General features: G+C 42.4%; 3 protein-coding genes across 3 annotated transcripts; 2 read left to right on the top strand and 1 right to left on the bottom strand.

Annotated features, from left to right (window-relative positions):
- The first annotated feature begins 18,147 nt into the window (after window positions 1-18,147).
- METTL1 (methyltransferase 1, tRNA methylguanosine) lies at window positions 18,148-37,181 on the top strand. The gene is made up of 6 exons (XM_007432645.4): window positions 18,148-18,291; window positions 22,927-23,093; window positions 29,546-29,730; window positions 30,209-30,322; window positions 34,182-34,283; window positions 35,485-37,181. Exons 1-6 carry the CDS (start codon window positions 18,206-18,208, stop codon window positions 35,623-35,625), a joined length of 795 nt encoding a protein of 264 aa, XP_007432707.1. The 5' UTR covers window positions 18,148-18,205; the 3' UTR covers window positions 35,626-37,181.
- A 10,170-nt stretch (window positions 37,182-47,351) lies between these two features.
- CYP27B1 (cytochrome P450 family 27 subfamily B member 1) lies at window positions 47,352-59,138 on the top strand. The gene is made up of 9 exons (XM_007432650.3): window positions 47,352-47,555; window positions 51,154-51,344; window positions 53,232-53,428; window positions 53,995-54,195; window positions 55,184-55,347; window positions 56,129-56,295; window positions 56,884-56,965; window positions 57,672-57,869; window positions 58,282-59,138. Exons 1-9 carry the CDS (start codon window positions 47,352-47,354, stop codon window positions 58,393-58,395), a joined length of 1,518 nt encoding a protein of 505 aa, XP_007432712.1. The 3' UTR covers window positions 58,396-59,138.
- A 20,654-nt stretch (window positions 59,139-79,792) lies between these two features.
- MARCHF9 (membrane associated ring-CH-type finger 9) lies at window positions 79,793-113,188 on the bottom strand. Its single transcript, XM_007432649.2, has 4 exons — window positions 112,799-113,188; window positions 90,763-90,918; window positions 88,880-89,072; window positions 79,793-80,754 (listed from the first exon to the last, which is right to left on the bottom strand). Exons 1-4 carry the CDS (start codon window positions 113,186-113,188, stop codon window positions 80,426-80,428), a joined length of 1,068 nt encoding a protein of 355 aa, XP_007432711.2. The 3' UTR covers window positions 79,793-80,425.
- Window positions 113,189-132,277: the final 19,089 nt, after the last annotated feature.

Raw genomic sequence — 132,277 nt, 5'->3', positions numbered from 1 at the left:
CTGGTGGATAGGGGATGCATCGTGATACCTTTGGTCATGATAGTGAGAGCTTCATATGTGTATTTTCAAGTTGCGGAACGAATGAACAAGAGTGAATAAATGCAGGGTGCTGCTGGCAATGCTGCCTGCAGGTAGTTTATTGGAGTCAAGGCACGGATCCTTCATGGAAGCTTGCAGTTACAGGCCAACCTCACCACCCACAGACATATCCATCAACAGAAGACAGCAGATTTCCGAACACGGCAGAGTGTATCACCAGGTTTAGTACAGGAGAAAAGAAAAAAAAATGAATACATGGAACTTATTTTAATCGTGTTTGATCAAGCACTGGGCAAGGGGCAAGTAAAAGTTGGGCAGCTCCATAGAGTTTTCTAAGCAGCAATACAGAAGTTTTACCGTGGCCTTCTTTCAGGATATTTTTCCAACTTCCTGGTCCAACCTACGGTCCTGGATTTTCCTGGTGGTCACTGATCTAAATAGTCCTGGTGATCTCCCATTTAAGTACTAACAAGGTCTGGCACTACGGTATTTAGCTTTGCAGGAGCAACCAAGGTCAGCCAGAAGCTGCCATTTGCTGTAATCCCTAAAAGTATTAAAATGACAACATGAAATGGACTAAGTTCAACAGATGAAAACATTCTAAACCAGGAGATGACGATGATGACAACGATGATGACGATGATGATATGTCCAGCAAGAAAAATGCTTAATGAAACAGGAAAGTAAAAAAATATGTCTCACAGAAAAAGTCAATCTTCTCCAGCCTTGTGTTCTCTAGTTGTATTGGTCTCCAACTCACCACTCCCCAGGCTCTGTGTGTGTGCATGTGTGTGTGTGTGTGTAGGCTGGGAATTCTGGGAGTTCTAGTCCAACACATCTGAAAAGCACCAACTTGGGGAATGCCAGAATAAGATGTTCTGCAACTGGAAAGTTACATTTCGACCACAGAAGATCAGAACAAACGAAATTTGTACTGAGCCAGAAGCAACATATATAAAAAGAGGCAAGGGTTTGATTGTGAGATCACAGCTGCCATCTTGGCCTTTTTGACCACCCTATCCTGAACAATACAGCAAAGCATAAACAGCCTCAACAGAAGCCTAAACATGCCCAAAAAGCCAACGTAGTTCACTGTCGTCTGCCTCTCACCCCAACAATATCTCTTGGCTTTTCTTAAAGGAGCAGTATAACTTATTAACCATTAGTAAAGGCAGAGCTTAAGGCAGACTGGAAAATAATAAAATATTTTTTCACTGCCATCTAGAGTGTCCTGTGTCCTGGGGCTCTTCCTCACAGCTATCGTAACTGCATTCCTCCTATCCTGGAGTCAGCAGAAAAGTTTGCCGACAGAATTAGCACAGTTTCCACAGTTGAGCTTTACTGTGCAGAAGGGACGAGGCTGGGGAACAGTGCTGTCCTTGCAGATTTACTGTGGAAAAGTTTCAAGCAATGATTGGCAGATATCCTGGCTGCTTTCCCCCTCCCATCCAGCATCACCTACTGGCAGGAAAAACAACCATCAGTCACTCTCTATAATGTGTGACAGGATGGGGTTAGGGGACTTGTACTTCATTCAGTGCCCTTCCAATGCAGGACATTTCTGTTTATTTTGCCACAGAGGTATCAATCTCCTGGGTGATCAATAGTGTGCCAAAAAAATAAAAATAATAAAAAATCTCAGCTGACAAGTCTACTCTGTGCAAGGCAGGTATCTGGTCTATCTTGTAGTCCATGCCAAAATGGATGTAGAGGGCAGTGCCCAGCAACAGAACAGAAGATCCTTCCTTCCTTCCTTCCTTCCTTCCTTCCTTCCTTCCTTCCTTCCTTCCTTCCTTCCTTCCTTCCTTCCTTCCTTTTCTGATTCATCCATGATGACAAACAATAGAAAAAACTTGGCCTGTCAGTCAGGATGCAGCCTGCAGGCAGATCAACAGATCTCCTTCTCAGTATACCAAGTCTATCTTAAAGCCCAACATCTTGTCAGTTAATATTTGTTTGCTTGTTTTTGACACTGTGATTCAATCTCCTGGAAGACAAGCATTCATTTGGAAAGTACCAGTCTTCTGGAAGATCAATATTCCCTTGTCAAAAACAACAAGAATCAAAGGGTTCACAAGCTGAATGTCCAAGTCTCTCTCAAAACTGAATAAGATAGATGGCAGTGCCCAGTAACTGAATGGGAAGGGGACCTGCAGCAGACTTAAATGCCAATAGGGGCTGGTCAGATCCCTGCACTGATTGTGCCATCACCAGCCTTTTCGCAGAGCCTTCAGAGTTTGTACAGCAAGACTTGTATTGGAAGAAGAGGGGAATACCACTTTAATAGCAGAACATTTGAAGAAGACTTTAGGCTGCCTCTGCAGTGGGCTGCAGATGGGACAGAAACAGCATCATGAGGACATTCCTTAAAAACATTAGCAAAGTGTCTGCATACCACAATAAGCAAGATGTGAGCCTGAACCCTCAGCCTGACATACTGCTTTTAACTTGTCAGTGGGGCAGGAACAAAAAGCTCTCCAGTATTTCTTAGGGAGTCGGGATACTGGTACAAAAGAAGAGATTCTCCAAGAATCCTGGTTTCGCTTTTCAATTTAAAAAGCAATTACCAGTTTATACTGTAATCAGGAATGCAAATGATAGAGAGAAAGAGAGAGAGAGAGAGAGAAAGGATTGATAGATTTATAATGGCCAAAGCTGAACTTCTCGGGATTGGACATAATTGAGGAATGAGTCTTAATAAGGGATAAAAACCATGGGCCATAGCCACTATCTACACATCAAGATACAAAGTTAGATTCAGAACATCTTTGAGTGTTAAACCATCCAGAACAGGCTGAATCCCCTATTCCAGAATTCAACCAAGAATTCTTCAGATAAAGCTTCAATTTATGAGTTTTCATCCAAGGTCTCCAGGTTTCAGCTCAGGACATTGATCGTATCCTTGAATCTAATGAAAAGTTGTATGCTATTTGCATATTGATGACAATGCATTCCAAATCTCTAGGCAATCTCTTCCAGCAGCTGCATGTAGCTACTAAGCAGCATAGAGTACAGAATTTATCCTGAAGGATTACAAATATCAACAGCCTACATATAAAATAGAATAGTATCACAATTACCTCCAAGGAAGGGATGAGATCACCAAAGATGGATGCTTCCAGTTAGGTCATCCAAAAGGAGATGATAGTGAAAATAAAAAGACCAGAAAGTTGGCAGATCCGGGGTAACTAAAGAAGGCCAGGGACATTTTTGTTTGTTTGCTATTTCTGCAGAAATAAAACTAAATATTAAACTGAAATCCAGTACTTTTACAATGGTAAATTGAAAGGAGACACTTTACCAATTAAAAAACAGACAGAAACTGACGCCCTGGCCACCAAAGCCAACCCCAGCCTGATACAACAATGGGGATGCAGCGGGGCTACATACATTCTGCAGAACATAGGTTGTCTGTCTGCTTCATCCAATGTGCATGAAATGGAGACACTATTTCAAGTCTGAGCACATTGCAATAAAGTTGAAGATTTGAGACTCGCTAGCATCCAGACTCGGATTTTCAAGAGAGATTTCACAGTAGCCAGCAAATGACTAGATGGAATGATGCCAAATTATTTATTGATTAATGAAAGAAAGAATGAATTAATTTATAAAACACTTCAATCAAAGCTACTTAAGCAGTGTAGAAAAGGAATTGCCACAGCGATAACATATAGTAACATATAATAACAGCAATATAATATAATATTTTGGTCAAAAATTATAATTAATCTAATATTCCTGGCACTGGGAAATATATAGTACTCAAGTCCCAAAGGTGTTTTGTAACATCCAGAAATACAAATAGTTTATGTAATACTATCAAGGATCATATTTATATATTTGAACATAATCTATCCATAGAAGCAGACATCATTACTGACATTGTTGATATTGTGGCTACCAATTTCTGATTCCATTCTTCAAAAATCTCCTTCAGTATTTTCATTGTTATAACATTTTGCATCATTTTGTAGGCTTGTATTTTTTTTTCTTTACCTATTTAGTCCCCTCTAGTGTCCAGTTTTTAAAATCATGCAATCACTTATCTTTGTAATGTCTTGCAAAAACCCAAATAGGGTCTATTTCCCACAATAAGCTGTTTGTTTTTTATAATTAATTCCAAAATCTCATTGTACAGGTTTCAATATTCCAAATTTATCTAGACCCTTAGTCCATTTATAACTTTCTAAGATCAAATCTTATTTAGCTTTTTGCTGTTTATTTCAGATTCTTTAAATTCTTAAGCTTATGATTAAAATTTTCTTTTGTTCAGGATTGAAGGCAAGCTGACCCGACATTTTCAAACTTGTCATTCCGAAGGTCTCTAATAGCTTAGACGTAGTTAATGAACAATTTCCGAAAGTGATTAGCAAGTGAGGTTAGCAAATTTAGTGTCCTTTAAAAGGCGCCAACCACAGTTATGAGCAAGATGGCTATTTCCGTTGTCTCCCAGTACTCAAACCTGTGGGAGACCACTGTCCAGCAGTCTCCTTATGAGGAGCAGCCATCTGAAGCACATGTGAGTGATCTCCCATCCTCTCTTTATCCAGAGAGATTCCAAAGAGCCAGTCTACTCACCAGCTCTTCATTCTTCACCATAGTCATCAGCTTCACTTTCACAGAGACTTTTTCAGTCCGCCATTCCTCCCCAAGAAGCCCTTTATTCTCCATCTGATAGGATAGAGATGGTACTGAAAGTGGATTTACAACTAACAGGCCAAGAGAATGACTTGGGAAAAGAAGTTGCATTGGATCTACAAAATAAATTGACTGAGGTTTAAAAATTCAAAAGGGAAATACAAATGATCAACCAAAATAATGACCTGGACAATTTTTTCCTATTGGATTTACAAAAGAAGCTTGTTAAAGCCTTGAAGAACTCCGTGCAATGGGACAAAGAAGAAATGAAGAGAAATCAAATCCTACGACAATATTTGAATGAACTAAAGATTAAGAATCCTAGAAGTAAAAGGAAGGAATATAAAGTTGGTTTATTTGATTAAGGTTAAAACAAGATATGTTGTTATGTCTGGCAACCCTTTACAGACTTTCTGCTGACCCTGGGACTGAAAAGATGGTGTTTTATGGATTTGTCTTATGATGATGGGATATGGGATAAAGAGATAATTGTTTGTAACCCTAGAGGTGGTGAAGAGTCACTAAATTTGTTTATACTTGTGATAAAGGTTGGAAGTCACTTCTTTATATATTCTTTTTCATTATATTCTTAATTCCCTCTTTTTTCTCTTTTTTCTTTTTCCTTGCACCTTTTACTCTTTCTATTTTATTCTCTTTCTTTAAATTTAGATTTTACTATTATAATCAATATTCAGGGTTCATAATTTGAGCAAATATCCAGCATATACAATAAAATACTGCCAAAGATACTTCTCTATGATCTGATACAATCATGAGTGAATCAGACTGAATTTTTCCCCACAAGTGATCCTAGTATAACTCAGAGTTTTGTTGGAACAGTGATATGTCCATATTACTATTACTAATCTGGCTAGTTATTGAAGTGTGTGGAGGGGAGGGCAGAAAAGAATATTTTCCTGATTATGTAAAAACCAGGATCACATATTTGCAACCCTCCCTACTATGTTAGAAATCGAAGACTGATTAATGCTGATCTGGTCACATAGACACAACTCAAAAAGGATGTATTGGTGCGACTGTTACTTACTGTAACAACCCAGCAAGGACCGTACTGCTGTTGGTGGTCCTCTTCTTTTCTTTCCTTCCACATTTCCCCGCATTAGAGCCTTTTCCAGAGAGCTGGGTCTTTACATAATGTGTCTTAAGTAGGATAATTTGAGTCTGATCATTTATGCCTCAAACTCTGGGTTGATTTGTTCCATGACCATCAGTTTGTTTTCTTGGCTGGATCAAATTTGGGATTGGTTGAAGGTGGAGAGGCAGCCATCAAAACTAGTACTAAGTGCCACAGTAGCATAAACTAAGCAGTCTGGCACATGACATCATGCCAATAGCATAATTCTTCCCAATGGACAATTATATCATTGGTTATTTATAAGTTCTAAACATGAATTAATTATTCTTATGTTATTTCAATATTTCTCCCCCCTCAAATTTTGTGATTCCATTAGCAGTAACATAAATCCAATTTCTTTTTGAGGAGAACCATGACTGTATTTCAGGGGCATCCGGGGGCAGCGGGGAGGGTGTCAAAAGAAGTCTGACAGCTGAAACCATGTGATTGAAACCCCACCCCTTTTTTATGTTTTGCATGTGCCCCGATGTAATTAGTTGTTTAGAACGAATCGACACTGGTGAGGTTCAAATTCACACCCCCAAAGAAAAATTACACTTTCCGATGTAACAGTAGTTACAGGATTTGTTCAGGCAAGAAATTTACCTTATATAAGTATATAAACCAACCCTCGACCGCGATACCATGAAAAATATGCCACCCATGGATCTTTCACAGTATTTTGGTTAAAAATTTGAGCGTCAGCTTATCTGCAGATGGGCTTATCTGCGAACATATTCGGGAAATACGGGTACTTTTAAAAAGCAATACCATATATACTCACAGATAAACCCATCCACAGATAAGCCAAACCTGACTTGGGGGGTGTAGTTTGGCACCTAAAATTCTCGGCTTATCCATGAGTATACACAGTGCTACTGAGTATAAAGCTAGACATGCTATTTACTTCATATCCCTTTTGCCAATAAGGGCTTATGAATGTGGCACTTCAGCATTTAGGAGTTTGTTTGTTTGTTTATTAAATGTATATGCTGCCCATCTCCCCCAGAGGGTGACTCTGGGTGGCTCACAATTAAAAGCAAACCTCAAAAACAGTTAAAAATAGAAATATCCACCTTAATTTAGTGAAAAAATCAAACTGTATAAAAAAGGATGTACATAAAGCTGATTGGAAATGCTTACTCTCCCACAGCCATCCCGTTTGGGGGCCTTTAATCCTTCCCAGAACAGTGACGGGAGGAACACCTTGACGTGACAGGTGTCGCTACAGCTGGACGTGGAACGCCTGGGCGGCTACAGCAGATCTGGGGGAAGGAGCTGGTTACCTAGGCAACGGAAGAAAAAGGCAGTCGGGGTCTTCAGAGGGAGGAGAGGACTGGGAAGGAGGGAGGGACTCTGGACAAAAGAGAGGAATTAAATTCTGAAAAAGAACAGAGACAGCTGAGGGACCAGTCCAGAGTAAAAGCAAGAGATAAAAGTGAAAAGGAAAATATAAATGGCAGTGTGAACTAATTTTTAAAAGGGACTTTCATTTAAAACACACCCAGATCTGCTGAGAAGGTCAGGCCTTACAGAAGTGATCAAGCTGATTTGGGTTTTTTGAAGGAATACTTTGGGGGAGTTGTTATAAATGGGAAATCATGGTGCCTTTGTCTTTACTGTTTGGTTAAATCTGTGCTCATCTTTTCCTTATAAATGTTATTATTCAACTTTGGTTCTAATGACATTTCTAAGGAACTGGACCCACTTCCAATTTGGCTTGCCTGAGATCATCAAAGCAAAACTCCTTGAAAGCAACTTGACCTGGGGTTCAAATCAGAAATAACGGCCATTAAATTAATAACTTTCTGTATAAATATTTAAGTTAGCAGCAATTAGCTGTTGAGAGGAAAGGATCCCCTCGTGGCTTGAAATGAATGGAGCCAACCTGCTCTCTGATGCATTGGACGTTTTTATCCTGCAAGGACAGCAGGGAAGGGACCTCTGGAATTAGGAGGTGAGCTGGAATTCCCCAAAGAGGAGGAGGCCACTGGCAGCACAGAGTCTGAGATCCAGGTACACTCTCTCCAATGCAGTGTTTCTCAACCTTGGCTGCTTGAAGGTGTGTGGACGTCAACTCCCAGAATTCCCCAGCCAGCAATTCTGGGAGTTGAAGTCCACACATCTTCAAGTTGCCAAGGTTGAGAATCACTGCTCCAATGGGTTGAAAAGAGGCAATGTTAGAGTGGGAACAAAGCACGGTCCTTTATACACTCTCATATTGGCTAAATTCATGTAACACAGTAAGCCACAAGCAAGCCAACCAAATTATGACTGTGTTGTGTGAATCTGACCATTGTGGTTTGCAATCAATAGTTGAAATCCTTAAGGTGTGGGGCAAATCCAGCCAATTGTCTACTTAACCATGGCTAAACAAATGATAACTTAGTGCAATGTGTGCAATCAGGCTGAGCTGATCAGAAGAAGTGTTGAAAACTGTTGAATTCCCTGAGGAGCACTTTCATTAGAATTGAGATATGGGAAAATGAACATTTGTGGAAAAGCTGCTGGGAATGTGACTCACTAGAAGAAAGCAATTCAAGCATCAAGAACAGACGTTCAGAAAAAGTAAGAATAGTAATAGAGATAAGTTCTTTATGGAGTTGAGGCTTTTGGCTTACATTCTGATGAATGGGTTGACAGAAGCTACAGTAGGTTATATTTTGAAAGAACAGTGGAAGATGTACAAGTTTCTGATAGATTCTTCATGTTTGGTAACAGCACAACAGAACCCAATGGGGGTCAAGGAGCTTTCAATCTTGTAGAAGTAGAGTAGTCAATAATGGAACTTTACCTATTGGAAGTGTTGCTCCAGTGATGCTCACAAATTTGGGAAGTTTGCATCTTAGCTAGAAATCCATTCTCCATTATCGGTTCTAGGTCTATACCATATACATTATTAGGAACTAACTTCATTAAGAAATATGAAGCTGAAATTATTATTGCCTCTATTACTTGTTTGCAAATAGGATGGAAGTTTCTTAGGAGAAGGCTCCAACCATATGTCAAAAATTGATAATCTCACAAAAAACTGTCACTTTCCCAAAGATTTCAGTGTTGTTTGGTGGAAAGCAGAAGAAGGAATTACAAGCTTAAACACAGGACTCTTGGAGGATTAGCCAATTTAAACAAAAATGTTAACTAAGAAATAACAACAGAATAATAAGGGAATGACATCACAGACACTTCATGAGGACACTATGACTAAAACGTTTTAAGCCTGTGGAAAAGTGAGTTAGAAAGATAACTGCCACATTTTACAGTGTCACATCAGTGTTCCAAAAAGATCCAGTCAGACTGCTGATAAAATCAGGAAGATCAATTAAATTAATAACTTAGTTTTGAATAAAGTGAGGAGCATCATCAACCCTTGGTAAAGTGTCCTGACAAGTTCAGTCAGCTGGATGAGGGTATGACTTGAGTCATATAAATTGAATGAATCATATAAATACTCAGGATCATCAATATCTGAGTTGATTCTTATTCATTTACAACAGAAGTAAACAGGAGATGCAAGAACAGGACATGTCCAAATAACCTAACAGTTCCTAGGCTGCGCTGTTTCTTAGTTAAAAATGAAGTGGTAGTGTCATTTTGCCTGTGTTACCAGCAGTTGAGTGGTGAGATTCCCTATGCAATTTGCATCTAAACCTGAATAATAAAGCTAGAGGATATTTAATTTTATTTAATTTTGACTTTAATTAGTCAAAACTAAGTGGTTTTCCACATTAGACACAGCATGTAGATATTGGTAGGTAGAAATGCAAATAAAAGATAAAAAGACAAGAGTTTTCTTCAAACAGCCAAGTGTTTTATCCCATGCGTTTTGCCATAGTAATAGTTCTTGTTGCTTAATTACCCTGAGTTCTCTGGAAACACTGAGCCCCGTATAGCTTCATCAGCACATAGAGGATATTTAGGAAGAATAATGTAAAATATCTATATTATTTCCTTGTTCTGGGGGATCAACCAGGGCTTTGACAGACTCATCAATCTACAATAACGAATTGTGGTTTTTGAGTATCCTTAGAATTCTTTTTGAATGTTGTATTTTATATGGGTTTCTCTTGATTCCATTCCTGCCCACCTAAAAACATCTGCAGTTTTGTTTTGGCAACAGACCAACCCATACATCTGTGTGGGACTAAAATTCTTAATAATATAGCAAATTCTTCCTCAACTGGAAACAGCTGATATTTAGCAAGTGATTGCATCATTCATTATATCAGTTTCATGTTTTAAAAAATCCCCTGTAGAGCCATTCTTCCAGTAAAGAAAAAGAGTCCCAACTATCCCACATCAGGAATGAAAAAACAGAGATAATTTGGGAAAGGCCCATTGACATTTGTGTCTGTTCATTTGTTCCATCAGATCCTTTTTCTCATACCGCTTTCTCTTACCTGCAGTACTGAGGCCACCATTCAAGTAACACTGTTTTCTTTATCTACTACAGTTCCTCTTGTTCTTTCTCATCTTTGTTGCAATCCTTCTCACGACTCTTCCTTAAGGCCTTGGTGCCAAAGTGCCAGGCCATATTTTCCTTAGTGCCCACAAGCCTCCATGCCCTGCCTGATTTTCTTCTAGTTTCTTTTAATTGAAAACAATGTTAAACAAGGACCTAGCATGCTGCAAAGTTTAAAATATCATTATTTATTCCTCATAATTATTCTGGATCTCACATAGATCGTTGAAGCATGTTAGGAAATATAGATGGTATGTGGCTGTAAGCCAGGGTTTTATTTGGAAGTAAATTCACCTGCCTAGAAAGAAAGCAAAACTAAGTGGAAGTGGAATTATATCTTAGTGGAGCTAACATGGGAGCTGCAGGAAGGAACTTTACAGGTTTGCTCTCTGGTAGCACCTTTTCTGACTAACACATTTTATTTTAAATTTTATTTTAAGGCATAAACTTCTGTGAGCTACAGCTCATTTCAGCAGATGCATAGAGGGGCTAAACTGATGTAGGATTTAAATTGGGACAAGGCAGGGGAAGGGAGGGGAAAGACAGGTTGTTATACAGATGCAAGTTACAAGTGAGACATATTATATGTACTTTTTCAGGTATTTTGCACAAAAGAATTAATGGACGCCAGTTTGACATCCAGACTCAACAGTAATATAAAAGTATTTCAACTACTCAGGACACTCTATAGCAGATTGCAAAGTGACCATTTTGGTAGAAAAAGACCAACAGTGCAATTGACCAAGAAGTTTCTGAAGTCACATATATCAAAAGGTCTACTTCAAAAGATCTCAACAAACATAATGGTTTTTTGGCAGATTACCATTGTTGAGTGGTAAGATTGGGGACTACCTCCTTAAGAGGCTTCCTCTTCATAGGGTCAGCATTTATGTTAATGATGCTCTGGTTGATTTATGGACTATGCCTATAACCTGCCTAGCTGCCAAGATCACATCTAAGTGCTCTCCTCTTCTAATAAGAACTTGTTCAGCTTCCTAGCTGGCCAAGGAGATGAGCACTCAAAAACAAGGAGGTATAAAATTAACCTTTATATTAAGATTATTAAATTAAGATTCAGGTTATTCAGTTAAAAGAACGATAGTCAGGGTTTTTTTTATGTTTTAAATCCAGCCTTGGCTTTGGAAGGCCAAGTGGCTTCTGGAGTATGAGGTAATTATCAGCAGCAGCTACATGTCTTCCGAAACAAAATAGTTTTGCCAAAGCTGTCCACGCCTTGATAATCCCTTACATGGTTAATTTAATGCAGCATTCATGAGGCAGCATTGAAAGACTATCCAGAAACTAGTCAGTCCAAAGTACAGCAGATGCATGTCTGCCTCGGATCTGATGAACACATCTTGCCACAGCTGTTTTGAATCAGCGGCCCTAAATCCCAATGATTTCCAGACACTTTTCAGTGATCTTTACACCAAGTATAGTTGCTTGAATAAGCCACACTTGGCTGGGTTCACACTACATGCTAAGCCAAATCCAAGCAAATCACATGATACGGTATGATGTATGAATCTCAAAGTGTTGGTTTTGACCTTTGAAGTCCTAAATAGCAGTACCCAGGCAGAGACTGCCTTCTTTTACGTGAGCCAAGTAATGAAGCCTCAGAGGCCACCCTCAATATCCTAGCAACATAGGAGGCTATAAATCATAGTCTGCCTCCATGGCAAGCTTGGCATCCTGTGGTCCTCCAGATGTTCGACTTCAGTGCCCAGGAGTTCTAGCCAACATAGCCAATGAGCAATACTACCAACTGTAATTCAGCAACATCTGAAATAACTTGATTTTCTTTCTTGAATTGCTGGTACACTGCTCCTGTCCCCCAGCAAATACCAAAACAAGCACATGAGGAAAGAGGGCTTATACTGGAGATACTAAAGAGCTCATTATAGTACTACAATAGTCATCAAGGCCAATAGGCTGATTCAGACAAAGATCCCACCTCTGAGTTCCACTTTAAAGATGAATCATCTTCAGTCAAATAGTCCTTTCCATGGGGCGCTTTAAAGATCCTGAGAAGAGAGATCTGACCATTTGTTTTTGGACACCCATGGCTCTTACAAAAGGCTGAGTTAAAGGATTATACATCAATCCATGAGCCAGCAGACAACTATGCCAGCATAAATTATGTAGCCCCATTTTTCATCTCTATTTTGCTGTAGTAACAAGGGCAGCAAATGGTGTTGTCCTTACAGCATGCCTCAGCAGCTATGTTAAGGAAGGAACTGCTAGATTCCCCTGGCTTTGTTTTCCTCCCAGCAAGTGTTAGCTGCCAGAAGGAAAAACAATTACCAGTCCCTCTCCTTAACATGGAATAGAGTGTGGTGGAATGAATTTAGCCCAATTAATAAGAAGCAGGCATGTGGTGAAGCGGGAGGGAGCGCGCCTGATGGTCCTCACAATTCCTCCTCTGCAAATCTATCTATCTATCTATCTATCTATCTATCTATCTATCTATCTATCTATCTATCTATCTATCTATCTATCTATCTATATGGCTGCCCATCTGATATACATGCCTCTGGGTGGCTCACAATTAAAACAAAATAAAAACAGAATAAAAACACAACCAATAATTAAAAACACAAATAACACAGCATAAAATAGCAGCTGAGAATCATCAAACACCTCACAGTCAATATAACCAAAGAGTGGGCTCACCCACCCTATCAGGGCCCCAGGCTTGACAGGAAAGCCAGGTTTTTCTAAATGGCATTCTCTCGCAGATAGGGACTGGAGCATGCCTCTCTTGCTGGATCTAACAGGGCAGGGAGACGCCACTGGGGAGAGATGGTCTCATAAGTAACTCTTACTGCAAATCAGGCTATTTCTGAACAGAGGTTAAGCACTCTTCCAAAAGAGCGATCAACTCATGTTCAAAATAGTCCAGCTGACAGGTACAGGCATGGAGGAGGCATGCAGGATAAAGTGGGAGGGGGTTCTCCTAATGCTCCTCCTTGGTGCAACCCCAACTCTTCTCTTCACTTGGGACTTGTCAGTCAGGCTATTTCTGAACATGTGTCTAATGCTCTTCTGAAAGACCACTAAACCTATGTTTAAAAAATCTAGCTCAGAGGTAAAGGTGCAGAATGAAGCAGGAGGGAGTTATCAATAACCAATGAGCCCCATCCTGAACTAGTGCTCCAAAGGAATGGCATGCTTGCAGCAACTGAGCAAAGAGTCCAGGTCTGTTCTTCTGTGGTTGGTAGTGCTGGAAGTACCTGGTGGACAGCCCTGGAAAACATGAAATTATGATTAGCCCATGCGTAATAACAGCAACCATCCTGATACCACTTAGTGATGCAAAAGCAGAAAAAGGCAGCCCCAATCTTCTCTGGCCCGGGCAATGTGATTAAATAAACAGCTGCTGTATGACATTGATCCTGGAAGCATTGACTGGTCAGAACAACAGTTGTACTACTTGTATACAAAGCCTCAGAAATAATAAAAGTAGTAAATTAACTTTAAAATATGGCTGTGCAAAACTCCCTGTCAGCATAAGGAGCAGAAAATCTGTAATACACCCAATGACAACATAACTGCACACACACAGTTAGCAGAATCCAGCTCTCCCTCTTGGTTTCAACTGATCTTCTGTGTAGTTCAGACTAGTGTTGTTTCAAAAAAGCACTAAGCCCAGGTCTTATCGTTTTTCAGAGAGTGCTAAAATTGTTTATAAAAACAATAAAAAATACTGTATAAAAAACTCTTTATAAAAAGAGCCTGCATCAGATCTGAGAAGCTCATGAAACTAGTGTATGGGAATTAGAGATCAGACATCGTATGGGCAGACAGAAGCCAACTGTCTGGTCTTTGCTGCGAGCCAAGTCAAAATAGCCACAGACGGCAGTGCCCAACAATTGGAGCACAGCAGGGAAGCATGCCCATAGTAGCTTAAATTAACCAATAGGAGCTGGGCAAGTCTTAGCCCTTGACTATGTCAATGAAGCATCATAAATCATGCCCATAGCAAAAGTTATGTTGGGAGAAGAGGGAAAACACTCCTCTTAAAACTGGAATAGCTAAAGACTACTTTAATCTGCTTCAGACAGAGGCTGGGGGTGAAAAAAAAAGACAACATAATTAATTGGGAACGGCTACTCATTTTAATTTTAACATCTGCATTCTAAATTTCATAGATGGTAAGACCATCTCTATTATATAATGTCTGGTTTATAACTCCTCTGACTCCTGTAGTCTCAGGAAAGACAGGAATAAACCAGGGGTATCGGGGATGGGGTGGGGTGGTGATTGTGACTGTGCAATCAAAGCCTTGCCCATTTTTACATGCAGACTCTCCTGGAATGAATTGTAAAAATATATGGATTCATACTTTGTGCTAACCTACAAAGAAGTCATTGTGGTTTGTAAACTATATTATATGACTTAATATATTGTGTGAACCCAGCCAATGTGGTTTAAATCAGCAACCTTGACTAAAACAAGCCATAGCTTAGTACAAATTAGCTATGAATCAAGAAATTGTTTTAAAACTCTTTAAAACTACATCTGCTGCGTAATTACTAGAGCTTTAGAAAAGCTCTTCTCCCCAAGTTCAGTTCTCCCAAATGCTACATGAAGGGAATCTATATTTTTTTTTATTTAGTTTCATTACTGAATTTAAATTCTGCCTTTCTGTTTATTACAACACTCAAGGAGTCTTACAACCATGAGGCACAGGTTATAAAACATAACAAAAAGCATGCCATTAAAATAAAACAATTCAGAATTGTTTAACAAGCAGTTCAAAACATTCTGCAAGGAAGTGAAACTGAAGATTGGTTAACATCTGGCAAAACCTACCTGATAATGAAAGATCCTACAAAAGGAGCAGCACCAGGCAACTACAGGCCAACTACCTGCTTGCCAACAACTTTCAAATTGCTAACTGGTGTGGTAGCTGATGCAGTCCAACAGCATCTAGTTGAAAACAAGCTCTTTCCACCTCAGCAAAAAGGAAAGTGTCAAAACAGTAGAGGAACAAAAGATCAGCTCCTAATTGACAAGACGATTTTGGAAAACTGCAAGAGAAGGAAGACCAGCTTGAATGTAGCTTGGATTGTTTACAAGAACGCATTCAACTCCCTGTCACATGATTGGATAATCAAACGCCTAGAAATAACAGGAGTCAATAGAAACATCGGAAGCTTTGTGCAAAGATCAATGGCATAATGGAAGACACAGTTGCTAGTCAGTGGTGATAGACTGGGAGAGGTTAATATCAAGAGAGGAATCTTTCAAGGAGACTCATTATCACTACTGTTTGTCATTGCATTGAGTCCTCTATCAAGAATACTGAACAAGTCAGGCCATGGCTATCAAACATCAAAAACATCTGCCAGGCTATCCCACCTCCTTTACATGGCCGATCTGAAGCTGTATGGAAAAACACCATCTGAAATAGAATCACTGCTCAACACTGTCCGAATATACAGCCAAGATATTGCAATGGAGTTTGGACTGGACAAATGTGCCACCCTGACCGTCAACGGGGAAAAAATAGTGAAAACTGAAGGAATCAAGATGCCCTATGGAAATAACATCAAGAGTCTGGATGAAGAAGATCACTACAAATACCTGGGCATCTTTCAGGCTGACAACATCAAGAACATTGAAGTCAAGAAGAAGATTAGGAGTGAATACATCATGAGAGTGAAGAAAATCTTAAAGTCCAAACTCAGTGGAGGAAATACCACCAAGGCCATTAACACCTGGGCAATTCCAGTCCTTAGATATACAGCTGGAATAGTGGACTGGACTCAAGCAGAACTAGAAGCCCTGGATAGGAAGACCAGAAAAATAATGACAATGAATCATGCCCTTCATCCACGCATCAATGTTGACAGACTCCACTTAACAAGGAGCATAGGTGGGCGTGGAATGTTGCAAGTACACCAGACAAATGGAGAAGAAAAAAGAGCATTGGGAGAATATCTGAAGGATAGTGAAGAAAATGCACTGAAGCAAGTACACCATGAAGGCTTACTGAATACTGAAGAGACCAAACTGGCCTGTAAGAAAGACCAAATGAAGAATAGAAAAGAGACATGGCATGGCAAAGTATTACATGGCCAGTACACAAAAAAAAAAAAAACTAGCAGGCAAAGCAGACAACAACATGACCTGGCAATGGCTAAGAGCAGGAAGATTGAAGAAAGAGACAGAGGGGCTAATTATGGCTGCACAAGACCAAGCCTTAAGAACAAATGCATACGAAGCTAGAATTGAGAAGACAGCAACAGACAGCAAATGCCGCCTCTGCAAAGAAGCTGAAGAAACATGGACCACCTAGTTAGCTGCTGCAAGAATATTACACAGACTGACTACAAACAATGGCATGACAAAGTAGCAACAACAGTGCACTGGAATATCTGCAAAAAATACCATTTGCCTGCAAGCAAGAACTGGTGGGACCACAAAACAGACCAAGTAATAGAAAGTGAAGAAGCTAAAGTACTCTGGGACTTTAAAATTCAAACAGACAAACACCTGCCACACAACACCCCAGACTTGACAATTGTTGATAAGAAAGGCAAAAGACTCTGGATAGTGGACATTGCAATACATTGCAAGACAGCAGAATAGAAGAGAAAGAACTGGAGAAAAATCACAAAATACAAAGACCTGCAAATAGAAGTAGGACAAGTGTGTCAAAAGAAAGCAAAGATAGTACCAATAGTAATAGTGCGTTAGGTGCAATCCCAAAATATCTGGAGCACCACTTCAAGACCATTGGCATTGAGAAAGTCACCATCAGTCAATTGCAAAAGGCAGCTTTACTTGGACCAGCTTATATCCTGTGAAGATACCTTTAACACCATCAAACAACAACATCTATCTATCCTAGGTCTTTGGAAAGGACTTGATAGGTGGACTAAAATGCCAAACTGACTGTGCGACTGAAACCTTATGAAAAAGGGCTCTCAGTTTTTCTCACCTTTATTTTCTTTACATTTGAAAGCCAAAGGGATAACAAGGAAACTGATGTTCATGAACCTTCACACATTTCCCTCATCTCTGTTATGTTGAAAGGCTTTAGGCAGACATCCTGTCTCCTTAAGTGTCGAGGCCATAAAGATATGGGAGGAAGTGACCCCAATCTGCATTCTAGGAAACAATAAAATTCAGAAGATCAGAGGGGGGTGCCCCTGAACTCTGAATAGTAACCAATAGGTCATCAGGAAGATAAGGTTCCCCCAATAATGAGGAGGATCCAAAACTTATGCCAATTTCAGCCAATCATTTGTTAGTTTCTGTACCTCTTTGTAAGAAACATGTATAAAATCGTCGTCTTTGGGTGTGACAGGGGTTCTTCTCTGCCTTAAGGGGAGACCCCAGCTGACTCTATTGGCCCGCTTTCAGTAAAACTTTAAAATCTCAACTGGTATTTTCGTGTCTGATCTTCTGCCGGACTGAATCCGAACTGAGGAGAGTCAAAAACTCTCAAATTTTGCTAACACGACCAACAATAATAAATTATTAAACCTAGTGATAATAAGCCTTTAAGAAGATAATGTATGTCAATAATTAGGAGCGGGCTGCGTTATGGCAGAATGATCATGCCTTTTTTTTTTTTTAAGTTGGCTCCAAATATACCTTCCGATAACTGTTTGCTAACTTTATACCCTGCAGCTGCTAGACACAGAATGGCACGGGCGGGAGGGCGGGCAGGCTATTGATCTGGACGTGGAAAACGTCTCTTATTCGGGCATGCCTTTACAAATTTTGCGAGAAGCTCCTCGTCCCTCGACAGCCGAACTACCCACCGAGCGCGATATGCATGTCCTGGCCCTTTAAAACAAAGGCGTGGCGATTTTCCTCCCGCGCTTGCGCCCCGCCGTGATGTCAGTTCTCCGCGACTCCTACGTGCAGGGGAGTCCACGTGTTTCGGCGCTTGCGGGGCTCGGCTCTGGCCGGCCATGGAGGAGGCAGCGGCCGTGCCGCAGAAGCGTTTCTACCGGCAGCGTGCGCACTCTAACCCGCTGGCGGATCACACCTTACTCTAGTGAGTGCAGACAGGCCTTGCCCCTGACGGGTTCCGCAGCTTCTTGTCTCCTTCCCACGTCGTGGGCTTCACGTAGTTCTCCTGCGAGTTCGCAAACGCCCCCGAAAAGGAAGAGCGTCGCTTTTAGTTGGTGGGAAGGCGTTTGCTCACGAGCGCCTGGTTTCTCGTTCGGCGGTACGCTCGGCGTTGCTCTCGCTCCCGCCGCCGCCCTTCGCTACTGCTCGTACCGAGCTGTGCTTCAGAACGTGTAGCGGGCACGAGGTGGCCGATTCTTGCGATTGACAAGATATCCTGGATGTCAGTCTCGTTAGATTCGGCAGTACTTCTGGGGGGAAAAAAATCTGTCCAGAGTCAGGCTTCGTACAGCTCTTGTCTCTTCACCCAAGGAAAAAAGAGCACGAAGTTGTCTTCTTTCACCCCATGTTATTAGTTTTAAAGGATGGTAGCACTAAAAAGCAGTAAGATATCATCTTTCCCATCCTCACACTATAGTCATTTATCTCGTGCTGCCAGATCTGGGATACAGAACTCCAGATGGCAACAAGGAGAGAGCTAAACCTCCCATTTTTGCTGCCACTTGTGATAATCTGGAGTTTTACCGTGATTTACACTGGATATATATTTTATAATATTGTTCTGTAAACTTGCTTAGACTAGTTCTTAGTCTGATCTAATTTACAGAAGAAGGAAGGTTGTCTGAAGGCTGGTTGGAACTGCAGCTGGCACCAGGCCCATGTTCAGTGGTGGCAGAGTGTCTTTGCATAGCCCAGTTTCTCCCACAATCTTTCAGATTTGCAAACCAGCTCAAATCCTAAACCTGCATGGCCGTTACTAAGAATTCTGGGAGTTGCAATGCCAACATATCTGGAGAGTGCCCAGGTCAGAGAAAACTGGCATCGCTCTTTTCATGGTGGATTATACAGTCAGGTCCAGAAATATTGGGACATCGACACAATTCTAACATCTTTGGCTCTATACACCACCACAATGGATTTGGAATGAAACAAACACAATGTGCTTTAACTGCAGACTGTCAGCTTTAATTTGAGGGTATGTATATCCAACTCAGGTGAACGGTGTAGGAATTACAACAGTTTGCATATGTGGCTCCCACTTGTTAAGGGACCAAAAGTAATGGGACAGAATAATAATCATACATCAAACTTTCCCTTTTTAATACTTGGTTGCAAATCCATTGCAGTCAATCACAGCCTGAAGTCTGGAACGCATAGACATCACCAGACACTGGGTTTCATCCCTGGTGATGCTCTACCAGGCCTCTACTGCAACTGTCTTCAGTTCCTGCTTGTTCTTGGGGCATTTTCCCTTCAGTTTTGTCTTCAGCAAGTGAAATGCATGCTCAATGGGATTCAGGTCAGGTGATTGACTTGGCCATTGCATAACATTCCACTTCTGTCCCTTCAAACACTCTTTGGTTGCTTTTGCAGTATGCTTTGGGTCATTGTCCATCTGTACTGTGAAGCGCCGTCCAATGAGTTCTGCAGCATTTGGCTGAATGTGAGCAGATAATATTGCCCAAAACACTGCAGAATTCATCCTGCTGCTTTTGTCAGCAGTCACATCATCAATAAATACAAGAGAACCAGTTCCATTGGCAGCCATACATGCCCACGCCATGACACTACCACCACCATGCTTCACTGATGAGGTGGTATGCTTAGGATCATGAGCAGTTCCTTTCCTTCTCCATACTCTTCTCTTCCCATCACTCTGGTACAAGTTGATCTTGGTCTCATCTGTCCATAGGATGTTGTTCCAGAACTGTGAAGGCTTTTTTAGATGTCGTTTGGCAAACTCTAATCTGGCCTTCCTGTTTTTGAGGCTCACCAATGGTTTACATCTTGTGGTGAACCCTCTGTATTCACTCTGGTGAAGTCTTCTTTTGATTGTTGACTTTGACACACATACACCTACCTCCTGGAGAGTGTTCTTGATCTGGCCAACTGTTGTGAAGGGTGTTTTCTTCACCAGGGAAAGGATTCGTCGGTCATCTACCACAGTTGTTTTCCGTTGTCTCCCGGGTCTTTTGGTGTTGCTGAGCTCACCGGTGCGTTCCTTCTTTTTGAGAATGTTCCAAACAGTTGTTCTGGCCACACCTAATGTTCTTGCTATCTCTCTGATGGGTTTGTTTTGTTTCTTCAGCCTAATGATGGCTTGCTTCACTGATAGTGACAGCTCTTTGGATCTCATCTTGAGAGTTGACAGCAACAGATTCCAAATGCAAATAGCACACTTGAAATGAACTCTGGGCCTTTTATCTGCACATTGTAATTGGGGTACTGAGGGAATATCACACACCTGGCCATGGAACAGCTGAGAAGCCAATTGTCCCATTACTTTTGGTCCCTTAACAAGTGGGGGGCACATATGCAAACTGCTGTAATTCCTACACCGTTCACCTGAGTTGGATGTACATACCCTCAAATTAAAGCTGACAGTCTGCAGTTAAGGCACATTGTGTTTGTTTCATTCCAAATCCATTGTGGTGGTGTATAGAGCCAAAGATGTTAGAATTGTGTCGATGTCCCAATATTTCTGGACCTGACTGTAGGAGAATGACAGTATGTGTTTATTCAGTCTTAGGAGTTAATTTTATTTGATTCAGCCATTATTGCTTGAGTTGAATTTTGCTTAGAAATAAGGTCTTGAGGCTTGATTTCAAAGTATTGTTAACATTACAGCCCTCCGTATAGTTGCTTAGAAGTAATCCCATGGAATAGAAATGGAGTTATGGAAGTAAGATAAATTAAGGAGCAGTCAATTTTTATTTTGGTCATCGACCAGCATAAAATAACATTAAATGATGACAGTTTACAACCATCCCAATATGCACAGTCTAGCCTATAAGCTATGGAAAATAATGCATTGAATTATTAACAGTAAATCACAATATCACTAAAATATTAAGATTACAGAAACTAACAGTATAATATAGTGCAGTATATAATTATGTGAAATAAATGTTAGTATATAAAAACTATAGAAAATCAGGTAGATAAACTACTATCTAGCCACATCTACATGTAGAAGCCAGCTCAGCTAATTATAATGGGGGAGATGGGCGGCATACAAATTTAATAAATAAATAAATAAATAAATACTTCCCAAGTAAGAATTTATTGAATTACTGGGTTGATTGCAATGCTAAGAATCCATTGACATCATTGGAATTTATTGTGGTTAGTCTTAACACGAAAGCCCCTAAATTATCATATTTGGGGAACTTTTGCTTCCAGATTAGCACTTCATTTGACTATAACACATGTTGTTGGAATGTCAGTAGAAATAGAAGCCACTGGAATATTTCTGTGTTTTGAAATTCTGAGCCATTGCTTGGTTTGTCAGTTAAGTACCCCTTGGGAACCAGGATGAATTAAATTATATTCGAATGGAAGAGAATATATGTAGCTCAGGGTTATCTGTTGGTTGTTTCTGAGATGTTTCTGAGATGACTGTTAGAACCACAGGGCATCACCATTGCACACAAAGCGACTAAAGCCTTCCAAAACATCTTAAGTAAACCAAAAGACCCAGTAGCCCAAGAACAAAAGACAGGAGTCATCTACAACATACAGTATAAGGACTTTAACAGCCACTATGTAGGACAGACAGGCAGAAGACTAGCTGAGTGCATCCATGAACACCAACTAGCAGTCAGTAGACATGATGAAAACTCCTTAATCTCACAACACATGGACAGACTCAACCATAGTTGAAACTGGGAAACTGAGCATCCTAGACCAAGCTAAACCCAAAAAATGCTAGGGAATTCCTGGAACTTTGGAATTCAGACAAATCAGTCATCAATAGACACATAGAGATAAAGCACATTTACCCACCATTCAAAAGACAATAAAAAAGCTAAGGAGGAAACAAAAAGACTAGAACACATCCTTTCCAGCAGCCAACCTCCAGATAAGCAGGGATTAACCCCAGACAACCAATCAAGCAGAAAACAATACCCTAGTCAAGGAACTACCAACGAGAAAACCACACACCCATCAACAGTGGCAGGGCAAGCTACTGTATATAAACAGGAAGCAAACCCCACACTAGCACTGATGATGTTACCTAGTTGGGTAATGAAATGTCTGCAAGCAAACAACCAAGCTCAGAGAGTACCAAAGGATTGCACATTAAATTATATTCCAGAAATATTTTTCTATAGGCTCAAAAAATAATTTTCCTAAATTTTGCACCTTTTAAATAAGTTAGGATTCTAGCTTCCAGAATTCTCAGACAGTAAGAAGAAACCGACCTCTATGTAGTTTCTAGGATTGGGTACTCTTTGAAAATGACTCAAAAGAAGGCCTTCAACTCTCATACAAGATGAATTCTGCTACTCACGAATGCAGCCTGACTTTTTTCAGGCTTTGCACAAGCCTGGGAAAACAAAAAAGACACGTTAAAGAATCCATTTGTTCAAGTTAATACAACTTTAAAGCGGCAGCTTCTTTTTTCAGGCTCAGACAGCTTTATCAAATAGTGGACAAGTGCTGCATTTATGTCCAGTCTGAAATATGTCTTCTGCATTGTTTTTGAAGCGTGCATAGCCCTAATAGTTTCTCTTCTGCAGTGTTTGTTTCATAAACCCTCCGGTTTCTTTTCCATTAGTCCTGCCAAGCCTGAAGAAATGGACTGGTCTGTACTGTACCCAGAGTTTTTTGCTCCTTTAGCCAATGATAGTTGGCACGATGATCCAAAGGATGTGGAAGAAAGAGCCGAACCTGGACGTCAAGTGGAGTTTGCTGATATTGGCTGTGGTTATGGAGGATTGCTCGGTAATCTGTTTCCCTCTATTGATCCTTAAGAAATGGCTAAACTTGTTTCCAAATTTTATGGGAGGTGGTTTCAGTGGTGCCTGAATATTCATACAATCAGAAACCCTTTTTAGATGTTTTCCTTCAGAGATTAGGTCTGTTGAGGTTTTATGATTTAAATCAGGAAGGGAGCTGGGTAGGCCTTTTTCCGCCAATTAAAGCTGGTATGTTTCAAAATGCAGTATGTATGCAGCTTGTTCCACAAGTGCTTCAGACCTGTTAATTTCAATGGGATTATTCCCAGATAAAGAAGAATCTATAATATAATGTAATGTATTTTAATTAATTAATTACATTTAATAATGTCATCTATTTTATATTTATTCTGTTTTAATTCATATTTATTCTTTTTACTGTAAACCGCCTAGAGTCACTCTGCAGTGAAATGGGCGGACAAATTTGAAATAAATAAATAAATACGTAGGTGTGAAATTCCAGCCTAAAAATAAGACTAAGGCTGCAGTCCAGTATATATTTACTTTGGAGTAAATCCCAACAAATTCTATATGAATTCATGCATAGGTTAGCAACATAAAACTGGGTACACAACTTTTCTTGGCTCAAGGGCTACAGCATGCTTTATGCAGACGATTGAAAGCTGCACTTCAGAAGTGTTCAGAGTCTATTTTGGGGTGGGATTTCAGGAGTTTTAATGGGTAAATGGAGTTTTAAGTGTGGCCTTAAAAAACTGCAAGACTTAAGGCAAAAATACCAAAAATATCTTTTTTTTTAAAAAGTGTACCCATTCTGGGATCCAGGGACTATTCAACTGGTCCGCCCCCCCCCCAGTGACTGATGGACCCAGTTGGGTTCCAAAGGGAGCTGGGGGTTATACCTGAGGATCTGCTGCATGGTCCAGCAGAGGCCTTGGCCACCACCTGGAATAGGAAGGCAGCCAAGGCCTTGGACAAGACCGCACCCATGTGACACCTCTTGACCCATCAAGCTTGACACTCCCCGTGGTTTACGGAGGAGTTGAGGGTCTTGAAAAGGATTAAGAGACATCTAGAGCGCCGCTGGAGAAAAACAAGGACTGGACCCGACTGAACATAGGCTAGAGCCGCTATTAAGCCACTTGTCAACTAGACCCATGCCCCTCCTGGCTGGTCAAGGCCACTCGGGAGGTGACATGTGAGTGGGTCCAGGCGATGGTGAATTCATCCTTGAGGGAGGGGTTATTTCCAGTTGTCTTTAAAGAGGCGCTGGTACATCCTCTCCTCAAGAAACCATCCCTGGATCCCACCGTACTGGACAATTTTCGTCCAGTCTCCCACCTCCCCTTTTTAGGGAAGGTGGTTGAGAAGGTGGTGGCATTGCAGCTCCAGGGGATACTGGATGAAACGGATTATCTGGACCGTTTTCAGTCAGGTTTCAGGCCCGGATGTGGGACGAAAACAGCATTGGTCACACTCATGGATGATCTCTGGCGGGAGCGGGATGGGGGTAGTACATCCATCCTCTCTCGACCTCTCAGCGGCTTTCGATACCATCAACCATGATATCTTTTGGGCTGACTTAGGGAGTTGGGAGTGGGCGGCACAGTTTTGTGCTGGTTCATTTCCTTCCTCCAAGTCGGTACCAATTGGTGTTGATTGGGAGCTAGAGGTCCGGCCCACTCTGTTGTGGGGTATCGCAGGGTTTGATACGCTCTCTGCTCCTTTTTAACATCTACATGAAACCGCTGGGTGAGATCATCTGCCACCATGGGATGAGGTATCATTAATATGCAGATGATATCCAATTATACTTCTCCATCCCGTGTGATTTGAGTGATGCTGTGATCACCCTTTCATGGTGCCTGGAGGCTGTAGGGGTCTGGATGGGGAACAACAGGTTTCAGCTGAACCCTGGTAAAACAGAGTGGCTGTGGATTGGAGGCTCCTCTGTATCTGGGGGTTTACCATCTTTGGTTCTCAATGGGATTGCACTGCCCCAGACAGATCCAGTACGTAATCTGGGCATTCTCCTGGACTCATGACTCCTGCTCAATGAGCAGGTGGCAGTCATGGCCAGGAGGGCCTTTGCTCAACCGTGTTGTGCACCAGTTATGCCCCTTCCTGGATGAGGAGTCCCTCTGGTCTGTCACTCACGCCCTGGTCATCTCTCATTTAGACTGTTGCAATGCGTTGTACACGGGGCTACCCTTAAAGAGTATCCGGAAGCTACAGCTGGTTGAAAATGCGGTCACGTGGGCAATCTTGGGTGCCCCAAGGATGGCACATGTAACACCTTTGCTGTGGGAGCTGCATTGGGTTCTAGTTTGCTTCTGGGTCCAATTCAAGGTGTTGGTTATCACCTTTAAAGCCCTACATGGCATGGGACCAGGTTACCTGAGGGTCCGTCTCACCCCCACTACATTGACCCGTCCCACCCAGTCCGGCAGAGAAGGCATGTTGCGGACCTCATCAGTGAGAGAATGTCGACTGGTGGGGCCCAGGAGGAGAGCCTTCTCTGCCTTTGCCCCCGCCCTATGGAATACTCTCCCCCCAGAGGTGAGGCGGGACCCTACCCTCCCAGTTTTTCAGGGGGAATTGAAGACTTGGCTCTGCCAACTTGCGTGGGGTGAGGAAAGATACAATCAACCCTGGGGATGGCTGGCACCTTGACAATGCGCCCTGAGTTTATTAACACCTAATTAACATCAGCCTCTTGGAAGTATCATATAGGAAGTTTGGGTTTTTTAGCATATTTTAATTAATTAATTGATGTTTATTTTGATTAATGTTTATTCTGTTTTTACTGTAAACCACCCAGAGTCACTCTGCAGTGAGATGAGTGGTGACAAATTTGAAATATATATAAAAATAAAATAAAAGGCATCATTCCTGCCTTTCTTTTTGCAAAAGGACATTATTAGAAATTATAGTATTTTAGTAGGGAGAATGAAGGAGGCCTCTGTAGCAGAAAATAAAACAGTGCAAAGTAGTTCAAGCAGGATGGTTTCATACTGGAAGTAAACTACTCTGTGGCATTACCTGCATTACAATCTGAAACAAAATACTGACATGTTTAAATATCATAACTGTCAATCAAGCTCTGTGGGAATCATAAATCTGTATTGATTTTCTTACATTAATGCACCTCTTTTTACCCAGTAATTTCCAAGTAGCTTTACTTGTTGAATTATTTTTAAAAGACCTTGTTAGTCACCTTGCATGATCTTTGACAAAATAAGATAAGATCTACATTAAAAAATAATAATACATTGGGTCAAAACCGGCAGTGTGGTTTAAAACCAGGAAGAGTTGAGATGTTCTTAATAAATAAATCTCAATGCTTAGAGACGCTATAATTCCCAGAATTTCTTCCTCATTTATTGAGAAATAATGGGTAAATTACTACTACTTTATTGGGACTGAGGAATACAATTATGGTTTCCATTCAGAGGGAATAAAGGGCGGTAATACAGATCAGCCCAATCAAAAAATGTCTGCTTTCATTTTAAATAAACAGCATAAAGACCTCATGGAAGTTGGGGTAAACTTTAAAAATGTCATGAAAATCTCATAAACTGAAGATGCTACGAGTTAAACATTTGAGGATTCAGTACTTTTCTGTAGTTTTTTTTATCCTTCCCCTGTGAACAGCAGAAGCAGAAATAATTATTGACCTGTTTCATTTAAATTAATGTAAATGTATTAATACATGCATACATGCGCACACATAGAGAGAGATTGCAGAACTGGATTCTTCTCAGTGGGAAGGTTATTAATAAATTTCACAATTGTTATTTTGGCTACTAGAGCTCTTTGACTCATAACGAATAAAGGTCTATTTCCCACTGAAGGTGATTTTTAGGTGACGATTGTGGCTACCATGTATACAATCTGATTAAAATGGCTTTGCTGTGCTAGGTGTCATATACATACAATGAAATGCCTTTTACAGCTTGTGCTTGGTTTTTCACGTGGTCAGTTGTCACTGGGTGAATCGGTCCGATGAAGCTGGACCAACTGGATTCCTTTTTGAATCCAGGCAAGTGTGAGTTCATAGGAAATAAAACCTGGAGACTCTTGAAGGCTTGTGCGGCTTAAGTTGTTTCCACCTGAAATATCCCAGAAGATCAGAGTTCAACTCCTTGTAGCGTGTTCCACACTGAAGATAAGACCCAGTGAATTCCATGATGGTTACAGCCCATGAAAATGTAGGGTTGTGGTCTTATTGACATACCTAGTAAGCGTATCAACGCTCTTACCCTTAGTTACAACTAAGGCTGCAGGCCTGTGCTGCCTTCCATGAAAGCTAACTATTCATTGTGACTTGGTCTTAGTAGATATGATATAAATACAGATGTAAATGTAGGTAGAGTCAGAGAAGCACATCTGACCTGTTACACATCCTGTTGAAAGGTGGTGTATTCAGTTCCAGCTATGCATCTCATGTTCACCTCTTGCTGACCTTTCTGTCTCATTTTTCTCCCATTGGGCTGTTTCTCCCTACCCCTGAAATTGACATTGCAAGCCACTGGGGATAAGGACAACAAAGCCTTTCCAATTGATCATCCTCTCCCCCCACAACTCCCCAGCCAGCATGGACGATAGACATGTCTGGAGGTAATAGAAGCAAGAAGTGTGTTTGTCAGATTAGCATAGTCTGTACAGTCCATCACTTACATGCATCTTGCAAACAATGCTAGTTTGAGGTGGACCTTGCTCTACTGTTTTGCTCTTAAGCAAGAGGATATACCTAGTATCCTATTCAGGGTATTTAGGCTGTTAACTATTAAGAGATTCCCAAGTCTGCATGCTTGCTTTGCAGATTTATAACATGCTGGTTGACCATGGGAATTGTAACAAAACAACATATACGAGGCATGTCCCTTGCCCTGGTTCTAGAGGCTTTTAGGGTAGATTGAATGATAGAGAGCGGCAGTGCTCTATATGTATGTGCTGTGATCAGAGCTTAGGACTACAAAATGTATACATGTTATAAACTCAAAATTATATAAGATACCCATTTTGCAAAATGCCCCAGGGTCCACGATGCATATAAAACTGGCAGGTTGTTAAAAATATTTCTGTTTCCTTCTGCTGGCTGAGGAAAGGGCCAAGTGGGATACTGAAGCTCTAACCTTTTGCTACCGTGCCCACATTAGAGACATTGTCAAGGTTTGTAATGCACTTTGGGGAGCTTCAGAAGCATTTGAAAATTGCTTTGACAAAACAGCAGAGGTGGTTCAGGCAGTTGAATATTGTGTTGAATCCTACAGTATCATAGTCCTGGGATATATTCTGAAGGTAGCTGCCCCTTTGCTGAAAGAATAAGTGGTTGCTTGGGAATCCTAAGCAAATTTAGCCTTGCCTTTTACTATTAAAAATGTGAGATCTAAATACAGAAGGAATAGTATATTCCCACCCAATTTAAATCAGCTTTCCCCAAGCTGTTGCCTTTTAGGTGTGAACACTGCTGCTCCCAAAAATGCCGACTAGGGTGGCACTCAATTTGATGGATTAAGAATTTTGGAAATTGTAATTGCCATACATGTGGAGGCCACCAGATTGTTAGAGCCCGCTACAGAGGTCTGCTTGGAATAGAAAAAATAGATGGAAAATTTGAGGCTGTGCAATCAAGGATTGGTGGCAGTCCAGTCCAAGGTAAAAGGACTTTTCCTCCTGATTTCAACAAGAGAGCTATTTGCATAGTTATCTCTTAAAGTGTCATTTTAAAGGGCTTCCCTTGAGTTTGATCATGTCAGCAGTCCAAGCAGAGAAGCCCATTTCTTAAATGTGAAAAGCCTAGCAGGGTTATAATATAAGTAACAAGAGACAAGCCGTTTCTGTCCATGTTTAATCAAAATGTAAGTTCCATTGATTTCAGCAGATTAAATAAGCATGAGCAGGACTACAACTTTACAGAAGGTGATGACACCAACATGGCAGGAGAGGAGAGAAAAATGAGTCACACAAAGGAGTCCAAAATAATCTAACTTAAATGTCCAAAGCTCCCCTTTGGAACTAGCACTTCTTCCCCCTCATACATCTCCCCCTATAATTTTGTCTTCCTGTACAATATATGCTGTAGGTAGCCTTTCTGGGTTGGTTAGGACATGAATGTGTAAAGTGGGTCACAGATGCTCCCTCCTCTCAAAGAAGGGTTATTGTAGGACTTTCCTGAATAGGACAACTTCTGCCAGGATGGACCTGCCATTCATAAAGCACCTCTTCATCCGAAGGCCAAGTGGTGTGGTGGTTTGCCATCGCCCAGCCTTGTCCCAGGATGCTTTTTGCCACTTCAGCTTAAAGAGAGGCAGGAGGCTGGTGCTTTGCAACATGTCGGCTTCCTGTTCTTGAAATTAAAAGAAAAAAACATTCAAACGGAGGCAAAGAGTTTGCAGACTTTGCTTGGCCTATAGGGCTTCCTGCAGATGGAATAGAAACTGACGTAAGGTTGCCGATTGCTGTTTTCTTTTGCAGTAGCCCTGGGCCCCCTGTTCCCAGACACGCTAATGCTGGGCCTGGAGCTCCGCGTGAAGGTCTCGGATTATGTTTGTGACCGAATCCAGTCGCTCAGAGCCTCTCACCCTGGGCAGTTCCAGAATATTGCCTGCGTTCGCAGCAATGCTATGAAGCACCTGCCCAACTTCTTCTGCAAGGGACAGGTGAGTCCCTGAAGAGCACCGCTGGGGATCCTGCAGGGAGCAGAGCCATCTCAGAGCCCTGAAACATGCTTCTGTGCTGGCATGGAAGGTGGTCTTCTCCCACCCTGTTTTGCTTTGGGGAGTTTTGATCTCAGGGATCTTTGGGATGGCTCACGGGAAGGCACTGTCGTCTTTTAAAAGGACATCTTATATACAGTTATCCTGCACTGACTTTCCAAGGCATCAGGTAGAAGCTTTGGACAACTCTGTTGCCCGAAGAATATTCTAATCTACAAAGTTAGGATTGAGTCTGGAAGAAGCTTCCAACTGGTCCTGCGGTTGAGGGGCAGCCTCATTCGAAAGAGAGAGAGGATGAATGCTCTTTATAGCTTCAGTAACTGAATGTTGTCTGAATGCTGAGTAGGAGAGATGGGGTGCTGAATGACAGCTGGTCCAGGCAAACCTCTTCCATGCCTTGTCTCTTTTCTTACCTCTCTAGCTCCTCAAAATGTTCTTCCTCTTCCCTGATCCTCATTTCAAGAAGACAAAACACAAGTGGCGGATTATCAGCTCCACTCTGCTGGCAGAATATGCCTACGTTTTGCGCGAGCAGGTGAGCAAGGGGTATTTGGGAGAGCTTAGCCCTCTCCTAGCCCTCCCCAAGAGGCCTATGCTTACAGTCCAATAAAGTTACTCAGCCAAGATTTGTACTCAGTTCCTCCTCTGTTTGCCTGCATTTCGGGGGCAGTTTTGATTGTGGCATAAAAGAAAACACAAGAACTTCTTTAGAAAGCTTCCTTACTGGAGAGCTTCTTCCCTGCCATAGGTGTCCAAACAATTTTATGATAGGGAGACCTGCAGATGCCTCTGGATTACTAGTTTGCCTACTCCAGTACTAGCAACTCTGAGTTGAAGAGTTGAGGTAGTTCCTGACAGTCTTGGGCACAAGACGTCCCCAGTGCTGCTCTCTAAGGTTATTTAAATAGGTGCCAACAGTTTGCGGTCGTTCTGAATGCAAAGTGTATACAGTATCATTGTGCTAGCCAGTTGCCATAAAAGCCGATGCAGACAATTGGTCCTTTTAGTTAAGTTCGATCTATTTTGGGGCAATTGTATCTCTTTGAGATATTGGGAAGTAGCGCTAGCTAGAATGGAAGGGGTTAACTCTGAAGCTAATTTTGCATATGACTGTATGTCACCATGGAGTTGGGCATATTGTCAGGCCAGCCCAAGAACAACGATGAAACAGTCCAGTCAAGTACAGTTCCTTTATTTGCTTACACCTTATAGACAGAACCTTGCCAGACTAAATCTATACTACAGCAACTAGTGGATATACCCTGGGAGGTTCTAGGGAGTGGCTCTCCTGAACCTCTTGTGCTTCCTACGCTCCCTCTGTGGACTTTGCTGCCTTTTGCCTCCTCCCCCTTCCTGGAAGGCACCCCCTCCTTCCTGATAGCCTTGATCTCCTACATCACTCTCCTCCTCATAGATACATTTCATGACAGATATACTTCCAATAAATAAATGTAGACCAAGTGGCCAATTTTGACCACACAGGATAGTGCGGAAAAACCATATCTCAGACAAACAGCGTCCATATTTTGATTATAGAGGATCCAAACTCATATTTTGTTATTGACCCAGAAGTGGGCTGTATTTTTCAGATTACACTGCACTTTTCATTCATTCATTCATTCATTCATTTTCATCATTTGGGGGAATTAAGAGAACACATGATGGTGACACTGTAACATCAGTGGAGTAGAAGGACTAGACTTTTTGGTCCTTTTTAAGTTTTTGTTTGAGGTGATGTGACAAAATAGGTTCGTTAAACCTACCACCTTAAATCATCCAATAAAAGGCAGAAAAATTGCATTGCCCAAAATAGCCATTGTATAGCCAGATGTCAGCAGCGGGGTCCTAGAAGATTTTAAAGACCACGTGGACTCCTTAGACAGGCTCCCAACCCTTGACAAATGAAGAGAAGGAATTCCTGCTAAATCCTTGAAGAGCCAGCCACTCCCAGGCAGAGTTAAGCAAGGGTGAGCAAATGGTAGGTCACAGGATGACTTGCTGTTAAGCAGTAACATTCCCAGTTATCTAACAATAGACACAATTAAGATTTTCCTCTTAAATCGGGTTACTGGAAAAAGATAGGAGGAATATGACTGTATATTTGTACTGATCATTCCTAAGTGTCTACAGTCTTTGGAGATACACTGTTAATTTTTACCACGTATCTGTCCATCCAGACAGCATTTTTGGCTTCACTAGATAATGGAGTGAAAGCCAGTTTGCTGTATTGGTTAAGGCATCGGGCCAGAAGCCAGGAGACCCTGAGTTCTAATCCTGCCTTAGGCATGAAGCCAACTGGGGGGCCCTGGGCCAGTCCCTCTCTTTCAGCCCCAGGGAGAAGCCAAGGGCAAACCACTTCTGAAAATCTTGCCCAAAAAACTAGAGGGACTAATCCAGGCAGTTGCCAGGAGTCAACATTGGCTCAAAAGTACCAAAAAAAAAAAAAAAAAGCAACAGAGTAGACAATGTTGTATGAGGTGGACAAATTTGCCTGGATCATCTAGAACAGCTGTGTATAGTTCTGTGGTCATGTTAGCCCTTCATGGAATGCTACCCTCTCCAACATCACCAACTGCACCCCTTCTAATATATCTATAGTTCATATTATACAGTGGTACCTCGGGTCACGAACTTAATTCGTTCCGCGACTCTGGTTGCAACCCGAATTGGTTGCGACCTGAATCAAATTTTCCCATAAGGTTCAATGTAAATATGGTTAATCCGTTCTGACCCCTCCGAATTTGGTCGCCAACCGATTTGGGTTGCAACCCGAATCAAATTTTCCCATCAGGTTCATTGTAAATATGGTTAATCTGTTCTGAACCATATGTATTTTCTTTTTTAAACCACAAAAATATGAAACAAAGTACAGTACAGTACAGTATGAAGAGAGAGAACGCTAACCTTGCTTGAGGCGACTTCTGGCGTGGAGGACAGGAAGGCGGGTGGGGAGGCGGATATTGTTTGGAGGGAGAGTCCCCCTCCCTACAGGAAGCCGCGACCACGTGTCACGGCAGGGAAAATGGCCGCGGATCCTGTTTGTCACCCGATGCGGAGTTCGCGAACGGAGGCAAAATTTTGCGAACGGAGCTGTTCGTGACCCGAATTGGTCGTGAACAGAAGCGTTCGTGACCTGAGGTACCACTGTATTTTCTTTTTGTGCCTTTGAGTCACTTTTGACTCCTGGGAACTGCCAGGACTAGTCCCTGCAGTTTACCGGGCAAGATTATCTGAAGTGGTTTGCCCTTGCCTTCTTCCTAGGGCTGAGAGAGAGGGACTGGCCCAGGGTCACCCAGCTGGCTTCGTGCCTCACAGTCTCCCGGTTTTCTAGCCTGTCACCTTAAACACTACGCCAAGCTGTCTGTCAGTTCTTATGATCTCTGTAGGAAATGTGTAGGGGCTCTGCATTCGTTTCATGGTTTGGAATGAGTGCCCTGAAGGTCCAGACCATATGGGCCAGAGCAGAAGGTAGTGGCACACATCAGTCTAGAAAGTCTTTTCTCTCCTTAATGCTCTAAGAGAGGGTATGAATGGAAGATGCCCTTTGATGATCAGTTGTACCAGTGTGATCCACGAGGGCAGGTTTTAATTGGTGGTATGCAGAAGGGACTTTGCCTTTCTCAAACCATAAGAGTAATTAGTTTCTTTATGGAAATCCATCAGCATGTGCTGGTACATCAGCATATCCTAAATTCCATGGGGAAAAGGCCCTTCTTAACATTTGGGAATTTCTGATCTGAGAGTAGGGAAGAGTGCCAGTTGCTTGCCAGAGGGAAAGGATTAACTTTCCCCTACATCTAGCAGGGAGCTTGTTCTGGCAGGGAGCCTTGGAAGGAAATTCTTTGGGTGCTGATTTCTAGCTGCTTCCTGCAGGGCATTCTGGCTGACTCTTCTTTCACCTGCCAGAGAAAAGATAGAAAGTACTTGTGAGCCATCCTTCTTTGGAGTTGGAACCAAGAAATCTCATCTTTGGGATGAATGGCATCTGGCCTCACCCAGTTAGGATGAATCATGCTCCCCCTTCAGCTTTTCCATGATTTTCCCAAAGTTATTGCTCTGGAGGAACAGGTTGGGAAAAGCCCAACCAAAGTGCTTCCTATGGGGATGACGGAAGTAATGATGGCAACTACCCTCCCAACAACCCCAAGATTACAAACCTTTTGCCCCAGGTGGTAAAGAAGTCAGAGTCAGAGGTAGTTGGGAATTACTCATTGGTCGGGAATTGACCTTTCTACTGCACAGGATAGTTTTCGCTGCAAGATTTTTCTAATGAATGTATAATTTGTGGGGGGCGGGTATTTAAACTACTTTTTCCCTTCGTTAGCAGTCTGATTTCTGATTCATGAGGGTCTATCTCATGTCCTGCTTATGTAATTTAGCCTTCATTCACCTAGGCCCTGGTATATACCATCACAGATGTGGAAGAGGTGCACACGTGGATGGTAAAGCATTTTCAAGAACATCCCCTTTTCGAGGAAGTGCCATTAAAAGAATTGGTAAGAAAGCATGTGTGGCTGTGCAATTTCTGTTGTAACAGATTTTGCAATTCCAGACATGATTCTCTGTGTGTGTGTGTGTGTCAGGGGAGAGGGAGTGGGGCTAATGTATATGTATTTCACTCCTTGCACGTTACATTAAGTTCCTGATTCTGGTTGCTGGCCGTGGGACTTTCTCTAGGCCGACTGCAATCAGGCAAAGTGCATTTTAAAACCATTACCAAAATATCAAATCTGTGTAGCAATGTAAAAAAAAGAAATAGCAATTATTAGGCACCTCCTAAATAACAAGCTTAGAAGACCTGGTGAGATCTTAAGGTGGCTCCATTACTGTGGTTAACATCTATTCTCTCTTGTGCCTTGTGATTTTTTGCATTTTTTAATAATTTTGTTTTTATACGTTTATTGTTTTATCAATCGCTGTATGCTGCCCAGAGTCACTTTTTGTGAGATGGGTGGCCATAAACATTTGATAAAGGGAGGGAAGCAACTGTTTGAAAACCACTGGAACTACTTCCACGCTTCTCTAAAAGAGATTTCTATTCTTCTCCACTCTCACTCCCTTTATGTATGTGATATATTGTTTAGGTTTAGTAACTCAAAGTGAAAGCAAGGGATTGCAGTGAAGAAGAAGGCAGCATCTGCTAGATTAGATTAATTTGGGATAAATCCTTCTGTTCCACAAGACATTAAGAGGGCTAAACCTGCATCCTCTACATCATAGAGATGAAAAGAGATTTATTTGGGTCACTGAGGAACACAAATTAAGGTATCCATGACCAGCTCCCATGCTGTCTGGGTGGTGGGAGTTCTAGTTGTTCTACATGTTTCCTTGGCATTAAGATCATAAGGCTGACTCCCTAGTAAGACCCCACAGGATTGCAAGACTAGATTTGGACCAGCAAGTAAAACTTAATGAATGTATAAACTCACAAATTGTCTTACTAATTTTTGTTCGTTTGGCAAAAATTATAACAACGATGGAGGGAGGAGGGACAAAACGCTCCAAATGCTCAGCTTCTCTATTTGCTCGTTGCAGAAGTTCCTGGTGGTTGGACTGATTGTGGTTCCATCTTGGGATCACCAGTTGGGGGAGGACAGCTTGAAGAGTTATGTGACGTGACGTGTTCTGATTGGATACATTTGCTGGTCTAGATGTGACCATCCATCCAGTAAACATCTGCCCTTATTCTTGAAACAGGCTGCTGACCCCATTGTAAACCTCCTAGGAACTTCAACTGAGGAAGGGAAGAAGGTTCAGAGGAATGGAGGCAAGGTCTTCCCAGCTGTCTTCCGTCGCATCAGGGACAGAGCACAGGAACAGGAAGTGGAAAGAACATGACTGGGAATTTCCTAAGCCCTTGCAGGCATTCGTATCTGCAGTGAGGAGACTATTTGGAGAAAGTGTGGGATTGGATGCTTCTGGCTGCACTGGAGTTGACCTTTCATAAATGGAGGTGGAGAATCCTGTCTGGTGAAACATTTTACTGTTGCACAAGGGCTTTCTTGGTTCACATGTTTGCTTCTGAATTTTGCCCATAGAAGGACCGAGTACATTCTACTGACCTTTCTGATGATAATATAAAGGTCAGAAGTACACAGCAGGACCAAGAGTTAAGGAAGGAGGCACGGCTCTTCTAAGCCATAGATTCGTTTGTCACTTTATTTTTTTTATAATAAATTTGGAAGGTTTCATTAAAATAAATGAATTGGGGCATCCAGCTGCCCTTGGTTTGACAGCATGAGTAAGGCCCTCTGGGACTTAGTCCGTACTGGTATTTCTTGTCATCCTCTTTTGTCTCCCCCAGATCTCACTTTCAGACCCATTTCTTGTACCTCCAGTGACTGGCATATGCTACAGGGCAAGTGCGAGGTTGCTCTTCCTCCAGATCTTTGCCAATTCTAAAATCCTTTCGGGTGGGTGGGGAATTGCTACAGCGAGAAGTTGCCAGCCTGCTTCCCTCATCATGTAATGTGGAAAAAAAATGTGACAGGCCAGTGCAATCGGTAGAGAGGCTGAGGTCCAGATGGCTGAGATGGAGAAATGCCTTCTGCCCAAACCCATCTGTTAGGATACTTTGGTCTCACATGATTCATCCCTTCAGTAGCTTCAGTTGCAGGAGAAACTGCATACGTTGCACATCCCCATTTCTGTATGAAAGTCGGGCTCCTCGCTTAGTCATTAAATGCTCCTCTCTCTCACAGTAAAATGCACATGAGGTAGCAGAAACTCCTGTCCTTAGAAAGCAGCAGATACACAATGACTTGGCCATCATTTCCATGATGACTGTAGAGCAAGTCCTCTGCTGAGGTGGTTACCTCTGAAGTGAAAAAACACTTGTTCTAGATAATGGTAATCTACGAAAAATGACTAGCCGTTCTGCTTCCCAGTCTGTTGACTCACTTCTGTGTCCTGCCTACATGCAATGTTGGTTCCCTTTCATCAGTCTTCCCACAGCCAAGTTTTTAGTCCATTGCAACGGAGATGGGGTGTGTCTGTATCATTTTCTTTCCCTTTTTTTGCCTTTTGAATATTTTGGTTCCCCTCCAGGAGGGAAAAAACGCATGAAACCATAGAACATAATTGCAACGGAAGGGTAAAATTTAAGAACAGAAACCCCCAATAGATCAAGATCTAAAAGTCCACTGAAAGGGATTGTTAAATGTCAACATTTAGAAATAACTCACTGGGAAGGAGTTAGTTTAGCCCCAAACAAAACTCGGCCATTCTAGGTCTGAATCTAAGCCTACCTGGATTAATTAGCTAGTTAAATTAACTCAGTTTGGGGAGTTTACATGACACATTTATCTCTTCATCCCACCATGCCATGCACACAGGCTCTTAGCATATACACAAGGCTATGCACATACAGTACTATAAACATATTGTCCAAATTATTTGAATAATCATAAAATTTAATTACACAAGTTGTGTACTTATTTTGTGTAATTTCCTATGCTGCTGCTACCCTCAGGGAAGTGTCAGGAGCTATATGTGGCACTGAGGTTTCCCATAAATGTCTCTACCACACCTACCAACAGCTCAAGAACCCCTTGTTTTTAGAGGGTGTTTAAAATTGAATTTCCTATACAGTTTCAGCCTTCTCTTTGCATCAGTAAGGGCTGGAAATGTGTTTTAAAACACTTAAAATGGGGGGGGGGGGAATTAAAGATATTCTAGCTACCGAATTCTACTACTAATACCAAATTCTCAATGAAGCAGAATTGGAATATACAGAATGGGCAGTGGTATCCTTAATGCTCATGATGCACGATGTTATCTCTCTCCGGAGACTTAATACGTTTGCATTCAAGAAGATGAGTCACTGCCAAAGGGGAATGCAAGGTGATTGTTGTGCGCACACCCTTGTGAACACTCCCCAAGTTATGAGTCACTTTACTTACTCTGCTTCTGAGTTGTTTGTTATGTTTATTGGGCTGTTGCCCCCCCACACACACACACCAGCGGCCTCATTACATTCTGGTTGACAGATGGAATACTGATGTGCGTACATGTTTAATTCTTGAGTAATTGAGTACCCAGTGTAGCAAGCTGGGTAATTCCTAGGATGCAGACCTCAGGATGAGAGAGATCTGGCTCAGGGTGAAGGCATGCTTCCCCCACAGTCCAGACACGAGAATGTGTAGACATCGGAATGATTAAGACTACAGGTTGGCTTCCTGTTTTAAGGAAAACCTCCTAATTGTTCCCAAAGCTGGATCAGGCTAGATTTTATGGCTTTTGTTCCTTTGTATTTGTGGTCCTGCCAGCGATCTGCATTTGTACGCTGGGGCCAAGAACTTAACGCTCATGCTGGTTCAGCGGAAGTCCTGACATCTTGTCCTTTGCCTCCAACCCGTTAAAAAAGGGAGGACACTGCCTGATGCCATACCACATGTGGCAGATCAATCCCAGCTGGCTTTTTTTTTCTCCATCATGAAAAGGCTTTTGTAGTAATCAGCTAATTTTTTTCCTAAGAACCTTCTGTGACAGCCAGAGCATGAATATGCATACAGTATGGGAGGTGCTCTCAATTTGAAAATGGATGCCTTTAAAACACCTTCTTAGCACAAGGCAAACTGGTGAAACTAAAAGCAAAACAAAGAAACAGAAACCTTTGCCCGAAAGAATCCATCCAAACCATTTAGGGCTATAAACCTCAGCACCCATAATTTGGATGCAATTTCGTTTTAGAGCCAGTTGTGTTTTGCTCTATGTGATCAACGCCACGCAATCACCTGGTACATGTATTCCAACCAAAATGTTCAGCAATTTCAAAGGCAGATCCCACAGAGCCAGGGTCCTTAATATGCCCCCACCCCCCAGGACCAACATTTTTAATTTAAAAAAAAAATGAATGGGAAGCTACGCATGAGTAAGTTGCAAAGCAAAACTTTATCCCCCAGCAGAGTCTGTGTTTCCAAAACTCCTCTTGGTCCTAGATGAGAAATCAAGTGGCAGTTGGCTTCTGCCTACGGTTCGGTTTGCCTTCTGGACGTACTATGCTTGGCCTCCGCCATCGGGACCACTATTTTGTGAGAACGCCTGTTACGTGCACTCCAAATTCCAAAGGGACCTGCAAAATTGGGGATTCTACTGAAGAGCCTTTTCCTGTGTTTAAGAAAAAAAAGTGGGATAGTGCAGGTGGGAAGGCCGTCAGATTTCTACCAGATTTTCTGAGGATGTGCCACCTGTCACTTGGGGGGTGAATGCTTTTTCCCTGGATGGAAATCAAACTCTGCAAAGATCAAAGTCCTCCCACCATATTTATCATGCTCTTTGATAGAGCCACCGTATCTGGGCTGCAAAACTCCCAGATACTGTTTGCTTACTTTTAGTTAAAAGTCCTAATACAGCCAGCCAACTACTTGAAACACAGTTTGTTTATGTATCAAACACAAAACCACTCTGAATCCTGGAAGGATCCCAGAGCAGCTTACGGACTAGAAGTTACATACTGCAACCGAAACCAATTATTCTGCAATGAAGTAGGAGAAACAAGGAATGACAAAAGCCACATCAATAGGGTCTATCCAAGCATAGAATATTTGCTCAGGAATTCCACTCTTTCCTAATGATTCATGGAGCTTACTTACAAATAAGCATCAATAGAGTTGCATGTCCAACTCAGTGGCTGGAAATTAGACAATAAATTAAGGCTTTGCCTAAAATCTCAAAAACAGGTCAAACCTCTTCAGAGTTGCATAGTCTCAGTGTGGTTCCTGCTGGAAAGGCCCAGTGGCCAATAGCAGTCCACCAAAGTAGGATAACACATAGAGAGATCTACGGAAGAAGGAGCTACCTGATTTATCCTGAGCCCAAACAGTTCAAGCACAGGACCACAGGTCATTGTTACAGCTGGAAAGGAAGTTAAAAAAAGAGTCCTTGATTTCATGGTTTCAGGTTTTTTGTCCAAATGCAGTTTAGGGTTAAAAAACATGTAGGTGGGCCAGGATGAGGGTGGTTAAAGTGGTCCACCTCCAGTTAACATCTGAACAGCAGACCTCTGGGTTACTGGTCACCATTCTCTCACTGTGCTGATTATATGCCAACTTTTTCATTTAAATCTCATCCATTATTTCTACCTTTGCATCTATGCTTAAAACTGACAACATACCCATTTTGGAAATTTGGGCTCCTTTGCCTTTTTTTTTTTTTGACAGCCCACAAGTGGCTGCTTAATCTTGGTCCTGCATTCCTTCCTCAGCATCTCTAGTTCAAATCATCCCAGGAAGTAGGTGGTAGAAAAGACTTCTCTTTGCTGGAGAGCCCAGCTGGAATCAAGACCAGGCTAGATGGATCAGCAGGTAAGGCAGCTGTCTCCAATTCTTCTATTTAAGAAATGAAAAGAAGAAAATGCAAATATTGTAGAAATTGGCAGGACCAATGTGCAGTTCTCTGGCTTTGGGAAATGATTAGGGTCATGATACTGTGGGAGCACTGAAAAGTACAGAATGATACCACATATAAAATTTTGCTGAACGTATCAGACATTCATATTTTAAGCAACATTGTGTTCCTAGCCATTTTAGTTGCAAAGGTGTGCACTATATAAATCATGGATCTAAAAGATTATTCAGCATAAGAGTTTAAGGTGACTAATTTAATTAAAATTTGAATAATTTCATCCTACTTTATTGCTCATACATCAAAGCAGCTAACAGTTTAGAAGGAATCATCCATAATTTAAATAAAGGCAGTGACCTCAGCACATTATTGATTGAGTAGTAACATAGCCCTTTGCTGCAATATATATATATATATATATTAGTTGGGGCGTATACTTTTTTTTCTTAAGAATAGTAATAAACTATCACCATTCTTACTTCAGTCATGCATCTTTTCACTTCCTATACCAAAGGGGACTTCTATAGTTATAAAACTAGATGAAGCTTACTCAGATGAATAAAGTTTCCTATTTCCTAACTTGAATAACATGATATGAAGTCAAAATCCTATCTTTGGATCATAAGTGATCCTTCCTTAAGAAAAGAAGAAGGAAAGAAAAGATTTGGCTGATGATGCCACAATTGCATGATTGTGTTGTACAACAAAGCACCACATAACTGGCATGTACCAGTACAGCTCTCGTGATGTTTCTGTATATTTGGAGAAATAACTCATTGCATTTAAAATACACTGTGAGAACCAGTTCCGTAACTTCACTCCCCCACAACCATTTTTAACACAAAAAACAAAACAAACAAGCCCAAAAACATTTTTAAGACTTGATCTTTGCGCTGCTGGTTGGCAATTCAACAAACGCAGCTGGTTCATAAGACAAGAAATGTCTTCTACTGCAGCATGGATTTTGAATGGAATATTTCACACACACACCTTTTTTTTTTTTTAAGGAAAGCTGAGAAGGTCCCTCTAGCTACCCTCATTCCAGTGCTTAAAATGAGTGGGCTGTGGTATCATATGGCCTTGCCCTGCCACTGACACACCTAGGAATTTTTTCTCCATCCAGCTCTGTGTTGCTGACACTGGCCTGAAGGTAGTTTGTAGCTTTAGGGTAGAGGAATTTAACTTCACACGCTGCTGCCATTCTTTCTCTCAGGGACCAATCCTTTGCCGCCGTGCATTTGGTGCACATGAGATGAGGATCTAGTTGTGTACCAATACATGGAGTGTAAGTAGAGACTCTCTCCATATGAAGTGGATCCTCATGGAACCAAAATTCTCTGTCATATGCAGGATCTCTACATAGGCATTTTGAGACTCATGTTAGGTCCCCCCACTGAATATACAGCTGGAGGGATACCACCTCTTCCCCCTATCTGCACATGGGGACATTCCTAGGGATTGACACCATCACCTAGAGGAGGAAAAGAGACCGATGGAGATTATGGCTCCTTCTCTTGATCCTCTCATTTCTAGCTTGCTTGCTCAAAGATGACCGCCAGTGACCAGGAGGAGATGATCCAGGGTCAGAGCTTCTGGCCTTGCAGGCAAGCCCCCTGCTGGAGCACGGCTCTGGGCATGTGTCCATCTGACACCACTTTTTCTGAATTCTGGAAATTCTTGATGATGAATTAGCTCCTTAAAATAATGTGAACATCTATGGAGGTACAATTGCTTTTTATAGCAAAAAACATTGGGACAAATGAGTGACCACAAAGTCTGTAGTATGAAATTAGTGGAAACTGGGTGAGAAGCACTTGAAAGGGTCATCAAGGGGTGACAGGTGTGAGCGTCACAGCCAGACACACGGCTGCTGATGAAACTGGACTTTCCTTTAGTTTGAGAGCTCAAGGCACCATACATAGCCTTTCCTCTTCCTATTTTTACCCACAACACCAATCCTGTAAGGACACCCATGGACTAAAACCTGGGTGTCTCTGATGCCAGTCTAGCACCTTAACCACTACATCCTACTGGTCCCTAGATTGAAAGAGAGTGACTGGCCCAAGGTTATCTAATGAGCTTCTGTAGCTGAAAGTGGATTAGAACCTAGGTCTCCTATTCCCAGTCCAACACCTTAACCACTACCTTATATGGGCAGCCAGTAACTATTGATATAAAATTTGGGGAAAACTAGTGGTGGAATCTCACTTACGCCCTTCAGTTCTGCTTCCTCATGGCATGCCTACAACCTGTTGGAAATGGCTTTCTCCTCTCACACTGTGTGTAGCTCTGAATTCCCCATTGTTAGAAGCTAGGGTTAGGGAATTTTAGAGATCTAACATGCTGTGCATGTCCATTCCCCTGGACATTTGCCCCCAAGTGCTGTCCTGACAACATCAATGTTCCTCATAGTCTGGCAGGCTGAATAAATGGACCTCCATTTATTTCTGGAAGGGGCGAGGGGAACTAGCTTCCATCATACTGCCAGCCAAAGCAATCTCAAAGCATACAGTTGAACCATTTACTCCTTAATTGTTTAAATTTAGTTCCTGGAAAGAAAAAAAAAACTCTTAAAGATCAAATGCTGAATATTGAAAAGTAATGCAAGGGAAGGGACAGGATGATCACAGTGGCGAGGCAACCAGAAAATGCAAAAGCAGGACAGAGAGGTTAAAGCTTTTCCAGCCCAGATACCATCTGCCTTGCAGATCACCCCTCCTCCAATCAAGTCACTTGCTAGTCCCAAGTAAAAAATCGGCACTGAAATTACAGAAAACACAGTCACATATCAGCTCAGGGGAGGAAAAACTACAAAGCAGTGCTTTGGCAGTGAGATGCATTGAATTTCTTGAGAAAAATCTGAACAAGACAATAATATACTGTAAATTCTGAGAAAACATTCCTCAGCACACTCATATGTGTGCTGCTGACCCAGCCTTCCCGGAAGTCAAAAACTGTGGTGGCTTGCACAAATCTTGTGCCAAGAAAGTAGCAAGGAAATCTTGATATGTAACAGGCTTCACAAACAAGTGCATGTGCAAACACACACAGACGTTCAGTAGAAATACATATTATTTCTCTATTGCCCTTGTTGGTCACTGGGATACAGTAACCCAGACTGTGTAAAGACTACGCAGAGGCAGATGCCCAAGATGCTCTGCTTGGATAGCTTCCTTGTGGCTCAACAGCGTGGTGTGAACTCAATTAATTTGTTTGGTTCATAGCTCAATTTACTGGAAAAATTCTGAGGCTGGGTTAATTTGGTAACTGAGTTAAAGGTATGTGAATGAAGCCACTAAGATCCTGAAGGCACAGTCTCTCTTGTTCTCTTTCTTTTACTCAGAGAATCATAGAGTACAAAAGGATCACACAGCTCATCCAGTCATCGCTAGAGCTGCCCATCTATTTTCTTCTTAGCAATTTGTATGAAAGGAGAGTCCGGTGTACCAAAGCAGTTCTGCACAGAAGGACAATTTTGACCATGAAAAACGGCTAGCTTCAGCCAACTTTATTTTGCTGGTGCTCTTCCCATTGCTGTATTAGAAGTTTCCTGCTGCTTCCACTGGCAAGGAGTTTCATCTGGCTGTATTTTTACTACTTTTATTATTTCTGAGGATACAAAACCAAAAAGGTTCCCCTGTTGCCCCCACCCCACCCCCTGTCCAAAGGCCTGGCACCAGCACCCTGCAGCTCCAGTGGCTTTTGAGGCACTGTACCACATTGACCCATGTAGCTGTCAGTGGAAGGCAGTGGTACCATTGGGTTTACTGATTCTGGCTTTGGCTGCTCTGGGGGCCTGCTTGTTATTACACGTAGACCAATCCCAGTTAGTTTGGGCCAGCTCCTTCTGGGGCTGTTGGTCACAAGGTCAGAACTGGACACCTTGTCACTTGTGCTAATATAGCCACTGCTTGCAGCCCTTGTAAAGAACGGAGCTGACCTTTCACCCCATACTCCTTCTTTGCCTTTTGGTGGCCATCCAGATTATTTCTGAACATGGGTTTAGCAGTCTTGCAGAGGGGTTGCAAGGAACTTCTGGAGATGCCACTCCCACTTCATCCTGCACCCTCCTCCCTTATGCCTGCCATCTTTAATTGGCCCAAACCCACCATGCTGTGCATCTGTCTAAATATGTCCCACCCACACCAAGGAGAATGATTGCTGATTGCTTTTCCCATCAGTAGAGGCAGCCCTGCATTTTTTCCCCTAGCTATCATTTTTCCCCTAGCTGTCATGCCCTTAAATCTTTCACTGCCACACTCAACTTCAGTCAATGTTTTTGTAATTGTCCTTATCTGCCGTGTCTGACTTTAATTTGCACAAAATCCTTTGGCATGGTGAGTGACTAAAGTTTCAAAGCTTGCTGGAAGGCGTCGTCAGGTATCACATATGTTTCCTCTCATGGTGTGAGAGTTTTGCTTCTGTCCAGTACAAACACAGCGTCCTGTCGCAGGCTGTGCACCCACAAACACAGGGAGGGAGGTGGTTGCAAACTTTACCGAGATGCTTGTGAAGCAAATGGACAAGCGGCAAAAGAAACATGAGCGCACACACACGCTGGAGAAATCAAGTCCCCAAAAGCTCGCCTGGAGAGAGTTCCAAATCCAGAACAGCGGGCACAAAAGCGGTCGAGCACAGTCCAAGCGCCCAAACGCCACAGCTGGTCCAGAGTCACAAGGTTTCAAGTTGGCAGCTAGGGCACACGGCGCTCGCCGCTCTTCTTCAAGAGCAGCAGCCCCGGTGTGGCTCATCTGGAAGGGCGAGGCTCCTTTCTTGCAAGGAGCCTCCCTGAGCACCTTCGCTCTGCCCTCCGCTCCGCTCCGCTCCTCAGGGCAGCTCAGACTCCCCACCTTCCAGACCGGCGGTAGCTGTGTCTCCTGGTTCTCGGGCGGCGCAGCCTCCTCCACCTGCCGCTCCTCAGGCAGCTGTTCATCCGGCAACTCTGGAACTGGCTGCTCATAATCGGTTTCCTCGTCAGAGTCCAAGCTGGCCATGGCACACAGCTCGGTGGGTCTGGCTAGCATTTAACTCGTCAGCTGATTCATGTAACAGACCCTTAAGCCCTTCATTTTATTATTTCTTCTACTGATTGTGTTAGTGCTAAATAAAAAAAAAATTAAGTTTGTATTTAATGTAGATGTGGGGTCTGGTCTGGGGGATGGCCTGGAAGAAAGCTGGATTTCTCATCTCTGATATCACCTTCAGCAGTTATTGAGTCTTAATGTCTCGTCAATTAAGCAATGGAAGGGCCAGGGGGCACTGCTGTTGGACTGTGCTTAGGGCATCAGTTGGCCTTAATTTGGCCCTGAGTATATGATGCTTGAGAGCCAGTTTGGTGCAGTGGTGAAGGCACCAGGCTGGAAACTGGGAGACCAGGAGTTCTAGTCCTGTCTTCACCATGAAGCCAGCTGGGTGATCTTGGGCCAGTCAGTCCTAGGAAAGAGACAATGGCAAGCCACTTCTGAAATCTTGCCAAGAAAATGGTAGGGACTTAGTCCAGGCAATCACCAGGAGTCAACCCTGACTCAAAGGCATCAAATTTTTTTTTTTTAAAAAAAAGGTGCTCGGTGGGAGAGAAAGGAAGCTGGAGAATCCACCGATCCATTTCCTTAACATGGTCCACAAGAAATAAATACGGGCAGCATTATTTGCCAGCCTTACTGTGGCAGAAGAGAGATTGGCAATGGGGACAACACAACTTATGCCAGCCTACTTTGTCTTCCACACCAAGGACTGGAGGGCAGCACTACCTGGCCACACCAAGGACTGGAGGGCCAGGACTACCTGGCCACCTGGTAAAGCTGTGAGATGGTGCTTCCATTTTAAGGATGAATACTTGGAGGGAATGGTCCTCTTCATTTCAGATAAATAATTCCAGAAAGAATTCTGGACTCAGAGCGCTCTTCGATTTTGCAACTTGAAGAAGTTTATAAACCTTTTGCATAACTCTACAAGTAATTAACCCAAGCTTTCTTAATTTTGGCAATATAATGTGGGAAGAAGTAATGTTGTTGTCATTACTGTTTAAAACAATGAAATTTGAAATCTTTGCCAATTTCTGAGTCACACAGTGATCTATCCCAGACTCACAATTGCATTCTAAATTACATCCCTGATTGATGTGACAGTACATATTTCTCACTTTTTTCTCCCTAACTGTAGTCAGCTCTTGAGTTTTTCTTCACATGAATGACTTTCTTCTCTTTGATTGGTTTTATTGCCCTCCTCTGGACACTTTTCCTGGACATGCACCACTCCATTCATTCCAGTGCTATGTTGTTTGCATCTTATGTTCAGTCATAGGATGCAAACGCCAGAGAAAAATTCAAAAAACAAAACAAAAAAACGATCTTGGTGATTATAATAATGTGACTCATTATTATCACTGATGCAATATTTTATTCTTTATTAATCACTTATCCTTAGGACTTTACATCTTTACTAAGTTTTTGTACTTCCTTCCTGGGTTCTCCTGCTGCTATACGTTCCCCAATTGTTTAATACCCCCCCTAGACTGATGTTATACGTGTTTAGGTGAATTTCAAACGGATTTGCTCCCCAGAAAGTGTTGGCTTGCTGTATTGCTGTATTGCTTGATGTTCAAGGAGTGGCAAAATGTTAAATACCCCGTGCTCGAATTGGTGGCACAAGGACTACATATGGGTATTCCCTGATTTCTCCCAGGCATGTTTACGGCGAGTGACATGTTACAGGTGGAACGGGATGAGTCTTGTCTGTGGGTTAAACTCGGTTTGGGGCTGAGAGGCCGCTTTCCAGCTCTCCTTTCCCTCGCAGAGATGCTGACCTGTCCGCAATCGCCGAAGCTCTGGAGGAGAGATGGGCGGTGGCTGGTGGCTGGTGGCTGGTGGCGAAGGAAAGGAAAGGAAAGGAAAGGAAAGGAAAGGAAAGGAAAGGAAAGGAAAGGAAAGGAACCGGCGAACGGCTGCGAGCGAAGTCTCCCCGGTTCGTGCTGGACGGAGCAAATCCGGCTGCTTACAAACGCTCACGAGACGGTGGAAGCCCCGATGCCTCCAGCGCCCACGCTCTGATTGGACAGCTCGGGCGGGTGACACATCGCGGTGGGCGGGCACTGCTCCCCAGCCGTCGGCCGACCCGCTGCCGGGCTGCGCGCTCCGCTGAGATAAATACAGGTGGTCCAAGATGCTGGCGCGACACAGCTCGCTCGCGCTCTCCGCCGCTGCCCGCTGCCCCGCGCGAAGATGTCTCAGACGCTCAAGCTGGCCTCGAAGGCATCCTTGCTCGCGAAGCTCTTTCCTGAGCTGTGGGTGGAGTCGGTCTTCGGCGCGCGATCGCGGGTCCTCAAAGCCCACAAGACTCTGGAGGAGATGCCGGGACCCAGCGCCCTCGGCTTCCTCACCGACCTCTTCTGCAAAAGAGGGCTGTCGCGACTGCATGAACTCCAGGTAAGAATCGTCTGGATTTGGGGGGACAATATCGCCCCTGCACCCCCAGCCCACCCCGCTTTTAGTATCTGACATTGAAGAGACCGCGACAATCGAGATTTTTTCGCACTCTCGGTGCTTTCTTGAACAAATCTATTATGCACTGGCTGAAATTCGGATTGCAAGTATCTGGTCTCCAGGTGCAAACTAGTGAGCTTTCCCCCCACTTAAGGCTTTGGGGAGGGGCCCCCAAAGAATTATGCAGTCTTTTGAATCTGAAAACCCGTTTTCTTGGGAGGGCTTCTGTAAAGCTAGTCTAAAGTAAAAAAAAACAACCCTAGTCTAAAAATGATCCTATGGACATTTTCCCACTTTTCTATCGATCCTAGGTACTTCTAAGCAAAGGTTTTCTGGGATTCCCAATCCAAAAATGCGGTGCAGCTATTCTAGGTTTTCCTTTGCAAGGTGTGTGTATGTCTGGGTGCGTAAGAAAAGGTTTTGTTTCTTAAAGAAACTCAGGAGGGTTACAGATGGGAGACAAGGTCTGACTCTCCTGTAAAAAAATATCTGTGAATGAGGCAAGGTTGTTGCATCATCAAAGCCTCATCTAAGAGCACTTTTCCTGGACTGCAGTTCCTTCCTTTTTTTTTAGGAAGAGGACAGTGGACAGCAGGCACACAGCATCTTTGGGAAGCACAGGTTACCCACAGTTTGCTTGCTCTGAATTCTGCTCCCCAGTTGCTTAGTCAGGGCTATCCCCAAGAGTCTCTTACTCTGTCAAAGGAGGAAGCCTTGAAAAGGGTGCACCAGAAAAGAAGAAACGGCAACACCCATTAGATGAGCAAACTTCTTCTGAACCTGTGGCTCTTGATCAATGGTTTCTCAAATTGTCCTTTGAGTCCTTCATTCTTGCTTTTTACTTCATGGATGGTGCCTTGATTTTTTCTTTTCCAAGCTTCTGCCCAGCTTTCCAACTATCCAAATAACTTATCTCCTTGTATGAATGTGGTGAAGGGATTGGTACCTGGCATCCTTAAAGCAGAGTGAAAATGAACCCCAAGTTAAGGACACGGCAGGAGTACTGAGCAATTCTCCAAAACTTTGCTTAAAATCTCTGTTGCTTCACAGAAATCAATGGAAGATGAATCACAGAAATTTCATGACAAATTCAGTGACAGCTCAGCAAGACAGACATTAAGATGTCCCTGAGCCATGTCATAGCGTAACCCCTGGTTTATGACGCCATATTTATGAAACTGGAGTAGGTATCCTGCAAGGTGCAGAAGATGAGGTGTGAGGATCCTTGCTTGTGTGCATAGAAATCTTGCAATGTGCACTTCTTGTCTCCATCCTTGTCTCCATCCAGATCTCTATTTCAATAATGTCAGCTAAGCATGTTCTTTCTTGGCTCGTCTGTCCACGGTGTGCTCTGTTATACAGACAGTAGCTCTGGTTGGCAAAATCTAAGCCACTGAGCTGAGCAAAGCCATCTTTACCTTGTGCTCATCCACAGCATGAAATTGTACCTGCGTGGGCATGGGACACGTAACACAGTTTTTTTAAAACTCATACTTCTGTGAGATGTGTACTGATGGGAGCTTTCTAGCCCATTCTTGTTTTAACGGACATACATGAGTATGGTCAGTACTTGTCTCCATAAGATTTTGTTTTACCATAATTGTGGAAATGATCTCTTCTGCATGCTCTAAAAGAGACAATGTTTTATTTTACTTCCAAAATCTCTTTGCCATACAAAAATCTTTGTGTTTCCTCCAGCTTTAGCACAGTGGACATGAAACTTTTTCAATTGCCCTTATTTAAATTTGCAATGCTCCTATTATATAGGCATCTGATACTCAGGGACTACATTGCTGAAACATAGTAGAGTGAGCTACCACACTATATTGTCAAAATAGCTTTGCAGGGTTGGCAATACATCATTAGATAGGCAGAGAAAAATATTCAGCACTCGTCTTGTAAAATATCCTTGCTGGCAACTGTCATATCTGTGTCCTGATTCATTCCATGCTCTTATCTCCGAAAAGAAATTGAGGGGTGAAGTCTTCCAAAGAGACAAGTTTGGAATATCATATCAGGGTTGAGTTGCTGAATGCTATACTGATCATCTAATGTCAATTATTTTCATAAAGGTAAAGAGACCCTTACATAGCTTTGGCCGGGGGGTGAGGCTGTTTGATTTATGAACTCCTAATGTTTTTGGATGGTGTAGGAACTGTTCATAATTTGATATTGAATACACACACACACACACACATCCTATCTGTGTCTCCTTTAAGGACAATTGTATATATTCATTGTCGTGATCCCTTTTTGTGATTACATTATTGCTTGTTATACTACTGTATGTCCTAAACAGGGACAGCAACTAAACCTTTGAAAAATGCAGATGCTTGTCTTAAGAGCTCAATTTTGAGTTTGCTTAGATTTCTTTCACTTTTCTACTTTATCAAATATATATATATATAACCACAGGGAGCAGCAGCTTAACAGAAAATGAGACTTAATAATGAAAACCACCCAGAGTCTGCAAAATGCTCTAACCAAATGAATGAAAAGCACAATCCTCTACAGATTTAGAGAGTCAGCTGTAGTGGTGAAGGCACCAGGCTAGAAACTGGGAGGTTGTGAGTTCTAGTCCTGCCTGAGGCACAAAGCCAGCTGGGGGACCTTGGGACAGTCCCTCTCTCTCAGCCCCGGGAAGGAGGCAAGGACTGACCACTTTCGAAAAACCTTGCCAAGAAAACTGCAGGGACTAGTCCAGGCAGTCTCCAAGAGTCAACAGTGACTTGCAGGCATAAAATAAAATGTGTGTTTACATAGAAGAGAAGGCACTCAGTTCGTGGGAACTTGCTCTGAAGTAGCAGTGCTTAGGAGGATTGCACTTGGAGCCTAAAACTCCTGTTATAGAGCCCCCAAAGAATGTGGATGTGAAGAGAGGCGCTGAGCGAAGATTTCAGGGAGATGCCTCTTGATGGCTATCCTTTTGTCCCACTCCTAATAGTCTACATCACAGAGACTCAATCCAATCCAAAGCAGGCTAAACATATTTTTCCATCCTATTGATTGCAGTAACAAAATGCTGTCTACGTAGTTCTGTCATGTAACCTTCGGGACTGAAATTGCCCTTTCTTGTCCAATAAGCCGCTGTTCTTGTGCTGGCAATTTCTTAGGGCATCTTTGGGAAGTAAATCCTTTTTCACCTATATTCCAGAGGCTCTATGAGGCGCCAATGTCTTTGGGGGTTCGCTAAGCACAGCGGATGCTTCTCCTCTCTGACGTGAGGGTTACCAGTACAATAAAGGAGAAAGAAATCTGCAATCATTTTCCCCTCAGCGAGGAAAGGCAACTTTTGGGAAACTTGACCTGTGAACTTCCAGGGGCTCAGTACATTTGTGCACGGAGCGGGTTGGGTGAGAGAGGACCAGCTTTCTTTAGCAATCCCTTCCAGAACTATGCGGAATTGGGTTTAATCCAGCCAAGGAGATTAGGGGAGCGGGTGGTGTTTCCTGACAAGGAATGCCGCCCTTCTTTCCTGAGTGGGAAACCCACTGGACCACTAGGGGATCGCTCACCAACTTCTCTCCCGCTTTTCTCCTAGATTGAAGGCAAAACGAAATACGGCCCCGTGTGGAAGGCGAGTTTCGGGCCCATCCTCACAGTCCACGTTGCAGATCCCAGTCTGATCGAGCAGGTGCTAAGGCAGGAAGGCAAGCACCCCATTCGCTCCGACCTCTCCTCCTGGAAGGATTACCGGGTGTGCCGAGGCCACGCGTACGGGCTGCTTACGGCGTAAGTATTCGCTGCCTTTTGTTCTCCAGGCAGGCTGACCGGGGCTCCCATCGCACGAAAGTTCCCGGGAAGGCTGTCCTCGCGGAGGTTATAAAATGCTTGTATTTCCCACCCCGCGAATCACTGCCCGGCTCTCGTGCGCGGATTCGCTGCGGAGTCGGTCCCTCTAGTGGCTTCCCGGAGACTTTCAAGGAGGTTTTATTCATAGGAAGGTGTGGCTCCGATGGCCGGTTAGGGGGCGATTCTGAAAGCCGGCGGCCATTCCTCCATTGGCTTAAATAGGAAAATTCTGTTCTCGAGACAGCTGAGCATCAGAACTGTGCTTAGAATCAGAGCCCAGTTGAACACAGTGAAAAATTTAATTCATGCACTTATAAGCCCTGGCTGAAGGGGGAGGAACTTCATTTCTTCCAGGTGGAGACCCCAATGCTTCTCTGAAGTTGGTGAGTTGAGGGGGCAGGACGAGTTTAGAAGGACTGAGGCAGGGCAGGCCCCACCATTAGGTAAAGTGAAGAGGCTGCTTCAGGCAGCCAGTGTGGGTGGGGTGGGGGACACAGCGAGCAGCAGCGAGGAGTTGGAGGACAGAGGTGTGTGTACTTGCCTGACCCATGTCAGCTAGTCTGCTGCCCTCAGTTCCAGTGATGCGTGCTGTCCTTCCGCCAGTGCCCAAATAATATTTGACTGCCAGTTCACTTGAGTTTTGCATGGGGAATGGGGAGGATTGCCATCTTGCTTTTCACATGAGGCAACATAATATCCTGAACCAATCCTGTTCCAGAACAATGTGAAGATCAACAGTGTCATCTCTTCCTGTGACATGAAAACATAACTTAAGGCACCGGAGACTGTAGGCAATTGCATTATTTATCACTACCACCTACATATGCATTTTATGAGTATGTGTGGGTGGTAGTGGTAAATTATGCAATTGACTACATTCTCCGATGTCTAAAGTTATGCTTTCATGTCACAGGAAGAGATGTTTCCTGCCCTCGATTTCTCACGCAAAATCAGCAGCATAAGGCAGCCATGGAAACTTTACAGCAGAGATGTCTGATAGTCCTACATGAAGGATTTCACCCATGGATCCTCCAGAGCTACAGTACTCAACATCTCTTGCTATTTGGCCATACTGGCTGAAGCTGTTGGGCACTGAATTTCAGTCAGAGCTTGCCCACTCCAAATGCTGAGCTGAAATCAGTCACCCCCTTTCTTCTGGCATGTTGCCCTGAGGCTTTTCCTTGGAGGCTCTGGAAAGGAAGCTAAAACCCTTAAAACATCAGGCCAAGCTTTCTGCACTAGTACGAGTGCATGAATGGAGACCATTTTGAACCATAATGACTGGCCCTTCCTACCTCGAGTTGTCTCAGCACGTCCTCTGTGAAGCATCGGCTTCGTTTTGTGTTTCTTCCTTCGGAGGACCACTCACTAGAGTTGGTCTGTGGAAGAGAAGAGTGGAGGAGACCCTCACGTTTGCTGGAAATATGTTCTGTGAGAACAGCAGAATCCTGCTGGGACTTGCACAAACATACAAGCTGGTAAGTGAGAAATCATTCTGAGGCCCTCACTAAACCATGGATGACTCAGGTTCCCTCGGTAGGGGTTCTCCCATCCGCTGGGCCTGTTGCTTCCACAGCCTGGACCGCTGCAGGATATGAGTAACAAGAAAAGGAAATGTAACCAAGAGATAGATTGCCTGTGGTTGCACTCAACCTCTTTGGAGGGCTCTGTCCTTTTACAAGGGTGAAGGCATCGCTCCTCCCAGCTGATCATTACCTCTCTTTGGAGATGGAAAAATGTTCTTGCTTGTTTCTAGTTCTGCCTCTGCACAGCTTTGGGATTTCCTCCTGCCCAGAAAACTAACAGAGGCTCTTTTCTACCACACAGGGAAGGCGAAGAATGGCAGCAGATCCGCAGCATCCTAGGAAAACACATGCTGAAGCCCAAGGAGGTGGAATCTTACACTGGCACCCTGAACGAGGTGGTCAGTGATCTGATCTGCCGCCTGCAGCACCAGAGAAATCTCCATGAGCGACACGTGGTCAAGAATGTGGCCGACGAATTCTACAAGTTTGGATTGGAAGGTATCTTACTTATTTGTCCCTTGTAAACTGCCCTGCAAAGCTTCACCCTTATCCAAGCCACGCTGGGGACTCATGTGCAAGTAGAGAAAGCTGGGAAAGTTGAGTATAGTGGAGCTAGGCTGAGTTTATCTGAGATAAATCAGAGATAAACTACACCATTTTTATAGGGTTGATGATGCAAACCCATGAGAATATCTAATTCACATTTTTCTCCCAATATGTTTTCATTACTACTTCTGCACAATTGTACTACTGCTTAAGAAGTCCTCAATGATTCTCATGTCCCAAGTCCTCTTTTTAACCAGGGCTTTAGGCATTAAAAAAGGGCAAGGTATATGGAATTCTGCAAAGTGAAAACTCTATCTTCAGCATGTAAATGTAATTCTTTAATTACAAGTTTTTAGCTCTGATGGTTGCAAAGAAGGATTTGAAAGCATGTTGCCAATGCTTGTTAAATATATATATATATCTCAGATACTAAGGGATGAGGTTTTATGTAGAAAGTTTCTGCTCTAATGATTGAATTGACCATTAATTAATTCCCTTTCTGGCTTGGGTTTTTCTAGGTATTTCTTCAGTCCTCTTTGAATCCCGCATTGGCTGCCTGGAACCCAAAGTTCCAGAAGAAACAGAAAAATTCATTAGCTCCATCAATACCATGTTTGTCATGACCCTGCTTACAATGGCAATGCCCAAGTTTTTGCACCAAATCTTTCCTAAGCCATGGCAGAAGTTCTGTGAATCTTGGGACTATATGTTTGAGTTTGGTGAGTGTTGCTGCCAGATTGCAAAAGGTTGAAAGTTGTGGCATCTTTTCAAAACTTTGTGGCTCACTCAGTTGACTTTGCATAAATAGATTTAATTGTTGTATTTTGTACTGGTTTAAATGGTTTTCCTCCCTTCCTGCAAAAACGTTGCAATTTTTCTCGTTTAGGGACTGAAATAATTTAAAATAGTTTAGGGACTGGAATAGTTTAAAATATACTTGCTTAATTCCATAGGCCTCTTGGGATATATTTCAACCAACCCAATATATCATTGCTAATTATATAGAAAAATGTATTAAAGTCTACATTATTAAATATTGAAACAACAACAGAAAAGCCCCCAAACAAACCATCTGTACTGTTTACCACTGGCTATATTTTAGTGGAGATCTTCATAAAAGCTCAACCTTACAACATTTTATACATATTAATAGCTTGGGTGTAAAGCTGCATTTTTTCAGGCAATAGAACTTTAAACCACTGGATAATTTTCCCATTTTAATTTTGGAAGATTTCTGCCTTGATGTGATTATCCATATTGTCATCACTATGTATGATTATTTATTTTAAAGGATGGTTTCATAAGGGCCAGAAATGTGCTATTTCTTCCTAAATGAGACATTCATTTCACTTTCTGTGGCTTGACCATAGTTACAATGTCCTCTTCCTCCTTGCTTCTAAGAGACAGATTATTCAGGAATTTCTCCTGAATGCAGAGTCTAGATAACAACACCCTGAGCATTTGATTGAAGGATAGTGTGTAAATACCTAAAACACACGGATGTCTAATGTTTACATGTTATAGGAAGCCAGGGCTGACCTATGGACAAGTTGATTTTCTCCTGTTTGCCTGGGATCATACTGAAGCTGGTTTGAAACAAGAAGCAATTCAGACTTGATTGATATGTCTCTGAAGGGTGATTGAATATGTTGTTGGATGGCTCCAACAGAGAGACAAGGAATAATCTTTTGCCCATTTCTTTTCCAGCCAAAGGACACATCGATAAGCGGATGGCTGACATTTCAGAAAGAATCATCCAAGGGGAGAAAGTTGAAGGAAAATACCTGACTTACTATTTGGCACAAGAAAAACTTCCCTTGAAATCCATCTATGGAAATGTGACCGAGCTTCTGCTGGCCGGTGTGGACACGGTAAGGGTTTGAGGGTGCTCTGGAGCAGAATATTTTCTATACTTGCAAGCATTATTTCTCTTTAGCTATGGAAGCCATGTGCAATCCAACATGAGCTGAAATTGGTCCATAGGATGGGGGAAAATGGACAGATATTCGGGATGAGAGGTTTGATGGATGATCTCTTCTTCTTATGGTGGAGTCAACTGGTCTGCAGGCCTTGATAACTTTTTCTTGAATTAATAGTCAGGAAGACCATATCCCTCCCCTTCTGTATCTGTTCTTTAGAGGAAAACAGTGATGCAGGTATTCTGGGACTTTGCTTGACCCTGGAATTTATTTCCTATGTCAGTGCTTAGAGTGAGGGCAGCTTTCTCCAATCAGAAACTCTCCAGATGTGTTAGATTACATTTCCCATCATTTCCAGTTAGTGAGGGATGTAGTCTAGCACATACACAAGGCATCTGAGGAAGGCGGCTTTAAACTGTAAGTGGATGGGTCTTCGCTTTTAAGAAAGTTTGCAGGTACATGCAAATCATTTTCTGCACCGTGGACTCTGCAGCTCTGATTAGAATGCAGCTAACAGTATTAACTGCTCCACTCTTGATCTGGTATAATCTGATGGAAGGACATGATTCCATCAGCCTTAGTTTTTGTTCTTTGGCTATACGAAAGAAGAATGCCCTAGATAGCTAGCACAGAAACGGTACCTACTACTTTGTAACAACACCTCAGTCTGAGGGAGGGATCACTCTCTACCCTGCTAATTCTGAATCCAGAATCTCTGTCTGTATCCTTGCAGATCTCGAGCACCTTGTCCTGGAGTCTGTATGAGTTGTCCCGTCACCCTCAGACACAAGCGGCCCTCCATAAGGAAATTACCACCGTGATGCAGGACAACCTCATTCCCACAGCAGCTGATGTAGCTCAGATGCCTCTGCTGAAGGCAGTGGTGAAGGAGGTCATGAGGTGAGTCTTGTATCAGAAGCAGATGGGAAGTTGGTACGTGGAGGGTGGAAGCACAGGAACATCCTATGTTGGTTTTGCTTGGGGGACCTTAACAGGGGATCAGGTTTCTCCTTGCTCAGAAACCTGCTAGTCTGCTTCTCAGGGCAGAAGGTGAATGGTAGCAATTCAAGATCACCTGTTACTATTCCACTGCATTGATCATAAGACTTAAGATCAGCCCTCTATTCTTGTCTGCCTTTGGCATTCTGAGATATACTGTCTTTGATGCTAGGTTTTATCGTCCATGACTTTATTTGCTGGGGGAAAATCCATTTGAGTACCAACATGGATTTTGAAATCTGCTCACACTCTTCACTTTTCTTGTGCATGCCTCAGTAGGTGCTTAACTTTCCTGCTTAGATGTTTGCAGTGGAGCATCCATATGGAGGCTGGATGCATCCATACTTGTAAGAGTTTAGCTTCTTAGCTAGATTACTTTACTTCTGTCTTTGTGCTTTGCACTGAGAATCCACCGTCCTGGACAGCTGGGCAAGCAGTGAAGTCTGTGATTCCTTTAAATTAACGTTTGCTTTGGCTTGCTCTTTGCAGGTTGTACCCAGTGATTCCTGGCAATGCGCGTGTCGTCTCAGACAGGGACATCCTAGTGGGAGACTATATCATCCCTAAGAAGGTGAGCAAAGGCCAGAGATGGTACAAATGGAAATGGAGAGAAAGTACAGTAATCATTGGTCTGCAGTATATTGCCACAAACAATTCATGCATCATTTGGACACCACTATTAGAAGCAATGGGCCTACTCAAGAAAAGGCTGATAATCTAGACACAACGTGATCTCAACCACGTATGTTGATCTGGGATAGTAGTTACCAGCTGCCTATGATGTGCAACTGGCACTCTCCTTATGTGTCTGATGTGCAACTAATGTTTAAAATTAATAATGTTGTAAGTGTTGTGGGAAGCACAGAAACTGTGAAGTCCTTTCCAAGAGGAATAAAATTAGAATATACAATAAACGGGAAGAAAGAATAAATTAGATACAACTATTCACTACAGGACACCAGGGAGGTCCAAAACAGGTCTGTTATTCTGGGTCCCCGAGTCTCTTGAAATGTATAGACATTTCAGGACAAGCATACAGGAATTCTTATCAGACTGGCACTCAAGGAAAGGATTCCTTAAAGGAAATACTGTCTTAAGGGCAAAATGAAGACACAGGGGTCCAATGAAGGTTTGGATCAAGAAGTGGGAACTGAGAAAACACTTGAAGAAGGACAGGGAAGTGGATGTAGAGCAATGAAACATGTAGACATTCTGAACATGGGTTTCTGGATTGCTTTTCTCATGATGGCCCCTTCTTGTCTTCCTCTTTTCCTTAGACCCTGATAACCCTCTGCCATTATGCTACCTCTCGAGATGAGAAGTACTTCTCCGACCCCAACTCCTTCCAGCCTGAGCGATGGCTGCAGAAGAATGGTTCACATCACCCCTATGCCTCCATTCCATTCGGCTTTGGCAAGCGCAGTTGCATTGGCCGACGCATTGCAGAGCTTGAAGTATATCTAGCACTGTCCAGGGTATGGTCTATATGATTATTATTATAATTATTTCCAGATAAGCTCTTGCTCTGCAAGTGGCCTGCTTCCAATGTGGAATTTTATGTGCGTGTGGTGGGGGAGGGCACAATGGCAAAACAACGTCATCTTCCGTTTTTAAATCTCCCACGTTTCCCAACAATTATTCCACTTGTTTTCTTCTTTCTGCAAAAAAAACCACAAAGAGGAAAAAATGGAATAGTTGCACAATGCCTTTGGATTGGCCCTGTTACAACTGCCCTGTTCTGAATGCACTTTTTTTTTCCCTAAGAGTTAGACTATATACCAAAAATTGGGATGACAACACTGGGAGTAAGAACTGTCTTATTGAGTTAAAGTTAGCCTCGTCTCATAGGATGCTAATAGGTTTCTTTCTTTCCCTTAAAAAAAATAGATCCTGATGCATTTTGAAGTGACACCCGAACAGGAGGGGCAAATAGTAAACCCCATGACGCGGACCCTGCTTGTGCCAGAGAAGGAGATCAATTTGCAGTTTCTGAGTCGTTAAAACGGGACAAGACAAGGAAAAACCATTGACTTACGCTCCCTTTCAGTGCGCAACTGGAGCTTCAGAGCTTCACTGTATAGAATCTGGCAGCCCACCCGTTGGAATTCTTGATGTCAGCTTGAAAAGACAAGAAGAGGGAGAAGACCCATGTTGCTGAGCAAGGTCAGCTCCAGAGAGATCCCCTCTGCAATTCTGGGATGTAGACAGTTCAAAATGATTCCTTCATCCAGACCATTTCCCAGTCTCCATCTGCTTAGGGTATGAAAAAGACCCTAGACACAAGCCAAACTCCATTTCAAATCTCCACCACAAGGATAACACAAACTGCTAAAAGGAAATAAGAGTGTGGTTTCCTGAACTCAGGGTTTTGAATGAAAAGAATTTCTATGATTTATATCCATAGCTGTAATCAGAATACCTCCACTGCTGGGAAGACAAAGTGGATGTACCATATTTAGAACTTTGGGAATGGAACAATTAATTATGCATCTAGGTTCCTTATTACTGTTATTATTGCCATGCTAATTTTTAATATTTAATGCATTTCTCAACATATTTATATTTTTCTAGCTTATAATTTATAAATATAGAAATGTTGTTATCAGAAGCTGTCAGAAAGAAAGAACATTTATCTTCCCAAATGAAGTAAGGTTTTCTGTATTTTGAAATGGTTGTACCGAAGTCGTTTCTGTAATCAAAATGGATCAAGTCCATTTGGTGCTATATTTATTTTTACCTTTGAATAAACAAAAATGAACTATTTTTTTAAAAAAGTAGGACGTTTGACTCTTTCTGTGCTTTGAGGCCAAAACCAATCTAAACTGGATTGAGGTGATTATCTTCTCCTGTGCTACAAATTTAAAACTGCAACTTACAGAATCCTATAATTCTGATTCTCCAAAGTCCATGACACAGAATAGGTTCAGAATCATTAAAAAAAAAAAATGCACTCACCACTCCTCAAATTGTAATGCCCATAATTCTGGAGAGAAGCTGAGATAGATAAAGTAACTATAAATCAGATAAAGGTTTGAAATGATAGGTGTCCCTTTTAAAAAGTTCAAATAATGCAACCAAGAACTTTCCTTACCTCCTACTTTCAAATATAGCTGTTTATCATACATTTCCCCCCTTCTAGTGAACCCTGTGCAGTGGCCAATCATAATGCAAAACCTATTTGTAAATCTGTAGTGCAGCTATATTCTTTGGGCAAGTTCTCTGGCATTCTCAGAGAAATACAGTTTTTTTAATACTCACATGATGTCAGTCTAACTAGATAGACCAGACCAGGAAATCAACCCCACTGGAAGACTAAAACTACTTTTATTGAGATTGGCTAGAAAACCAGAATCTTGCAGGTCTGATTGTGCTGTACCTCTTCCCCCTTCTTCTACTCAGTGTCTGCCTGAGCCTTTTCCAAATGTTATCTCGTTCTTCTGGATTTAAAGAATGCTTCAGCCTCCTTTGCCTAGATAACATCAAGGTCATCTTCCTTACTCTCTACTGATGCACAATGGTGTGTTTAGCACTGGCACTTGGAATACTTGGATAAAACAGTTGCTGCCATGTCCTAGTGCCCATAAGGGGCCTGTTGCTGAGGCTTGCCTGGGTTATCAAGGCAGCCCCTGGCTCTTAGCTGAGGTTTTAAATTAGCTCCTCTGTACAGTGGAGCAATATACATGGCAACTCAGCCCAGCCATTTAGTCCTGTTTTGGAGGCTGGCTGCTGCCCCTTCTCAAGGCTGCCCTTTTTGACTTATTAGTGGAGGGAGTCATTGATTAGAAAGGACTGTTTTCAGAGAGCCTTCAAACATGGGGCAACCAACACGACTGTTAACTCTAGTGCAACCTGGTTGCCAGAGAGATCTTACAGAAAAATAACCCCACTGGAAGGGTTGATGGAGAGAATCCAAGGGAGGCGGTGTAGACAACCTAAGCTACTGTCTTCTGATGGAAATCATCTGGAAGCCAGGCATTATTGAGACAGGGCAGAAAATGATCCACTGCCCTTGAAAATTGTAGGAATTTGGCCCTCTCTCCCTCCTCCTCCCCTCTCTCTCTCTCTCTCTCTCTCATCTGCTGGCAATTCCTTTCAATCTTTTGACTGAACATCAATGGGACAACAGCCAAATATGTCTCTACAGTAAACTTTAACCAACTGTCACAAGCTATCTATGCAGAGTTACCTCTTTGTTCATCCCCGGGGCCAGATGGGAAGAGCTCCTACTCCAGGTCTTCGGCGGGCTTCTCCCTGGGATTACCAATGTCACATCTGTGCTTAAAGTTGCTTTCGCACGCAAGGCTCTAAGGGGATGGAAAGAAGCAGGCAGCATTTTTACAGGGAGCTCTGTGCCCTTTTACACCATTGTAGCTTCAACACAAAAAGATGCAAAGAACTTTCCTCGCAGTTTGCAGCCTTGCGGCGTGCCCATATTTTCAAGCCCCAGAAAGGTAATTTGAGCAGCGACTCACTGCTTCTGAACACTGGGAGTATATAAGGTTATGAAAGGTAAGACGCTGCTTTTGGAAGCTCATGCACAGCAATGAACACTTGTGCACATCTTCTCATCTTCTACACAGCACAGAGTTAGTCTGGACGTGAAGCATTTCAAAAGCTATAAAGGATAATGGCAAAGTCCATCTCAGAAGGGTTCCTTCAGCCGGGCCCTGTTCCAGCAGCCTCTCAGGAAGGAAATATCCCTACGTTCCTGATAAGAAAGCAGGGGAGGGAGGGTAGGAAATTTCAACTGAGAGAGGCCATAATAGCAACTCTGCATATAGACCCTTTAGGGTGAAATCAGAGGAAAAATTGGTCACATAAGTGTTGGCACATCAATCCAGGCAGGAACAAAGAAACCCAATTAGAATAACCTAAGATTATGAAAATGGCCCTTCTGGTTCATATGAACTACATGATTTTGTAATATGGAAATACTACTGAATTTGATGTTTGTTTTTAAATATGTTGCCTGTTTCCCTGTATGAGTTCGATGAAGAAAAAAAAATAGAGTTGCATGTATGGTGCAATTCTGTAAGGGCCAACTTCAATAGGGTTAGATTGATTGATTGATTGATTGATTGATTGATCGATTTCTTAAATAAAGTTAAAACTTCTAGGACTGTGTAAACCAGAGCACTCAGAATGAAAGGAACCTGAATAGAGATAACCATTCAGTTGAGAGCTGAGCAATTCTGAAGGCTCATGTATTCAGCTGGCATTCTGAGAGCGTGTCTTGGACCCGCTCACAAAGTGGCTACCCTAGTAGAGGCCGGGCCCATTAGACAGCACGCACCAATTTCCCTCTCCAGAACCCACAGCTTACCTTTCTCTCTTCTTCTGGAGAAAGAAGTACTGGGATCCAGCCACCACCATGCAGGAATATCTATGTAATTTTAAGCATGGATCTATGGGATCCATTTGGTGTCATGGATCCAGTTTGGTGTAGTGTTGAGGTGCTGGACTGGAAACCAGTAGGTGGTGAGTTCTAGTCCTACCTTAGGCCTGAAAGCCGGTTGGATGACTTTGCGCCAGTCCCTCTCTCTCAGCCCAACCTACCTCACAGGGTTGTTGCTGTGGGGAAAAGAGGAGGCAGGACTATTAGGTATGTTTGCTGCCCTGAGTTGACCAAAATATATAAAAGGCAGGATAAAAATCTAACAAGAATAATAATTTGGGCCCAAGGACATTTATAAAATAATTATGATTCATCCTCTCTTGTTCTTTGGAAAGTAAAGGCAAGGGAGGGGAGAGGCGCTTTCAGACTTGTATGATTCTGCTACTGTAACCTTACAATTCATGGAATTGGTTTCCTGTCTGGACTGCCTTGAAGGTCTGACATCAATCCCTTTATTTTCCAGAGAACTAGGGAAGGTCCCTTCTAAGATGTTTCCTTCATCCCATTCCTTCTATGGGATGAGATATCTCTTGTCTGACTGTTGCCCTGACTGTGGTTCTCCCTCCTGTCTCCCAAGATTATTCTCACAGCCCAGTACAGAAGAGGTCCTCATGGTGGGACCTCTCTGTGGGAGTTTCTCTCCTGTGGAATAGCTTGGAGGACCATCCACCTCCTTGGCCTCCCAGAAGCTGGAAAAACCTGGTTCTTCTAGAAGACTTTTGAAGATTGACTTGAGTCATTGGTGCTGGTATTAGTTTTAATGCTTTAAAGTAACCTTTGTATTTACTGTGTTTTTGTATGCTTTACTATGTTTGCCTTATTTAGTACTAGTATCTGCAAATGCCTATGGTCCATTTTGATGTGGGAGCAAATCTCATAAATAAATAAAATAATACAGAAATAATCTTCAGAAAAAGAAGCAAAGATGGTAATGTTATCAACTGAAATATGGTTTCTACTATGGGGGAAAAGCTAAAATGTGAAAATAGGTCTTCAGGCTTTCCTTAAAAGGTGTCAGTGAGGAAGCGAAATAAACCAGTTGGGGGAGCGAATTCCAAAGTGCTGGAAAGAAAGATAACCTAATCATGGGGGAGGGGAAGATGGGGGTAAAGACAGAGCCTTACTAGGAGACAGAACCAAGGAGCAGCAAGTAAGGACCAAATAATAATCAAAGCAGAAGAAAACAGTGAAGCTCAAAAAAACAAACAAATCTTGTGGTCTATGCAAAGCTCAACTGGAACATCCTTCAGGAAAGTCAAATGGTTGCCAGTCCAGCGCCTGGGAGACATCACTGAGAAGCTGCTGATTTAGTGAACCCACAACCACAGTGAATAGAAGTACCATTAAAAATGAATATTCATATTGCCCATCACCCTGATTTTGCCACTGAAATTCTCTGTTGCTCTTGCATGTCTGTCATTCCCACTTCCATCAAGGCTCTGGGTCAAACAACTGGGATCCAGCCATCAAACATCAGAAAGCCAATGGGCGTGCTCAAAAAACAAGTCAAGACCACGACGATGCGATTGAAGCTTGGCCTGTTTTTTATGTGATTCTTCTCAGTCCAATTTACCTCACAGGGTTGTTTTTGTAGGGAAAAAAATAGGTTTTGTGCTGGGCTTGGTACATTTAAGCACGTCCCAAATAAAGAGGCAACTATATACAGTAAAGCCCCACTTGGCGAACTGTGAAACCGAGCAGGAACCCCCTCAACGGCGGCAAAACTAGGAGAGAGCCATTATATGTGACTAGCTTGCAAAGGTGAAGCAGCACCAGAAACACCAGCAAGCCCATATTTGCCCATGTTACATCAAATGGCACATTTTTCAGCAGAGGCAGGTTGCCCATGCAGCCATCCGACACCAAATTATGAGTAATCGAACAGCAACACCGTCAGTGACGCATGCAGATTTGTGAGGTACTCCATCAGTGCCAAAGAACAAATCTCTTCTTCCCAAGCTTCCTGAACTAAATCCCTAGAGGCACAAGACCAGACAAATGCCATAAATTCATATAAACATGGCTTGAAATGTACTTTTCTAAATGCCTTCATACGGAACTACAGAACCTCATTTGAAAGAAACCAAGTCTTCCAAGGATTAAACTAAATATGCAGGAGGTCCATGTTTAGGATCTCCCATATTTTAGTGGGGGAAAACATTTCCTTGATGTAAATGATTTCTTCCTCCAGAAATTTCCAACTGTTGGGTGCAATAAAATGCACTCTGAGGTAGACAAAAGAATGCCTGTAGGCACCAAGTACTCACAGATATTATCTTTGGCACTAATAAGGCTCACTCTCCAGCTGATTAGTTTCTTGAAAAACTCATTTTTAATGGTGTTAAAAAGGAAAGCCCCAGCCTCAACAATCATCCTTATTTATAAGAAGGCCATTGAGTATCATAGACATAAGAGTCTATGATGGGACTGAAGAGAGGGTGCCTCTCTTCTCAGAGAAAAAAAAGAGAAATCACAGTGTTTAGCTGGAGGAGAAGGGAGGGCTTGGACCAACCTGATCAGTTTGCCTTCTAGTAAATCTGTGACTATGCCTGGCTGCACCATTGTGGTCACCATGTTGTTAATAGAGAATCTGAGAATCCAACTCTAGCAGGCAATAGTGTAAGAAAACCCAGGATTCTTCATTGTCATGGGGCGTATAGTCCCAAAGCTACTCACTTAGTCTTAACTGGGCAGTAAGCTCTCCCATTATAAAAACTTTGGACAATGGGCACAATATGTAGCACATGCTGTGTATGGTCACAAAAAGAGAGGAGAGTTTGGCTGCTATCCATGTGGCTGCTGTGGAGGGTGTGGCTGGGCACCAAATATCTGCCAGAAAGCAACATGTTGAAGAATCTTCCTTATACAGGAACTGTAATGGTTGCAGGTTCCTGATGAGTCCCAATAAGGATGAACCCAGTCATACACTGACCCCTGGTGGTCACGTACATGCAAAATGGGTGCAAGATGCAAGATGGACATCCTTCCTAGTAAACCTTCAGCTGTAATTGCCTACCTCGGAATGTCTTGGAGGACATGAGGCCCAGAGGTATTCTTGGAAAGGCTGAGGATGCTGAAGCTTGGCATTTTTCTTTGCACCATCTGAACTCACCACATCAAGTTAAAAGGCTCTAGATAAAATTTGGGGCAGGAAGGGGAGGGAAACATGAATGACTGGGCTTCAGTTCCCATCAGCACCAGCTGGCACAACTGATGACAAGGCATTGCAGAAGCTGTAGTCCAAAAACCTCTAGAGGACACCAGGTTGTCCTGTTTGTAAGCATTATGGGTGTTGTTCATGTGTATATTAACAGCTGCAGGAACTGTATTAGGCTCTCCAGGATTTAAGGATGAGGATGAATAGAAAAGGATCATTTTTTTCAGCCTTGCCTACCGTAGCATCTTTATGTGTGAATTGTTATTGCATAGCTATGCCTCTAGGTGGCACTGGACTTTTTCATCTTATAGAAGAGGCATTTTCTGTTTCTGTTTCAGCAGAAGTTTCCTGGCTGTGGTGTCTTCAGAAGGTTTCCGTGATGCTGGTGGCGCTAGTAGAGAAAGCAGCGATGCCAAATTATGGGTACTCTTGAGAGAGAGAGACTGGTATCTACAGGACAGTTTACAGGCACAGATGAAAGAAAATACATAAATAGCTTTTGCCAATGTGTGTTTTCATGAAGAAGGAGGTGAATGAGGAAGGGGTTGATTCGTTCTCCAAACACTCCTCCCAGACAGTCCTTGGCATCACGGGTCTAGCCAACATGATGTTGCTGTCAAGGGTTGTGACTTTTCCCACTGTAGGTAACAATCCACTTCTTGAGGAAAAGGAATGAACCAACTTGCTGACTCCTCTCAATGTGAATGCTGACACAGCTTGCCTCTGATGTCCTAAGAGCTGTTAATCCTGAGATTTGGCAGGGGCCACCAGTAGCTCTGAAGAAATGGGGCAAGGTCAGGGCTAACCCTGGAGTGCTCATTCAATGAAAATGGTGTGCTCTCCAGAACAGTTTCCTGGGCCGTAGATGGTGGTTGCACCTACACAGGTGGTGATTGCACCATGTGAATATCTCTGTGATGTACCTGTCAGGAGTCCTATCGTGAAGTGCCCTGGGCAACGTCCACTTTTATTACAGCCACTCCTCACCGGATGTGACTGTTACACATATCCTTGGAGGTGAACGACAAGCCTCTACATGGAAGGCATGGGAAAAATGCAGTCCAGGCAAAGTTCCCACATCTGATGTGTTCAAAATCATTTCCTCCGGGCCATACTTTCCTCCATCTCAAAAAAATATCCATAAGATTTATTGGAATGAAAATGCTGAAGTTTCTTCAAAGAACTGGAAGCTGCATAATAAGATGCCTGTGCATCAGCCAGCCTCAAGTATTTGATGTATTTTAAGGGTGATTTGATTGCTTTATTGCTTTTATAGATTGTATTCCATCCTGAGATCTATTGATATAGGAGCAACTATTAATATTTAATTATTAATAAGTGGTAGAACTTACATTTAAAGGGAACAATGCATTTAAGTCTGTATTTTATTACAATATTTAAAAAGAGAACATACAAGGAACTTACTAAACCTTCAAATATAATTCTTTTCGTTTCTGGAATTGAAAAAAAAAAGTTCCCAAACCATATTATTTTTGTACAAGTAGTCTTTGTATGATTTTTTTCTGCTTTATATAAACAGTGCATTATGAAAGAGATAACATCTATGCTTTGGCAGCCTCTGGTTAATACTGTTCCCAGCCAAGAACATTTCCTATTTTCCAAAGTGCTGCATTTCCAAAGTCGTTCTGGAGTTGGATGGCCTAGAAATTTGATGAAATAAACAAACTGGGGCAGAGTCACAGAAAGCTTGATGCTTGCAGATGTTCTAAAGATGATGTCCAGCCAAGACATTTTTGGCTAAAGCCAAGCCCCAAAGCCATTCTTCCACCCCCTCCCAGTGCTTTAAAAGGAAAAAAAACCCTGCTCCAACATTCAGCATGCCACCTGAAGCAGATGCCTTCGTTCTGATGCATGGCGATGTTGATCCCTATATTTAATGTTTGCATAGATTTTCACTTCATGTATTTTCTAAGTTGCACGTAGCTGATTTCCTTCCATCTATCTGCTGGCATCTGTTTCTCTGCTCAACAGTTTGCAGTTCAGTGCTAAGGAGTGGGAGGCAAGATGAAACCCTGAAGTGGCTGTGGCCACGGGGCCTTGATGTGGAGTAAACACTTACCTGTATCTTCAGCCCAGCAACCATTCCAAGGGGATGCAGCAGTAGGCTACTCAGTAAACTGACTTTATGCAAGTGCATTTATTCTTTATTATTATTTATGCAAGCTGTGGCTGGGCAGGGCAAGGTTGTTGGGACTTGGCTGCTCACAAACTTCATTAGTTTTTTTTTTAATAATTTCTATTTTAAAAAATTCAGAGATGAAAAATAAACATGAAACAATATAAAGTAAGAGGAAAGAAAAGAAAAAGAAGAAAGTTGTGTGAAACAAAAAAGAAAAGTGTGAAAAGAAATACAAATAGGAAAGAAAGAAAATAAAAGGTATATCAAGAAGCGACTGCTGATCTTTACAGCAGTTACAAACTTATCCTCTCTGCTCCCTCATTAAAATTACATCATTATTCTCTTCTTTCCTTAATCATAATCAATCCTTTTAATCAGCAAATCCATAAATCACCAGTTCATTTTTTTCCATTTTCAGCAAAAGGTCCAGTAAGAGGTTTCCGGTCTTTAATAAAAAATACTTGTTGTCTTATCCCTGATCAAACAGGTCAGTTTTGCAATTTCCACAGATTCCATCATCTTTACAATCCATTCCTCCATTGTGGGTATTTCATATTTTCCCATCTTTGTGCAATAAATCTCATTAGTTGTGAGGCTGATCTTGGAGTTCAGCTCAGGATTTTCCTTAAGGCTCAGCCTGTTTCTTCCAGCGCAGGTCCAAAATACGCTGATTGCTTCCCTTTACTGCCTGGTACCATTTAAGTAAAACTGAGATACCTCTAACCTCCTGGAGAAAGGCCTGATTCCTATGCCTTGGGGGATTCTCTGGATTTTCCCCCAAAAATTCTTAATCAATATTTCCATGAAAACAGGGCCAGTGCCTGGGACAGGTGGGCTTGCTAACCTAATGGAGCAGGTGATGGAAAGACTGTTCTCCTGGATTTGGTCTTCACAGCAGAACAAAAGCTTGGCTGAATGTCAAGTAGAAGGCAATTCCTGTATTCAGGAGGCAGAACAAGTTAACACAAATGGTAAAAAACAAACAAACCTCAAGGAATGTATATCAAATATAGGTGACAGTTTGGAACCCCCAGGACTTCCCCAAGGATGAGAAAATCTGGTTTCTTGGTTTGCTGCGCTGAGCTGTAGGTTGGCCTAGCCATGGTGTGAATGGACCCTTCCAAATCCATGGTACAAGGATTTGATTGCTTACATTGGAAGGATTTAAAAAAAAACACTAAAAGAATAAAGAAAATTGGAAGGCAGCAGGATAGTCTCATTCCTTCTGCAGGCCTTTAAGGTTCTTGGAAAACATCAACAAAACATTTGCTCTTCCAAACTGTGAGGAGCAGAACAATAGCCAAATTTCTTATTTGGATGGAATTTGAAAATGGGATACCTCCGCTAGCATTCGGATCAATCAACAGGAGAGACTTTTTAGGAAATGACAAGCATTTAACAAATTCATTTTAATCTTCCATTTAGAAATAAACACTAGCTAATCTGTTCCCAGGCCTGGGGTTAGTGTCTCTGTGGAGCCTCTGTCATGTTTTTTTTACTGTTATGGTTGTTTCAGTCCAGGCTGTTCCATTTTGTTTCATGTTTTTAACAATATTGTCAGCTGCCCAGAGTCTGTTGGAGCAGTGGCCATAATAAATGTAATCACATTTTTTAAAAATCTTGACTTTGATTATGTTGTCACTATTTTCATCTTAGGAAAAATGAAAACAGTGATTGTTGTTCTGCTACTTCCTTCCCCCCACCTCCGGAAAACATAATTATGTGCTTTAGAAAGGAAGTTTGTTCTGCAGCAAATATTTTATAATTATGGACATCAGTCCTATCTATAACACATACATGCATATTGTTCCAAGCACCACTTTCCTTAGAGGTTTCACTTTGCTTGCATTGTCGTGTATTCCCATTCTGTTTCTCGACCAATTTTAAACTTTGGACTGGGTTTGTTTTATATCTTTTGTGTCCTCTTGTACATTTTGCAATCAGCCATCATCTCAGTGAATTCCCAGTGTTTATAATGCATTTTACATCTTTTACATAGATTGTTAGATTAATTAACTTAAACACATTGTTTTCTATGATGGCCAAGTGAGAAAGGGGAGGTGGGAGGAGTTCTGTTTAAAACTGGGTGTGTCTCAGCAGGTGGCAGCATTTGCCTGACTTTGGGTTGGAAACTAAGCATAGTCAGTCCTGGTTAGTATTTAGATGGGAGACTGCCAGGGAATCGCAGGACGCCAGGCTAAAATGGAAATCAAAAAGCACTCCAGAAGAAGCTAATGACAAATTGTTTCCACACTGATGTAAAACAAACAAACGAACATGGACATGTTCCTCAGGTCCCCAGGATCTGACCTCTGCTTGAAGGAGGATTTACTCTTACTTGTCTTACTTAACAAGGAAGATAGACAGCAAAGTTGCATTGCTCCTTTAAAAAAGGAAAGCAGCAGGGTATCAATTCACCAAGGGCATTCTATTCAAAGCATGGGGGCAGGGGGGATGTTGAAGCCTTTATTATGGCATTATTTTGAGACTCTTTTGTTCCTGAGGGGAGGCAAACATTAATTCAAAACTGGAAAATGTTTTGAAAGGAGGGTTTGGTTATATTATTATGGTTGTTTGCACAGTCAGCCAAATGTGTAGACTGGATTTGGTATTTTTATCCCCTATCGAGTCCTTCCGAAGGACCTGGGATTGGCAGATGTCGTTTGATAGTGTTAGAGGTCACAAGATATAAGCTGTTCCAAGTAAAGCTGCCTTTTACTATTGACTGGTGGTGATTTTGCCAATGCTGATGGTCTTCAAGTGGTGCTCCAGATGTTTGGGGTTTGCACCCAAGGCGCCTATTGCTATTGGTACTACCTTTGCTTTCTTTTGCCACAGTTGTTCTATTTCTATTTGCAGGTCTTTCTATTTTGTGGTTTTTCTCCAGTTCCTTCTCTTCTATTCTTCTGTCTCCAGGTATTGCAAAGTCCACTATCCAGAATTTTTTGTATTATTATTATTATTATTATTATTATTATTATTATTATTATTATTTGCTGAAAATCATAACGTTTATTATGTTTCTGCTTCATAACAAGCCTTCTAGATTACTTTCCTCAAAATGTTGCCCCTCTGATTTCCATTTTTTGGCACAATCCTTGAGCTTCTGGAGGTTGTAGAAAAGGAGCTTGGCGGCCACATACAGTACTGTGCAAAAGTTTTAGGCAGGGGTGAAAAAATGCTGTAAAGTAAGAATGCTTTCAAAAATATATATTGTAATTGTTTATCAATTTACAAAATGTAGAGTGAGCAAACAGAAGAAAAACCCAAATCAAATCAATATTTGGTGTGACTACCCTTTGGCTTCAAAACAGCATCAATTCTTACACTTGCACACTTTGTACACTTGCACAAAGTCAGGGATCTTGTAAGATTAGAGTCAGGTGTATGATTAACCAATTATACCAAGCAGATGCTAATGATCATCAATTTCATATGTAAGTTGAAACACAGTCATTAACTGAAACAGAAACAGCTGTGTAGGAGGCTTAAAACTGGGTGAGGAACAGCCAAACTGCTACTAAGGTGAGGTTGTGGAAGACAGTTTAATGTCACAGGTCATACACCATGGCAAGACCGAGCACAGCAACAAGACACAAGGTAGTTAGACTGCATCAGCAAGGTCTCTCCCAGGCAAAAATTTCAAAGCAGGCTGGGGTTTCAAGATGTGCTGTTCAAGCTCTTTTGAAGAAGCACAAAGAAATGGGCAACGCTGAGGACCGTAGACACAGTGGTCAGCCAAGGAAACTTAATGCAGCAGATGGAAGACACATCATGCTTACTTCCATTCGACATCAGAAGGTGTCCAGCAGTGCCATCAGCACAGAACTGGTGGAAACCAGTGGGACCCAGGTACACCCATCTACTGCCTGGAGAAGTCTGGCCAGAAGTGGTGTTCATGGAAGAATTGAGGCCAAAAAGTCACACCTCCAGCGTGGAAACAAGGCTAAGCGACTCAACTGTGCATGAAAACATAGGAACTGGGGTGCAGAAAAATGGCAGCAGGTGCTCTGGACTGATGAGTCAAAATTTGAAATATTTGGCTGTAGCAGGAGGCAGTTTGTTTGCCGAAGGGCTGGAGGATGGTACAAGAATGAGTGTCTGCAGGCAACAGTGAAACATGGTGGAGGTTCCTTGCATGTTTGGGGCTGCATTTCTGCAAATGGAGTTGGAGATTTGGTCAGGATCAATGGTGTCCTCAATGCTGAGAAATACAAGCAGATATTATCCATCATGCCATACCACCAGGGAGGCATGTGATTGGCCCCAAATTTATTCTGCAGCAGGACAAAGACCCCAAACATACAGCCAATGTCATGAAGAACTATCTTCAGCGTCAAGAAGAACAAGGAGTCCTGGAAGTGATGGTTTGGCCCCCACAGAGCCCTGATCTCAACATCATGGAGTCTGTCTGGGATTACATGAAGACACAGAAGGATTTGAGGCAGGCTACATCCACAGGAGATCTGTGGTTAGTTCTCCAAGATGTTTGGAACAACCTACCTGCTGAGTTCCTTCAAAAACTGTGTGCAAGCGTAGCTAGAAGAATTGATGCTGTCAAGGCAAAGGGTGGTCACCCCAAATATTGATCTGATTTGGGTTTTTCTTCTGTTTGCTCCCTTTGCATTTTGTAAATTGATAAACATAAACAAGTACAATATATATTTTTGAAAGCATTCTTACTTTACGGCATTTTTTCACACCTGCCTAAAGCTTTCGCACAGAGTTACAGACTGCCCATTCCTAGAAAGAGATTCTTGCCCACACAACTACTTTCGCCTATGTTTATGGTTGCTGCTGCAGCTCACATTCCTGTTCAGTAGAATGTCTGAAGGAGAAACAATTATCACCCTAACAAGAGTTGAAAATTTTATGGAAAATGCATCCTTAGGTGGGGTGGGGGGGACACTTCTATTTATTTTTAAAGTTAGTCTTGGCAACTTCAGTTGACTCTAAAAAGAAGCGCTTCATTCCACTTGAATCTACTCAACCTCACTGCAACCTCCATGCATATTCAAAATGTGGACACAGACCAATGGAAAGGTTTCTTTTCATCTGGATCCTTAGACATCCTTTCACAGCAAATAGCATGAACGGTAGCCTATGTCTCTTTGCACACTCTTTTCTCCATGTATGTAGATATTGAGAAAGTCAGTCTCTCTTTTGAACCAATGGGTGGTGGTGGTGTTGTCTTGAATGAAGGACGCAATCAGCTCCACCACCATGACTCTTCTTGCTTTTTATCAGCAACAGAACTTTCTCAAGTATAGCCACCCAACCTGATATTTCCCTACTGTTACATTCCTGCCAGAACTGATGAACGCTATTTTCTTCATCTTATTTTACTGTCAGGATCTTTAGCAGGTGCCAGTCTACACTGCAGGAGTAGTGCTTTAATGCCAACCTCTTTAGCCTTTCTGTAAGCGAATGACGGCTTCTCATTGTAAACACCAGCAGGTGATACTCACTTGAGAGCATTCTATTTCCCATTAGAATTTGTGTAAATGAATTCCAAATAAATCATTGTAACATCTTGATTTGTTTGTGTATGGGTATTAATTAAATGAAGTCATTCCCCTTTTAAGAAACTGATATAAGAATGAGTCACAGAGCAAATTTGCCAAGATATGCTACTGCCAGCATTAAAAGATGCCTTAAGACACACGCATCAGAACATGTGCTAAGTTTAGTCACATGGCCAGGGAACAGATGTGGAAACAATGCAGTTGGGAGGGGAGAATTGTGAAATGTGCACATCTGTGTATATGTACACACGAACGGGGCCTTTCGGTATTGTTGCTGGGCATTGCATAATTTTCCTCATGATGTGGGGAAGTGGCATGTCAAGGGCAATAACATGACCCATTTAAAGCAAGAAATGCAGATTTCCTCACCAAGTTTACTCATCTAGTGTTTTCAGGTATTAACAGGATATATTGGGGAGAGGAGCACAGAAAAAATAAGCTGCATTTTGCAGAGTTTATCTGTTAGATTTATACTTCCTATGAAGCAAGTCCTATAGAGTTAACTTTCAAGCAAGCACACTTAGGATTGCAAGGAACCCAAGGACTGCCCAGCAGTCAGCACAGGACTTGCCTCATTCAATCCACTGTATAGTTTATGCCTCCGACTGGAAGGGGCATGTGCAATTTTAAGGTATCCAGGACCTGATTCAGAGCCTCCAGAAACCAGCAAGACTCCCATCCATGTAAAGTTCCAAACAGCAAACCAGAGGATTTACAAAGGTGAAATGCTTCAAATAAAGCAGGAATTCACAACCCATTTACTGAGCTAGGTTGCACTCTTTTGCACATGCTTCATTCAATACATCCCACCATTCAGGTAGATATCCCTCTGTTCATTGCAACTCATACTTCATGTGTTCAGGATTCCTAGGCATGCTAAAAAGCTTGAGGTGAATAGATTCAAAGAACTCCTGGCTTCTCCAACAGTGAAATTCCAGGATCAACTGCAGGGAGGCTCTTATCTGAATACAGCTAATCACAGTAGGCACCTAGGAAACCCCACACAATACCAGCATTTAAAACACTAGTATTATAATCTGAACAGTTAAGGATGCATCTCTCCACTCAATTATCATACCCAGTGAGATAATCATTCATGGAGAAATATTTGAATTTTGCTCAGGCGTTCGGCAACTTCTTTTCTCCTATAACGTTGGCTGGAGTTTCAGCACCACGGACAGAGTTTTACCCTTTACGGTAAGTAATGTACAAAGACAGTGTTGTCCAAACTTGGCCACTTTAAGATGAGTGGACTTCAACTCCCAGAATTCCCCAGAATTCTGGGAGTTGAAGTCCACTCATCTTAAAGTGGCCAAGTTTGGACAACACTGTACAAAGACATTTTTACCAAAAAAAAAAAAAAAGCTTTGAATATCTCAAAGCAATTTCCTATATTTTTATGTATACAATTTTTAAAGCCTGAGTTTAATTTGTCTGTTTTTTTATTTATTTATTCAATTTCTATAGCTGCCCCTCTCAATCCAAGTGACTCTGGGAAGCTTTACTTTTTTATCTTTTTAAAGATTTGCTCTTTATCTTTTTAAAGGATTTACAATAATATAAATAAAAATTCATGTTTGAGGCAGGGGGCAATGGGAGAAATAAACCAACATTCTGGCCTTAAATATGAAAAGCCATGCAAAATGCCATCGTCCCATGATGTATGAGACTAATACAAAAACAAGAATTTAGGCTTGCCAGATTGAACCAGTTCAGTCAACCATTCAGCCCTTGCCTCTTGCTTATCCAAATGTTTCCCGGGAATTTTCTCTGTCTAGGATATTCTACATGCTAAGGTACTGTATAGCCAGGAACTATTTCATTATGACATATGTTGTCAACTTGCAAACACAGTTACATGCTGCGAATTATAAACCAAAGTTGGGGGAAAAAAGAGAGAGAGAGAGAGAGAGAGAGAGAGAAGACAGGAATGAGGGAAGTTGCCAAGTTCACATGAACAGGGGGAATAATGGCCAAAATATGCTTTAGAGCACCTTCATTTGCTTGTCAGCTGTTTGTCTGCAGAATATTTAAAGCAATTGGACAAAGGAACTTATGGTTCAATGGCTGTGTGACCTCTCCTTTCTGCTGCGTCAGTAGGCTTCTTTGCTATCAACCTTTATGTTAGAGGCTGTTAAATTTCATTGCAACAGGGACTCCTAATGTGCTTTCATAGATCTTTGAGGCTATGATCCATGGCTGCCACAGCTTCTCAGACTCCAAGTTCCAGTCTACAAGAAGCAACACTAACCAACCAACCAACCAGCCAGCCAACCAACCAACCAACCAACCAAGCTGAACTTTTGAGGTTTCACCAATTTTGCAAAGTTTTGATAGTCTCAAAACTAGTTCTCAGAAGATTTTGTGCAGGAATGACAAAATCTCATGGGGCCACATGAGATTTTGGCACTCAAGTGAGATTTCATAAGATTTTTGTGCTCCACAATTGCCAAAATGTCACAGAATTTGGTAGTCTCAACATTTTACCCGTTTTCAACTTTTAAATTCTTTTTAATACAAAGTTCTAATTTGGTGGAAGCTGCAGTTGACATTTTGGAGAGAGCTAAGACACGTTGCCAATTCCTAGGTTACTGCATAAATGTAGCTTTATTCATTATTAAATTTGTAACCTGTTTTTCTCCTGTCAAATTCACACAGTTCCTTGCTCATACATATTTCTAGCTTACTGCTCATATCTGTACAGTTCATACTTAATGGTTTAAGGTGAGGTAGAAAAACCCAGATGTTTTAAAAACTTCCATATTTAGAGATTCTTGTTCACCAAATCTTGGCTCTCTGGATATGTTGAATATTAACTCCCATTATCCTCAGTTATCATGGCTACCTCTAGAGGACATTGTGCACGCATACACACACACAGACGCGTGTATGCGCCATGACTATCTGCTGTCCCCATTCACTTCTAACTGGGTTTTCAGCGGCAGCCACTTTCCAAATCCTGTGGCATATACATTAGGGATGGGCACATTTCCCTTGGCAGCTTGTTTTCTAATCCCCTTTGGTATAGTTATGCTTTACTGTGAGTGTCTGCAGGGTTGGGACTTGTGGGTTTTCAAACAGTTATCTTTGACCTCATATGATTAGGAAATGTGTATTGATGGAGGTGTAAGTATGGGCCTTCTCCAATTGTCTTCAAGTTGTACTTTTGTTCAATCTGCCCTACCAACTCCTCATGGCATAAGACAGGGATTCATTCTTCATTCTGGGAGGGGGGGGGGGAGGCCTGAAACTAAGAAGGGATCATGTTTCCAAGTAGGTGAGGCTTTGCCACATGTCTGGGTAGACCCAAGACTGACTTTGTTTTTTTCCTATATTTGGGGAGTGAGTTTATGTATTTATTGGAGAAAAAATAACTAGCCTTAAGGCTTACACCATAATTTTGTTGTGTTTCCTGTCCCATCCAAGCAAGTCTCTGTGCCCCTGATTTTTAGCAACTGTGAGCAGAGGCTGCAGAAAAGGATTTGGTGGGCACATATGCTCATATTTCCTGCCGCTGCCCTAAGCAGGGCTAAAAGTCACCTGGAAATCTGATTCCCCACATTGACTCCACATATCTAGAAAGAAGGCCCAGAGAACGTGCAGTGTGAAAGGTGTTTTGTGCAGGCCACAGTATGTAGGGCTTTGAAGAAGCTCTCCATTCTGAAACCCGTGTAACTGTATGCATTGGGGAAACATGGGTGAAAGATTTTGCCTGAGTCATAATTGCGCTGAATGTTATGAACTGGGCAAAGTAATAAACACATTCAGGGAGTTATGCCAAACTACTGGAAACATCACTAAAAGGATCTTCTTACCTGTGTATGAATGGTGGTGCCCTTTCCCATTCATCTCTCAGAAGCAGTGTCCTATCTGCTCTCCCCCTTCAAAATATTGAAAACCAGTGAAGCTCACATCAGGTAGCTGGTATGTAAAGAAGAGAAACGCCAAGTTGGATCTTTCCTCCCCTTCTGCTCAGGCTTTCCTCTCCTTTAAATATTGTTTCAGCATTTCCAGGCTGTCAGTTTGGTCACTAGTGGGAATACTGACCATTTGCTTTGAGCTGAGTAAAAGCTGCCCCTCCTCCTGGGTGCCTCACATCCCTCAGCCATTTGTGCTACATAGGTGCCCTCTTGTACAAGGGTGATACTTCTTCGTAGAGACCTCCTTTTTTAGTTCTCCGGCCCCTGCTACTCCCTCTACCATGACAGTCACTGTGCAAGAATAGCAGCATCCAGAATGCTCAGCTTCAAAGGGAGTTTGTCAATTACGGTAAATGAGGAATAAGGGTACCTCACCTATCCCAGGGACCCTTTAGCAGGGATATAATCCTGGCAGCAAGAAGGCCCTGCAATAAAGTCACAGCTGTAATCCTGCCTCATCAACCTGCTCCCTCTTTCCAGATCCACATTATGAGACGCATCATCCAGCTAGATGAGCAGCTCGCTCAGAGATTTCGTTAGGGCAGCAGCGTGGCTGAGTGTGGCACTGTTAGACAGGCAGTGGGGGTGGGGATGACTGTGGTGTTGAATTAGAACTGGGGAGAGCCATGTTTAAGTCAACCTCCAACCTGAGAGAGTGGGAAAAATGGAAAAAGAGAGGCGCTATTGAAGCTGCCTGGAGGAAAGGTGGGAGTACTGCTGCTTCTTTATGGCTCTGGACTAGCAGCTTAATACAGTGAGTGTTTTACTCACTGAATACCGTTGACAGAAAAGGGATGAGGACCAAGATATGATTGGACAATCATAGCCAGCCAGGTAAACTTTGTTATCCTTTATCAAGAATAGTGAAGAATAGGGTCTTTGGATGGAGTAGAAACACAAAGGTAGGTTTGAGAAGACTCTTGGGAGTCTTCCACCATCCACCTTCCACGTTGCCATGATCATATCTGGTGGTCCAGCGGAGGTAGTGCTTCTATCCCCGGATGATGCTGTGTTAAGGCATCATGACATGCCAATAACATAGCAGCTTTCACCCCCAGATTTGGATTGGCACAGAATGGTTAGAGGGGTTTCCAGGACAGGCATTCATATTAACCCCACTGAGGCCTGAGCCCAAGGGAACACTTTTCAGAAATCCTTGTAATATTTAAAATTGGTGTTGCTAGATATCAGTGTTGAATGTGAAGCTTGCTGTACATTTTTGTAAAGCATCCACTCTCTGGAAACTCCTGCCTGAGGCTATATAGACTCAGCTCTTCTATGAACAGGCATTTGCATTTGTTGCTGAACAGCGGAATGCAATTCCAGATGATCTTGCAAAGACTGACTTTGTGAAAAAGTTGATTAATAAGCATAGGATGGCCAAGCATTAGGATGGCTACCCACACTGCAACCTCTAGGTTGGCCCAATAGGAGCATCATCCAATTTAGATGGTACGTTACATTCTTAGGAAGAAAAAATAGTAGTCACAATAATAGCCACTCATTTCCGCTCTGCAGAGATCTGTACTGGTGGCTATGCTGTGACTGTCTTAATTTCCAGCTCACAGTTTATTTTGCTCATTTTCCCTGCTGTGGTTTTCATCGCTGTAAAACTTCCTTTTCTTCTCACTGACAGACTACACTGCCATACAGACACTTATAAGCGATTGTATTAACTAATTGAACTGCTATATACTTAGGTGAAACTGAAAATTAAAATTTCAAATTGTTGTTCATTTTGCTTGGCAGACATTTGTCTGGCATAGCTATTTAAATGATAGTTGAAAACTCTACTAAAAGTTAAATTGAGTTAGTTTATATTTATATCGACATCATCCATACCTGTCCAATAGAGTGTAGTAGTTAACATGCTGGGTTAGCAGTAGGGAGACCCAGGTTCTAGTCCTTCCTTAGGCAGGGGAGCCAGCTGGGTGATTCGGGGCCACTCTTTCTCAGCCCTGGACAAGAAAGTTGAAAAATATCTATCTCCCGGCCCAAACTGGGCCAGGTCATAGATTAAAGATCACGCTTCATAACCTTTAACAAAGAGACCTTCAACCTGAAGTGGATTGGTTTGGGTTGATTATCTATATCTTGTCTATATATCAACAAATATCTTGAGGTTTCTATAAACATTACTATAGCTTCTCTGTAATTTTTACATGATGCACTTTCTGCTTACAATTGCAGTATTCTCTCATACTTCTCTTGCCTAAAATTCAAGTATATAATTTGCTCTCATTTCTCTTCCAATATTTCTTACATCATATATTTAGTTTCAGAAGTTGAAATGTATAAGTACTCTATTAAGAATTTGAAAATACAGTTTTCAAAGACAATGCATTTGGGGAGTGTCTCTTGACAAACCAGATCCTGCCCGCTTGCCTAAAAGGGCAATTAAAGACCCTTGCTTTGAGCATCCATATTAAGGCAACAGATATTATGTCCATAACCATAGGACTAAGAAAGTCTTCTTTAAAAATCAAATTAAAGATTTCTCAATGGTCAGGTTCAGGAGCGAATCCCACATTCACAAATAAACCCAAAGAACAGAAACGTCCTTTTGGGGAAGAATTTGGGGAAAAGAAACCCCAACTATATGCTTGAAAGTCTCAAAATGTCACAACATATCTTTTCAAATTTAGAAAAACTCAATTGTAACATATTCAGCTAAGACAAGAAAGAGATACCAGTGACACTTAATGTCCTCTGCCTATTCATTGCAGTAAATTGCCACTGAACTTCAAATAACACTTATTTCCAAGTCAACAAGCATAGGATCGGGCTACAGTTGAGGTCAAATTCTTATATGAAAGAAACAATTACTGTAATTGTTACATGAATAGGTTGTATGGAGCAATCCTATAAATGTCCACTCAGAAATAAATCCCATTCAGTTCAAAGTAATTTAGGCCTAGATGATAGAGACTTAAGCTCCTTCTTCTCAGAACAGGCCCTAGGGCCGTACAGAGAAGCTCCCACCCAACTCCCTGGGTGACTCCCCCAAGTGCATACTTCCCCCCTCCCGCCACGACCTATCACATACATGTCCACCTCTCTGGAATAGAACTTTAAAAAGAAAAGTGCACAATGCAAATGGAAGACACCTATTTGTATATAAACAATCCTTTATCCTTCCATAATTGGAGAGAAAGGAAAGGGAGGGAAAGGAGAAGAGGAAAAACAGATCTTCATGCAGTAAATTAAAGATGAAATGTGCAGCAATCTTATTGCAAGATGCCATTTTGCTTTAAGAAACATGTTTATTGCACCATTTTTTAAATTTATTTTTTGGGAGGGGATGGTCAAAGTTCAGAACCTCTCTGGTTGGCATCTCCTGGTCAGAGAGAAAGAGAGCAACAGGATGAGGGTGGAAAGGCGTGGTTCTTCTGGCAGGATTTCCTTTGAAAGATGAGGTAAAAAATGTTTCCAAATTTCTGGATCGATTGGCGCCAAGACTTGTCCAGAAAGGGACCCAGCAAGGGCTCTTTTTAAATAAATAAAATAAAATAAATAAAAGCCCACCCAACTTCCAAAGAGTTTAGTCATAACAAGAGAAGCCAGGGAGGTGGCGTCAGGAGGGCTGGGCCGAGGTGGGGAGGGGGGTCTCTCCTTTCATCACAGGCCTGGATGGAAAGGAAAATAATTCACATTGATGGGAGATCAGGAAGAGGAAACCAAATTGAGGCACTCCTCCCTTACAAGGAAGGGCCGGGCGGGGTCTGTAGCAATGCCACAGAACCAGGTGCCTCCTTCGTCGGACAGTATTCAGCGTGTGGCCAACCCCGTAGGGGCTCAGAATGGAGCCTGTGTGTGGAAGCGAGGGCATCGGTGTCTTCCTTCCATCGGATCTGCAGAGCCTCTCCCTCTTGACAAAAGCTCCCTAGGCTGCTATTATACGGTCGTCACCCTCATGACAACTTCACGGCTGGAACCGGAGCCCCCACGATGTTCATTAGGCCGCAGGTGGCTGAGAATGTGCAGAATTGTATAACCACAGTGATGGTTCAAAATAGTCCTAACCCGCTGGCCCCGCTGGGAGGTCCTCTCACTCCCTGAGGAGGGATTCGTCCGTGAATTCCGCCCCCCTGGCTTTGTGCTCCCGCCAATGGGTTCCCCCAGGTCCTTGGCTTTGTCATAATTCAGCACCTTCCACTGCTGGTTCACTGCCTGCCAGCGCTTGAATATTCGATACACCGAGGAGCCTTCATGAGTGATCAGACCTGTGGAAAGAGATGAGGGACAGGTGTGATCCTTGTGTGGACAAAGGGGAAAAAAGGCTGGCTTGCAGCAATATGCTTAGAGCACAGAGCATTGCCTGATTCACAAAAGACTCGGCGACCAGCAGAAAAAAATAGTTACAGGCTTGGAAATTAGATTCACCAAAGTCCCACCGTTTCATTTTAGCTTAAAATGTTGGGCTAGAACCAGGCAGTGGGTGGCTTTGGCTATATCATTTCTTCTCAGGCCAGTCCATCCCACAGTATTATTGTAAGGATTAAATGAAAGATGTGCAGTGCCTTGAAGTCCTTGAGGAAAAACAGGGTAGAAATGCAATAACCAATCAATCAATCAAGCTCCCCCATCTTGCATATTCAGTCAGTTGCCATGCAGGATAGATCATTTCTCTAAATATTTCAGCCCTTCTTCTTAGCTCCTGTCGGTCATCTCTCAGACTAACTAGATTCACATACTGTACAAAGCTGTGGTTGGCTTAACCATGGGGTGATGAATAAGCCAAAACTGGCTGAGTTCACAGTATATGGTAAGCTATCCTTTCCCCTTATTCCCTTGCTCTATTTCCAGCTGAACTGAGCAAAGTGTGAGTGCATGTTCTTTTTTTTTCAGTTGCCATCTCTCCATTTTCTCTACTGAACTTCAGATTGGAAGCTCTCCAGAACAGGAACTTGCCCTGTTTTTTTCCCCCCTTCCTGTAAAGTGCTGGGCACATTTTGGCACTACCTAATTAGATGAATGAATAAATGAAATAAAGCTCAGGGATGACAGGCTGATGTGCTGAATGCACGTGGGTAGCCCTTCTTTCTGCTTCCACCTCTAACTATTCCCAAATTCATCACTCTGCCACAAAACACCCATCTCTCTCTGATCATTTATCTTCTGCTACTCACTTGTGTACATTCAATTTTCACAGAGGAACAAAGCTCTATTTCAGGATATGGGAGATCTAAAGATTTTCATACATTCTGAAGCCAAGAAAAATAATACAGAAATCTGGAAAAAATGAAGTATTTTTCTTCAATATTCTTTATAGATTTAAAATCTCCTTGTTGCTTTTTGAATATAAATTACATTATGCATAATTTGGTGTGCTCCTAAAATCCTAATCTTTGGCATCACCAGTATAAGAATATAAGGATCCATTAATTTAAAAGTGTCTGCAGTGATCAATTTTGCCACAAAACCACTAATAAATAAGAATTCTATTACTATTAACATAGGCTAGGAAAATATAATACAAAGAACTGTGTGGCACCTTAAAGACCATAGGCTGGATTGGAAAGTTGAAAAAAAAAAATTCAGAAGAAGGCAATTGCAAACTACTTCTGTAACATCCAGAAAAACTGTATGAATGTGTCTGTGCAAGTCACCTGGAACACTTAATTTTACTTCCTTAAAGACTAACACATTTATGATCACATGAGCTTTTATGAATTACAATCCACTTAATGAACTACAGGGAATCCTTGTTTAGTGACATCAACATTGGAAGTTATAACAGTGATAAAAAAGTAACATTGTGACCAATCCTTGCATTTATGACCTTCACAGATCTATAAAGCAAAGGAAAGCTGAAGTAAGATTGTAAAATTGTGATGTTTCACTTAGTGACTACTTCACTTAATGATCGAGTTGCCAGTCTAAATTGTGGGCGCTAAACAAGAACTACCTGTATCTGGATAATAGACCACTGAAGTGCTGCAAGTGCTTCGTTGTTGTTGCAACAGACTAACTTGGCTTCTCATCTAAAAATATATTACTGTAGCTACAATACAATTTGGCTTGATGAATTCAGTATTCCAAACATTCAGTAAAAAAGTATGTTTTCTTTTAGCTCCTTGACCTTCTCTGTTGTTTTACAGGTTGGAAGCAGAGTTCCTTCCGAGATCTGTTCTCCTGAGGAGGCGGGACTGCTGCTGGCTCCACTATATTCCACTGACCTCCACAACACTGAACATGTGTGCACCCAGAGAAAAATGATAGTGAATTCTTGTTTTTCTCTTGTGAAAATTGTAGCGCCTACCCCAGCCCCAACCCTGGAGCATCTTGCAAGGACTGCATGTCTTTAGCATAAAATTTTAATGATCCTGGGCAAACAAAGTCTTCTGGTTGCATAGTCCTAGATGTAACTTGTGGGCAGCAAAAGAGTGGAAGATATATTTTATTCATCATTGTAAAAGAAAATATTCATAATAGGTGAGGAAGCTTTCCTCCCATTTTTTTTCAAGAAAACAAACACATACTAACCTTCTCCCCACCTGATCTTTTTTAGGGGGGAATCTTCATATCTCTCAAGCCAGATTTAAATCTCTCGCTCAGCCACAAAAGTTGAGTTAGTCTTCAGCAAGTTACTACTTACTCAGCCTTACCCTTAAAATATTAAGAATCTTTTAAACCACACATACTCCTCAATATAGAACAGGAAGAAATGGAACATAAAAACTCATCCAAGTATTTTCTTCAGATAGACAAATGATTGAGGACATTTTTATGGCAAAACAGACTACCAAGGATTTCCCTGGCTAAACTGAGATAATATTTTGATGCTAGTGATTTTAAAAATATAATTGGGCTTTTATCATATCAACCATATTCACGTGGAATGGAAATTTAGTAGATTATCGTCCTTTGTGGATCTCATTGGAAACTTCTGATTGATTTCCATTAAGGCCTTGGCAATTACTTGGGTCAATATATAGTAAAAAGGGCCTTTCACTGCTGGGATTGAGAATAGCCGGAGATGTTTGAGCCCTGTTGGGTTGTAGATTGGATTGTTGACATTGAGGCTCATGAATATTTAATTTTATGGAAGAGGTCACTGACTTATACTGTATGGTCCTTTGACTTGGCATCTTTGTTGAACAATATTTTAATATCTGTGAGTCAATTTATGGGGAAATCTTTTAATGTTAAAGATCTTAATGTTATGTTGGATTATGTTCCACAAATGTGGAATATGACTGTTTTTGAGCAACTTTGGCTACACTGGACATGGGGAATTGCTAAGACAATTATTTTGAGAAATTGGAAAAATATTATTTTTATTATTTTATTATTATTCTTCCAGACATTAAGGGTAATCTATCCATTTTTGAAAATACTTTTTTTTCTGCTAATCAAACAATGACATAATATATTTCCCTTTGGCACAGATTTCATGATATTTTACAATAAGAGAATCTTATTCTCTTTTAAACTTGAAATCTAATATATTGTTTAATATTTAATGTATAGGTGATATGCTTAGAAGGTTTATAATTTTTCCTTTTCTCTGTTTTGTTTATTATTTATCACTAGTTACATTCTTTTTAGTTTTGTCCGTTGTTTTTGTATTATTTTGTATTTAGGGTTTTTAAATTTTGTATATTGTTTAAAAATGTATAATAAAATGTTATGATTGGGGCAGCATATAAAGCCTGCAAAATATGTAATAAATAATTGTGGATTTTAAAAAATTGTGTAAGCCACATGTAGTCCTTAATATAGAAATAGGAAGAACATAAAAACTTCTGATATAAGCACTGACATAATACAATAACTCTACTTGTTACTAGTGCTAAAGACGGGAAAGAGATAACCGTTTTGTTACAAAACCTCTGCTTTAGAAGAACTGCCACTAAGCCTTAGATGGACTCACCTATCCATGGTTATTAGCATAAATTATGGAAAAATAATGAACATTTACAATTTTCAGTTACAAATATCTATTTTACACGCATAGGGAATTGGTATAAAATTAATTCTTCAAGTTTAAATATTGATGAGAAGTGTACATTTGCTGAACTATCTGTAATTAAAGACTCATTAAACTATGCATGTTTCCTTCTGAATACTGTCCTTAGGAATGCAACAAAAGATTCACTCTGCTCTCTTTATATAAATAAATGGAATAATCAAAATGTTTAATCAGAATTTTCCCAAGGTCCAATCTCTAGACGAGATGTTAGAATAGGGTTTTTATGGAGATGTAGTGTATTTCAACAAGGGAAATCGACTTTGTGTATATATCTGCGTTTGCGTGTTCACAGGTGCCTGTATTTTTAAATTTTTTTAAAAAATGCCTTTTCGGAAAGAAATACAAATCTTCCCTCTCGGTCTGTTCATGTTCAAACTCCTAGTATACCGATCAGTTATAAGTAAGTAGCAAAGGGATAACACCCAGTGGCAATCATTGCAGCACCAAACCCCCCAAGGTGGGTCATTGTCATGCAAGACAGGTCCCAGTCGAATCGATGGGAAACGGAAAAGGTTTTCATTCATTTTCCAGGGACAGCGCCTGGCTCCTTCCCACGAGGGCCTGCCTGTTATCCTGCCCATCTCGCCAGAGCTCATCCGTCAGTGCCATAAACCTGGCTTGGTCTCTTTAGTGAATGTCACCGGCTTCCAATGTAAAAAAGGTTTCTCTCCAACCGAGGGTGTGCAGCGCTAAGGGTAAAACATCCAGTCATCTGCTGAGAAACCCAGCAGCTCCTATAGCACAGGGTGCCCTGAGAGCAAATTATGAGGACTGTGTAGGCTTCAAAAATAACGCAGACTTCAGAAAAGGGAAGCGCCATTTTGTCATTCATTAAAGCAGCTCAACTTTTTTCAGCTGTTGGACACGCCTGAAGAAAAGATGCCACTCTTTTAAGGAACCTACTCCTTAAAGTTAATACAATTCTTAAAGCAGCCAATTAATGCAATTAAACAATATTTGTAATCAATAATAAATACTTTTAAAAGTCACTCATTTCTGTGTAAATATCGGGGGGGGGTTATTCTTTGTATAGAAATCAATGTCTCTTAAAGGTATGCATTATTAATTACAAATATTATTTAATTAAACAATAATTTAAATAATTAAAGGAGTCTGACTGAATTACTGCCAATGTCAATAACGATGATAAGGTAGGCCTTCAATTTAACAGGCTTTGGTTTAGAAGATTTTGGATGCAAAACACCAAATTTCATACCCACACTTTCTTGCATGCATCAAATGGCCATTTTACACAGGCTTAAAATCCACAAATTACAAAAAGTACTCTTGTCTAAATTCTTATTTGGATTTAATGGACATTTTGCTTTAATGGATGCCCCTTCAGCCCTGTCAGGTTGTGAAACTGAGGGTTTACTGTAACATTACCACTAATAATAATGTGGCAAGACTCATCAATAATTTTTTTTAAAAAAACTTGAATGCACCGCATTTATTTCTTTGTGTTGAGAGACCCAAATAGGACATGATGGCAGCAGTTTCATTCATACCCACTTCATCTGTGGAATAAAAGTAATGTTGCTCTCCAGAGACAGCAAAAAAGGTGCATGCATTAATACATGGACATGCCAAACCCTCCTCCGCCCAGAACCAACTTTCCCATCGTCTGAGTTCCCCAACCCCCTACCGTTTTATTTTCTGCTACTCAACCGTGTGCTAGAGAAGGACGAAGAGACGAAGCAAGAATCCAGCATTTTCCCTGTCCTCAAAAATTGGAAGTACTGTATTTTCTCTTCTCTTTTATTATATCCAAATAGTTTTGCTGCCATCATCTTTAGTAGGGGTAAAAAAGAATCTATCATGCATTTCTCTGAAAGTAAATCTGAAACTTTTGCACACCAATGCTTGTTTGCTTCAAAAGGAAAATAAACACTGCAGAAGGGCTGAAATTATTATTATTATTATGATTAATAATATTAATATTATTATTAATATTATTAAAATTAAGAGTTGACAGGGAATTCTGTTATAGCTTTGTTTCATATTTAAGAAGACCAGTGAACATGCTGAAGCACCAGGCACTCGAAGAAAAGCATCTTCTCTATCACTTTCAGGAACAACCACGTGACCAAACTGTAAAGTCACATGACCATTCCAGGAACCGTGATCCACAATTCCTCCGCAGCCTATATAGGCTACCAGATCGGGGTGGCCAAACTCTAGCTGATCATTACATGGTGTCCAAGAGAGTTTTGTGTAACTTTTTGCTGCCATCCAACAGTGGTCTGGATTCTTACAACCCGGATCTGGTCATCCTGCCCATGTGGTCTTGAAATAGTCAAGCCTCGTTCCCCCACCACAACACTACGCATGTTGCCTGCTTGAAAGTACTAGAATGGGAATTGTAGCATTTCTATCTGCCACGGATTTCAAGGGAGATGATTGGCTCACTTATGCCTGTCACGATGGACTATTTGGCACATAAGGGTAAAGCAGAAGTGAGGGGGAAGATGGAACCAGAAGGTTGTGCCATGGATGAGAGTGGGCAGCAGAGAAGGGTGGGGTGATTTGTAAACTAAACAATGACATGCCAGCCTAGATGACAGACGGTTTCTCCTTTCTCCAGCGATGGGCCATGTGTTCAGCTCTGAAGGCCTCAACAGAAATATTTTGCAAATTCTAAGTCTATGACTAAGTTGCATGATGTAGCATCATGCAGTTAATATTAGGAGTGTGCACGCGTCACAAGGAAAACTGCTTCTGGCCTCTCACAAGCACAGCTCCCCTCTGCTCCCCTTTAAAAGAGCCAAATCTTTTGCAGAAGATTTGGCTCTTTTAAAGGGTAGAAAATAGTAAAATATGCCACTGCTTTAGGAGTCTTAAAAAATAAAATATGCCACTGTTTTAAGAGTCCTCTGGGTTCCTTAAAGTAACAGCATCTTTTTTTTTTTTTTTTCAGGCCGACCCAGAAGCTTGAACAATGCTGGGCTCCTTTAATGACTGTTAGATGCACTTCTTAAATGTTCCTATAAAAGATAAGATCTCCAACTCGAGCTCAACTCTGGGGAATTCATAGATGTGTCCATGTAGTTTCTCTGGCAACAATATGGAAGCAGTTTGCCATTGCCTTCTTTCAGTATTTTTGTTTTTAATTTTACAATTTAGACTATACCTCAGAGATTTCCTGGTGGTCTCCTATCCAAGCCCTAACGAGGTCCAACCCCACTCAGTTTTTTGAGATCTGCTAAGATTGGTTAGGTGCTGCCACCTAGCTGGATAATTTTTCTATATTTTTAAAAAATTGAGTGTCTTTGTGTTTCTTTCTTTTAAGCACCCAAGTTCCTCCAGCTTTCTCTGGAAGTCGGAAATTTGGGAAACTAAAAGCCACTTTTTATTCTAAGCAAAGCTGACCTTGATCCTAGAAAAAGTAAAAGCAACCTCACAAATTATGCATAAGTCCTAAAATAAAAGGCAGTGGCTTTGGACACCGTGAGGAAGCCCTATGTTTTAAATCCCTTATTTCAGGCCGCAAATGCTCACAAAGAATCACAGTGTACATCCTGCCTTTGCTGGAACTGGAATTTTAGGACTGAGTTTAGGCGCTCTGAAAATTCTGTATGAAAAACATGCAGCTAGATTCTGTGTTGCATCCAAATTATGAAAATAATGCACACTGGTATGTTTGGGTTTATTTTTAAGAAGGGGAGAGGACCTTGGAACTACCCGATGAAAATCAGTTCATTGGTTCAGTCCCTGTCTCTTCTAGAATTATCCAGATATAATTATCCATCCATTTAGGGCTTGTGACTGGGATATAGATATATACGTATTTGTTCTGAAGATGAACTAGAGAGGTTGTAGAAGTTAACCCTCTGAATCAGAACCAGAACCAGCTTGGCACTGTCTGGAGGAGGAACAGAACACTGTAAAGTGATTTTCAAGATGCTGAGTTCAGAGTATGGCAAGTTTGCATAAACTGCAAACAGGCAAAGAACTCTAAACCTTCCAAGTTACTTAAAAATGCAAACGAGAGGACAAAAACAAAAACATGATAATGCATGGCAGCAAACTGTTGCAATCTCAAACTCAAGCAGACTGCAATAAAAACACGTCTGCCAGGGAGTACTTCCTCACTCTGCACACGCTGCCCGTCCTAATTGCATCCGACATGTCTCTATACGCTTAAGATAATTCCTAGGAGACAGTCCAGGAAACCTGAACTTCTTTAACGACTACAGTACAAATCTGCTAAAATCCACCCTAGTATTCCTTTCCTTTGAGTTTCACAGAAGAATCAGAGAACATGAGAAATGGCATCGGTCTGCCTGTGGCATCCTCTGTGCCACTGGAAGCAGAAACCTTCTCCGGTCACTCTCCAAGCAACGGGAGACAGCTGGGGAAAAGGAAGCTCTCACCTATGCAGACAATGTCCATGAAACCGTACATCCCGTAGCAGATCTGGAAGAGCAGGTCCTGCCGCTGCCACTTGGCTGAGGGGCTGAGGGACGACCATATCAGCCAGGAGATGCTGGCAATGAGGAAGAGGGAACCCAGGATGATGGCTGCAATTTGCACCTTTTCAATCACGGTCAGGGAAATTGCCTGCCACTGTAAGGAGAAAGCAAGCCAACAGGGTTAATCCTGGCTGGTACTCTTGTGGGGCTGATGGGCACCCCTACCCTGGAGGATGGAGAGAGTCCAAATCTGAAGAGGCCCATTCACCATAAAGGCCATGCAAGTCACCTTTGGGATTAGCAGAGTCAGCCTAATGCCGCTTTCTTTCCCATTCTAATTGCAAGCTCTCTTTGTGTTTCTTCTCTTTGTAGTACGGTGGGAGAAGCTGTGTCCCTCTGGAGATTGCTGAAGCACCATTCCCAGCATTCATCACTGGGGCGGCAAAGGCATTCAGCCACATCTTGAGGGTCGCCAATTCTGTATCCCTCCCCATCACACTGAACCCCTTGCAAACTTAAAACGCATTAATTCTGGAATGGGAGAGTGGTATTTCTTTGCACAAAAGTGAGAGCATACGTGTGCATACAGTTGATAAGGAAGTCACAAGCTTTGCTCTTATCCATCCCAAAGGGTGTATTTGGATCGTTTGATCATTTGGGAGGTTAGTCTGTGCCCATGAGAAGTTGTGGTTTTTGTTGTTGTGGGTGTTACACAATTAGGTTTAAGTATTATGGATCGGGGGTTGCACATATTGTTGTCGATGTTTATTTTTTCATGTTCTTATATGCTGTTAGTTGCTCAGAGTCGCTGTGGTGAGTTGGGCAGCCACACAAATTGCCTAAATAAATCAATACATACATATTTGCAACGTAGGTTGTTGCTTCATCTCTGCTAGTCAGCTTTCAGTGCTGGAGCCTGCTGCTCAACTCCTATATTCTTTGCACAGTCTTTTTTTACAAAAAAAACTCTTACAGTCCCTTCCACAAGAAAAGAGCAGGGTAGGGAGAGAGGAAGCAGGTTCCCTCTGAACAGCTTGTCCCTGGAGTTAAGGACAAGGATTGACGTTGCCAAGCAAATGGTCCGCCTGTGCATGACTCAGGACCAATTCATTTCTTTTGTCACTGCGGAGTCACTACATGCGACTTTCGCCTGTCACTTGGTACAGTTTTCCCCTCTCCATTCACCCCTTACACAGAGCTGGAATTCACCAGATGGGAGGCTGTGCAGAGAGAAGACTGAGTACCCAAAATTGACGGAGAGTGTTTTGCTATATCCTGACAAAAAATAAAGGTTATGTATAAAACTTCTCCGGCCCAAACATCGTCTGCCAGAGTCTTCGCACGTGCACAGGAGGGCACAGAGGTACGGGCGGATATTGCTTGATCTGCCAAGATCCCTTCCAGGGAGAGACTCCTGGTGGAGTTCTCCCCTGACTGCCTCTGCTGATCTATTTGGAGTAAATTTGACAGCTCCAAAGCTGAGCCTGCTCCCTCTGGGCAGCGTCTCCAGCAGGGTTTGGAGCTGTTAAGGGTAGTGCAGGGGCGAGGGAACGGGAAAGGCAAGAGGGAAGGGAGATGTACATCCAAGAACACAGACATTTCTGGGGAACCTTTTCATCTTGCCCCAAATCTCAGAGGGGAACAGGTGGAGTAATAGCTGGATGTGATGGTAACCCTGTGTGTGTGTGTGTGAGAGAGAGAGAGAGACAGAGAGAGAGAGAGGATGAGTGTGTAAGGCACACGGGCCAGAGGCACTTTGCCTTCCATCCCCTGCTCTTGATCCCCCTACCTCCCCCTCCAACTACTGGCCTGTTCCTAAAGTTTAGCCTCCAGGCAGGGCTTACCTGCAATGGATTCTTTGTGCTAATGGCTAAGACCTGGTACTTGAAATAGCACAGCTCACAGCTCCAGGAGCCCCTCTCACTGATCCAGCGAATCAGACAAGGCTGGTGGGTGCAGCGGACGGAACCATCACAGCGACAGGGGCTTAGCAGCTCCCCCTGCAAGAAAAGACAGTCGGAAGGGTTACATTAAAGCAGGGCCTCCTTTACCGCTTACAGCAGAAGAGCAGACCCTGTGGTCCTGTGGCTGGACTCCTAGTCCCAGCATCCCTGATAATGATCCAGGCTAGTTGGGGATGATGGGAGTTGGCATCTGGTGCCATCCGGAAAGCTACCATTCCCCATTTGTAACCTATACCCTATCCCTCTCATGCCTTGGATAACACTGCCCATCATCCCAAGCACACCCAGGACCAATCTAAACTTAATCTAAACGATTTCCTTAAAACCCACCAAGAGGATTCAGGGCCATAAGGCCCATCTCTAGGCTGGCTGTCCATTAGCCCTGTTTCATTTTTTTTAAGTGGCTTGTTAGTTCTACCTGCTTAATGTGCTGCTAGGCGAACTAGAAGAGCAATTAGCATCAATATTTCAGACCCGCTTGCAGGAAGTATTAATGATGTGTTATGGATATAAGCCTCAGAAAGGAAATTGCTGTGGGTTCCTGTCAAATGGAGGACAGGAGCACAGGGGTCACCAACAGTTCTCTCATCATATTTCAGATACGACTGATCATCTTCTGAATCCCATTACTCTGAGCATAGCAACAAAGAGGGGATGAAGTAAAAAAGACCAGAAGCCATTGATTGGAGTCATCCATTTGCAAAGCAAAAATCTCTCTCTCTCTCTCTCTCTCACACACACACACACAAACACACACATTTATTTACTTAAGCTGCTGGGCACTTTTACTCTGAAGAAGAATAGATGTGATGGATCTCTGCTGCATTCCATACCAGCATCCTGTTGAAAAATACCTCCTAACATATCAACACACAGAGAGATATGACAACAGTTATTGGACCTCAGAATTTAGATGTAGGAGCCAGAGATTTTATTGGGGATGGCTACACAGATATGCCTTTACTACACAGGTACCACACAAATGATCACACACACGTACACAAATTTATAGTTTACTAATGTTGTCCACAATAATAATGGATAACAGAAATGAAGCAGAAGAATTATAATTAAATTTAGAATCATGTCTTACATGCTCTGAAGGGGGGGAAAGCCTCCCCTTTCAGAGCCACAAACTATTGGAAAGAAAAGCACTTTTGAATAACTCAGTGACTGACTGAATTACTAAATCCCTCTGCGGAATTTGTGAAAATCTAGGCTTATGTTCTGCTTCAGATACATAGGAAGATGAGGGACAGGATAAAGGGTAAAGGGGAACAAGATATGGAAAGAGAAGGGAGGGTATATATTTCCATTTGTCAACAGGGCGAGGAGTTAAAAGCTTCAGGTCAGAAGAGCAATTGCTGTTTCAGGCACACAGTACAGTCATAGCACAGGTGAAGTCTAATTGGTTTGCAAGTAGAATATGAATTCCATGTGCAGTCATACATCATAGCAGCACAAGAATATACTGCATCTTGTCTACCAACACGAGGAAGCCAGAACTAACTCTGGCTTCTCATTAGGCACACGATGCCATGATGTTAGGCTTACGCGAAGCCTCAAAGAGGCCCTTGAAGAATGCACCTTCAGTGAAGCACCTGTTTGAAGCCATTCTGCCAAGCAAAGTTGCACCCCACTTTTAGGTGTTGTAAGAGAGCCACTGCAGTGAATCAGCTGCTTGGTTAATCAGGGTCTGGAGTTGGCAACTCTGCAAAGTGGTATGGCTTCATACAGCCTAGCACACATATTGTAATGCATGTTTCTAGCTTGGGTTCTGGAGGCCTCAAGAATGCCTCCTTCTGTACATTTGTGAAGGATAACTCTATTTATGGCTATTAGACATGATGGTTACACATTACCTGCATTTTCAGGGTTAAAAACTTCTCATTGCCAGTTGCTGCAGATCATGAGTTCCACCCATGTCCTCTTTGTAGTGTCTGGCTGGCATTTGGTTAGGAACAGGATGCTAGACTAGATGAGTCTCCAGTTTGGCCCAGCACAGCACTGCTGCTTCTCTTATTTCTCCTTGTATAATAAGAATGATCAGGTGTGGTCCTATTTTTTGCGCGCCTCTAATTGTGGTTTGATTACTATCCCGCCTTTCATCTGGCATCTCAAAATGGCATCCACAGACCTTCTTCCTCCAATTTTAGCCCTGCAGCAACCACTCTGTGAAATGTGTTGAATGGAGAGAGGTGATCTGGCTCCAAGCTGCTTCATGAGCTTCTACAGCTGAGAATGGACTTGGACTTGAATTTCCTTGGTCTCTTCCAATTCACTAACCTTCACACCACACAGACACACTCAAAGCTTCCTCCATAATAGTGCTTTCCTGCTAACTTTTATTCTAAAGAAAGGCGAATGCACCAGTTTGCCTCTGAATTTTAGCCAGTTAGTTACAATCCTTAGGCTTTCAGGAAGACCCAAAGTAGCACCTCTGGCTTAAATGACACTGGCTTTACTTGCATTCTTTCTCACCTATCAGTTCCATTGAATTATATCAGGGTCATAATACTTTATCATTATTCTCACTTTATCTTACTTTAAACTGTAGGTAGCTTCAAAAGTCTGCAAAAAGAGCAATACACAGTATACACATTTTACAAATAAAATGCTATAATCAAGTGGTGCCAAAACACACAGATTTCATATTTTCTAAGAAAAAAGAAAATGTTGTAGGGGAACCAGTCTAAGCAGTCTTGGGAAAGCTGTCAACTTGATGTGCCTTATGTGGGAAGTATGAACCAAAGATAAATTTATAAATTTATAAAAATTTATAAACATAAATTGGGCTTCAGCTCCTCACCCGTCCCCCCCCCCGCAAACATGGCTGCCTTTGTCCTGAACCCATTCAATACCAGACTTGTAGCTTGATGCCTTCCCGGCTGGATAGCAAAAAATCATGGGAGTGAACACGTCTGGAAGGAACCAGCTTGGAAAAGCAGTCATATTCAACCTCAGTCCGCCCACGTAATACCACTACTTCATGAGCTGCACTGGCTCCCATTGGCTTCCAAATGAAACTGAAGGTGATGGTTATTGCTTATTGCAGAGGCGTACAGAGATGGCCTTGAAGGAAATATGCAGGTGGCAACTATGAGGTAGACATGAATTTCGCTTGGAAAAACAGGAAGGCATGAAAAAACGCTCAAGACTGCCCTCATCTTAACACGCTTTGCTATAGGAGGGAGGGAAGGAGAAAAACTGTTAGGTTTTCAAGATTCTGTTATTATAGCCTAAATCAATAAAGTTCTAGTATTTCTTGTGGTATCTGTTTCCTGAGCTGATCCACCTTGGAGGGCTGACACCTATGAAGCTCTACATAGCACAGACTGGGTTACTTGTGGAACTGACTTTCTCTGATTTTCTGCTCATTCCACGTACTCTAATAGGATAGAGGCATGACTTTTCCATTGTGGCTCCTGCCCCCTGATATGACCTCTCCCTACCTTCCAACGTACAGGTGGCCAAGACCTTGTTGCATTTTAGAAAGGCATTAAAAATGTGGTTCTTCCCTCAGGTGTTGGGGCCAGGATGATAGGAGATCCTGGCTTGTGAGGTGTAGTGTATGTTGAGAGTTCTTGATATCTCATAATTATTGTTGTTGCACTTTTAACTGTAATTGCATTTTTGGTTTTTATAGATGTATGCTGCCCAGAGTCACGTTTATGTGAGTTGGGCAGCCATATACATTTCATAAATAAATGAATAATTTTTGTCAAGTCATGTATTTATTCTTGACCAACTGTTTGGTTACCACCACAAACACACTAAAGGATCATGCCTTCCTACTTTACAATTGTTCAGAATGAACTCAAAGAAAGCAATCTGTAAGTCACTCCTGTATCACAGCAACTGGCCAACCATTAGCCCTGTTCCTTCCATCCATGAAATAAGGGGGTCAGGCATTCAAAGATGTTGCATAAACCTCAATACATGTTATGTATCTGATCTGGAACTTGGAATACGGAAGGTGCTAGATCATGCAGAAGCTCAATCATGCACATTCTTGAATGCCCAGCTTAGAGTTGATCACAAAGTTTGGAGGACAAGGTGGCACTATATTGACCTTACAGAAACTGACCAGAATTATAGTTGAATCTCAGTATAACTAGGAATAACCTGAAGTTAAGGGCAACATGGACCACACACAATTCTCCTTCCAATAGATTGTTCCCACCTCTTACTGCCCATTACCCAACAACTATAGCTTCACTCTACCCAGCAACAGGGCCAGCCATGAGAGGGGCATAGTGCCTTCTTCCTATCTGCAACCATCACTACCCAGCTGAACACATGAATACAGCTGTTGTCATCCAGATAAGTCTTACTACTTCTCTTGAGGCCGAGGGTAATCTGTGTCTAATGAAATCAAATTTAATTAAATGGGAAAGTCAAATGTTACAGTGCAATTTTCATAATTATTCAGCTCATGTTAGGGTTGGTTGCAGAATCTGACTGATAAAAAACCCACAACTTCTCGGCATCTCCTCCCTCCTCTTACTACTCAAATCATTAAAGCCTCTGATACAAATGCTAGAGACACAGAGCCTTTTCACACATTACTCAGCAGCAAACTCCAGTTTGTTCCTAAAAATATACTTGATGAGCAGCTGCAGATATCGCTGTGGCTTCCTAACGAATGTATGTTTGCAAACTTAAGTTTGCCCCTATTTATTTTTCACACTTTGTTTCTCCAAGGAAACATCAAACAGAGCCTTTCCCACCTGGCACCTTGTAGATGTGTCAGGACTGCAAACCCCCAAATTCCTAGCCAGCCAGTCCAAGGCACAGACTGTTACTAAGATGATTAACTTGTGTCTCAGCTTTGTACATTTCAGTTGTGCTGATGATGGTGACAGTGTTCACGTAAGGCAGTGTTTCTATTAGAACGGTGTAGTTTTTTTTCTGTTCAAAGGATGAAAATCTGTTCTGAATCCCTTGGCTCCATCTCAAGGGTTGGACTTCTATACACACAAAACGCCTCCGGGTAGAAAGCAGTGAAGTAGGGAGGCTAAGCTTCTTCCTGGCATGGCGTCCTCTACAAGCAAAACTCCATATAGCTGCTAAACGGCAGTAAGGAGGCAGAGAAAACTCAAATGGTTATCTAGATTTTGGCAACCCAAACACAGCTTTATTACAGTCATAGACCAGCATAGGGCGACCCAAATCTGGTAGCCATATGACAGCTGCTCTCAAGGATTGAAGGTTAGCACGTGCTGCTGGTAAGGCATTGCATATAGGCTACATTCGAAAGAGTAGCCCCTCCTTTCATATCTTCAGTCTTGGTGAGCACTGGGATAAAACTGAAGATCTATCCTACCAGCGCTAAACATCTCTGTACAATTAGGCTCAAAAATATGTGAACATGGATTTATCTTTACCTGGACATACATATGGTTATTTGCATGTCGTTACAAAGGAAATGTATGCAGGCAGGAAAAAAAAGAAGGCTGGGTAATAATGTTTTGGGTTCTCCCCACATCTCCTAAGCAATGAGGAGAAGTCAAGACAGTTTGTAGCATAGGTTTTGTCCTGAGGAAAGAGAGGATTAGAATTTAGGGCATTTTTGCAATATACAGGCTGAGCAGCAGGTATTCTGCAAGAAGGGAGCACATTGGCAGGCATTGCTAGCCCAATGACATATCAGGCTTGGCTGCCAAAGTTTATTCCAGCTCTACAAGCCAAACTGGCACTTCTCGATCTCGCTTTCCACACAGACTGTAGGTTTAAAATTGGCAAGCCAAGTTCAGCCGCTTGCAGCAGGCTTATTTTCCAGTTTCCCAGAAAAGGCCATGACCCACTCATGGCCACTGCTGTCCATTCATGACCAAGCCACACCTCTAGACGGGGAGATGAAGAGCGTCTTGATTCCCAGCAGCCTATCCAGCTCTTCATTCGTAAAGAAGACAGCTTTCACTGAAAGGATTTTTTTTAATTCATTATTTTTAACCCCTCTGTGGAAATATGTCTTGGTTCTCTCAAACATCATCCTCGGTAGCTGCCAATGGGCAGAAGGGAAAGGGTGTCTTTGATGCATTTATACCTATACGATGATTCACATCAATTGTTCACTGAGCCAATTTTAAGCTGTAGGATCCCTATGTGATGACAACCACTTTGCTTAGCTATATATGACACAGGCTCTGGTGGTATAATGGGATCCATTTTACACTACAGGGAAAATTACTCCAATCGCTGTTACTACCAATTTCCACCAGTCTTCCACACTCCCCTTTAGTTTCAGCTTCTCTGTGCTCACAGGCAGAGACAGGCCATCAGCCTCCTCTGTCTGCTAAATGCCAGTTGGAATTTACCTCCCCCCAGCACAGCCATGCAAGAGAGACGGAAGCTCAAAACCCCTGCCACCCTCATATGAAGCACGTATGCCAGTGGACAATACTTCTCACTGGCAAGATGTGCCCAGGATTCATCAGCCAATTCATGCCAGGAGTGTTCTATCAGCATGGAGGGATATTGTAATCGGCAATTTCACGGCTAGCTAATTCCTTTTGCTGCTGCCTTGTTCACCCTCATTCACATATGTGTGCTCTGCCTCTCTATCACAAATGCACACACATACATTTACTGAGAGAACCTTATGGCTGCTGAAAATGGAAGGGATGTAGAAACCAGTGGCGGGAATAGGTCAGGGGCTCACAGGATGGCATACACTTGTTGCCCTGCTTCGTTCAGCTGTCCACCTCAGATTCTGTCCTGTCAACACACCTAGATGCTAGGGGGCTTAATCCAAGGCATATCCAGGGTCTTCTACATCCAACAAAGGACCTTTAGCTGCTCAAACTTGGGAACACCAAGTTGAATAAAAATAAAGCAGGGAAAATGCACTGAGGTCAGTTTAATACCGAGACACCATCACAGATGCCATGTTTGCTATGAGGATGCTGATATATGTAGTGAAATCCTCCCCTCCCATGGAATGTCACTTCTTGGGACAGAACAGCAGATATCAAAGGTAGGAGAAAACACTAGAGGATGACCATTGTCTAGACCATGCTCTATAATCCATGCCAAGGCTTGACACAGGCCCTGGTTTGGCTTAAGGTAAAATAAGACCCTTGTCAGCTTCAGCAATCCTTCCAGGTAGTCCACTATTCTTCTCCCCCTAAGTCTCAAGGTAGGATAAGATTGCAGAGGCTCTTCTATGGCCCCAAAGTGAATTCAATGCTTTGAACTGGTAATAACCTGGCAGCCCCCCAAAACTAGCGATCATGGTTCTGTCTCTCCCTCTGAAACCTGCATGAGTGGTTTTCAGTCCAGGAAGTACAAGGAGGCTGGAATCCTCCTGTCCACTGCTAGGTTTGATGGTGGGAGCTTGCAAGCCAGAGGCAGACCCTTGAATCAGAGCCTCAGCCACTCAGCCAGAAGCACGGGTTTAGTTACTGGCAAAGGAAGCAGGCCGGGTTCTGAGGGTTCGTATCAGTTGACATGGAGGATCCCAGATTTTTTTTTTTGGTTCTTGGCAACATGCCCCAGGTACTATGCCTTTAGTGGCACCTGTACTTTCCTCACCCTCACCAGAGGGAGGAAGCAGACAAGTGAACAGCTGGATTGTTTACAAGGATGCTGCCGGAGCCTCATTGCCGGAGCCAATGCCAGGGGTTGGGATTAATTCAAGAAGGAAAAGCAAGTGAGCGCATTTCTTGTCATTTGCTAGTGAGGAGCAGCCACAGGAGAATCCATTGGCCCTGCAAATCTGCCTCCTGCATGTGGTGCTGCTGCGTACTGCCTGCCCGCCTCCAGGCCAATCCAACTGAGTTCTCCTCTTCCACCTGAAGAGAACACTAAGGATTCAGTCCACAAAACTGTGGGTAGCCCACCAGGATCCGCAACAACTACCTCAGCAAGACTTTTGCTGCAGGGCTTTGGCCCTCCTGTAGCTAGTGGCATGGCTCACACACTCGGTGGACTGCCACTGAGAATCAGACCCGCCTTGCTGATCAAGCAGCTGTTTGTATGCAGAAGATCTCAGGTTCCACTGAGGCTTCTGCAGAGGGCTGGGAAAGGTACGACTCCCATAGAAGTTCGAGAGCCTCCATCAGTCAGTTTAGATGGCCAAGAGTCGGACTCGGGGCAAGACAGTTTGCTGTTTTCCTTATGGGTGTCAGAAAGGCAGCGGGGTGGGGGTGGGGTGGGGAGATCAAAGTCTTTACTTAGGGATTTAGAGGCACAATGTTGTGTACACTTGTTTTCCTTGCTTCTCTCATGCAGCAATGAAGAGCCAACGCATTAGCAATGGTCTGCAAGTCTTAAAGCCTGACCACTGAAAACCTTGTTCTGTTCTTCCTTTGGTTTCTAAAATTTCACAGGCACACACATCTGCCAAGACAATTAACTAATTAATTTTACAGGCAAGCAAACAATAACATTCTGCCTCGAGATTTAGGGATTTTAAAAATGAGAATTTTCAGGATGCGCCATTCTCTCAGTTCTCCAATATGCACTTAAATGGTACACTGTACAACCGGAATAAACATTGCCATGATGATGATGATGATGATGATGATGATGATGATGATGATGATGATGATGATGAACTTCTGTAGCAAAATGGGGGATAAGTGCAGCTTTTACTCCGGGTCTTCTCCAACGTTGGTCCAAAATTCTGTCCACTAAATGGAAGGCGGGCAGATTTGACACTTGCAGGAACTACTTTACTTTTCAGTAGAACCCTGAGATTCCCCATCTACAATTTCCTGAAATACACTGGCAGAGAGCTAGGAAACAGGGAGCATGACTCTATATACAAACTTAGCTCAAAACTGTGAATCAAGTTAATATATCCTTTTGAAAAATGGCACTCCTAGCTTTTCCACAAGCATACTTTTTCCTCCCCAACATCCACATTTAGGAGGAAAAAAATGCTTCTAAGTTGCTACTGCTAGAGAATTAGTTACCAAAAACCCTGACCAATCCAGTGCAAATCAGCTAGAGATCTACCAACAAATTCCAATAAATCTCTTCCTTACTGCTGTTCTATATTACACTGATTTTGTTCTCATGTTATTGTGAGACACAGCTGCTAGTAAAAAGAAAAAAAAGAAAGAAATGTGGTTGGCCTCAAACCACAGTTATATATTCTGTCAATAAATAACCACATGAAGAAAAATCATGTTCAGTGTCCAGCTGTCAGCATTATATATGCATGTCTGGCAGCTGCACACAGGCATGATCTCACTAAATTTAGTCCTTAGTATGTGTGCCAAGCCACAGATCTTATGACTGCAACCTAGCCTTCCACCATACAGGCAATCTTTGGGTTATGATGGCAATTGGGACTGGGAACTCTGTCGCTAAGCAGCGCAGTTGTAAAGCACAACACCATGTGACCATATTGCTTAGCGACAGCAATTCTGGCAGCTCCAGTTGCTGTTGTCAAACGAGGACCACATGGGTCATTAAGCGAGGACCTCATGTGATCACGACTTCCAACTTCCTACTGGCTTCCCCATTGACTTTGCTTGTGGGAAGCTGGCAGGGAAAATCAGAAATCACGATTGTGACCCTGGCTTGCTGTGATGTCATAATCGCGAGCTGGGTGCTGAGTGCCTGGATCACAATCACGTGACTGTGAGGACGCTATGATGGCTGGAACTCCAAGGACTGGTCATAGGTCCCCCTTGATCAGCACCGTCGCAAGTTTGAACAGTTGCTGAATGAACAGTCATAATCCAAGGACTACCCGTATTGAATAGATTTTGGTGACCGCCGCAGTACAGCAATAACACAGTCCTGCATTTCAGCACTTGCTTGGCAGCCACAAGTGGCAAGAAATTGCATGCAGAATGCAGGAGTGAAATTCCATGCAGGTGAGGTGAGAAAACACCAACCCTCAACATAGGAATCAGCAGTCTGATCATCATCATCTTCCTCTTCTGCAGTGTTGCAGCTGTTGTCTTCTTTATGTTATAATAATCTTGAGTCATAACACTGTGGTACAACGGATGGAAGATTAGCCTGACGCTGAATATTTTTCTTCTTATGTATTTTTCAGCAGTAATCACACACCAACTGCTTTAGAATCAGCAAGAATAGCAAGAGTACAGGGACAACTTCAGAATCAGGCCACTGTTTTAGACCATGCAACAGCAGGGCCTGATATACCTCACCGAGGAGTTGAGTAGTGGTGCACATACAACTTGACGATAGTCAGCCCCTTAAGCAAAGAGCTGTCCCTTCAGTTCCTCGCAAGCTGTTTGGCACTAAATACATGTTAAATGGTAGTAAAGCAAGCTGTCACTCAGTGCCTGTAGTCATATTGTTTCTCTGCCCCTACAGTCTTGTTCCATGGGACCAAATCCAAAGTCATCTGGAATCATAAGCCATATAATGGAAACAAAACACATGGACACGATATGCCATTTGCCTGAGTAACTGAAAACCCAAATGTCCCAACTTCACTAGCCTGTGGAACAACCAACTGGATTACAAGCTTCACAAGAACTTACTTTTTTTCTGTACCTTTTTAGGCAAGAAGACAGTAAAGAAATAAATAATAACGTATATTATGATCTACTTACATGACCCATTTGATCCCAAAGTCACCCACAGGCGGCTCATGGAAAGTAAAATCAAAGTGCCAAAGGTCAACTCAGTTATGGGAACAGACATTGTAATTAATTTATAGGTGAAAAAGTGCAGCAAAGTTCACACTGCGCATCTTCCAAAACGCACTGTTACCTTGGAATGCAGAAAGGTTATATTCTTATTAATTCCATGAAGTGACAGCAGCAGCACTTCAATACGTTTTGGAGCTACTAATTGGATTGGGTTTCAGAAAAAAAGATTTCCATGTTTGATCTTTTACTGATTTTGGTCTTGTGAGAAAAGCAGGACATAACAATTAGTGTAATTAGAAAATTCCATGTTAGGAGAAATACTTTAGAAGAGTGAGAAATTAATACTGACATTGACATAATCATGACAAATATGGCCTTGATGACAATAAGTGTCTAGGCAGCTTTAACTTAATTACCTAACACCACAAGATTCCAGAACAAGTTAAGCAGAATCACAATAGCTGGAAAAGAGGAATTCTTTCACAGTGTTTGGCACGTAAATAAACTCATTAAAAGTCACAATGAAAACTGCAGGTGAGTGATAGGAGACCCAGAGATCTTACAATCCACATCATAAGTGGCAGAGGACCAAAGCACTAATCACAGGGAAAGCACAGAGGACAAAGGGGGAAAGAGAATAAAGGAGGGCAGAGAGAGAGAAAGATGAAGATGATGATGGAGAAGGGGGAGGGGGAGGGGAGGGGAGGGGAGGGGGGAGGAAAGAGAGTGAATAAGCTACTGCCAGTTCTGGCTTCACCCACTTTAGGCTTCAGATTCACCCATCACTGATTTCCTGATTTATGCCCCCAGAGATTTCCCTCTCCCTGGAAATTTAGTTCTTGACATACAAAAGATTTTCCATCCCTCTTTTATTTTTGCCTTGCTTCTGCAGTTTTGCTTCAACCATTCTCCTATACTGTGTTCTCTATTCAGATTATGCCTCCTAACATTCCCCACCTTTATTCTCTTTTTGTTCCCCCTTTTCAGCATTCCACCCCAATGTCCCCATGGCTTTTCAAGCCAATGCTACCCTCTTTACTAGATCAATGTTTTGTCCTACTTCTCCTTTCTGGCTCATTTTGCCTGTCCTGAACCTGCCCTGAGATCAGCTAAATCAACGGCAAGGGCAGATTTGTCTTCTTGTCTCTCTCCCATGACATTAAAGTGGGTGGCATAGCTGGACCAAGAGAGGTGGAAGTTTGGAACCATTTTCTAGACAGGAGGAATCTGAGGTCTTTCGGCACCTTGGATCTGCTCATGACTGTGGAAGGGGACTTGATTCAGTAAGTTTCAGCACAGACATTTGGATCCACTTGTTTTTGGAGAGAGAGTTCTTCTTAGTGCAGGGCTGCCTGAAAGTATTACAAGGGGATCAACTCCTCCTGTGAGGTAGCCAAGGACCTTTCAAGTTCTGATGAGCTCCTGTTTATCAGCCAGTTTACCCCCACTTCTCTGCCATCAAGCAACTTCACCCATCACACCAGAAAAACAAGCATTGGTTACAAGGCATTTTGCATGTGCTCAAAGGCATCCCCTTCTTTCTAGATTGAATCCTGGCACAAAGAACATATCCTGGGTCTAAATCTTGATTGATTTAGTCCTTATCAATTGGTTAGCCAAGCCTTCAACAGGGACAGCTCTGCATGAGCTGGGAAATGTCTCAACCATTGCCAGAAGCCAGTAGGATAAGTCAGCCCTACAATTAAAGTGACATTTCAGTGTGCACTGTGCCTCTCCAATGACTCATTCCTTCGCTAGACTCCATTCTCTTGAAAGCCTCTGGCACTACAGCAAATACAGTCCAATGAGCTCAAGAAAAGACCTCTCACTGGGCACATGGCTATGCCACCTGAAACAGGAAGGACCCAAATCAGAGGCTCCAATAGTGGCAAAGGATACTTTAGGTATCTTGTTGGGACTTAGGCCATCGTGCACTAAAATAACAGTAACCACCACAGTTCAGAAGCAGGAATGAAGATTCATCAATTAGGAGGATGGAAAGTATGTTGGACAGCATAAAAATAATTTCTATATGTTCTGAAATGATAAAGCAACCATGTATTTATGTATCAAGGCAACCTGAGCTTCAGTATCTGGTGGTGAACCACTATCACCTTTACTAGCAATTTCCATTTCAAATGGTTCTGGTGAAAGTACTGAAATGATTCTGACAAAAGGCTAACCAACTAGTCAATCAGCAAAACCCAAGATAATTTTCTTCTGAAATTCATTAAAATTTTGAATCATATGTTTTGTCCCAAAGGAGACACTCCCACTTGTTCCTCCCAAGAACCTTTATGGAGAGGGAAAATGAGCTGTGATTCATCTGCTTCATGTGCAAAACCCATGGGCTTATTACTAACAAACCACCTTTTAAGAAGACCCCTCTTGGGGTCTGAATCTGGTCAGCCATGGGGACTAGGAGTATGGCCAGAGCAGACTGGACAAAGGCTTACAATGCCTTAGTTAAATATTAAAGAACTGCTTTCCTAAATCAGAGCCAGGTCACTCATGCACTATTCTGTACCCAATGGCAGCCAGGTAGAGATTTCAAATAGTGCATATGGATGAAGGCTTTCCTCCACTCTTTTTGGTATTCAAAGACATGGTGCCTCTGGGTGAAAATTAAGAGGTACAACAGCAAAGAAGATAAAAAAGGATACAAGTTTACATATCACATCCCTATGCTAATTTACATCTGCAGATGCCAGTTTAGAAAATATAGTTTAAATCAGTGTTTCCCAACCTTGGTAACTTTCCAATGCATAGGCTTCAACTCTCAGAAGTCTCAGCAATTGCCACGCTGGTTGGGGAATGCTGGGAGTTGAAGCCCACAAATCTGGAAGAAAGCCAGTGTAGAGTGGTGATTAAGGTTTTGGACTATGAGTGCAGCAATTCAGGTTCAGGGTGACTTTGGACCACTCTGAGCTCCTGAATGAAAAGCAGGATATAAATTTAATAAAGAAAGAAAGAAGTTGCTACGATTGGGAAACTGGATTAAATCAAAATCCAATGTATATCTCACCATAGTGGGAAGATTCTAAGTAGGAGCTGTCCAGGTGCTGACTGTTGAAAGGTAATGTTAGGCTGCTCCAACCTCCCTTCTAATGGTTCTTATTCTTAAATCGGATTTGAGTCAAACAGACTCTCAAAGAGAGGACTCTCCTTTGTAAACTGGAATACATGCAAACTTCCTGCATGAGCAAGGTCCATTTAATTATGGGGTTAATAATCATGATGCAATATAGGTGTATGGAATACAGGTAGTCCTCAACTTATGACCACAGTTGGGACCAAAACTTCTGCCACTAAGCAATACAGTTGTTAAGTGAGCCACACCCAATTTTACAACCTTTTTTGCTGCAGTCGTTAAGCGAATCATATGCTTATTAGGCAAATCCGGCTTCCCCCATTGACTTTGCTTGTTGGAAGCCCTCTGGAAAGGTTGCAAATGGTGATCATGTGACCCTGGGACACTGCAACTGTTGTTAAATACATGCTGGTTACCAAGTCCCCAAATTTTGATCACATGACCACAGGGACAGTGTGATGGTTGTAAGCCACTTTTTTCAGCGCCACTGTAACTTTGAACAGTCGTTAAACAAATGGTCGTAAGTCAAGAACTACCTGTATGCCTAATCCCTACCAAACCAAACAAAATAAAGAAGCCATCTTAGTTAACTGGCCTCATTGTTGCACCTTATGGAAGTTGATTGCATTTCCTAATTACCACTAGATGGGTTTTGAGTTTGATTTTAGTGATAAAAAAGTAGGATAGACATTTTATAAATCAATCAATCAATCAAGTAGATCAGCCTTTTTCCAATCCTATGCCTTCAAAGTGTGAGGGACTGTAACTCCTACAATTCACAGTCCAAACAATGCTGCTTGGCACACTTGTTGCCTGTGAAACTGTGAGCCAGTTTGGTCTAGTGGTGAAGGCACCAGGCTAGAAAGCGGGAGACTATGAGTTCTAGTCCCACCTTAGGCATGAAAGCCGGATGGGTGACTTTGGGCCAGTCCCTCTCTCTCAGCCCAACTCACCTCACAGGGTGGTTGTTGTGGGGAAAATAGGAGGAGGAAGGAGTGTTAGGTATGTTCTCGCTGCCTTGAGTTACTTATAAAAATAATAAATGCGGGTTTAAAAATCTTTAAAAAACCCCTACATCATCTGATGTCACTTAGAAATGTTGATTCTCTCTGCACCATCACAACCTCCCCAAAGGGACGGATTCTGCTAAGTCCTGAAGCTATGTTTCTGAAAACCAAGAATATGAAGTATCACTCTAGCTGGCCTAACTGAACCCTAGGAGCCCTTCCTCTCAGCTTAGTTTTCCTTCCACCTGACCCTTTTACCATTATAGAGGAAACAATTGAAGGTGCCTTTTAATGGGAAATCTTGCTCTCTAAAGCTCAGCTAGAGTTGCTGGGGTATGTAGGTTTGATGGGTCAGGAAGCAACATTGGATAGTCCTGCTCCTTGGTTACCACACATTAGGAAGGCATCAAGTTGGTCAAAGTTGGTTGATTGCTATTACATTACTTCAGATGATTTACAGCTGCAATCCCTAAAGATCACCTTCTTCTGAATGGACTTTCAGAAGTCCATTTCAGTGGTGGCATCTAGATTACAGATCTCCCTCCCTAGGGGAGCTTGGTTGGTCCATCCTTTGTTGCCTTTATAGTCTGAATGTGCTTGAATGTTTGATTCCAACAGATGGGCTTCACACATTGTACTAAGCCATAATGTGGTTTGTTTGATTTTGGGTTGGTATTATTGTTGTACAGTTCCAACTATTGTGGATGGCAAGTCATGGCTTATGGATTAACTTTCTCTGATATTGTTTTTATTATTTGAAATTTGGATGGTTTTATCTCATTCTGTTGGCTATTATGCTCTTCTTCAAGTTGCTGTTTTATTGCCATCTCTGTTGATCCTATACTAATGTTGGATGAGAGGGCTTGTGGCCAAAAGTGAGATAAAAACTTTAAATAAGCAATAAATAAATAAGGAGCTCAGCCTGGTATACACAGATCTGCTCCTATCCATTCTATCATTTCAGTAACGAACTGTAAAATATATGAAGCTAAGATAAGGGGCAAACATTGGGGTCTGCAGACCATATGTAACCTACCAGTGTCCCATCAGCAGCTCCAGAGCTCTCCAAAGTGAGTAAAGCCAAGAATGTCTGTCCTTTCTTTCACTGGGGGCAGCACTGGGGTGTATGTTAAAAGGCAATATACACTTCATAAGCTTTATAAGCTTTATAATAACACTTCATAAGCTTCATAAGCTTAAGGCACCTGTGTTACCCCTTAAAACACTGAACGTGGGTATTTTCAGAGTGTGTCCCACAGTGTGCCAGGCAAAGTTGATGCAGCTCTTGAGCTGACTGAAGTTGCATTCAGCTGGCTAAGAAATAGCCCCGAGCTTAAGGTCTTCTAATGAGCTTGATGGCCAAATCAAAATTTGCACATGAGTTTCTGACCTGGGAACAATATTTCCCTGGAGGTTATTGGTTCATTATTATACATTTGGGCAGGGAATCTTCTCCATCTGGCCTCAGCAGAACCCAGTTAAGGCACTAGAATAGAAATAATAAGATTTCAGTCCCATAAATGTATACATTTATATCCCAAGTCTGCTTCCCAGAGCCATCTAATAAGCACATAAAAAGATAAGCAGATCTGGAATCATGTATGAAGCACTTTAGGCTTTTTGGAGACGTGCAGAAGTGCACAAATAAATAATGTGGTAAGATTCTGTACTCCCAAAATCTTTACCAGGATCCCAAGTTCATATTTTTAATCTACAGCCATAATTCAGCATACTCACATATTTATATGCCTGGGAACGCTGAGTGAGAATACTGAAAGCAGACTAAAAATGAAAAAAGTGGGATAGAAAGAAATTCCAGAAATTTATAATTGTGATGTGGGTTTTCTGAAGTTTCAAACTGGAAAATTTCCTATAGAGACTAGGCTAATTTGCACCAGGCAATCTGCACTGGAAAACATCCAGTTTCCATTGAAAAAGTTTCTGCTGAGACTAGTCACTTGACAAAAAGCATAATTACATTTCGAAATGGCTAAACTTGCCCAATACTGTATTTGTTGTTGTTGTTAAACTTATGAAATGGAGTATTTTCTGCAGAAAAATCAAGCACTTGAAAAATAGACATGTTACATTGTTGGATATTTTGGAATATGCACAGCCCCTACCCATGACTTCTGGCTGTCCAGAACCTCTTACAATATTGATAGCTAGGAATGAGTGAATCCTTGGATTGAATCAGGTCTACCACAAACACATGGTTTGCAGTTTTGGTCTCTGCAGAGAATAGAAGAGCAGAAATCAAGCATTTCTGTTATCAGTAACTTACATTTAGATGGGGAGAAATTATGAAAAGAACACGCCACTGATATGAGGGTGGCAGAGAGAGGGACAACTGATTTTTGGTTGGAAGTGGGTGTGGCAGGGATTGTCTGTAGATCAGGACAGAAACATCTGCTGTCAACATGGTGAAACAACCTGTTTACTTAATCCAGTATTGTCTCCTTTGAGTGAATGAAGATTTCCAGAATCTCAGCTGGAAGGCAGACTTTTCCATCATCTGCTACCTTTTCATTAGACATGCCAAGAGTTGAACTTGCCATGAGCTGAACTACAATGGTCTCTTCCCTAAACTGTTCCAAATGCTAGGTGGTGATGGTGGTGGTGGTGGTGGTCATCATCATCATCATCACCATTATTATCAAGTAAAGCCTAAAAATCAAATACTGTTCATCTATTCTACAGTCTGATACACCTGCTGAATGCCCCAAGAACTTTAAGGTGTGTTTTTTGAGTGGTGCTGAACTTCTATATGACTTTTTAATAATTCCAAGAATATCTTCCACTTTCAGCCCTCCCCTGAAGCCAGCAAATTTCAGGCAACTCTTCTGAATCAATTGCAGGCATTGCTATTGCTCCTAGCAGGCCTTTCAACCTTTAATTTATCCTTTTTGCTAAGCAGAGGGCTACTTCATACATTATGCAGAGGCAAACCCAGGTCTGCCACCAAACGTGCACTCAACAGGGAGCTTATGGCCAGTCATAGTTCCCCGACAATGTGCATGTGTAGATATGTGAGTGTGTACATGTTATAAATAGGTGATGCAATGTCTGTTGCATGCACTATTTTATACTTGGGAACAAGTCTCAAAAATATCATGAGGGAATCAAGCCAGATAAACACTACCGTGAGGCACCGTAACTCACTTTATGTGCTCCAAATGCATGTACAGCAGAAACAAAACTGAACACAGTAGTGTTTTCAAGAGTCGAGGCACTTAGGCTATGGGAATGGGAAAAAAGGAGCTGGATCAATTTGATCTTTGCAGCATAATCCCTCAGGGAGGTTCTCTACCCAAACCCTCTTGGAATCAAGGGGAGCTACACAAGGACGCTCTTGTTTCATCATGTGATGTCACTTCAGCTGGACGCTACCCTTTATTAACAAGTGGGGGGGGGGCTGGGGGAAGAACCTGCCACTTGATGCCTTTATAGTTCAGCCTTTGGTATGTTTGCCCCCTATCATTATTTCACATGCTGCACAATTGAACCTAGGGAGAAAGAAAAGTCTGGAGCTAATCCTGACTCAAATTAAGAAGAGCTAATGAAGGCAGACTAAGGCAGATTAAGAGTTAGAGGACTCATTCATATCATGTACCCCAGGCTCCTCCAAGGTGGGGGGCCTCCAGTTGTGTTGGAGTGCAGCTCTCCGTCTCCTAGGCAACATAGGCTTTGCCCTGCTGGGTATGTGATAGGAGTTATAGTCAGTACATCTGGAGAGCTCCAGCTTGCAGAAGATTAAGTTTACATTCATATGACTGGCCACATGGAAATAAGATCACATGCATGCACATGTGGACCCACACAACAAACTTGAGGCAGAGTATGCCCATATGCTTATCAAAAAGCAAAATATGTCTCTGCTCTCCTCCTAACTTCAAATTAGGTCTCGGGAAAGTGCATAACTACTTAGAAATGAGAATTTGGTTTCACATACACATATATTTGCTAGCTTGAGGGAATACATAACACACCAGGAAGCATGAGGTAGAGGAGACGCCAGCACAGCACTTCTGCCTATATAAGCATGGTGCACATCCACATGAGCCCAAAGACAGATGTGCAAATACTCAGATAGTTCCCAAATCTAAATACATAGAAAGGGAGAGGCAAAGGAAAATGTATGCCTCATTGCGTGAGCATAGTTTTACCAACATACTTTGAAGCACATAAAAATGCAGTCATGGTTTGCATGGGTTCATCAGGAGCTTTTATCTGAGCAACAGGCATACAAAAGTGCATGAATACATTAGTTTATTTACCTCCCTCTAATTTGTGAAAAAGAAATCAGGGTGGTTTTTCACGCCAACATGTGTAGTCACTCAAACATAAAATCAGCCACACCCTACAGTCATGCCAGCTCAGTTGCCTAGCTTTTCATAGAGCTTTCGTAGCTTTCCATCCATTCAATAAGTGGAAGGATGCAAACAGCCTCAATCAGTGCTGTCTTCTACACAATAGCCTCCCTTCCTCATACTGGATCCTGGTGCAATGCAAGCATGCACGGGGCATGATCTGAAAAGAGCATTTCCTGCATGCCTTGCTGACATCCAGCTTCTCCCTGCCTCTTCATCTCGGCTACAAAGGGGAAACAATCAATCTACATCAGACTGACTCAACTGCCACCCTGCAGAACAGATCATCAGATTGTCACCTGCTTGCTTGACTTCAGCACTTTCTCCCCGGTACACCCAACTCTTTAACATACTTTGGCTGACCTTTCGGAAAGGGCATTCCACAGTCGTACAGCACATGTTCTGCAAAGGAAGGAATTGATTCCTGGTATCTCTAGTTAAAAAGACTAGAGGAATGACTCTTTTTTGCTGAAGAACTTGAAGAGCAACTACTAGTTAGAATAGATAATACCGAGCAAGACTAACCAATCTGATCACTTCAGATTAACTAATCAAGAAAAAACAGGGCAATATTGTCCAGCTCCATAACTTCTTCTGCCAGAGAGACCATCTTTTCCAGGATATAACCTCCACTGTTGCTACTGCTTTTGCATTTCTCAGGGCTACTTCACATAAATAATGTCTTTCCACTCATGGCGATCTTGCCATATAAAGACTGCCAGTCTAATAACCTTTGATGTGTTGGATTTCAACTTTCACAGTTCCCAACCAGAGTGACCCTAAACCCATGCTGTCTGAGAATTATGGGAGCTGCTGAAGTCCAATGCATCTGGAGGGAATCAGGCTGGGACATATTAAATAAAGGACATAAAGCCACTCTCCTTGCTTTTCCCCCTTTTCCCAAAAAGACTTTCACCTAAATGCAAACTCCACAGCCCAATGCTCTCACTACTCCAAATGGGACAGTAACAACATATTCTGACTAGAACACTTTTGTCCTAGACAACACAGATGGGGAATTGCCTAGTATTAAATACTGTGGCTGCCTGATCCCTATTAAAATGATTAATTATGAATTCCAACACACATTCTTAATATCTACTCCATAGTCTATCTATATTTAAATGAGTCCCCACAAGGGAAGGATGAAGCAGCCCAGCATATGTATTTTAAAGGTAAACAATGTCCATGTTCAGTTTATTCTCCCTACATGTTACAAGCAGTATTAATTTCACAGATCCTCACTCCTCTAAAGTAGGACACTGAATGATGCTCCCATTGTCTTCCCTACAAGTATCTCTGACGGAAGAAAACCAGTAGCACCCAATTTCTATCTTTTTGTAAACTGTTGTCTTTTCTGTGCATTTCAAAGCTTTAAGCCATAGGTGACCATCACTGGAATGCCTGGAACAGCCTGATTCTTGCAGGAAAACACAGCTTTGCTGCAAGAGGTGGCGACAGGGATCAATAGGTGGCATTTCTCTGAGCCAACCAGACAACTCCTGGAGGTGTGGTCTTCTTCCCATTGACATACAACTCAGAGGCCTTTTGCCAGGTTCAGCTTTTAAGCCTCCTGCTGCTTTTTATCCAACAGAACCCCCAAATTCTCCATCCAGCCTCCTTTCAGCAGCTAATTACCACCCAGTCTTTTCAGAATAGCCTTTCCCATCACTGCAGGGAGCCACTACAACTGCTGTCACTGCGCAGACACTCTTCAAAGGATAAGTCTCCTTCTTTGTCTCAGAGCATAAAGCCCATCGCCCTGCAGTTTTAAAAGCAGTTGGCTGGGGGGAGAGAACATCCCAAAGACACCCTGTCAGCATATGCAAACAGGGCACAATGAAGGGCTCTGCCCCAGGCAAGGAAAAGGAATCCACCTGGAGCACCACACTTGCTCTCAGGGCAGAGTGCGAGGGCTGGCGTTCCAGCCCTGGCAGCTCAAGAATGTAGCATTTCCCAGCACCTTCAATAGCACAACACACCTCTGGCAAACACACAGGCCCTCTTCATGGTCTCAGAGCAGCTCCCACTTCCCCAAATGCCAATGAAAGCCATCTCAACAAAGAGCATGCTTCTCTTTTCGCTCCCTACCTAGGTTATGTGACCTGGGTTGATACCCAGACTGTCCCCATATCCAAGATGAGGTCACCTAACACAGCTTACTCCAAAGAGTTTTTGAGTTCCTCGGGAAAAAAAAATGCAAGCAAACCCACATTTGGGGTTGGAGAGCTGGCAGGAAAGAGGGAAGCCACTGTAGTTTCCCAGGGCTTAGGAACTATTATCACTTCTTCATGCACTGCCATTAGTTTTATCCCATGGCACTGTGTGAGGTTCTTCAGAATAAAAACAAACAAACAAACAAACAAACCTTGAAACAAGTCTTGGACACTATCACTCAGTTCGTGTCCCCAAACAGATCTCAAACCCTTGTCATCCTGGAAGCCAAGTTACAAGGAGATGATGTGGTCTGCATCTTGATGCCAGGTGACAGAGGCACCCAAACCCCTCTATCTCAGCATCTTCTAAGTAACTAACTTCACTGACATCTTGATAACTTTATGGCTCTTGCTGCACCGACGCTCCTGCCATTACCTTGGCCTCCGTGTTTCCACCCCCTGGCACCCAGGACGTTTGAAGCCATGCACTGAACAAATGACGAACCGGAACCCCAGCCAAGATGCAAGCGCCAGGGATAATGGGGGATAAAGTTGTCCAGTGGTCCAGCCCATTCTCCTGGCACAGCCTCCCCTGGTGCCCAGCTGGCCTGGCACCCTGCCATCAGGCTCCTACTCCACACAGGCACAAGGCGCTCAGCTACACCTCGAAACCCAGGACACCCCCAGCCCAACACTTCTGCCCACTGACCTGCTCAGGTCCCTGGAAGCAAATCCGGCACTGCGGGGTCCTCATCCCACTGTCCAAGCTGCTGCTGAGCGACACTGAGTCCAAGGCTCCTCCGGCCCCACCCGCGGCGGGCTGGTGCCCCGGCTGGTGCCCCGGGGGCTGAAGCCGAGGGTCCTTCTCCTCCAAGGCCAGGCTCCGGGGCCGCGTCTCGGCGCCTCCCCCGCCGTAGTACTCCGCTTCATCGTCCTGCTGGACCGAGCAATCGGCGAAGGGCGGCCATCCGCAGCCACTGCCGCCCAGCGCTCCCCGGCTTTCCCCAGCTCCAGGCTCGGGCTCCGGGCGGCCCCGCCGCATCAACACCAGCAGCTTCAGCTCGTTGAAAAACATGCGGATCCGGTACTTGAACATCATTTACCTTTTTCGACGGCGGCGGCGTGTACCTTTCGGGATGGGGAGAGGGGAGAGCCACGGAGAGGGGGGGTGCGGGACGCCGCCGTCTAGCTGTGCCTCTGCCTCGCAGCATCTGGGGACGGAGAGGCGAGGGAAGGCGCCCGCCAGGTGGAAGACGGGGGCACGTAAGGAGCGAGACTCGCAGCCCACATCTCGTCGCGGGGGGGAAGGCAGGCTGCGCGTTTACAGGTGTCGGGGGGGGCAGAGATGGATGAAGGGCAGGAGGAAATGGGGAGGGGGAGCTTGCAGCCCGCTAGGACGGAGAGAAAGGTCTTTCGGGGGCAGGCAGCGAAGGGTTAATCGAGGTCGGAATGCTGCCACTCGAGGTCCCGCTGGGGTGGACGATCAGGGCGGAGGGGGAGGCCGGCGGGCAGCCGTCTCGGCGCGAGGTTCAGGTGTTGCGGGAGGGCTGCTGGGCTGGGCGCGCTCCCCTCTTTGCCAGGCGGGCGGTTCGCTCTCCGCTAGGACTCGGCGCGCTCGGAAAGTCCCTCCTGGACCCCCCGCGGGGCGCCGGCGTCCGGATTTCCTCGGGCCATTGTCAGGCGAGGCGAGGCGAGGCGAGGGAGAGCTTCCCGGCGGTCAGGGCCTGCAATCGACTACGCGGAGAAGCCGGGGGGGGGGGGGAGGCAGGCAGGAGGAGGAGCAGCAGCAGGATTCAGCAGGCGCGCTGCAACGGCGGCGGGCTGCGCCTCTTCTTCGCGAGCTTCTCTTTCTGCCGGCCGCCAGAGCGGCGGGGAGGCGGCTCCTCCGCTTCAGACCTGCGGCACCAGCGCGGGCCCGCTCTCCTCCTCCCCTCGGGGGCTGGCTGGGCAGCAGCAGCAGGCGCAGGCGGTTCTTTTGTCTGCAGCGCTACCGGCAGCGCTGCTCCCTGCTGCAGCCCCAGCCGCAGCCGCGCCGCCGGGCCTGGAGGAGCCGCATCCCTGCGCGCTCGAGCTGCTCTGCCTCTGCCCCTGCCCGGGCAGCGGCCGGTCCCACCCGCTCCTGCCGGGCCGGGCCGGGCCGGACTGTGCGTGTGCGCAGGGAGGGGAGCGCCGCGGCGTCTGGGGTGCGGAGCCCCGTTTCCTCGGCTCTTTATGCAGCCGGCGCCAGCAGGCGCTGGGCTTCCGTCCCAGGGCGCCCCCCGCCGCCCGGGGCTGCCAGCCGACTCCCCACGCCTCTCCTCCCGCCGCCCCCGAGGTCCGGGGGCTGGGGCGCGCGGCAGCCCGAACGGCAGCGGCTCAGGGCTGAAGAGAGGGAAGATGGCTTCTTCTTCCGGTACAGCATGTTAAATAAAACATTTCGGGAGGAGAGCGGGAGCGCGAAGCGGGTGGATGCAGGTCTGCGTGGGGCCTCGGAGGCGCGCCGGCGTCGGACGAAAACCGAGGGGCTGATGCGTAACCGCTGCGCCACTCGACTGTCGGCCGACCTCAACCACGTGGAAGGGGGAGCGTCCCCGGGAAATGCGAAAAGCGCCCTAAGAAACGTCCTCCGTCCCCCCCTGCGAGAGATGCCTGGATGGCGGCGGTTGGAGAAGCCGCTTTGCAAACACCGATTTGCTAAAGCGCCCCGCAGTCCTGCCCAGGCACGCTCGTCCCAGAATTTGGGGAACGAAAGAATTGGACAGTTATCCTCGCTAAACAGCATCGAGTTTCGCCCCTGCTCCGGAAACCATTCCCTAACGCAGCAGGCTAAAACGGTCTCTCCGTTAGGCAGAATCTCCCTCTCCTGACCCAGAAGTCTGGTGCCCTCGCTTTCTGGAGTGCTATTGTTCCCGTGAAGTCCCGGGTCAGGTAGGGGGTTGAAGAACAAAGGCACATCAGCAGATGTTTGCGCTTTCCACATACTCATAGATAAGAAATGTTCTTTTCCTGGGTTATATTTATGGTTAATTTGCCTTCTACGCCTTGATGTAGGAATATTACCTTGTTACATAGATGGATGGATGGAGGGATAACAATCTTCTCTAAATAGTTAAATGGGACTGAAGCCCAGCCAACTTTCCATTGTTTGGAATCAAAATGATCCCTGCCCGAGCACCCACAAGATATGTGTAATGGATAAAATAGGGACAAAGAAAGAGGTTCAGCAAAGAAAGAACTGGGCAAGGATTACGGAAGAAATAGATATACTAGGTACTCTCCCAATGTTTTGGACTTCAGCTCCCACAATCCCTTGCCATGACCATTTTAGTAGAATCTAAAGTGTAAAACATCTGAAAGGCAGCAGGTTAGCTTATCTCTGAGTTTTGGGTGAAAAGAACAGGTGGATAAAGTAGGCTGGGAATGAATCTTGGGGGAGGCTGTTCTCAGCATAGTCACCAACCTGGCAGAAGGCACAGAGGTGGGGGTGGAGGAGAAAAAGGGGGGCTGATAGCAGATGAACTAATTTCACACTACAATTAAGTAACAAGAAGAGTGAACAAAAGAAAAGGCAAATTATCGCTTTATCGCTAGTGCCAAAGTGCTGTCAATGTTAATAGATAAGCAGAAAGCAAGAGAAGAATGGAATAAAAATCCTTTCCCTTCTCCCAAGAATCTTACAACCAAAATTTTGACAAAGGAAAGGTTGCAGGCAGAAAAATGGATATGAGCAAATGCTGTTGAATATATGGAGGGCAGGAAATGAGGATTATAAGGAGCAAAACAAGTCTTTCTGGTAAAGCTGAGGTTTGAGGAGGGGTTTGAAGGAAAAGGACAAGGTGGCACCATATTGGTGTTTTGGGAAGGAGGCCTAGATAGAGGGGCTGGCAAGAGAGAAAGATGGTAAGTAAGCCAGACAGTTTGGCTATGGACGGTGGTTATAGAGTTGGAGGAGCAATGGTCATACAATGAGGCCACTGAGAGACAGCAGAAGAGAGGAAACACTAGGAAGAATGTAAAAGTAAGGAGGAACTTTGGCCAAACGTAAAGGCAATGGGAAATCACTGGAAAATTGTAAGAAGCTCATAAGGTGCACATCATTTTCTCTCACTGAATTCTTAAAACAACAATCCTGTGAAGTGGTTGGCTGAGAGAGGTTGTCCCAAACTCACCCAGTGAACTTTAGTGCATGAAGGAGAATGGTATCGGGCTCTTTCCTGTTCCAATCCAGCAACTAAACCCAACTGTTATACTGTATAATATTACACCCTTTGGATAATAGGGAATTTAGCTAAGATCTTCTGGAATTCCTCCTTTATATCTGTATTAATTTAGTAATAGCCGTCTTTAGGCATTATGTTCATGTGTAGATCTCAGCACATGAGAAAGAGTAAGCACGCTCTTCCCTCCAAGTTGAGCTGGAGTGAGATGTCTCCTAAGAGCAGGTCCCTGCACCTATCATTATTTGGCAAGGGATGAGCATCCTTTAAATGCTGCGTGTCTTCTCACAGTGCACCAAGCTGGGGTTTTGTGGCCTGCACTCATGTGAACCAGTTCTTGGGTTGCCTCTGATGTAGCCCATGCTCCATTCTGCAATCCTGCATTAACACTGCAAAGCTTGGTGCATCCTACAGGAGGGCAAGCCACCTTTACCTTGAAAGCTACGTTTTGCCAAATCCTGGAACAAACTTTGGAATGCACTTCATCTTATTTGTCCCTCACTGAAAGCTGTTGTTGCCTTTTGTCTGCTCTCCTTGCTTGGCCTCTGAAATTTACATTCAGTCCAATAGGCAGAAGATCACACAGGGCAGGATTTGCATAGAAATCCAATAAACTAATTTGTCAGAGAAAACACAATTGGGTTCTTGAATATTGGGGTTGCAGCTAGGATGTTTATATAATTACATCAAAGAAATGACAGTGAAGGTGAAAGGAAAACCTATGTAAAAAGTTGTGCTGAATACTACTCCTGTGTTGTTCATTGCTTTGGGTAATGTTATACTCTACAGTACAGTACGCTAAGTTGTGCAAAGCTATGCCAAAGCACGACAGCAATTTTAATTTTGTTATTTTCCCCTCCTCTCTTTTATTGAATTCATATATGATATTCCAAGCATCTCCTATCCAGGTAGCGATGCAACACAAACCTGCTTAGCAGCAAGAGAATTACCCCATTGGATGGTGTTTGTCAGGGTACATCAGATGTGCCTTGTTTCCCTTTGTCAGTAAAGATAGAATGGCTACTCATATCAGCAGAGATACACTGCTGAGTGTTGAAAATCACTTAAATGTGATTTTTAGTATTAACTAGAGGATACTCTAGTGCTAGAGAAATGGATTCCTACATAAGATCTGAGATTCCTCATTTACCATAAAAAAATTTTCCTCAAATAATTTCCTATGAATTTTGGGTGCAGTATCTCAGGTAAACCAAAGTGATGCCAAAATGACATTTTTGCAATGACGCAATCCTGCAAATGTCACCATTAAGTATTGTGACCAGCGTCATTCACACGATCTTGCTTTCATCAGAATTGTGGTGTCATACTGTCATACCACAATTGCAGCGTCACATCACAAGCTCCAACTCTTTATTTACCAATTATTTTTATTTTTCATAATGTACACACTGAGAAAACAAAAGGAAAAAAAAATACAGATTAAAAGAGTTAAAGAAAAACAGTAGAAGAAATAATACAAACATATACGAACATTTAACGCAATGACTTACAACTTCCTTTGCAAAAGAGATATACCAAAACCTTTTCATACAACCTTGTTTAACTTTATAAAAAGACTTCTACTTTTCCCAATAGCCTATTATTATAACGAATCATCAAACCCATATGTCACTATTTGATTATGTTCAGTTTCGTACAAGAAGTCAGTAAAAGGCTTCCAGTCCTTCTTAATTTTTTTCAGTGTTTTTTCCTTTATGATCGCTGTCAATTTTGCCATCGTCGCGAGTTCCAACAATTTAACTATCCATTCCTCTAATGTAGGTAATACCTGACCTTTCCAGTATTGAGCCAGCAGCTTTCTTGTGGCCATTGTCATGTAAGAATTAGAGTCCCATGTTCTTTTTCTAAATATGTATCCATCATCTCCAATAAAAAGATTCTTGATTTCAAATGGATGTGCATTTTCAAAATTTTTTGTATAACTGTATGTATATCCACCCAATATTTTTTTACATTTTTACAGGACCACCAAAGATGATAAAAGGTTCCTTCCTGTCTTTTGCATTTCCAACAGGTATTCGATATTCCTTTGTACATTTTGGAGAGTTTAACTGGTGTCAGATACCATCTAAACATCATCTTGTAAAATTTTTAAGATTTTGAGACCCTTTAACCACATATTCTCCCATTGTTGAGTTTGGATATTATACTGGAAATTTTTTGCCCATTTTATCATGCAATCTTTTACTAATTCCTCTTCCATTTCCAAAGTTAACAATAATTTATACATTTTAGTTATAAAATGATCATCATTTAAACATAATTCAATCTCAAATGTAGTTTTATCCCTTTCAACTTCATATAATTTCTTATCAACTTTGAATCTTTCTGATAACTGCATATATAAAAACCAATGGCACTCAAAGCCTAATGAGGTCAAATTTTCTCTCATTTTCAATCTGATATCCCCTTGATGATATTCCAACAGATCCCTATATCTTATCCAATTGTAATTCCCCATCATCTCTGTTCTATGATATGCTTCATGTGGAGATAACCATAGAGGTAGCTTGGGACATATTCTAGATTTGTATTTATTCCATATTCTTAGGATGGCCCATCTAATATAATAATTTCTAAAGTCCGTGTTGGCCTTAACCATATTATAACACAGATAGGCATGCCACCCAAATCTCAAGTCATGGCCTTTAAGTTTAAGTCTTGTATCTCTTAATGTTAACCATTCTTTTGCCCAAACTAAGCAAGATGTTGCTAAATATAATTTTAAGTTCGGTAGGGCTAAACCTCTCTTCTCTTTTGCATAACACAGAATTTTAAATTTCACTCTAGGTTTTTTCCCTTGCCAAATAAATTTTGATATCTCCCGCTGCCATTGTTTAAACAGTAGTTCCATGGTTAATACCGGTATTGTTTCGAATAAGAATAACGTTCTTGATAGGATGTTCATTTTTACCACAGCAATTCTCCCCAATAAAGACTGATGTAATTTTTCCCATCTAACAAGGTCTTTTCCCACTTCATTCCATGTTTTTACATAATTGTTCTGATACAACATATAATTCATATTTGTTAAAGTAATACCTAAATATTTCACTTTTTAAATCTATGTTAAAGCTGGCTTTAGTCATCAATTTAGTTTGGTCTTGTGATCCCATATTTGTTGTTAACATTTTTGTTTTATGTTTATTAACTCTGAAGCCCACCAATGAACCAAATTCCTTTAATTTATTCATTAATATCTCTACCCCTTTCAGCGGGTCTTGTATCATCAATACCACATCATCAGCAAATGATCTTAGCTTATATATCTCACTTTTTACCTTAATTCCTTTTATCCCATCTTCTTTTCTTATATCTCTGTTCAGAACTTCCAGAACTAATATAAATAGAAGTGAGGACAAGGGACATCCTTGTCTCGCTCCTTTTTGAATGTTGCATGGTGGTGGTAATCCCCATTCACTATAATTCACCACTTTTTGTGGTCTATATATTGACCCCACCCATTTTGTAAAATTATCCCCAAATTCCGTAATTTCTCCAAAAGCTCCAGCTCTTTTGGGTGGACAAGTAACATTGCAACTCATGTAGAAAAGGGACAGGGCTTGCATCACAAGACTGCAACACTGCAGTCTTCCTTAGTCTGACCTCCTTGGTGTCCTGGTGGATGGCACTGCTTGCATCCTGACTTCTGATATAAGTGTGTAAACTGTAGGGAGAGGACTGTATGTGTATGTCTGCATGTATGCTTTTGTATTTCTGTGTCACAGTGGTTTGTGCATATGAGAGAGAATGGTTGGAATATGAGAGTAGGGCACCTTATTTTACAGTCAGCTAATCTGAATTAGTAATTAATTCAATGTTAGATTTTTTTTGTCCTTATCCTTCTTTAGAGTGTGTATATGTACTGTATGTATGTGCTGTCTGCGTGTATGCGTACACACATAAATGCATACAAGTTTTATGCATTTGTGTGTGTGTCACACATGCACATTTATTGGGCATGGGAAACAATCTCCAAGATTAATTTCTTCTATAGTGAATAACCATATATTCCCCAAGGTATGGGGAGGGAGTCTTTTAAAGGAAATCTTTGGGAAGGGAGTCTTAAAGTCAGGGTTGTCTTCTTTTCAGGTAAACACAGTAAACAATAATGTGTGTTATAGAGCAAAAGGGGGAAGCCTGTGGTCCTCTAGATGTTGCTTGACTAAAACTTCCATTACAGAAGACTATTGGCCATGCTGACTGGGGTAGATCATGATACAGCATATCTGGAGGACCAGATGTCTGTTTTTCTGCATTTCAAGATAAACCATTAGACTATTGACCAATCATTGTAAGTCTGATTCTACAGCAGGTATGGCCTAATCATGTTATCTTACAACCCCTGTAGGCCATTTCACTGTAACAGTAAGTATTGAAATGAGATGCTAGCCATCTAGGTTACTCTAATTTGCATGGGGGTGCCTTTGAAGGCCACCCAGAAGCTTCAGTTGGTCCAAAATGCAATGGCTCATGTGCTTACTGATGATTCATACTGCTGCCATGTCACATCACTGATGTGGGAGTAACACTATTTATAGGTATGTTTCCGAGTGCATTTCATGGTCCTGGTCATTGTCTATAAAGCCCTATATGGCTGAGACTGAGCCATACCCGAGGCTGCTTTTCCCACATAGATTCTCCCCACCCAATCCGGATAACCAAGGGTGTCTTTTTAAAGTTCCCTCCTATATCAAGGTGCAGTGGGAGAGAATGTGACTGTAAGCGTTCTCTGAGGGACTCCCTTCCTTTGGATCAGCCTGCCCCCCTCCCCAAAGGGTTTCCCTTCTCAGGGTCTTCAGAAGGCTAATAAAAGCTTGGAAGGCTTTTGGGAACGGACTATGGAGTGATCAGTGTCAAAATTATTATTATTATTATTATTATTATTATTGTATTATTAGTGTTCTGTATTATATTTTACTCTTACTATATTTTAGACATATAACACCTAGAATTCTGTGGGACTGAAATGGCCAATAAAAGTTGTAAATAATTAAATAACATTACCCTATTTTCCTGGATTATAAAACTAGCCTGCACTGCTTTATTGCATTTTTATTAGAAAATTGGATCCCTCTTTCCCTTAAAATTGTTGACGCCCAATCCACCGGAAATCCATTCACATTTGTAACTAAAATGCCTAGATCTAGATTGGAACCTATGATTGGGTTCATGCATCACACTAAGCTGTGGTTTGTTTAAACATGTTTTTTGATTAAGCTACAATTTGCTGAATTCATTTAACATGATAACCCAAAGCCAAACACTTTGGCTCAGTGTGATGTGTGAATCCAAGCAATCTCTAAACAACCTTCCCCAACATGATACTTTCTAGAAGTGTTTGAGATTACAATTCTCAGAATTCCTAGCTGGCACTACATGTCAGCCCTTTCAGGTAGGCCAGGCCAGGATGGTGTAGGGAGCCATGGAAATGACTTGGAGAAGCCATCTATCTGCAAATTTGCAAGATTCTGTTACTATAGCTTATCTCAATAAAGTATAGTTCTACTTATCCTGTGAAATCAGTTTCCTGGACTGTCTACCTTCTAGGGCTGACAGGTGCAGACTCCTCAAGGACTACCAGAACTGAATAGAAAGAGTTTCTCTCTTCTACCCTCCTGTACCAAAGAGAAGCAAGGCAGGCCAATCTTGAGTTTCTTTCTCACCCCCTCCTCTCTTTGAGGGCTAACCTGATGTTTAGGTAACTGCCCTTGCATATATTCTTCAAGATTATGCCCATACTCCTCTACACTGAATTACACTGTCCTCATGCCTCAGTCACCTCGTTTGGGCTATTACAAGACACTCCATTTGGAGTTGCCATTGAAGACCACTTGGAAGCTACAGCTAGTCCAGAATGTGGCAGCTTGAGTACTTATGGGCGCATTTAGTTCAGCCATACAACACCTCTACTTCAAGATCTACATTGGTTAGCAGTTGGCTCTGGGTGCAGCTCAGTGTGCTGGTTGTTACCTTTAAAACCCTACATGGCTCAGGATCTGGATATCTTCAGGTTCACCTTCTCCCAATTGTTTTTGTTTGTCCAATAAGATTAAAAAAAATAAGCAGCCCCCTAACTCTTTGGATCTTTTCCTTCAGAGAATACCATCAGCAAGAACTAAGGAGGTAGATCTCCTCAGCTACTCCACTCCCTCACCAATCTCTGGAATAGCAACCCCCTTGTCCAACTGGCCCCAACTCTGCTGAGATTCAGGAAAGCCATCAGAACTTGTCTGTTTCAGTAGACTGTGGAAGTGGATATGTGATATGTTGTTCCTTCTTGTACTGGAATGTTTATGATAGAATTTTAATTGTTCCCTGGTGTATTGTGAATAGTCTTATTTGTTGATTCTGATTGTATTTTTTAAATTTTAGTTAACAAATATCAGGTAAATAAACCACTTACAGTTGGCAATGACTGAAGTGGTATATAAGCAAAATAAATAATGTTTATTTAAATCTGGATTTGACAGCCAGTAAAACTTCCCTGTGATTATGTCTGGTTGTCTTTAGAGTAATAGCATACTGCTGGGGCTTTCCTTAGTCCTGTAGACCAAGGATGTCCATATTTCTTTGTATATATATAATTTTCCCCAAAGAATTGAAGCCAACCACAAGCTGTGTATGCACAATCACTAGCATGTAATCCTGGATGTTCATGGGTCCTCCCATATCTTCTTACCCCATTCAGCTGGTCTTTGTCTTAGTTTGATGATGCACTTTTAAACAAATCATTGTTTATCTGCTGTATCAGCCAGGGATATCTAGTTGTTGGGCAGTTTAGAAATGTAATAAACATTTCAATAACTAAAATTAAATTGCATAATAGGCCTCAATTCCAGCTCTTTCCACAGCCAGGAATGAGCAAACTTGCCAAGAGGGATGGCTGGCATCTTTTTTGGGACAGAGGAATTACTTTAATGGTTTGTGGACCTTCATTGGTACTATATAATAACTGCATATAATCCAAGAGGTCAATTTAAATTTGTCATTCATTGAGTCTCTGCCATTTTTGGATGAAATATGGAAGAAATTGCTAGTTGAAGGAGATACTTTCAACCACCCCTATCCCTAATGTGATGCATGCTTACCTGAAATTGATTTATCCCTTTCTCATCTGCCTTGAATTGTTGTTTACTGAAGTATTTGCTGTTTGGGGGCAACCCTTCCAGATTCTCCATTCTGTATACCGTAGGACATTCCAGGCACAAAAATCATTACTTTAAGATGCTCTATAGCAAAAGTCCCATTGTATTTAAGAGAGAGAAATTATGATCAGGTGTATCGGGGTGTGGAAGAAAAGGATAATGAGGAAGAATAAGGATGGGGACAAAAGTCAAACCTTTAGTACCTAAGGGCAATTGTTGTTATAAATATAGAATCGACCCACCTGTTCTTTACTAGAATGAGCCATGATAGAGAACACAAACCCTGTTCATGATCTGAAATCTTTCAACAAGGGGTAACATATTATTGTAAACACAAGCCAGCAGGAATCTCCCATTCAGAAACATTCCAAAATCAGTTGAAGGTCCCCTTCCTTCCTACCTACCTGCCTACCAATACATTGCTTCTACACATTGTCAGGGTGATTTAAATAAGGTATAAATCTCTTTTTGCTTTCAAATAGCATTTAAAATGTACAGATGAATGTAATAACTCCTAGTCTGGACAAACAGAAATATTAAAACTTCTAAGATAGGCTTGGAAATATGTCTATAAAAGTAACTTCTGAGCCAAATTGTCTTCCAACTAAAGGTCACTAATTTTCTTGTCCACATACAGTACTGTGCAGAAGTTTTAGGCAGGTGTGAAAAAATGCTGTAAAGTAAGAATGCTTTCAAAAACATATATTGTAATTGTTTATGTTTATCAATTTACAAAATGCAAAGTGAGCGAACAGAAGAGAAACCCAAATCAGATCAATATTTGGGGTGACCACCCTTTGCCTTCAAAACAGCATCAATTCTTCTAGCTACGCTTGCACACAGTTTTTGAAGGAACTCGGCAGGTAGGTTGTTCCAAACATCTTGGAGAACTAACCACAGATTTCCTGTGAATGTAGGCTGCCTCAAATCCTTGTCTCTTCATGTAATCCCAGACAGACTCCATGATGTTGAGATCAGGGCTCTGTGGGGGCCAAACCATCACTTCCAGGACTCCTTGTTCTTCTTGATGTTGAAGATAGTTCTTAATGACATTGGCTATATGTTTGGGGTCATTGTCCTGCTGCAGAATAAATTTGGGGCCAATCACATGCCTCCCTGCTGGTATGGCATAATGGATAAGTATCTGCCTGTATTTCTCAGCATTGAGGACACCACTGATCCTGACCAAATCTCCAACTCCATTTGCAGAAATGCAGCCCCAAACTTGCAAGGAACCTCCACCATGCTTCACTGTTGCCTGCAGATACTCATTCTTGTACTGCTCTCCAACCCTTCCGGGAACAAACTGCCTCCTGCTACAGCCAAATATTTCAAATTTTGACTCATCAGTCCAGAGCACCTGCTGCCATTTTTCTGCACCCCAATTCTTATGTTTTTGTGCATAGTTGACTCACTTAGCCTTGTTTCCACATCGGATGTATGGCTTTTTGGCTGCAATTCTTCCATGAAGACCACTTCTGGCCAGATTTCCCCGGACAGTAGATGGGTGTACCTGGGTCCCACTGGTTTCCACCAGTTCTGTGCTGATGACACTGCTGGATATCTTCCGATGTTGAAGGAAAGCATGATATGTCTTCCATCTGCTGCATTAAGTTTCCTTGGCTGACCGCTGCATCTACAGTCCTCAGCGTTGCCCATTTCTTTGTGCTTCTTCAAAAGAGCTTGAACAGCACATCTTGAAAGCCCAGTCTGCTTTGAAATTTTTGCCTGGGAGAGACCTTGCTGATGCAGTCTAACTACCTTGGGTCTTGTTGCTGTGCTCAGTCTTGCCATGGTGTATGACCTGTGACATTAAACTGTCTTCCACAACCTCACCTTAATAGCAGCATTTGGCTGTTCCTCACCCAGTTTTAAGCCTCCTACACAGCTGTTTCTGTTTCAGTTAATGACTGTGTTCCAACCTACATATGAAATTGATGATCATTACCACCTGCTTGGTATAATTGGTTAATCATACACCTGACTCTAATCCTACAAGATCCCTGACTTTGTGCAAGTGTACAGGTGTAAGAATTGATGCTGTTTTGAAGCCAAAGGGTAGTCACACCAAATACTGATTTTAGATTTCTCTTCTGTTTGCTCACTTTGCATTTTGTAAATTGATAAACATAAACAATTACAATATATATTTTTGAAAACATTCTTACTTTATGGCATTTTTTCACACCTGCCTAAAACTTTTGCACAGTACTGTAGGTCAGCAGTAGTCATCTGGAGCTTAAATGAGGGAAAACTAAATGTTAGCAGTTTTCCTACCTAGTTACTAGATGTGTTTCATATTCACCAAGGATGAATAAGGTTGCACTTTAGTTTTTCCTTGGTGAGCAATATGAGTGAAGGAAGCCCAAATAATCATCTCTCAAGAAATTTAGGGCTTTAAAATATAAGGCCAACACTTTGAACTTGGTCTAGAACCCTCTTGATGTGTAAAGATAGTTATGTCTTAATTGGTAAATGATCATATACATTCTTAGTATATTTAAAATGGATGTGGATGATGGAGGTAGTAAGCTGAAATCACGCACTTTTGATTAAGATTTAGTTTTAACTCCTTTATTTAAATGCTTCAGTTGAGAATGCTTTCAGTTGTAAGTGCTGTAAAAATACTTATTGAACTATTTTTCCTCCTTTTTCTTTAGCTATGAAATATGACTGTCATACTGTTAGAACAATTCATCTTAAATCACAGCAACTCAGATGCAGTGATAACTCACTTTTTGAACTCTAGTGACATCTCTATAAGGCCTTTTGGAACCAAGTGAAACCAACTCTGTGCAGTGTCTGTTCCTGGGCAGCCCATCTGGCTCCAGTACTGCATACTTGTTTGACTTTCAATGCCTGTCTTTTCATACAGAGCTTTATGAAGGGGTGTCTTCCTTTTTTTGCTGTTGTTGTTGCTGCAGTTGATATCTCCTTTCCTATTAGTTGTTGCTTTGATTCTTAATTATTTTGGTGCTTTTGCTGCTTATTTGCTCCCTTTATTATTTGCAATTATATTGTTATCCTTATATAGTGCCTTTATTTGGTTAGAAACTGATTTTGCTGCTTCTGCAGAAGAGCAGTTGGGAACATTGTTAAAATGGAGTTCTTATCCTGTCTCAAGAAACCAATGGTGGGATTAACAGGAGGAGAAGGCTCAATGTCAAGAGTTTTAGACATTATAACTTTAATCAGTATTTGATTTTTGATCAAATTGGAATGTGAGTGATAAAGGAAGAGCAAGCCCAATGAGTCCTTTGATGTCTCAAGAATATAGTTCAGATGAAAACTGGATGGATGTGTTTTCCCCAATATCTAGCTCTCTCACCTGGGAATCCATTTGGAATCACATGATCCAGTATAGATAACCCTTTCTGAAGTAACCTGTCTCGTCCAATTCAACACTTGTCTCTTGGCATGGCTGTTCAAGAGGAAAAGCATCAACCTAGCAAACCTGGGAGCGTTAATTAATGCTATGAAGTCAGAGATGCAGGTAAAAGTACAGGCTGGAAGGAGACAGCTGGAGCCTTATTGCCTGTCTTTCAAGGAGAGCAACTTTGATTAGACCTTCCTAGTGCTTGATACTCCTATAGCGCATTCCGAAGGCAATCAAGGTAATGGACAAGGAAAGAGTGGGCCAGAGCTGTAACTGAAGGCATTTCCCCTGGGCTGAGAGAAGATCCTTACATATTTAACCCTTTGGAGGAGCAGCAAGGAAAGCCTCTGTGCAGGTACTATTTAATTAGCTTCATCTGGGATTCTACCCAGTCCTGCAAGCTTTTTAATATACTGTATGCTAATTAATATCCTCCAAATCTATGGGGAGACAGAATAGAGCATTAGATATAATGCTTTTAAATTTAGCTTGAATGCTACAGGGTGGGGAATAAGGTACAGAGTTAAGTGTCTTGGTAGAGATGCCACAAATGACATCAGTGAGTGAACTGGGAATTTCAACTAAATATGGCAGAATAATTTTGCTCATTATTGTTTACTGTGCTTGATGGTATAGTGGACATACAGTAGTCCAGTCCTGTGCACTAATGATATAGATTGATCAAGAGTCTAAATATACTAAAGCCAGAAGTGACCAGACCCTTTTTCTTGTATTACACAGATATAGAAAGATCCTAATTCAGCCATGAAGCTCATTTGTGCCCAGTTACTCTCTCAGCCCAGTCAGTCACAAAAGGCTGATGCAAGGATAAAATGGGATAGAAACTAAAGCTATGAACTGCCACAGTGAACTCTTTGGAGGGTGAGTGAAATAAAGTAACATAATCCATAAAATAAAAATGCTATGACAACTCTCAATAGGATAGAAGGCTGGTCTACAAATCTGGTTTAGATCTGTTAATAATGGACAGGAACTAAAATCTAATAGTCAACAGTAGAAATAAACAGTGAGGCTTCTTTTTTATATATTACCTTCCTGTGGCGTCCAAGTTTATATGGGAAGACTGGAGGATTCTGAGGTAAGGAAGAATGCCTTGGAAGAGAATATGCAGAAAACCATTGTTACAAAGAAAATTGAAAGTCATTAACTTTTTGCCAAATTGTGCTATGGAATTGAGATTTCAATTGAGAGGCTGTGGAAGTACAGGTAGTCCTCAACCTACGACTATTCGGTCAGTGGCTGTTCGAAGTTATAACAGTGCTGAATGAATGGTGGTTACGACTGGTCCTTGGAATTCTGGCCATCCCAGCAACCCATGGTCACGTGATTGCAATCTGGGTGTTTGGCAACCAGTTTGCACTTATGACCGGCTGCAGTGCCCTCCAATCATGTGATTGCTATTTGTAACCTTCCCTGCTGGATTCCCCAGAAAGTCAATGGGGAAGCTGGCAGGGAAGGTCGCAAGTCACTGGGATAAGTCCCCCACCTGTGCACCTTCCTCCAGCCCCTCTGCATTCACGCTGTGCTGGCCACTTGCATATCCCCACATACCCTCCCCAACCCACACCACACCCCCACACACCCTCCCTGACCTGTGCTGTACCCCTGCGCAGCTTCCCCGACTCTCACAACTCTCACACACCCCTTGCACTCTCCGACCCACTCTGCACCCTCATGCATCCTCCCTGACCTGCACCACTCATGCACCCCTTCACACACTCCCCGGCCCACACCGCACCTCTCATGCACCCCCACGCACCTCCTCACTCCTTCTCCCACCCAGCAGCAGCCACTTACCTGCCTGCTGGCCTGGGACTAGCAACTTCTTGCTGGCTTCCCCACTGACTTTGCTTGTGGGAAGCTGGCAGGACATTGCCTTACCTAACGACTATGGGATTTGGTTAACAACAGCAACTTGGACTGCAGGGATTGCCGTCACTAAGCGATGCAGTCATGCTTTACAACCGCATTGCTTAGCAATGGAAATTCCAGTCCCAATTGCCATCGTAAGCTGAGAATTACCTGTATGATAAAAAGGCAGGTTTGTATTTTAATCTTCATTAAGTTTTATTATTGGACAAGCTCATGAAGTGCTTTCTAAGCCAGAAGCACCTGCAGGTAGAAAGCAGAGTTCTGCAAGATTGGGAGATTAATCTGGCTCTGGAAACAGAAGGCACTGTTGATGCCTACAGAGTTGAAGCTCAGCTGGAGGGGCTGAGAAGGGCAGTCAAAGAAAGACTGGCAGGGAAGGACAGCAGCTGACAGAATTTTCATAGCAGATTCTTCATCTAGCTTTGCAATTTCAGACCTAGGTTTCTCTTGCTTTTCCAAAGGAAAAAGTAAATGTTTGATGGGATTTATTGCTAGATTTCACTGTTTTCAAACTTTCTCTGGTGATAAATTCTGGCTTAGGTGGCTTTAAAAAGAGATTAGATAAATTTGTAGAAGTCTGCGAAATCTGCATGAGAATTATTCAATGAGTGTTCTATGCAGGCTGCCAATGCTGCCTGATCTTTGCAACCCTATTGGCAGATCCTTTTTGAATATGTACCTACATTTGCTCTTTGTACACTACAAACCCAAATTCCTACTGAAGTGACTAGGCTTCTAACATATGGAGAATGGGTGGTAGGGTTCCAGAACTGTTTAAATGCAAACTTTAACCAGAATTCTGATTCGCTTTGGGAAAAAAATCTATTCTGATTTGAGCCCACCAACATTCCATCATTCCTTCTTTCTCCAAACATAAGATTTAGCACTTTTCCCAACATCAGTATATTGTTTCACATTGATGGCCTTAATTCTTCCATGAAGAGTTCAAGAGCTCAGTCTTTGCTCTTTGTGGCAGCAGATACAGGAGATCAATGATCAATGGAGAAGTGTTCTGGTTAATGGAGTATTTCACTTAGAGCAAGGGGCTAATTGCTTTTAAGCTAGCTGCCCAAACAGATGATAGGAAGCTTGCTAGATATATAAATGCAGGGAGCTATTGATGTGCATTTACTGAAGATCTGAGAGCACACTGCTTTTGCAACTGAAAACAGAACTGAGAAGAAGACAAGTGAACTGAGTTCATGTAGACCATACTTTGGGACTAGAGATATTGGCAAGATCTGTCAGACTATTTCTCATCATTTCTTTTTGCAGCCTGTCTTACCCACTGAAAATTAATCTACCTGATTTTAGGAAGATTGATAGCTAGGTAACATCATCAGTCCTATTATTATTATTATTATTATTATTATTATTGCCTTCCTATCCAGTTTTATCAGAACAAACACTCTGCTAGTGCCTCTTGATTTGCAGTGGTGCTGAAGTCCAAAAATGGCTACCAAACTTTCCTAATAGATGACTAATCTAGAGAAGGCCACGTTATATTAGTGTGAATTATCTTCTGTGGTTTTGGCTCCAACTTCCTTTCTGTCCAACACCATACATACCTTCCTTGGTATCTTCTCTCCAACACAAAGCCAAGCAGGTTGTCTAATAGTTTGTACTGTGTTTCCATGCCACTCTTGAATAGAAGATGTGTGGCTTTCCAGAACGGGCTGCATCTCCTATACATGCCTTTAACTTTATTATTACTATGATCAGCATCCCATATAAAATCAGTAATCAATGTCTGATGATGCATCTTAACTGGAGCAGCACAAAACTTAGGCACAGTACTGGTAATGCTAGCATTGGAGGTGGGAAGTAGGAGCTTTATGTAACAGTGGTCTGTTCAACCTGGAATCTATATAAGCCTATAAAATAGAGGGAAGAGCCCAATCCTCAGAGGACAATTCACACTAGTATAACAGTCTTCTCCAAAATGACGTTCTCCCATTATCACCACCAACTGGGAATTCTATAGATACCCAGTTGGGAAGGCTGGGCTAAAGGATGTGTGACACAAAGCTGTTATTACAGCACAGTACTGTATCACCCACATTTGTTACTCCATGGTTATGAAGTACACATACAGACAATTGTTGACCTGTCAAGCCAAGTAAAATTCACCAGCCTATGTGGTGCCCATAAACAATTCAGCAGGTTTCCTGCCTTTGCTTTTTGTCTGGTGAGAAAAAAAAAAGGAGTTGTAAAGCCACTAAAAGATTGGAATTTATCACTGGTAGGCTGTATTCAGGAAGATACCTAGTTAAAAACCTCTTCTAAGGTTTAAGACCAACTCCTATATCAGTAAAAAAAGGATGCAGCTATTTGGGTTGGTTTTATGTGAACAGTCAGACTCTCTCCTAGATATCAAAGAGCAACAATGATAATGAAATCTTCTCCCTGAAAGAGAGAGAAAAATGATTATGGTTGTTTCAAAAGGATAGACATAGTTCCATCCTGTGCTTTAGTTTTGACTCTGAAGTCTGATATTATATTAATAATAGGTATGGTTGACACTTGGGACCAAATTATTTTATATTACATGGGGATGCATAATGGACTGTCTGGCTTTTTTTTCATTTTTTAATAAAATGAAGTGCAGGCAGATTGCCAATTGGATCAGAGTTGGATAAGAGAGAAAGGATGTTCCATTTTTTCCTTACAATTTCCCAGATCAAAATCCTACACAGAGAGAGAAAACACTCTGAATCTCATTAACCCATAAGGAAGTACTTTTCCCCCCTACTGGGAAAAAGGACCTAGGTGGGAGAAGCAAATTCTTAGTAGAAAAATTACATGGGAAAATGGTTGTGAACCATTCCCCCTGCTGCTGCAGATTTGATACAATTGGTAGTCCCTTGCAGCTATTGATTTAAAAAGGAAAAATATTGGGTGATCCAATCATATAATGGGTAGCTTGGCCTTTATAAGCTACCTCACCTACAGAAATCAATCAGTGAAGATTGTTCTCTCATGGCAGTAACAGGGATGGGGAAAAGCTGAATCTGTTGGTTTTTAACCAGTGATGCAGCTATAAAAACAAAGCAGTGAAGTTGGTGGCAAGTCTAAACAATCAAAAGGAAAGCTTGAGTTCAGATGGGGAATTAATTTCTGGGAATTTTCTCACTCTAATATAGTCTAATGGGGAGTGGGGTGGAACCCAGATTCAAATTCCCATTTTAATCATGGAGCTCATTGGGTGACTTTGAGCCAAGTGCTGTCCCTCAACTCAACCTCAGCTTGGAGGATTGTTGCTATGAGAAATCATAGTAGGAAAGACGCTCACATATAGCATCTTGAGCTGCCAGAGAAAAGACAGGAGATAAACGAAACAAGGTAAATAAATAACTTCGCTTAGTGGGCAAATTAGAAATCAATCAGCAGCAACAGCAATACCAGGAGACAAGCAATTGTTTAGAAGAAAACTGTACTATAAAACCACAATTACTGCTGGTGTGTGCACTTTGTTTTTTAGTGGACGCTATTAACTTTGGTCAACTACGTTTCCCATGGTTATGTTTAAAAAAATCCAAACTCTTCACATAATG

The sequence above is a fragment of the Python bivittatus genome, unplaced genomic scaffold (genome assembly GCF_059951505.1).
Source record: "Python bivittatus isolate LINGU-HERP-01145 unplaced genomic scaffold, Pbiv_v1 ctg000220_np1212, whole genome shotgun sequence".
In the NCBI taxonomy this organism is placed as follows: domain Eukaryota; kingdom Metazoa; phylum Chordata; class Lepidosauria; order Squamata; family Pythonidae; genus Python; species Python bivittatus.
This window is presented reverse-complemented; position numbering and strand designations above follow the sequence as displayed.

Bases quoted from the DNA above. Each gene is read 5' to 3' on its own strand.
- METTL1 (XM_007432645.4), top strand. From the start codon at position 18,206: ATGGAGGAGGCAGCGGCCGTGCCGCAGAAGCGTTTCTACCGGCAGCGT. The intron at 23,094-29,545 runs GTAATCTGTTTC...TTTCTTTTGCAG, and splicing joins TGGTTATGGAGGATTGCTCG to TAGCCCTGGGCCCCCTGTTC. The intron at 34,284-35,484 runs GTAAGAAAGCAT...TTCTTGAAACAG, and splicing joins AAGTGCCATTAAAAGAATTG to GCTGCTGACCCCATTGTAAA.
- CYP27B1 (XM_007432650.3), top strand. From the start codon at position 47,352: ATGTCTCAGACGCTCAAGCTGGCCTCGAAGGCATCCTTGCTCGCGAAG. The intron at 47,556-51,153 runs GTAAGAATCGTC...CTTTTCTCCTAG, and splicing joins CGCGACTGCATGAACTCCAG to ATTGAAGGCAAAACGAAATA. The intron at 56,966-57,671 runs GTGAGCAAAGGC...TCTTTTCCTTAG, and splicing joins ACTATATCATCCCTAAGAAG to ACCCTGATAACCCTCTGCCA.
- MARCHF9 (XM_007432649.2), bottom strand. From the start codon at position 113,188: ATGATGTTCAAGTACCGGATCCGCATGTTTTTCAACGAGCTGAAGCTG. The intron at 89,073-90,762 runs GTAAGCCCTGCC...TTCTCCTTACAG, and splicing joins GCACAAAGAATCCATTGCAG to TGGCAGGCAATTTCCCTGAC. The intron at 80,755-88,879 runs GTGAGAGCTTCC...CTCTTTCCACAG, and splicing joins CATGGACATTGTCTGCATAG to GTCTGATCACTCATGAAGGC.